The sequence below is a fragment of the Paramormyrops kingsleyae genome, chromosome 10, assembly GCF_048594095.1.
Source record: "Paramormyrops kingsleyae isolate MSU_618 chromosome 10, PKINGS_0.4, whole genome shotgun sequence".
In the NCBI taxonomy this organism is placed as follows: domain Eukaryota; kingdom Metazoa; phylum Chordata; class Actinopteri; order Osteoglossiformes; family Mormyridae; genus Paramormyrops; species Paramormyrops kingsleyae.
This window is the reverse complement of record NC_132806.1, coordinates 14095958-14237262: the sequence shown is the minus strand read 5'-3', so window position 1 is coordinate 14237262 and position 141305 is coordinate 14095958. Positions and strand designations below refer to the sequence as shown.

The 141305-nt window shown below is 45.3% G+C and overlaps 10 protein-coding genes, 2 long non-coding RNA genes and 1 other non-coding gene across 20 annotated transcripts in view; 4 read left to right on the top strand and 9 right to left on the bottom strand.

Annotated features, from left to right (window-relative positions):
* septin6 (septin 6) overlaps positions 1-6238 on the bottom strand; it is a 12400-nt gene extending 6162 nt beyond the window's left edge. For 6 of the 7 annotated variants that reach the window (XR_002836134.2, XR_002836133.2, XM_023794891.2 and 3 more), the window contains exons 1-6: positions 4564-4703; positions 2796-2910; positions 1972-2167; positions 1410-1596; positions 775-936; positions 70-166 (exon numbers count right to left, since the gene is read on the bottom strand). Coding sequence is in view for 5 of the 7 variants with exons in the window: in XM_023794891.2 (XP_023650659.1) it covers positions 70-166; positions 775-936; positions 1410-1596; positions 1972-2167; positions 2796-2910; positions 4564-4593 (787 nt within the window). In the remaining 2 variants the exon portion in view is untranslated. Of the gene's footprint in view, positions 1-69; positions 167-774; positions 937-1409; positions 1597-1971; positions 2168-2795; positions 2911-4563; positions 4704-6219 lie in introns of those variants that run through there. The other variant, XM_072717331.1, reaches the window with a different exon arrangement.
* Positions 6239-6413: 175 nt separating this feature from the next.
* sowahd (sosondowah ankyrin repeat domain family d) lies at positions 6414-8959 on the top strand. The gene is made up of 2 exons (XM_023794914.2): positions 6414-7045; positions 7611-8959. The coding sequence occupies exon 2, from the start codon at positions 7772-7774 to the stop codon at positions 8840-8842; it is 1071 nt and encodes a 356-aa protein (XP_023650682.1). The 5' UTR covers positions 6414-7045; positions 7611-7771; the 3' UTR covers positions 8843-8959.
* Positions 8960-10390: 1431 nt separating this feature from the next.
* Positions 10391-11605, bottom strand: rpl39 (ribosomal protein L39). Its single transcript, XM_023794918.2, has 3 exons — positions 11452-11605; positions 11061-11164; positions 10391-10605 (listed from the first exon to the last, which is right to left on the bottom strand). Exons 1-3 carry the CDS (start codon positions 11452-11454, stop codon positions 10557-10559), a joined length of 156 nt encoding a protein of 51 aa, XP_023650686.1. The 5' UTR covers positions 11455-11605; the 3' UTR covers positions 10391-10556.
* On the bottom strand, positions 10876-11007 carry LOC111835092 (small nucleolar RNA SNORA69). Its single transcript, XR_002836158.1, has one exon. It is a non-coding gene; the product is annotated as a small nucleolar RNA SNORA69 (small nucleolar RNA).
* A 1170-nt stretch (positions 11606-12775) lies between the features above and the next one.
* Positions 12776-16185, bottom strand: upf3b (UPF3B regulator of nonsense mediated mRNA decay). The gene is made up of 10 exons (XM_023794913.2): positions 15962-16185; positions 15689-15795; positions 15488-15594; positions 15290-15388; positions 15086-15196; positions 14925-14968; positions 14624-14812; positions 14397-14539; positions 13997-14309; positions 12776-13887 (listed from the first exon to the last, which is right to left on the bottom strand). The coding sequence occupies exons 1-10, from the start codon at positions 16076-16078 to the stop codon at positions 13756-13758; spliced, it is 1362 nt and encodes a 453-aa protein (XP_023650681.1). The 5' UTR covers positions 16079-16185; the 3' UTR covers positions 12776-13755.
* Positions 16186-18304: 2119 nt separating this feature from the next.
* On the top strand, positions 18305-18946 carry ndufa1 (NADH:ubiquinone oxidoreductase subunit A1). The gene is made up of 3 exons (XM_023794991.2): positions 18305-18438; positions 18601-18690; positions 18855-18946. The coding sequence occupies exons 1-3, from the start codon at positions 18337-18339 to the stop codon at positions 18873-18875; spliced, it is 213 nt and encodes a 70-aa protein (XP_023650759.1). The 5' UTR covers positions 18305-18336; the 3' UTR covers positions 18876-18946.
* Positions 18947-21315: 2369 nt separating this feature from the next.
* Positions 21316-27512, bottom strand: nkap (NFKB activating protein). Its single transcript, XM_023794831.2, has 9 exons — positions 27318-27512; positions 26578-26974; positions 23522-23602; positions 23276-23337; positions 23034-23132; positions 22917-22953; positions 22633-22824; positions 22349-22498; positions 21316-22179 (listed from the first exon to the last, which is right to left on the bottom strand). The coding sequence occupies exons 2-9, from the start codon at positions 26928-26930 to the stop codon at positions 22005-22007; spliced, it is 1149 nt and encodes a 382-aa protein (XP_023650599.2). The 5' UTR covers positions 26931-26974; positions 27318-27512; the 3' UTR covers positions 21316-22004.
* Positions 27513-28534: 1022 nt separating this feature from the next.
* On the bottom strand, positions 28535-31637 carry LOC111835040 (transmembrane emp24 domain-containing protein 9). Its single transcript, XM_023794943.2, has 5 exons — positions 31433-31637; positions 30777-30877; positions 30567-30692; positions 30310-30456; positions 28535-30125 (listed from the first exon to the last, which is right to left on the bottom strand). Exons 1-5 carry the CDS (start codon positions 31578-31580, stop codon positions 29976-29978), a joined length of 672 nt encoding a protein of 223 aa, XP_023650711.2. The 5' UTR covers positions 31581-31637; the 3' UTR covers positions 28535-29975.
* Positions 31638-31743: 106 nt separating this feature from the next.
* On the top strand, positions 31744-35307 carry LOC140593291 (uncharacterized). The gene is made up of 2 exons (XR_011993559.1): positions 31744-32155; positions 34574-35307. It is a non-coding gene; the product is annotated as an uncharacterized lncRNA (long non-coding RNA).
* LOC140593289 (transmembrane emp24 domain-containing protein 9-like) lies at positions 32546-37409 on the bottom strand. The gene is made up of 6 exons (XM_072717330.1): positions 37224-37409; positions 36568-36668; positions 36358-36483; positions 36101-36247; positions 35756-35916; positions 32546-34832 (listed from the first exon to the last, which is right to left on the bottom strand). Exons 1-6 carry the CDS (start codon positions 37369-37371, stop codon positions 34820-34822), a joined length of 696 nt encoding a protein of 231 aa, XP_072573431.1. The 5' UTR covers positions 37372-37409; the 3' UTR covers positions 32546-34819.
* Positions 37410-37451: 42 nt separating this feature from the next.
* LOC140593290 (uncharacterized) lies at positions 37452-39030 on the top strand. Its single transcript, XR_011993558.1, has 2 exons — positions 37452-37946; positions 38333-39030. It is a non-coding gene; the product is annotated as an uncharacterized lncRNA (long non-coding RNA).
* A 1435-nt stretch (positions 39031-40465) lies between these two features.
* Positions 40466-45423, bottom strand: lman2 (lectin, mannose-binding 2). Its single transcript, XM_023795020.2, has 8 exons — positions 45158-45423; positions 44859-44977; positions 44647-44764; positions 44446-44528; positions 42798-42959; positions 42588-42702; positions 42117-42236; positions 40466-41870 (listed from the first exon to the last, which is right to left on the bottom strand). Exons 1-8 carry the CDS (start codon positions 45345-45347, stop codon positions 41710-41712), a joined length of 1068 nt encoding a protein of 355 aa, XP_023650788.1. The 5' UTR covers positions 45348-45423; the 3' UTR covers positions 40466-41709.
* Positions 45424-53535: 8112 nt separating this feature from the next.
* htr4 (5-hydroxytryptamine receptor 4) lies at positions 53536-115981 on the bottom strand. Of its 2 annotated transcripts, XM_023794825.2 has the most exons (8): positions 115676-115981; positions 99362-99443; positions 89357-89506; positions 88470-88670; positions 82205-82358; positions 78945-79528; positions 68729-68812; positions 53536-57957 (listed from the first exon to the last, which is right to left on the bottom strand). In XM_023794825.2, exons 2-7 carry the CDS (start codon positions 99418-99420, stop codon positions 68749-68751), a joined length of 1212 nt encoding a protein of 403 aa, XP_023650593.1. In that variant the 5' UTR covers positions 99421-99443; positions 115676-115981; the 3' UTR covers positions 53536-57957; positions 68729-68748. The 2 variants fall into 2 exon arrangements, with proteins under 2 accessions (XP_023650593.1, XP_023650592.1); XM_023794824.2 differs by lacking the exon at positions 68729-68812.
* Between the last annotated feature and the right edge of the window lie 25324 nt (positions 115982-141305).

Sequence of the window (141305 nt, the reverse complement as noted above, 5' to 3'; positions counted from 1 at the left end):
TGCCACCCCCCCCCAGTCGCCTCACACACGTGTGAAATCCCACATCACCCGTTTGCTGCACCTACTCACCCTGCACCGTTCCCCAGGGATACTGCCTTGCCTTCATCATCTTGTTCCCGATCTTCAACTCCTCTGTACTTCCCACCACAGCAAATGGCAGGTGACCCTGATGACCCACAGACACACACACCTGTCACACAAAGAACGCTACCCACTGCACGTTGTGTAACTACACACCTTCTCAGGTGAATAGTCTGTGTCCTCAGACTATTCACACACAAATACCCCTCCACTAAGCTTCAGTCAGTGTCCCCTGTGTCAGTATTTCTGTTTGTCAGTATCCCTGTCTGCATGTCAATGTGCCCCTGTGTCCCCTGGCTCTGCATTCCTGTACATCCCTTTCTCCCAGTGTCCGAGTTCCCATGGTGCTGTCACTTTGCCAGCTCAAATGTGGGCCCGTTCCCACAGCTGACACTTCCTGTAGCAAACATGATCTGGTCAGAGCACTGAGGCCATTTCCTGTCTGCAGGCGGAGGAATGCAGCACACAGCTGTTTTACAGCCAGAAGCTTTGACTCTTTCTTATACAACACACTGTGAGCCTAAATGCACTGGACAGCCTTCTGGTAGAACACACCAGGAGACAGATGAGATGTACCTCCCCTGTCCTGTTTTTAGGACTTCAGTGCAGTGTCTATCCACAGTTACCATGATGACTATAAGCAGGGTGTAGCATAGGCTTGCAAAGCCAGGTTATCACAGCTTCGTGACTCACGTTCATCGCGGAGTTGATCTCAGCCACTGTCTCATCATCGGTGGGGAACTGATAGATCTGGACGCCATTGCTGACCAGCTCACTGCAGATTTTGATCTTGAACTTGGCAAGTTCGATCTTGGTGATGGCATCCGACTTGGCAATGACAGGGATAATGTTCACCTGGGGGAGGCAAGGACTGGGTGTCACAGGTCTAGCAGAGTCACGGACGCATTGCGTCAAAATCATCCCTGGATGGGATGCCAGTCCATCACAGAGAGCACAGTCACAATTCATTGTCACCAGTTCAAATAACTGCATGTCTATGGACTGTCAGAGGGAGCCAGTCCACCTGACTGAAACCAGCACAACAGAACATGTTAACTCTGCATACCCTGAGTCGGGTATGGGATGTGAACCGCTCACCCTGCAGAAGTGATACCCACTGAGCCACCATGCCACCCTAAACACCCCCTCAAAGCAAAAAACTGCTGGAACAGTAGGCCTTCACCATGCATTAATTACTTATAGGCATGCACTTGCTAAACTAACGTAGCCCTACCCCTGAGCTGCATCTGGCAGGCCCATCCTGTGACAGGGCCACGCTCGCTGCTGACCCTAACCCTAACCTACCTCTTACATAACCCTAAGCCCACCTTGCTGTCCAGCTTCTTCATGGTGACCAGGTCCAGGGACTTCAGCGAGTGGCCGGTGGGGGCGATGAAGTAGAGGCAAGCGTGGATGCGAGTGTCGTGGTAGCTGTGCAGCGTCCGTTTGATCTTCAGCTCCTCCTGCAGGTAGGCCTCGAACTGCTCGTCGATGAAATCCACGATGGGTTTATAACTACAAGAAGCAAAAAGGTTCAGAGGAGATCCCCAGCTCCATCCATGGCAATCCTCCTGTCAAGGTCATACTTACCTGTTCAAACCTCACAGATACCTTTGATTTCCTGGTTATAACACCAGACATTCTAATCATTCTAAATTAAAAAACAATCAATGAACCTGGTCTCAAGGCCATTTTGTACTGTCATGTCCACTGACTTACTACATATGATTTTGCTCATTTAGAAACTAAGTAAAAATATGAAATAGATGGTCTGGGAAAAGGACTGTGGATGTGAGATAAAGAGAAACATCTGCCAGAAGCCTGAAGAGCAGAAGAGGCAGAGATCCAAAGGTGCTCAGACTCAGCCGCGCCCCCTGCCGTGAGACCAACCTTTCCTCCTTGTTGATCTGGTCGCCAAAGCCCACGGTGTTGACCACGGTCAGCTTGAGACGGACATTGCTCTCCTGCAGCTCGTAGGTGCTGGATCTCAGCTGCACACTGGGCTGGCTGTGCTTGGTGGGGTCCCCCTCAAACTTGGTATTGAACAGGGTATCCATGAGCGTGGACTTCCCCACGCCAGTCTCGCCTGAGGCATGGATACAACACACGCAAATGGTCACAGGTGACCTTCATGAAAACACTGCTTGCATTTAACCCTGTCTATTCCTCTCTGTCTCCTGCTATTCTGGTATCCCATGCTTCACCCCTGATACATGAACTTTGCTGGAGAGAAGCCTACAGTGATGGAAGCTACAGGATATTGATGTCCTGACCCCCCTACCTCCCTAATAAGGTTGAGACTGACACCTCCACGGGTCTCTGCTGACAAATATATAACAAAAAAGTCACCACAATACAGAACAGAGCATAAGGTCCATGTCTGTGATACAGGCTTTTGCTGTTGTTATCTTCTGTCTATGACTGTGACATTTCAGTAAGGTGAAAATGGCAGTGGAAAGTATCCTCACTTGAAAAGAGCATCAGAAGAACACATCATACCTCCAAAGAAAGCTAAAACTAACTAATTATTCTTTATCTTTAGACGCCCATACTAACAACTCACTAAGACACAACTGCACAGAGCAGCACTGGTCCAGTATGCTTCAGAGTATTCGCTTATAAAACGCCACTCACAGCTTCCCAGCAGACATTAGCATCAGCTTCACTCAGTCCCGCCCCAAAGTGACACATATGAAAGCCTCTGCGTTACTCACCCACACAAAGGATGTTGAAGCAGAACCCCTGGCCAACGGACTTGTTGACCAGCTGGTCGGGCATGCTGTCAAAGCCCACATGGCCAGAGAGAGGGACAGAGCGGGCACCATCTGGCTGTGAAGAAAGAGACAGATAGCATGCACGATCCTCCATTTACTACTCCACTTCGATCAGATGGTTTATCCTATCATAATCACAGCCCCAAAGACAGCCTACGACCGTGTGTTAATCTTTGCAAACGCTGTGTCGCACTTCAGAAACAGTGCATCGTGACCTAGTGGGTGGCTGGGACAGGGCCTAACAGCTTACAACCAACCCTCCAGTCACCTGATGTAAATGTAAATATGGAACCAAAGTGCAGCTTGGCAGGAATAAAGACTGAAAGCTGCTGACAATATTTCATTTGGTGACAGCATGAAAGCGGCTCAGACAGGAGGCCTCTTCACTGCAGCCTCCAGTACACTCAGGTACGAGTTTGCTTCCTGTTTCCTGCCACAAACGCTCTACATAGCAGAAAACAGTGAGAAACCACAATGTACATATTTGGAAAGTTTCAGTTACTTCTGCATCGAGGCTGCAGTGCACACATTCCTGTACAAACATGGCGGTTGTGGACAGACCCCTCATCAGCTGCACCTTAGCATCAGTCCTCAGGATATCCCTCAACCCCCAGCCCATTCTTTATGTCTATATGTATACAAAGAACCAGACGGTTGGGCATTTAGCTAGAGAGCAGTGAGTGGAAGTCAAACAGCTGCCCCCCCCCCCCCCCCCCACACACACACACACACACACACACACACACAAAATAAATAAATAAACACATACTCTACAAACTTCAATGCTATGAGGACTCCAGCACAGCCCTAAAATCAAGATTATGTTTTACTATGTTTTCATCACAGTTTAATAGCTTAAATGTAACTTGCAACCCATCCAGGGTGAACCACAGCCTTGTACCCTGTGCTGCCTGGGACAGACTCCAGCTCCCTACTATCTCTAAGTAGTTACAAAATAGACGGATGGTTAAAAGTATGGCATTCATAGTTATAGTATATATAGTATATGCTTATAAAACTACATTGTTCTACTTATTTTACTATCATAAGTCACGGTTAAAACTTGAAAAAAAAAATGTTCGGGGGCATCTTACACGCAGCTCTCCCTAAGCAGGATCAATTCGCAGCCCCTGAAAAAGGGGGTTTTGGTACCAAATGTATGAAGCTCGGGTTGCATGGGACGAGGGCCTGTCTTCAGCTGCCATCCTGTGTAACATTAAGACCAGGCATGAAGGGCACATACTGTATGCCGTTTACGTGAACCAGCCCTGCGGTTTTAGGGGGATAAACATCCCCCGACCCCAGCCCACCGGGCCCTGTGCCGGGACTGTCCCGTGTGCTGAGCGTTCGCCCAGCGGCCCTCTGGGCGGCATCCTCAGTCAGTCAACTTGGCTAATCAGGCTGGATTCATTCCAACGAGCTTTTTCGTCAGGAAATAATTTGATCGTTTGTCATTTATACCGATTTATATTGATATTTAAGTATGTGTCGTTCTAAATGTAATCAAACCCGGTTTTTTGTCATCTATCCGCCACTTTCCCTTATTTTACGTATTTTAAAACATAACGGAAATAACGGTCCGGAGCATGGAATAACTCGCCCATAAACCGCGTGCAGTAAACGCAGCAATGCCGAGTATAGCTCAGCAAATGAGGCCACGCACAGCCCAGCATCTGAGAGCTCCCTGAGATGCGCCGTAGAGACTCACCGCTTGCCGAGCGACCTCCGCGGTGGACATACTGCTCCGGAGCCGGGAGAGGAAACGGCACCTCCGCTTGCCAGAGGGAGGAGAAGAGCGCGGCGGGGAGCGCACCACTGCACCGCGATGAATGGGGGGGGGCAGCGCAACCGAAGTGCTGCCCTCACCGCGGGGAACAGTCAACACCGCAAACGATTTCCCAAATGTAATAGCTTAGATAAATGTCATACGTAATCACACTAATGTGAGACTAAATTATAGCGTTTCATTATGAAAAACAGCATCTCCCCCCCTTGTTTCTTAAAATGGTTTATTCTGAGCGCTTTGAAATTCAGATAAATCGTCCAGTTCCGAGATAAAGCACGAACCTGGTAATATAAAAGCGGAAAGTAACGGCGAATGCTATGAAGTCTTATATTCCCTCCAGCTTCGTGTCAATGAAAAATGCAAAGATAGATTTCTTTTTTAGTGTGCTCGTAAAAAATGGCATATTAAAGTTTATTGAATCTGAACTTCTTCAGAGTATGAAATGATTCAAAACATATTTCTTAGAGTTAATTCTGGGATGCTTCACCGAAAGGAAATCACACAATTAAAGCAAACTTATCAAACCTCTAGATTTCTCTAAACCTTATGAATAATATGGGGACGAGGAGCCGTGCAAACACTGCCGGACGCTCCAAGCAGCTCGCGCGATCGTGTGAACATGGCCAGGAATCAAAATACTTAATAAACATTTCCATTTAGTGGTTTGATGGAGTAAGCATAGAAAATATGAGGAGGGTCAGGACATGACCACCAATCGGATGACCGGATGGGGGTTCCGGGGGTGCCAAAGGCTTCCTTTGATATGCATCTTCCGGGAGTGGATTGACACTGGAAGGCGGCCAGTGTGGCATAAAGCAGACTTGAAAAACGGATGGACTGTCAGGCGTTGAATAATCGGAAAAATCCGAGTTAAAAGTTTATATCTCATACTGATTTTTCCCATTATCTTAAGCCGGTCTTCCGGGCAATTCGGTTTCCCTATGTTTCCCCTGTCTATCGGGAAATAATGTTTCCCCTAATATTAAAGCAAAGAGGTATGTGAAATGTCTGAAAATCACTCAAGTACATTATTACATGTGAATACTGTATTGTTATTAGTACCGAGGCCCAGAGTTGCTGTATACCTGTTTTAACAGGGGAGAACCAAATATCCTGGATGTCAGGAAATAATGTTTCTCCTAATATTTAGGCAAATATGTATGTGGGATGTCTGAAAATCACTCAGGTACATTATTACATGCGAATACAGTAGATCGTCACGCATAATATAGTCTTATAAGCAATACTATACCGTTTTCATCAAGAAATATCTCTATCCAGCGAATTAAATACTTTCATTTATTATCAGTAAAAACAAGAAACATGTGATGTTTTAAAATATGTGGCTTGTTTACCTCAAGAGCTTCGTAAAAAGACATGAAAACAACAGCGAAACCGTGTACAAATCAGCGCGCGACAGGGGAAACATAGGGAAACTGAATTGCCCGAAACACCGGAAAATGGACCTGCAATTCCTCACAGACATGTGAACTTTAACTGTAACACAGATTTCAAAAATCACCTTGAACAAAATTGTGGAATGCACAATAAAATAACGAATAAGCGAGTGCCCTTTACCGCCTGAAGGTGAACCTTGGGAGTGCCTGTAGTTGATATGGGTAGGGTAGGTTGTCTCCTGTAAATGCAGGGCAGGCAGTGAATGTCCTTGTCATTCTTGTCACAAGCATGCTTAATCACTTTCAAATGGCATTTAATGGGCAACAACACCTGACCCTGATAGCATAAAAATAGGAACACACTTCATTATGATATGCAACTCTATTTTTCTGTCTTGACAGGATCATGAAGGCTTTCATAGTTAGGTTGATCTGGAGACTGCAATGACAGGTCATAACAAAATCCGTAGACTTGCTGTTAATTGCAATATAATTTATTTTGTACTTATATGTAAATATTTCGAAGACAGGAATCAACTACAAAATTGTACAGATATGATTTGCCCTTCGATGAGGAAGTTAATTTGCATGGCGCACATTGCTGTTGTTCCAAGGGCACAGCGCAGTCATTTTAATGGGTGATATATTATAAGTGACCTAATGCTGTGACGTTCGAGACGTTTCCACGCATTAACAGCAAAAACTGCAAAGCCGTCGCATGTTGAATCGGTCTGGAGTTGAACTTCGTGTTAGTGACTCGAGCAAGAAAAAGAGAGAAAGAGAGAGAGAGGGAACAGAAAGGGCCAGATAAAAAGGAGAAAGAGGGAACTTGTAGTGAGAAGATCGCCTTCGGAAGACGCAACACTTCAAAGTGGGATTATACACGGAAAAGCAACGTTTTATCTACTTATTTTAAGAGCGCTTATTTCTTAATGATGTATAGCAACAGCTTTGACCATGGGGAAATGAAGGACTCTTCCCTGTATCTGTGATCATGCTATCCTCAGGTGAGAACGAGGAGAAGATCATTATTAATGAATAAAGGAAAAATATTAAATAATTAATAAAGTTGGTGTGATGCCATGCTAGCGTTTTTGGGGTGAGTAATGAAAGTAACAGGAGTGATTAAATTTGTAGTAACATGTAAATACTTCGGGTAATTTTTTCCACTATATAATCCAGAGCTGCGATTTGTTTTGTGGCGAAAGTGGAAGCAACGGTTGAAATGGGGAAGAGCGGTTCATGGGTGGTGCTATTTATTTTATTTAAAGAACTGAAATTTGAAGACTTAAATATCTCAATAGTTGGCTTGTATCATAACAGCTGCACTACAAGAATAAATCTCACAGGGCATAGTTTTTATTGTCGTTGTAGTGTGATATTTGTTCTTTTATTTGGAAATTAGGCCTGTCCGTTTGCTCATTTCCAGTGGGAAACAGTTACCTTAATGCACAGTACGGGATGCATGGGAAATGGTTTACCTTAATGCATTGTTAAATATGTGGATTGATACGCGCGTTTACGTTCGTCTTATAAAACAGTCATGCTGTTCTTTCGTCTTGTTACTTTCAGGGGTAAAATGCAGTAAGAGGCCGCTAAGGGACGCCTCAGTGTAACTATTTCCTCAATTGCAAAATAAACCTCCATTATCTCTTCGCAAATCTTAAACTAAAGGAACTAGGAGCGAGTGGCGGAAACTCCCAAAGCCGTATGACAGTGCACACATCTCCGTGATGTCCGGCTCCAATTTAACTCCCCCTCCTCTCCTGTCTCTGGGCGAGGAGGAGGAAGATGAGGAAGAGCCAGGATCTATGACAACAAATGGTGATCGGAGAGACTCCTGTGCCACTACGGGAGTCAGAGAAAGTAATGACAGGGTTGGTGTCCGTGCATCCCAGCCTGTCTCAGTCCGCAGGTTGAGACTACAGAGGCAGAAGGAGGTAAGCGACTCCAGTTGGGATCCCTCGGAGAAGGGATCTCTCACTACAGCCATGCGCAAAAAATACCTAAAGGAGTTGTTCTTGAGTAATAATCTGAGTAGTGGTTTCGGAAGCATCTTAGAGTCACCCAGAGACTCCGCTGCCTCCTTTTCCAAAGAGTGGGACAGCCACCCATCCGACACCACTGAAGAGGGCAACAGCGGCAGCTCGTTCTGGGCTCTGGATCCCACGGAGCACGCTTGGATGATCTCAGTGGTGGACGGCAATTACGACACCATCATGAATTACCTTTCGGAGGATTTCAGCCTGCTGACCAAAAAGGACTTCATCAGTGGCTTTACTGCTATTCACTGGTTAGCTAAGTACGGGAAGTACGAGACTCTTGTGAAGCTCCTGAGATATGCTGAGAAAGAGGGCTCTCCGGTCAACGTGAACCTGAAAGCGGGTGGAGGCTTCACACCCCTCCACATAGCTACGATGCACGGGCAGAACATGGTCATCAAGCTCTTGGTGGGAGCCTTTGGCGCTGATGTGGAGGCCATGGACTACAGCGGCAGACGAGCTTGGCAGTACCTGAAGGGAAGCTCTTCGGTGGAAATAAGGGAGCTGCTGGGCGCGCCAGACTCTCTCTTTGAGACAGCCGGGCACCAAAATGCCAACAACAACAGCTCGTGTGCCATGAATCTCACCAGAATGGAGCCCACCGACAACGAAGTGTGGACAGACTCCTTTTTCAGGACTCGTGATTGGTGGAGGTTTGGCTCTTTGAAGAAGCTGTTTGCCCCAATACTGCATATTGGCAACAGTATCCGCAGTTCAACTCAGAGTAATGAAAATGTCGATTTTAAGTCATGCTCTGACTAATCAATATGTATATGTTTATAAAAGGATTTCAGCAAATGTTTCTTGAAAATAAGAGAAAATTATATTGTTTGATTTTAAATGACTTAGATGAAGGGAGTAATAAATGTTGGGAAAATATTTAGTCAAAGGCAAAAATTTATTCTAAGCACATCCTATATATAACCAGACCTCGTGCCTTATTCATTGCATGCACCTTGTGTTTAAACATGCACATTTCCCATCATAGCAAAGGGGAGAATGTATGCCCAAGTCTCAGAGTGGGGAAATACTCAGGACAAATTATTCTCAAAGTTTTTGGAATACATGAAAAGACAGGTCATTGCATTTGGACTTGTACTACTGTCGTCTGCATGAATTAGAAGTACCATTAAATTAAGAATCGTTCTCTTTCAAATATATTCCTCAATTAATAAAGTATTAAGACAAAACTAAGGGTTGCACAATCCATAAACCAGCCCACAGTAGGTATTCATTATTATTTAACTACAGGTGCTTTGATGCACAGGAAAGTTACATGGTATTGGGATCTCACCTTAACATTACAAATCCTTAAAGTAAGACATACAGAAATGAGCATTACAGATTCCAGTGAGACAGCATGGCCTGTGCCACACTACTTGCCCGCACTTAATTTGTTCACACATATGGTCTTTTGGACCAATCCAAAATGGAGCACAAATGGGGGGTGTGGCTGGAATGTGACAAGTGGTTCAATCCCCCTGTGTAAAGCTACCATGGAGGAAACAGCTTCGGAAGGAATTCAGGGTGTGACCGAGCCACTTGGGACAGCATGGACACAGGGTTAGCATCATTTGCCTGAAGATTAAATCCAGGCTGCACTGAGTGATCAGAGCAGAAAGAGGAGGGGTTACTCAAAAGGAGAAAAGCGACAGAACCAGCAACACTTGAACAGCTGAGAATTAGAAAGACCCAGGGATTGTGGACTGAAGGTCAAACTGACATTTAGCAGACACTTTTACCCAAAGTGACATACAATCAAGGTCAACCAGTCCCTTCAGCTGGCAGGTAAGGTTCTTACTCAAGAGCCCAGACATACGATTATTCCAAGGCTTGAACCAGCAACATTCCAATCACAGTGGCTTAGTTGTACTCCACACAATACACACCACCCCAGTAAGACTAAAATCCAGGTGCTCTACACCATGGCACGACCTCTAACTTGTGCCACTCACCTCCTGTGTGAAATCCAGTTTACTCATATTCAGTATAGTGCGCTCTGCTACACTGCAGCTCAGTGATGGTATTTTTATGGCAGAACTCAGAAGAAATCACAGGGTTCCTTAACCCTAGCACTAGTTTGTAAGGCAGAAACATGCAATCCAAGGACCAATATCTCTTCAAGGTCACCAGAGGCACATGGCTGTAACTTTGTGAATCTATTATGAATCTAACATCCACATTTTATGCTCCCTTTACCACTTGATAAGACCCAGAAAGAAAGATTTACATATAAATCACTCGAAGCTGTGACTGACCACCACATTATATCATGCCCCGCTGACACTCTTTAAAAATCACACATCACAGTTTGCTCATTTCCTCACTTTATTGTCGGCAAACTGACAAGCAACGTCTGTAGAAAAATTAGACACCACTTCTGGGATGGCCATGGCTTCTCTGCAGGTCTGGGTGCAAACATCTCCCGACAAAGTGGAGGAGAGCCTGTGGGTGCTGGGGTGCAGGAGGTGGGCGATTACAGTCCCAGCTTGGTTCTCCTCCAGTGTCTCCTCTTGGAGTTGTATCTGTGGAAGAAGGAAATTTCACAGTGTTACTCTCAACAGCATAGAAGAGCATTTGATATGGGGGGGCAATTTAAATAAAGGTCTAGTTATCAGAGATTAATCAATCCAAACTAAATACTGGGGGGTACCTGTTCCCCTCGATCCCTATGCCCCTGGTTACCCCCATGTAACATTCTTCGAGATGAAACCTGACCAAAACGCGTCTCGTTTCGGAGGCAGACTTGCAGAATTAAATCAAAGAAAGTAAAGCGTGGCTAGCGCCAGGTTCTCAAATGTCACTGCCGCAGAGCATCCCGTCCGGCTGACCGGCCAGGTCACCCTAACTTCGCCGCAGCCTCTTACTGTCCGCAGGGTAATGGCAGTACTTCCACACGATGAAGGACTGTAATTGCATCCTGCGTTGGACATGCAGCCACAACACCCGGACCTCGGCCCCCCAGTCATCAGCGGCCTACCTGATCTTGTTGCCGGTCTTCATCCTGATCCACTGCGGGATCGGTCTGTTCTGCTTCTGCTTCTTTGCCAGGAAGCGCTTGATCCGGAAAGTCTTGTGCGACGACTGAACGAGAAAGGTTTAAGAAACGTGAATATCGTAAAGCTTTAAAGGAAAAGCAGAGTTATTAAAGGCGCAAACGGCACCCGTAAACACGTTTATTTACACACAGCTATGGCTGCTCTTCTGTACACGACCCCCAACTTTTCAATTAACTAATATCCCATTTTTATTTCCCTTGTCCGGAAAATACATGTACCGACCTCTGCCATAAAACACAAGCTTTATACTCAGTCCATTATTTAACCAGCGTGAGCCGAAGAACCTGAGGATGTTAGGCGATATTTCCTCACCATGGCCGATCGAGAATCCTACGACCACAATGGCGCCTGCCGAAGAGAGAGAACTCTGGGTAACGACCGGAACATGGAGACTCCACTGGGGGCGTGTCCAGCCTTTCATAGCCCGGCGCCTGTAGTGCAACCACGCTACTGCCACCTGCTGGCTCGGCAGCGCTCCCTAAACAGTCACATAGCATCACCAGGCGGAACAAACGCACCAGACGTATAGGGGGCTTGATGGTTTTTTTTTGTACGAAATTAATCGAAAGCTTGGGTGCTCTTCTTGAACTAAAAGTGCACCAAGAACTGCTCTGAGACAGCGTCCTTAACCAGTGCATACGTAGCTTTCTGGTACGTAAGTACGTGAATATCTAATTAAATTTGAAGAAAAAAAAACACCCCAACTAGATTGATGTTCTCTATTTGCGATGATGACGACAGACGACGACAGTAACAAACCGGTTTCCTCTGGACTCCTGAATTAATAAGCACTGGAATAGCTGGAAATTTCATTTCCGTAGCTGGCAACAAACTTTTTTTTTATTCTCATAGCATTATTTGTCACAAAGATTTTATTTTATTACTGAATTCGAATTTGGTGATCAGCACACAGTGTACAACAATGAAATGTGTCCTCTGCATTTAACCCATATGTGACATCCTGACATAACAGGTGGCAGTTAATTCAGCACTTGGGGGCGGTACCTTGCTGGTTGGGGATTCAAACCAGCAGTCTTTCAATTACAAGTGCGCTTCCCCAACCATTAAGACACCACTGCCCATTGAGTCACACCATGCAGTAAACGTCATCTTTGCCTGGCCCAGTACATTTCGCTTGTGTTTTGATTCTTGTACCATCTTTCTCTATCCCTGTTACTGTGCTATGCTTTTTGAGTTATTTCTGCTTGAAGAATGATCAACTGCTTCCTTTTAATTATGTAGTTGGCACATTGCCTTAGCAATAACTGCATTTATTTTATGTCACTACATATTAAAATGACTAGTAAAAATTTCACCACAAAGGGTAATGGTTGGGCAAATAACAGAATATTCATGGCTAGAACAAATGTATATCAATAGTTTCACTCAGCTCTAAATTCATATTTTGATAAACTAGACTATATAACTGCATCTATCAGTGGCCTGTACTACGAAGCGGGGTTACTGGCTTATCGGGGTAACTTGTCGGATTTAAGGTACCACAGTTTAAATTGACTTCATATTTGTTAACTTACATTTTGCCAGACTACCTTAAATCCGACATGTCACCCCAATAAGCCAGTAACCCCGCTCTGTAGTACAGGCCACTGGTCAACAAGCATGTAAACACACCAGATAAAACAAATGTGTTTAATAGTTTTTTGCATCCCTCCTAAAAATTTGTAGCACACAAACAGAAAGTGCACAAGCACAGGTGACCATGCAGAAAGGCTCTGAAACATTAACAAGATTAAAGGAAGATTCGGTTCCAGTACAACTATCATCTCATCTGAAAACAAAAACAGCTGGATGCTTCACTGTAGCAAACTGGCAGCAATTCATGGCTTTGTCACAAGCTAACCACCAGAGAGCAGCACAGAGCGAGTTGTCTCCACAATCTCTCTGAATGTGAGCATGTTGTGAACAAACCAAAAACATACAGAAAAGCTTCAAACAGCTAAGAAAAAATTGGCACAAAGCATTTTAGCATTCCTTAGCGAAGCAGCCGCCAACAGCAGCCCCCAGAAAGCCAAAAACAGACTGGCATCACTGCTTTACTAGAATCATTCTTTGGACAATAATTCACCTGGCATTTCATTTGCCATTCGGGGGGGGGTATTCCCCAAATCCTGAAGGGATGCAGCTTTAAAGAAATGAGGTTGGCCTCCTGTCTTGCAGAACTTAAACTGAATGCAGATATGGAATAAACGCGAGAAAAGAATATTGCTGTGGGAGGGGTCCCATGAAGACTGTGTGTGCTGCTCAACCTGGAAGCTATCTGGATGCAGCATGTGTAGCCCAGAGCTATGCTAGTGCAGAGTACAGCCATAGCCTTCATGCGTAATTTAAGGTCACTTTTGGTTTGCTTGGTCCTGCAGTTTGGCATCTCATTACTGTGCCCGTGTTGCTGAGCCCTTAATATCTGCTTCCCCCGACACCATTGACAAAAGCCAGGGAAGCTTTTCAGGCACTGGAAGACGGCAGGCTCTCGTCTGTGCTTCCCCGGTGGAGGGAGTGGCGAGGAGCGAGGGATGGCTCGACTTCTGCAGTCGTCCTCACGGGCCACATCCATGCTTGCCTCGCTTGTCTCCTCTGTACGCTCTCTCAGTGGTCTGATCACTCCTCTCCTTTCTCCTGGGTGCTCTTGGTCTGGCTCTCTGCCTTCCTCTCCCCGGCCTGGGCTTCGACCCCACCTGCCCGATTGCGGCTTCGGACGCCCGGCTGGTAAAGCTGAATGGCAGGCCGGTCCTGCATGTGCAAACAAGTTACTAAACACAAGGGAGGACAAGCAGCAATGGGCAAGACAGACTGAACTGGCGCTAAGTGGCCCGGCGACAGACATCCAGAAAGGTGATACCTTATTCCTCACGCGGTCCCTTTTGGAGCTGTCCTCCTTTCGATCATCTCTGGCAGACCTCTCTGCTTTTTCATTATGTGTGCCCAGCTCTGCGCCGTTCTCGCTCTTCCTCTTTTCCCAACTGCGATCCTTCTCTTTCTTTGTATCCTCGTCTCTCTTGCGGAAGGAGCTCTCAGCCTCGTAGCGCTCCCTTTTCTTCCTTCGCTCTTCCTCCTGCCGCCTGGTGATCCTTTCTTTTTCCCTCTGGCGGCGCTCACGTTCCCGGTCCATGTCCCAATCCCGGTGTTCCTTCCGTCCATCCTCATCCTGCTTGCTTTATATACAAGACAGTGAACCATACAAGGCAGAGTACTGAGATAGGAGCTTGAATGTGAAATTCTGGTGAATCGGAATCACTCACCGTCTCCCTCGGTCCTCGCGGTTTTCACCGTTTGGCCGTTTCTTAAACTCCATACCCGAAGACCTGTCCTCACTCTTCTTCGGCTTGTCTTTGGCCTTGGACTCTGTCTCGACATCATCTCCTTTCTCAGGTTTCCTCAAAAGCTAGGGAATAGAAAAGTCCTTCAAATATACAGCCCAGTACCCTAGTAAGTATCTGCAGGGAGAAGGTACCTCCAGCTTCCGAACCTTGATCTTGGGCTCCTCCTTGCTCTCCTCCCGCTCTCTGTCCACATTTTTCTCCCCTTTCTTCTGCTTCTCTGCCTCCTTGCGCTTTCTTCGGTCCTCTTCTCTCCACTTGCGTCGCTCCTCGTCACGGAGACGCTTGCGCTCCAGCTCCCTCTTCCGCCTCTCCTCCTTCTTCTCTTCACGAATCCTCTGAAAATGAGAAACTCAGGTCACAACCAGGGCCTTTATGAACCTTCAGCATTATATGTGAGGTGGAAGTAACTTATACAACCCATTAAAGGGGCTTTAAAAAGCAAGTTACCTGTTTGTTTTTCAGAAAGTCCAGAAGAGGAGTTGTCTTTTTAGCTGGGGAAAGAAATTACATACACTAAAACACCCTCTCAACACATCAAAAACAAATCGGTCATTTGTTAAGCAGGTGATTAGTTTGTAAGTGTGCTCACTCCATGTGTAAATACACACCCCCCAATTCCTTTGTTTTGGCCTCTATTTCCTCAAGCAGCGTTTCAGGGGTGGAGGTGAACTTCTCATCATCTCTATTGTAGTTCTCCAAAAACTTCTTGTAATCAGCATCTATTGATGGATATGGGAAACACATGCACTTCTGAATACCCCTTTTAACCAGGATGCAGTGTGGGTCTGAGTCAAGCATCTCCAGACTATTACCTTCATCGATGGTGCCGGCCTTGGCGTCTTTCTTCTTGCTTCTCTTTTTGGCAATTTTCTGGAATGGCGCAAACTCCACGATGGCTGGATATTCCTGCCCTGTTCAAAAACCAAACAAAACAGTCACAGTCACGGCACTTGAAAAAGAAGGAAGACACCATTAAGAAAATAGATGTAAACAAACATCGCAGACCACACCTCTGTTGTCAACGAACACATATCCATCGAAGCGGTCTCGGAAAAGGACAATGTCATCCTGATTCTTGAAACTGATGTAGGCTCTTGAGAAAAGGTGGGGGTACAGGCTGTTTGGGTCAATCAAAACACTTAGTCAGCAGGCTTGTGGACAGGCCGCGGTCGCTCTCTCTCTCTCAACTGGCTTCCGTGCTTGCCGGGTACCTGGTGTCGTTGGAGAAGAACTCCAGGTAGTCCACCTCGGGAAGGGGCTGCAGCTGCTCCTCCAGCTGCTCCTTCGTCAGACTGGGCGGCAGCCTCCGGATCACAATCTATAAGTGAAGGGAGAGGTTAGTCTGCGGAACAGCGACGCGGAATATTTCTCTAGATCACGGCGCCCAAGCTCTTCTCCAGCATATTACTGAGCGGTGACTGGCAGGTACCGCACGGGGAGGAGCGCACACCCGTGGCCTGGGCCACAAGGCCGCCGCTCGCTACCTTTGTCATGGTTTCTTTTTTCTCCTTGTTGGGCTTCTCAAGCTTCTCGCTGTCGTCACACCGTATTTCAACCACTTTCTTCTCTCGTGGTCGGGTGTTCTCCTTGTCCTCCATCATGGTTAAACTCGCTTTTCAACAGATATTTCGCGCCGCGCCGCGCTACGCCTTAACTTTCTTGTATATATTTTTCTGTCGGTTACTGTTTTTTTAATCGTGGCAACAGGCGAGAGTCGCATCTGATTGGCCATTCAGACCGGAAGACCGGAAGTGTTTACATCACCGGAAACGTGACCAAATTAATCGAGACGTTAGAATGTGAGGGAAGCTGTTGTTTCAAGCGCTTATATTTTATCTGAGTTATTTTATTTGGTGAAGCACACATTACGTTGTATTTTAAGCATAAGCAGGACATATGCTGAATAATTAATATATATTATTCGGCCGTGAGTGCTATTGGTTCTTTAATGGATATTGGCTTATAGTTTTCGGTTTATTAATTCAAGAACTTTTTATTGAACAGGTACAGTTCAGTATACTATGCGTGTGATACAACACAACTGTAACATGAAAAACAAAAAATGTATACTATATCTTAGGAACAGAATTGTTATTAGTAATGTCCGAGTTTGATTTCCAAAAAAAATTCCAAGGCATCTTACAATGTTTTACTTCCACTCAATAGAGTAACTGTTGCAGTTGTATATTGGTAAAATTTCACCTTTGTTTCTATTGACCATTATACCAGATGCTTTAGAAAAAACAGTTAATTCATCCAGAACAAGTGGAATCTGTCCTTCATTGCTCAGGAAGATACAGGTATTGTCCACTAATTGACTTATTGATATGAATTTCTCCCCAATTCAGATGCCATCAAATTCAATACAATGTACAGTAAAAAGTTTCAATAATTCTGCTGCAATTAAAAATTGGAGTGAAGATATTGGGCACCCCTGGCGAATTCCCCTGCTAAGAGGAAACTTTTTGGAAGGGCCTTCAGCCAAAGCAATATATACTGCTCTTTATATCATTGAATATAGTTTGAACCATGTTAATAAAAGAGGTACCAAACCCAAAGTTGTCCAACGCCTGATAAATGAATCCATGTTCAAATGAATCAAATACTTCATAGAAATCTAGAGATAAAATCGTAGCCCCGTTACCAATCAGATAATTGTAATCCAACAAATCCAAAATCAGACGAATATTATTCGAAATATGTTTGCCTTTCATAAAGGACAACTGTGATATCGAAATAATCTCCTCCAAACAAGGTTTTAACCTCTTGACAAAGGCCAAAGCTAGTAGTTTATAGTCAGAGTTCAATAAAGTTATCGGGCATCAATTATCAATATAAAGAATGTCTTTATCTAAGAGTTATAAAACCTTGTTTCATTGATTCTCTTTTATTCAGAGGGGTTTTATGTATAATGTCATCCAATTCTTCCTGGGTAAGGGGCTTATCACAGCTAATCCCACTACCTCATCATAACAATCGTTTGAACTAAAAGATAAGGAACACCGAAACAAAGGTACTAATAGTTTTTCTATCGAGAGAAAGAGTTCAATTTACATAGACAGTCAAGTTTTTTGGCTGCACCACGGTTCTTTTCCAAGCTAAAGAAATAAGCCGCGCTTTTTCCAACATGTTGTAGCCCCTTTATAGCTTTCTCCATTTATTGTATAATAATATTGTATGTGTGTGTGTATATATATATATATACTTTTCTTTTAATGCTGTATTTGTATTCTATTTGATTCAACCTCGTAAAGAGAACTGATCAAAAGGGCATTTAATTCTATTAAGATGTATTCAAATTGTTTAGATTTTAATTTAGAAGCATTATCCCAGTATTTAATTGAAGCATTTCTACATTAATTTTTAATTAATTCCCATTTTGAACGGGTGAATACGTTTCTTTGGGTTACATATTTCCGAATAATGTTAATTAATGATTGCATGACGGTAATACCTATGACTTTAAACACTATGAGCTTCTAATAGCCTTTAAAATAATTATGCCTTTTATTTAAGCTGGACAATTCAATACCATCTTGATGAGAGGAGAGCTGGGAGAATACTACAATTTCTTCCTATAGAGCGGACTACTTATGCGACCCCTTTATCCAAAAAGAGAATTCGCGTTCAAACTTAACGTGTAACCATAAGCTCCTTGGCTTCACCTAAAAACCGGGAGGCGACTGCAGATGGCACTGTCACTTTTAACGTGATATTTGCTGACAGCGCTCACTTTGAAACGGAAGTGGCGTAATATGAGTTCCGAATGACCGTCAGCCTCGTAGGATGAGATAGAGGAATTCGGTGATCGCTTACGGGAATTTACGTCGCTGTCTAGATTTTTAACTCCATTACGATCATGTGGTGGGAAATCCTACCAGGTTTCGCTATCATGACCGCCTGTCTCATCATTCCGGGCGTCGCCACGGCGCAGATCCACAAATTCACGAACTGGGGGAAGGTGAGCTCCGCCTCTGCTGTGTTTACCTGCCGTTTCAGTGACCTCTACGCCGTTTGCTTCCAGAGAGACTCTGCTCATTTTCAGATGGGTGATTATTTCATTTTACATTGAATACGTGTCACGTGATTAAGTTTACAAGCCGTGACCGTGTTCTTTATGCAGGAAAAGAGAATCGCAAGGGTCCCTTATCAGTATTACCTGATGGAGAGAGACAAGAGAGTTTCTGGAGTTGGAAAACATTATGTGTCTAAGGTAAAGAAAATTAATTTTCAACACTTTGGGCTTTGTAAATAATCTGTAGCGAATATAATGTTACACTTGCCTATAGTTTAAGGAATCGGACAAGTAATTAAAGTGCCCCGTTTTCTATTTTATTTTATTAACTTGTAAATATTCACGTCTTAATTTTTACACAGGGACTGGAAAACATTCACTGAAGACCCTGAGTTTCCTGTCATGATACACAAGTGGCTGGTTATTTAATGTATATTAAACTTGTTTAAATCTGTTTGGTGTGTTTTTATTACTGCATAAATATGATCGTTTAGCTGTGTGGCAGATAAAAGCTTTGCCGAAAGTTAGTGTGTGCTGCAGTTGTGTGTAAGAGCCACAGTTCTGCTCACTTTACCATGGGACACTTTTTGCAATCGGTATAACAGCACAATACCTGCCAAAGCCTGAATACAAGATTTAATGTACCATCGAGGCACATATTAGTTACTAAATATGCAAGAGACTAATGAGCTGTCTCATTACTGTGTTACTGTCACGGGACAGCAATGTGCAAAAGGCTCCAAACAAGTGCTTCTCCACACCGGCGGTGATCTGTATCAGTGTGTTGTATCATATTGTACAGGCAGGGATGTTGTAGTGGCTGCAGCAGACATACCCATTTTTATGTATGGTTCCCCTGTATTGCATGCCTTACATAAGTCTCAGTGGGCCCTGGTATAGCTGGGCTGTAGGTGGGCTGATGGAGCTTTTCCTTTAAACAGTTGCCATGTAGCAGAGCTCACTTTGAAATTGCCGTCACCCGCAGTACAAGAGGTAGCGTTGGGTTCCTTGTAGAGGATGCAGCTCTTCAGGTTTACAGACTGACCTTGTTTCTTATGTTGTGCCTTTTATGGAGAGTTTGCTCTCGTTTTGGTAAATGTGTGAAATCTGATCAGGGTCCTGTAATAATTGCGCCTTTTTTTTGTTGAACATGGTACTCTTCTGTATTGAAACCTCTGAGAAATCTCCTGAATCAATTAAGATAGGAACTTGTCCAGATGAGCAGATGGTGTCCTGACTACAAGGAAATGGCAGGGTTCCCCCAATTCTGGCAGAAAAAATTTCCATGACTTTTCCAGCACCATAAGAAAATTTTCCAAAACCCACAAGTTTGTAAAACTGACGTAGATAGAACAGTATTTGTATAAGGAAAAATAACAAAATAAAATCTAAAACCTAGTACCTGAAATCTTGGGTCTGCGAATGATGCATCCATTCTCAAATGCACAAAGAAATAAGAACGAATTAAACAGAAGAAAAAAAACAGGGAAACTATGTACAGAAAATTCATCCAAAATCAGTGACAATTATTTAAGGCGAATTTCTTCTCAAAGATTTGCAAAAAGATTTTAAAGCCTTCTTTCTTTTCGCAGCAAATTAAATGGCCGAATTGATGATCATGCAGTTTCACATAGTAATACTACAATTTTCGGTACGATAATAGCCAATTTGCTTACCAAATAAACGGTCGAACTTTCGCAAATGTGCAGATAGCGTTCAATTATTAAGAAAATTATACATATCAAAATCATACATACCTTGATTGGTAGAGACAAAATGAGTCAAAAACAGGAAATTGTGATTAATAGCAAAAAACAGTGATCTCAAATACGCGAAATCTGCATGGTAAAAGTGCCAGAAACGGATGTTTACCAAGGTAGTTAACTATTGACTTCTGCTCGTACATTTCCATTAGCACGTTGCGGGACAAAGGAGACGACAAAAATGAACAAGGCTAGTTTCCAAAACTTTTCCACTCTATCCAAGAATTCCAAAACTTAAGCAGGGCCTGGAATTTTTTTTTCAAAATTCCAAAACTTTTCCAGGTTTTCCATGACTGTGGGTACCCTAAAATGGTGTCTCAAAATTCTCTAAAGCCCTTTCAGTCTGGGCAAAAGGGGAACTGAGGGAATAATAATATAAACTGAGGACGTTAGAAAAGACAGCAGTGGTTTGGATTGATGATGAATGAAGGTAACAAGTGTCTGGTAAAAAGCAGCAAGGTCAAAGTAACCTGCACTGAAGAGTAACAATTAAAAACAATAGGGTTCCATCAGCTACACTGTTTGAACCCTTGACTACCTGAGTCCATAAGAAGAGGTACACTCACCTCTCCCAGCCACTGCAGCAATGGACCAATCAGATGCTTTGTACCATCAAATCTGACTATGACCTGCACACCATTTAGGCCTCTGGGAATTCAGCTACACACAATCCTCCAAAAAGAGCAGCCAAGCCAGGGCACAGGCTTCTACACCCTCCAGTGGCTCTACCTGGATCCCCCCTTACAGGTAGTCTGTCTCTTCAGTGCCTTTGAGAACCAGGTCTGTTAACCGGTGGACTTTGGGATGTGAGCATCAGTAACCAGCAGTCATCCTACTTTTATGAAACAGATTAGGTGTCACAGCAGAAAAAAATATTATCCTTTAGCAATTCATGCTCTCTTACTGGTTATTAATTTGAGGGATCAAATTATTAACGAGAGCACAAATTGCTACAAGATATTTTTTTCTACCATGACACCCAAGGAGCTCCATATACATTAAAAAAAAAGGATTTTACATCTGCAATTAACTGCTGAAATATTAATTTACCATAGAGTGATACATTTTATTTTTTATTTAAATTTCATACACAAGAAAAAGCATCCTTTTCAACCAAAAGTTTTACAGTGTTATATATTGTGCTTTTGCAAGAAAGCTTAATAAGAAATTAACTCTGGAATGATCTGACTTCATCACCCTTTCTATGTACTTTGCGTTGGTTTTTTGTTACAGGCCATCTAAAGAATCAACAAATATTCAAATGACAAACAAATCCAAAGTTTTGCTCTTTCCTTGCAGTAACCATAATACAACTTATTACTTTAATATTCAATGTAGGAGTACCTGTGAAAGGTGCAGTGAAGTAGGTCGGAAATCTATCTCACGCTGCTCCTACACTTGAAAAAACATGGGCTGTCTGTATACTGCCGTGTCCTTTTATTACTCATGTAGCCCTCAGCAGCAAACCTTCTCCAAAAAACAAGAAGAAATAAACGAAGAAACCCAAAAATAAAAATGTCAACTCTACATACTCCCGTTTTCTGTACTGGACGTCTTGCTAGGCCAGTCAAAGTTATCCTGCCCATTTCACTTAAGAGCTTTAGTCCAAGTGGTTTCTTCTGTTAACCATGGAGACCAAGGCATGCCAAGTGGACGCTCAGAAAACACGATCCAGCATCTCAAAATGCTGAAGAAAACACTTGACTCATTTTCAATAAATATTTACACAGACTCCACTGAACTGTGGGCTCACTTCTCCTCTTTGCCCTTAGTCTTCCTGTAGACCATCTCCCGAAAGCTGGACAGGATCTTGCTCTCCCTCTTCCTGCGCTCCTCCTGGTTGAAGGAGGCTAGGGCCCTCTTTTCATCTGCGCTGTAGATCTGGTTCTCCTTTCTCAGACGCACAGCCTCCATGCGCCGATGTCTGTGTGTGGGGGGGACAGTAACAGAGTTACGGGCCAAATGAAAGTCACCCCCTGTTATAACACCCTATATTTGGTTTACCCTACCCATTTCTAGTGCTCATGTCATGATTCACACCTCCGCGCCTTCAACGGCACAGTGATAAATGAGGTTCCGACGGGCTTCTGTACCTGCTGCCGCTCATGACAAAGCCAGATTTCTCAAAGTCGGCGATCTGGTCACTGGTCAGCCCGATTTCACCTCTTCTGGGGATTCGCTTGCCAGCCTTCACGTACTCGGCCATGGCTGCGCCCTCTCCAGGCAGCAGAGCGTGGCCGAAGCTGGCAACACAACAGCAAACGTTCCCATCAGCCACAGAAGCACTGACACAGTGCATTATGGGCTGTAAAAAGGAAGAAAGAGAGAGGGCATCCCTGGGCCAAGCGGAGCACTTCCTCCAGCAGAAGCTACTCACTCGAGGGGTTTGTCATCTTGTGAAAGGTGCGTCAGTGGAGCCTCTGGTCCCACCAGGTGTCCCTCTGTGCAAGTTCTCTCAACCCACAATTCCCCATCCAGGTCGTCGTCCTCTTCCTCTTCGGAGCCATCACTGCTGGAGTCGCTGGATGGCTTATGGCTCTTTCTGCTCTTCTTCTTCTTGGACTTCTTCCTGGAGGGCAAAGGTCATGGCAGGAACGGTAAAGTCAAGGTTGTTAAGATGTATGTAAATGAGTTACTGCGGACAGCAAAGGCTGAGCTTACTTTTTGCCTTTCTTCTTCTTCTTTTTCATTTCCTCTTCTACAAAACAAAAACACAGACATTAGTAGACCAGAGAGATTGCTGGGTCTTAAGCAGTGACTGGGCAGTGGTCAAAGTACCATCAGAGTCACTCTCTAACTCGCTGTCTTCAGAGTTCTTCCTGTGCTTCTTCTTCTTGGACCTCTTCTTCTTCTTTTTCTTCTTCTTTTTCTTCTCATCTACAATGATGCATGGGTTTCAGTTACTCTACCAGGGATGCTCTGGAATTGAGGGTCCGGCCAGAAATTTGTCAAAGCCGCACCACAAGTCTGCTTACAGCACGGCCCAGAAACCAACACAGCCCCTGATGTCTCAGACTAACCTTCTGAGCTTGAATCGGAGCTGCCGCCTTTTATCTCCTCCACGGGAGTGTGCTCATCCGAACTACAAAGAAAAACAATGACGACAATGAAATACCTGCAAACACCAGTGAAATTCACAATACTGCTGATTCCCACACGCGCTGTCCCTCACTGCACAGAACCCACTTTGCAAAAAACAACTCATCACCACTTTCTTCATGTTTTTAATATCGTATTTACATGTTTATAAACAAGCGTCTACTTACTCAGGTTCCCGGACTCTTGGGGAAAAACCCCAGACCTCTGGACACCCCAGCTCCCCGATTCTCTCCCGCTCCTGCAGACGCCTGGAGATTGAAATCAGATAAATGCGTTACTCAGTAATTACTAAGTACTCATGTGTTTGCAAAGCCGCTGAAGGTGGTGAATGTGACTCTGCCCCTAACATGTCAGTGAAACATCCTCCTCCTCCTCCTAAGAAATCTAAAAATGAGGAAATAAGCCACATTGTGAACTACAAAAAAAAACATTTGTATATTGACTGCAAAAAATCGACAAAAGGTCTAATCAATTGGAGAAAACAGTAAAAGAAAAACTGAAGGTCTGAAGAAATTCACTTATTTGTCAAGATGTGGCAGATTTAAAGAACGAGAATGAAAACCTTGTTAGAGAAAAATCTGGAGAAAATGAAAGGCTCTTATGAAGTCTATCTGCAAAGAAATGATTCCAGAAACAGAATACAGTACTGTATTCCCTAAATTTGTTAAAATTCATGACTGTTGTGTTTTATGTTACAAACTACTAGAATTTCTTGAAATATTTTTGCAACAAGACAGAGAATACCATGGCTGAGTGTCCCTACTAGTCTTTACAAGATCATTTTAAAGTGAGAGAAATGGAAAGTACTGAGGGATATTACACACAAGCACAAATGATTCATGAATTTGGGAGATAATGAAATCTGAAATTAGAAAGCTGCCAACATAAATGCAGCTGCTACAACAAACTCAATGTACAATTATTTGAAGGAGTATTGCTTTATCAAGTAAAAGTATTTTGACATAACAGGAGGAATTTGACGTATCACTACAAGTACAATTAGACAATATCTATCAAGAAAAGGCAAAAGGAGCCTTTATTAGATCGATATAAATGGGGATTCAAGAGGCTTATTCGTCATGTACACAGTTGTGCACATACAACATGTAGTGAAATGTAAACCAGGTCACTCCGAGCAGCTGTGCATGATAAGAGAATAAGATATATATAAAAATAACAATATAAAATAAAATATATATGAAATATGTTCAGTGGTACATAATCTATACAAAAGTGATAAGGTAAAAGTGATTGTGCTGCGCAATAGACAGTATGAGCTAAATGAAAACGGTACTCATAGGATTATGGACACTCATACACTGTGTCAGTGTCACTGTAGAGTCCGGTGGGAGACCTAGGGGCACTGAGACTTGTCCTGGTTTAGGAGCCTTATGACCTGCAGAAAAAAGCTCCTCTTTGACCTTTCAGTTCTGGTTACAAGGCTTTGGAACCGTTTGCCTGAGTTCAGCAGGCAGAACAGTGTTATTGGGGTGGGATGGATCCTTGAAAAAGGTGAGAAAAATACAATGTTTTTCTTTTAAACTTGGAAAAGCAAAATGGCAAAATGACTTCTGCAAGCCGGTTAAAAATTAATGATAATCTCTCTGAAGATGGTAAAGGAATATCACATTATGTTGCCCAATTTTATCAACCTTTGTACACTTCCATTCCATTAAAATGTCTCTTTGGTATATTATTTAATTTAAATGCTATGTATTATTTTTTTTTCATTTGTTTTTATTTTAATCACTCGTGTTTTAATATACTGGTGGTACTTTTATGTAATAGGCTTTATGGCAGTACGTTCGTATGTACAAGTTGTCCATAGGTGGGACGTTCTTAACCCAGGACTGCCTGTATATGTTATAGGCTCTACAGTCATGGCCAAAAGTTTTGAGAATGACACAAGTATTATTTTTCAAAAACTCTGCTCAGTTCTTATGATGGCAATTTGCATATACTCCAGAATGTTATGAAGACTAATCAGACGAATTGCAATTAATTGCAAAGTCGCTCTTTGCCAAGAAAATGAACTTAATCCCATAAAAATCATTTCCACTGCATTTCAGCCCTGCCACAAAGGACCTGCTGACATCATTTCAGTGATTCTCCTGTTAACACAGGTGAGAGTGTTGACGAGGACAAGGCTGGAGATCACTGTCATGCTGACCGAGTTAGAATAACAGACTGGATGCCTTAGGAGGAGGGTGGTGCTTGAAATCATGGTTACCTGCAAGGTAACAAGTGCAGTCATCATTGCTTTGCACAAAAAGGGCTTCACATGCAAGGAAATTGCTGCTAGTTAGATTGCACCAAAATCAATCATTTAACTGATCACCAGGAACTTCAAGAAGAGAGGTTCAATTGTTGTGAAGAAGGCTTCAGGGCATCCAAGAATGTCCAGCAAGAGCCCGGAGCATCTCCTAAAGTTGAATAAGCTGTGGGATAGGGAGACCACCAGTGCAGATCTTGCCCAGGAATGGCAGCAGGCACGTGTGAGTGCATCTGCACGCACAGTGAGGTGAAGACTTTTGGGGGGTGGCCTGGTGTCAAGAAGGGAAGCAAAGAAGACACTTCTCTCCAAGAAAAACATTAGGGACAGACTGATATTCTGCAAAAGGGATAGGACTGCTAAGACCTGGGGTAAAGTCATTTTCTCTGATGAATCCCCTTTCCGATTGTATGGGGCATCTGGAAAAAAGATTGTCCGGAGAAGAATAGGTGAAGCTAGACTAACTGGAAAGCCATTGTCAGCATGCGTAAATATCGCCGCCATCTTGTGACGGGATTCTGACCAGTATACAACTATACACCACAAATGGAAGATGCGGGACTTTCGTACTGCTTATGGAGGTTCTAATGAAAGAATATAATATAACAGAAATAGGAGTAGAAGGACTATTTACTATCTACATTAGATTATAAATATGAAAACCATTACTTTTAATTTGACAAAGTATTATGTATTATGAGAAACCTTTGATTCTATAGACGGACATACACTAAGGAAGAGTGCTACCCCGTACCAAGATGGCGGCAGCATTTACGCATCGCTCCTGCGAACGGTAGTGACCAAGGCGGAAGCTATCTATGCATTCCGTCACACATAAAAATGATTCATGTACACTACATTGCATGGTATTCCGCATTTCGTTTTGTCCATTAATTATATTTACAATCCAAATCCAGTATGACATGCCACCAATCTACAGCGTGTCCTCACCTGGCGATGAAAGCTTCTTGTCTCTGCCGCAGAACATCATCACTTCTGTCGTAGTGGTCAAATCGAGAGCCGTAGTTGTGCCTTACGTCTCGCTGGCTGGACCAGGCGCTCCTCTCTCTGGACCTGGAGCGACTCCGTGGACTCCCGACGTGAGACCTGACAGCAGATCGTTCTCTGGTTTCAGGCCACCGAGACCAGCGCTCCTCCTTGACGGATTTGCCTAGTTTGACGGAGGGACTTGGATCGCGGGAACGACTCCGGTCACTGCCGCTGTCCGATCGACTGGGTCGTCTTCTTTTCGAGGCGGTCACACGCTCCGCACTGCGGCTTCGTGATCGATGAGCCGGAGGCATGATCCCGTTAGTTTTGATAAAGCCTCAGTTCGTCACTACCTGATCTGGACCAGAAACACAATTTGAAATACGCATGCGCAAAAATACGTAATTTCCGCTCGGTACTGCTTTATGGCAGTCGCTCGATTTTACGATTTGGTTTATTACAGATTATTTTGAAATAGTTAGTTGTTATCAGTTATTTGAAATATTATGTGTGTGTATCTTTGATTATAAAGATTATTTGATTTTAAATCAATCAATCAAAATCAATTTTTATCCTTATCCTTAAACTGTTTATTACAGTTTAAATACAGCTTGTACTTATCACATTTGAACTATCACTTATGTATATATGTATTTTTAAATTAAATATTATTTATTTTATTTAAAATAGTTTGTACTTACCACTTAATTTATAACTGATGTATAGCGTAAATACGTAATTACTGGATTTTAAAGGGTACAGCTGCGTCAGTAATTAATAGACGGCTAACCAGTTTTCCCAAAAAACGCTATCCCAGCTTTTCACTTCGTAATATTTGATATGTAAAATGTTTATGTACCAGGACAAACAAACACCAACAAAAAACATCACTTGATAGCTGTGCAAATGCGCGCAGTTAAAAAAGGCACGACCTACTTCCGGTCAGTTTTTTTCTGCCTCCTGTAACCGGGACCGACAGCTGAAGGTTCCGACCAGCAGCGAGGACATGTTCCCTGTGTGCTTCACACATACCAATCCGAAGCGACATGCAGCAGATTATAGCGCACATCAGTTTTGTTAAAGTAAATAATTTGTGATGTGCTGAATTTTTTAAAATAAATACCCACTGAATAAAGTTGAATTGCGACAACACCCACCAGTAGAGGGTACGATTAACTATACATTAAACTATTTAATAATACCATTAATTATTAAACACAATTTACGCTTCTGGTACACAAATTAATTCTTTCTAAAAATTAGGCTGTATTATTTTTATATTCGATTATCGTTACATACAATAACATGCATTAAGTGTACGCGCAGCACATATATACAGATTACAGGAGGGGTGCCGTCCAGTCCTTCTCTCGGCTAATCAGACTAAATTCTCCCCTTCTCCGAAAGAATTCATTCATTTCTTTCTGAGGGAACTAATGGACGGTGATCTTAAGGTACTTAGATTGTTATCGGTTTTAAAGGCTGAAAACGCTTACATATTGACGGGTCCATTTGTGCTAGGACTGGGAAACCAACGGCCCTGGTTCAACCATTCTTTTACCCAGTTTCCTCTTGGTCTCTGATGTTTAAAGATAACAGCTGGCCATGGTATTGATCACCTTATTGAATAAATAACCAATTTCTCCAGGAACTGCTTCTATACACTCCCTGACAGATGTTTAAACCTGGTGGGTGAAGGTTTTGACAAACATAATGTGCCTAACATCAAGCAGCTCAGCGTTATTTAAATGTTAGTATTTCACACCGTTGTATACTATACTGAAGTGACTCAAACTATAGTATGCATTCAATTCCCCACTATCAAATCTGGAAGGTTTTGTCAGGTTTGTAAACTGCACATCATCTGTAGCAGCCAGAAGTTAGCTATTTATAACAATGATTGTGCAAAGAGACAGAAGGCATATGGTTTCCTTTTATTTTATATTCTAAAAAGAACAAATGCAAAAATAGGGTTTTAATTCATTGCCAATTTCACTTGGATTCAGACAACAGCTGAACGTAATTACAAAAGCAAAATTGTGAAAACCCATGGAAGAAAAATCACCCCGTGGCCTTATAATTACAGCATAAAAGTCTAGGAAGCAAGGTTGACCCATAAGAAGAGAGGTGATCTGTCACATTTTCATTTCTTTTTCAAATTACCTGTGTGAAGAAAATGAAGAGATTAAATCCCACGAAAACAGCAGGTCTGGGCAAAAAAACATGGTTACCAACAGATTAAAAAAAAAAAAAAAAAGCAAAATGGGATTTATGCAACATTGGCCATGAGCTGAGCACCATCACAGCCCCATTAGCACCAATGCTATGTAAGCCGTCACCCACCGCCGAGCCCAGGATGGCCTCACACTTCATCACGTCTGGGTTTTCTGCACAGAGTGCAAGAACTAGAGGGAACGTAAACGTCTTACACCTGAAATATTTACAAATGCTCTATTCATAGAAATGTCTATCAATAGAATATCAGCTAGAGTTATGTGCACAAACAAGCCAATTAAAACACAGGATGTGCTCTCCAGACACAGGACAAAGAAATAAAGTCATGTGACCAAGGAAAGCAATATCCCAGAATCCAGACAGCAGGTATGATGAATACGTTAATACACTGTAGCCCCCCACAGACCCCCCCCTTCTCAACCCACAAGCCCATAGTGATCACTGACATCTCAAAGTCGCCATGTTTCAATGACCTTTTAGGTAAACAAGCCTCAGTAACTTTAGCCTTTGCAGGAGCTAATATATCGTCACCAGATATTTAAAAATTATATCCAGTCCAAACCAACATTCTTCAACTAGATAAACTGAAAACAGTAAATTCAATTTTTAAAATTATACAAGCAATTCCAAACCATAAATGAAAGATGTTTTTAAATCAACGGGATACAAGAGGATTAAGTTTTTGGCAATTGCTGACTTCTTCGTAGAATCAAAATTTGAACCTAAGACCCAAACATGTCTATGATAAAGTTAAGAATCCACTGAGAAGAAACTAAGTGATCCAATTCTAGTGGTCTCATAGTAGAAGTACTGAAATTCACATCCCAGGAAGAAGAAAGATCTTTGCTTGAAGATGGGCATCATCGTAGACAAAAACAGTTTTTAATAAAATTAGCTTCAACCCATAAACAAAAAAATGCAGAACTTCCATAAAATTAAAGGCGTTTTGTCCATGTCTCACATATGGAAGTGTGTTTGTAAAAAGTCAAGAGGGAAAAATATTCCAAATTACATCAGCAAGTTTAACCAGATTTAAAACCGTTTAAGGGATTTTTTTCTTGAGAGCAGGATATAGAAACCAGATGATGACATGTACTGCATTGATAGAAACACACATGAAACTACTAAACAAGTTTCTTGGCCTCAAAGAAGCTCTTGAGATGCCTCATTTGCCAGAAGCCAATGGCGACCAGGATGAGTGTCTGGACAATGGACCACCAGAGGACCCTCTGGTTGGTGCTTTCGCTTGTTTGTCTGAAGCGTTCCTCACGGTACTGGAAGACAAGAGGACACCTTAGAGACAGCCCACAGCAACATGGCCACCACATCAGGTGACAATATTAAGAGTGGATGATACATAGCAGATAAAACATGAGAGGGCACAGGTCAGGTAATGAAGCTCCACTTTGGGACACAATCACAGCACACATTTAGTTTAATCAAATGGAGACGACTCACCCTCTGGTAGTTCTGTTCTTTCTGGATCTGGTCCACCTGTTCGACAAGCTGTCTAACCCTCAACTGCAGCTCTGTGAGCTTATCCTTGGCTGCGATCTCAGCATAGTTATTGGTGTGCTCCCCAACCTGGATGTCCAGGTGAACTCTCTGGTAATGGAGGCGACAGATGAGCAAGACAAGTCATTTTCCTTGTTGCAAACAGCATCACAGATTTCTATTATATTTAATCACAGATGTAATATGGGATTTCAGCTCACCAGCATCCCCCCAGCAAAGAGGGCAAACTTTGATGAGTTAGAATGAAGGCAGATCTGATGTTCTCCAGGGGTGTGGGAGGTGAAAGTGAATCTGCCCTCCGAGCCATACTGACGGGATAGGATCACCTGGACACAAGCAGAGCTAGCATGAGCTAAAACTAGCTACACAATCAGGGCAACACATGCTCTCGTTGATAGAGTAGCAATTACCTTTTCATCCGGATCTTTCACTTCCACAAACATACCAAGTCCTTGGGTTGCAGGTAAATACTCCTCTCTCTGCTTGTCATACAACTGCGTCCTATAGTTTCCTAAGAAGGGAGATTTCAGCGCAACAGCATAAACGATTATTGATCTTTAGCTAGAGTAGTCCAAATTGCTTCTATCATTCAGTACAGACGACATTTTTAAGAGCGTGTTTAATGCTGCACCCAAAGCATGCATGATAATCATACAATACTTAAACATCCTTTCCGGATCGCAAAAGGCAGCCAGTCGGCAGTGTCCAGCCGTGGAGCTCTGAGCGGTTTATTAAAACCCAGCTGACAGAAGCGTCTACACGGGTTGCTGCACACCATTTAAAACGCAACCCCCAGCAGTCAAAGCCGGGCATGTTGAGGATCGAGTGATCCGGCCGCACGTCTTAAGTGACAGAGGCAGGAAGTGGGTCCGCACATAAACACCGTTCAATCGTCCTAAAGCTCTCGGCGCTCTCTACTCTCATGCATCAAGCCAGGTTCGGGATTAAACGGCGGCCAGACCAGGCAAACGCTGAGTTACAGGCGCGCGGACCTCCCCAGCTTTGGTCGCAGATACGGACATCGGTACGCCTTAACCATGAGCTAGCACCGTAACGAAAGCATTACCTATGATCATGGTTTCGTCGGGGATTTCCTCTATGAAGCATTTCTTTTCCGTTTCCCCAATATGAAAATATAAAGAGTGCGTCAATTTGCACAGAAGGCTAACCAACAACACGGACAACACACTACTCCGCATTTTTAAGGCCACCATCTTACTACCGGTGCCTGAGTGGACGACTGTAACAGAGCATGCGCAAAAAAGCTAGTGCCACGTTAGCCATTACTGGGGACCATCCAACCACCGCCGGCGACGTCGCAACAAGGGGATTGTGGTTCCAGTAGTCTTAAGCCTAGCTCAAATGCCACTTGTACGTGTGCTATTACGGTCTGCGCACAGTATGCGTGACGTAATTCCGTCCCCGGGGCTGTCCGCGCGGACTGTAGGTAAGGAGTAGTTGTATTATGGGTGCTCTCAATGAACGGTTGTGTGAGGTGGTGCGGCGGTATCCGCACATATATAATTCGTCATTGAAAGGGCATAAGGACGTATTACGCTGCACGGAAATATGGAAGGAAATCGCCCAAACACTGGGCAAAGATGAGAGCTTCTGTAGGCAGAGATGGAAATATCTGCGAGACAGATACGTGAAAGCAAAACGGAAGACGGGTGGAAAGGGTGGCGATGCGAGTGGCAGCGATCGAAGCCCACATATCGTGACCATGCTGAGCTGGCTTTCCAGTTTTGTGAGACACAGAGAAACGGATTCCAGCGTATTAAGTGATATGGTAAGTGCCGAATTGCGCGTCCTCAAAGAGATAGTTATGAAACCTAGAGCCACACATCCATTCTATTGAGCTAGATGGCGGTTTATAGGGGTAAGTCCATGTAGCACAAAAACCTCACTGAGCACTATTTTATGGTTCATTTTATTGGCTGATGCGACTAAACAAATAAACGATGTAATTATCGACTAATTTGAGTTCGTATTATTGGACACATGAGCATTGTGCACTGTACATATAGGTAATGCAGAAAGTGTTTGTTTAAAATGTTTGTGATCATTGATGCGACTGGAAAAAAAGAAACAATGTTAAACCATGGGGAAAAAAAAAAAGTTATTTAACAATTTTTCTTACATATATTCAACAAACTGGTTGTAAAGAAAACAAAACAAAGCAGAGAGAGAGAATTTTATCTCAAGTAAATTTAACACAGGCATTAATGAACAGGACATGTTCCTCCTTTACAGGTTAAACATAATAGTATTAGTCTACACATGACCCAAATATTCTGCTTACAAGGGAGGTTCTGGGGGTTCTAAAGTGAGGGATTCAATATGACAAAAAAGGGGCTGCCATACTCTATAAAAGTGGGACAAACACCCTTTAACAGAGTAACGTATCTTTTCCAGCTTAGAAAACATCAACACATCCCTTATCCACTGTGTATGAGAAGGCAGGTGTGATTTCTTCCAATGAATCAAAATAAGACGCCGAGCAACTAAACAAAGAAAGGCTACAAAGTCTGATTTAGATTTGGACATTTGAATACAGTCTGGTAAAACTCCAAATAGAGCTGTAAGTGGAGATGGCTCAAGGGTGATTTGCAAAACATCCGAGAGTGTAGTAAATACAGAGGTCCAATATGTGCGCAGAGATGGACATAACCAAAACATATGGATCAGTGTGCCATGATTTTTCCGACATCTATCACACAAAGGGTCAGTATTGGGATATACACGGGCTAATCTAGACTTAGTCCAGTAAACTCTGTGTAAGAGTTTACACTGAAGAACACCGTGCCTAGCACATATGGAGGAAGAATGTACACGTTCAAGAATAGATCCCCACAAATCAGAGAGATCCTCACCTAAATCCTGAGCCCAGAGTATCTAACGTCTGTTTAAAAGTAGAACAAAGAAGATATTAAAATGATAGATTGTGGAAATAGTACCCTTTAGGGTAGAGGATATCTTAAGAATGCTGTCAATAGGCGTGTCCGGTGGGATATTCGGAAAGCTATTAAATGCTTTCCTGTAAAAGTCCCTCACCTGAAAATATCGGAATAAATGAGAGGATGGAAGACCAAACCCATCAGCTAATTGTTGGAAAGACGCAAAAACGCCCTCAACAAATAAATCTGTAATAGTCACGATACCTCTTTGTGACCAAAATTCAAATGCACCATCATTCAACGAGGGAGGAAATAAAGGGTTTTTGCAGAGAGGCATTGACACGGGTAAAGTTTGGATTCCAAAATGCTTACGAAATTGAGTCCAAACCCATAATGTGGTCTTAACTACAATATTTTTACAGAACCTGGATAAATTAAAGTCAGGAGGGCAGGAAATTAAGGAAGAGAGTGAAGCAGGGGCACAAGACGATGATTCCATCAAACACCAGACTGGTGACACAGCAGGATCAACCTGTACCCAATAGAGAACTGACCGCAAATTAGCTGCCCAATAATAAAATAAAAAATTAGGCAATGCCATTCCGCCAAGTGATTTAGACTTCTGCAACACCTCTTTACGTAAGCGTGGGACTTTCTTATTCCAGATAAATTCCGAAACTAAGCCATCAAGTTTATAAAAGAAAGACTTGGGAATAAAAATAGGGATGCACTGAAAAAGATAAAGGAGTTTGGGAAGGATGTTCATTTTGACTGAGTTAATTCGACCAGCTAAAGATATAGGCAGGTGGGACCAACGACAAAGATCATCTCAAATGCGTGTTAGGAGTGGATCAAAGTTAAATTTAAAAAGTTTGTCAAATTTATCAGTAATATTCACCCCTAAATATGTAAAACCACTATTCACCACTTTAAATGGCAGAGATAATAGCGGATAAGAACGTGCAGCCTCATTTACTGGGAAAACTTCACTTTTATCCAAGTTTAGCTTATACCCAGAAAGTTTCCCAAAGCCATCCAGTACTGTCAAAATATGTGGTATCGAAATAGATGGCTGAGAAACAAAAAGTAGCAAATCATCTGCATATAATGATACTTTATTATTGACACCTCCCTCCCGGGTTATTCCCTGAAAAATTAATGAACTTCGGAGTGTAATGGCTAATGGTTCAATTGCCATTGCAAATAAAAGGGGAGAAACAATGTTAACTGTTAAGGCTGTCAGAATTACGTTTTGCACTGTTAGCTGGTGCCTATACATCACTGAATGCATCATGTTATCGACGTTTCAGACCGAGTGCCCACCACGCAAGATTCCCAGGACCGGGACAAAATTATTTCAACCGGGCCCCCAAGACACACAACCGCTCCCACCTGGGCCCCCTCTTGGGTCCGGGCCCGGGACAACTTCCCCAGTTGTCCCCCGAAGACAGCAAGCACTGGAGTTTGAGTGCATCGCTTCTGGATCCTCTGTCACTGACACGGAGCAAGACACATTTTCTGGAAACCAAGGCCAGCATGCCTCCTCCGCTCCATGGTCACCGTCCCCATCTGAAAACTCAGACCAGCACTCATCTGAATCTCCATTTCCCAGCTGTCAGGATTCAAGGAAGCTAAATGAACCCCCGGAGTCTTCAACTGAAACAATGACATCACAACCGCAGAAGAGCATTCAGGAAGGTGGCTGTGAGGAGTTGTCCTTTGGACAGTATGTCAGTCAAGTGCTGTTAAAAATGGGCCAAAAAACAAGATCCTGTGTGAAATTTGAAATCAATCAGGTGCTGCACAAGTGGGAAATGGAGCCCCACCGCGATGACATTGTCTGATATGTCCTGCATTAGACACATCGCATACAATATACTATACTATGGAGATAGTATACAAGGTTTTATGTACTTTTGTATGAAATAATTAGGTTTTTATTTTGTTACATTGGTTGTTGAAATATAACAACGTAGGTTATTCATAAAAGTTTACCCATTTCACCCTGCTTATTATTGTTGGTTGCAATACATCTTCTTGGATAGGTTCAGTCTACAATGATTTGCACATACACACAGGGAGTTCAAGCTCACCAAAATGGTAATGTTGGATGTTGTTACCTTTACTCAAATTATTAGCTTAGACTTTAAATACGATCATCTTGAGAGGGAAGGAAGGACAGACCTCACAACTCCTCCATGCTAGTCTTTGAGAGTCTGAAAGAGGGTCATTACACCTACAGGAACTTTTATGACATCCCATTCAAAATCCATAGGCATCAATATGGAGTCAGCCCCCCCTTTGTAGCTATAACAGCTGTGTCTTGGGAATTTTTGCCCATTCATCCACAATAGTATTTATGAAGTCAGGCATTGATGTTGGATGTGAAGGCCTGGCTTGCAATCTCCACTCTAGTTCATCCCAAAGGTGTTTGATGGGGTTATGGTCAGGGCTCTGTATGGGCCAGTTAAGTTCTTTCACGCCAGACTCACCCAACCATGTCTTTTATGGGCATACTTGTGGCCTCAAAGAAGCTCTTGAGATGCATCATTTGCCAGAAGCCAATGGCGACCAGGATGAGTGTCTGGACAATGGACCAGAGGACCCATTGGTTGGTGCTTTCGCTTGTTTGTCTGAAGCGTTCCTCAAGGTACTGGAACACAAGAGGATATCTTAGAGACAGCCCACAGCAACATGGCCACCACATCAGGTGACAATATTAAGAGTGGATGATACATAGCAGACAAAACATGAGAGGGCACAGGTCAGGTAATGAAGCTCCACTTTGGGACACAATCACAGCACACATTTAGCTTAATCAAATGGAGACGACTCACCCTCTGGTAGTTCTGTTCTTTCTGGATCTGGTCCACCTGTTCGACAAGCTGTCTAACCCTCAACTGCAGCTCTGTGAGCTTATCCTTGGCTGCGATCTCAGCATAGTTATTGGTGTGCTCCTCAACCTGGATGTCCAGGTGAACTCTCTGGTAATGGAGGCGACAGCTGAGCAAGACAAGTCATTTTCCTTGTTGCAAACAGCATCACAGATTTCTATTATATTTAATCACAGATGTAATATGGGATTTCAGCTCACCAGCATCTCCCCAGCAAAGAGGGCAAACTTTGATGAGTTAGAATGAAGGCAGATCTGGTGTTCTCCAGGGGTGTGGGAGGTGAAAGTGAATCTGCCCTCCGAGCCATTCTGACGGGATAGGATCACCTGGACACAAGCAGAGCTAGCATGAGCTAAAACTAGCTACACAATCAGGGCAACATATGCTCTCGTTGATAGAGTAGCAATTACCTTTTCATCCGGATCTTTCACTTCCACAAACACACCAGGTCCTTGGGTTGCAGGTAAATACTCCTCTCTCTGCTTGTCATACAACTGCGTCCTATAGTTTCCTAAGAAGGGAGATTTCAGCGCAACAGCATAAACGATTATTGATCTTTAGCTAGAGTAGTCCAAATTGCTTCTATCATTCAGTACAGACGACATTTTTAAGAGCGTGTTTAATGCTGCACCCAAAGCATGCATGATAATCGTACAATACTTAAACATCCTTTCCGGATCGCAAAAGGCAGCCAGTCGGCAGTGTCCAGCCGTGGAGCTCTGAGCGGTTTATTAAAACCCAGCTGACAGAAGCGTCTACACGGGTTGCTGCACACCATTTAAAACGCAACCCCCAGCAGTCAAAGCCGGGCATGTTGAGGATCGAGTGATCCGGCCGCACGTCTTAAGTGACAGAGGCAGGAAGTGGGTCCGCACATAAACACCGTTCAATCGTCCTAAAGCTCTCGGCGCTCTCTACTCTCATGCATCAAGCCAGGTTCGGGATTAAACGGCGGCCAGACCAGGCAAACGCTGAGTTACAGGCGCGCGGACCTCCCCAGCTTTGGTCGCGGATACGGACATCGGTACGCCTTAACCATGAGCTAGCACCGTAACGAAAGCATTACCTATGATCATGGTTTCGTCGGGGATTTCCTCTATGAAGCATTTCTTTTCCGTTTCCCCAATATGAAAATATAAAGAGTGCGTCAATTTGCACAGAAGGCTAACCAACAACACGGACAACACACTACTCCGCATTTTTAAGGCCACCATCTTACTACCAGTGCCTGAGTGGACGACTGTAACAGAGCATGCGCAAAAAAGCTAGTGCCACGTTAGCCATTACTGGGGACCATCCAACCACCGCCGGCGACGTCGCAACAAGGGGATTGTGGTTCCAGTAGTCATAAGCCTAGCTCAAATCCCACTTGTACGTGTGCTATTACGGTCTGCGCACAGTACGCGTGACGTAATTCCGTCCCCGGGGCTGTCCGCGCGGACTGTAGGTAAGGAGTAGTTGTATTATGGGTGCTCTCGATGAACGGTTGTGTGAGGTGGTGCGGAGGTATCCGCACATATATAATTCGTCATTGAAAGGGCATAAGGACGTATTACGCTGCACGGAAACATGGAAGGAAATCGCCCAAACACTGGGCAAAGATGAGAGCTTCTGTAGGCAGAGATGGAAATATCTGAGAGACAGATACGTGAAAGCAAAACGGAAGACGGGTGGAAAGGGTGGCGATGCGAGTGGCAGCGATCGAAGCCCACATATCATGACCATGCTGAGCTGGCTTTCCAGTTTTGTGAGACACAGAGAAACGGATTCCAGCGTATTAAGTGATATGGTAAGTGCCGAATTGCGCGTCCTCAAAGAGATAGTTATGAAACCTAGAGCCACACATCCATTCTATTGAGCTAGATGGCTGTTTATAGGGGTAAGTCCATGTAGCACAAAAACCTCACTGAGCACTATTTTATGTTTCATTTTATTGGCTGATGCGACTAAACAAATAAACGATGTAATTATCGACTAATTTGAGTTCGTATTATTGGACACATGAGCATTGTGCACTGTACATATAAGTAATGCAGAAAGTTTAAAATGTTTGTGATCATTGATGCGACTGGAAAAAAAGAAACAATGTTAACTGTTAAGGCTGTCAGAATTACGTTTTGCACTGTTAGCTGGTGCCTATACATCACTGAATGCATCATGTTATCGACGTTTCAGACCGAGTGCCCACCACGCAAGATTCCCAGGACCGGGACAAAATTACTTCAACCGGGCCCCCAAGACACACAACCGCTCCCACCTGGGCCCCCTCTTGGGTCCGGGCCCGGGACAACTTCCCCAGTTGTCCCCCGAAGACAGCAAGCACTGGAGTTTGAGTGCATCGCTTCTGGATCCTCTGTCACTGACACGGAGCAAGACACATTTTCTGGAAACCAAGGCCAGCATGCCTCCTCCGCTCCATGGTCACCGTCCCCATCTGAAAACTCAGACCAGCACTCATCTGAATCTCCATTTCCCAGCTGTCAGGATTCAAGGAAGCTAAATGAACCCCCGGAGTCTTCAACTGAAACAATGACATCACAACCGCAGAAGAGCATTCAGGAAGGTGGCTGTGAGGAGTTGTCCTTTGGACAGTATGTCAGTCAAGTGCTGTTAAAAATGGGCCAAAAAACAAGATCCTGTGTGAAATTTGAAATCAATCAGGTGCTGCACAAGTGGGAAATGGAGCCCCACCGCGATGACATTGTCTGATATGTCCTGCATTAGACACATCGCATACAATATACTATACTATGGAGATAGTATACAAGGTTTTATGTACTTTTGTATGAAATAATTAGGTTTTTATTTTGTTACATTAGTTGTTGAAATATAACAACATAGGTTATTCATAAAAGTTTACCCATTTCACCCTGCTTATTAGTGTTGGTTGCAATACATCTTCTTGGATAGGTTCAGTCTACAATGATTTGCACATACACACAGGGAGTTCAAGCTCACCAAAATGGTAATGTTGGATGTTGTTACCTTTACTCAAATTATTAGCTTAGACTTTAAATACGATCATCTTGAGAGGGAAGGAAGGACAGACCTCACAACTCCTCCATGCTAGTCTTTGAGAGTCTGAAAGAGGGTCATTACACCTACAGGAACTTTTATGACATCCCATTCAAAATCCATAGGCATCAATATGGAGTCAGCCCCCCCTTTGTAGCTATAACAGCTGTGTCTTGGGAATTTTTGCCCATTCATCCACAATAGTATTTATGAAGTCAGGCATTGATGTTGGATGTGAAGGCCTGGCTTGCAATCTCCACTCTAGTTCATCCCAAAGGTGTTTGATGGGGTTATGGTCAGGGCTCTGTATGGGCCAGTTAAGTTCTTTCACGCCAGACTCACCCAACCATGTCTTTATGGGCATTGCTTAGTGCACTGGGGCACAATCAATGCTGAAACAGAAAAGGGTCTTCCTCAAAGTCAGAAGCATAGAATTGTCTGAAATGTCTTTATATGTGAAGTGAAATTTGAGTCTATGAGGACCTACGCGGAGGAAAGTATAATTACAGAGATGAAATTATACAGTACATCGATTGTGGTTGAAGATTCTGGTATCTGCATGCATAAATCAAAAATACACCCTTGAAACATGGCTAGCAAAAACTCACCAGAAAAGGGGCGTCAGATTTTCATGTAGTGAGAATGCGTTTCCCACAAAGGTATTCGAGCTAAGGATGTCTGCATGTTAGTACAGTTATGGTGGCAGTCCCACCTCCAGGATAGTGCCCACTAGTGGAGTAAGCTTTACACGTACCTAGTGATGTCATCAACAGGTAATTACCCATGTCAGCAGCGGCATCTGTAAAAGCACTATGGGTTAAATACCTTTGGTAAACCCAAAGTATTATGGGGAGGATAGGTCTTCAGACAATACAGCTCCTAAATGCTGATTGGTTGGTGCACAAAACCTGCAGTGATTAGCAATTTCATGTGGATTTGCATCCACCAGGTTAGTAAGACCTCAAAATCCCAACTATAACCATCAATAGCACACCATTGGCCAGTTTCCCAGTCAAGGATAAGCCTAAGCCTAGACTAGCTTTGAGTTTCAATGGTGAATCTCCATTGATACTGCAATTTAGTCCAAGACTAGGCTTAATCCTTGTTTGGGAAACTGGCCCCATGTGGGTTAAAATAACCACATACAATGCATGTTATAATGGATACATACATAAATGGAATGAGAAGAGGTAACTTACCCTACAATCCAACGGAATCAAGAAAAAAAAAAGCATTTTCATTTTTTTTAAAGGCACGGTACATACAATATAAAATCAAGTTAAAAAGACAAACTAATGAATCAAAGTTAATTTATTACATTGGAACCCAACAATGGAAGAATCATTTATACAACAGTGGGATATGACAGGCCTTCCAACACTCCAGTTAAGTATGTACTCTGGAAATACTCATAACCATGTTTTTGGTAAACAGGTTTCAAAAACTATGCATGAACTGATTTTTGACTGCTATAGACAAAGGTAAAATCTGTATGTTGTGAGATTCCTTATGAAGGTTTCTGATACTATGAAAAGCAGCTACAACCTTTGGCAACAGTTAAATTTTACACCTTATATATTAGTTTGCAAATTGGCCTCCTGTATGGTTGTTCCTTAAAACAGAAATCAGATTGCAGTGCAGACTTGCTTTAGGTGGAAAAAGGATCATCTTCAATACTGAACATCTTCAAAGGGTTTATAAGCAGCTGGCACCTGTCATGTAATAAAGTAATATTACACTCCAGTGAAGCAGCTTCACCCCCCGACAGCCAGAGTAAAAGTCACATGTAGGGTGCCTAGAAAGACGCATCTCACCACAAGGGCGGATGAAGATGACCGACGGATAACAGCATTCATACGAAGGCTCCCGTGGTGAGGTCAGCAAACAGGATAAGCGTCCCAGACAACAAACGCCTCCGAACGTGGGTTGGGGCCTCATTCTGTCCAATGTGCCCAGATCTATTTTCACCGTCACCTGAAGAACACCACCCTGGCTTCCCTGGCTTCCCTACCTCTCCCTCACCGTAAATTACGAGAAAAAAAAAAGAAAAAACAATAGTCTCGAGGCAAACAGAATCGATCAATCTCATTTAAAACCTAGAACGATCAGAAACAAAAACCCCCTGGCGTAAACAAGTGCATTCAGAAAGCGGAGATTAGAAAAATATATAAACAAAAATGACATTTTATATGCAGCTCCCTGGGCAGAAATGTCAGCCAACAGGACTGATCATTTCCTTCCCACTTTCATCTCCAGGCCTCCAAATATTAAATTCCACTTTTTATGGTGCTGCAACCCTATAAAAAAAAGAAAAGAAAAAAGCCCGTATTTCACACGGCCACGCTTACTATGGCGTCACCCAGCTCCCGAGTTCCACAAGGGGCTCCAAACCACTTTCAGCACAGGAAACATCACTGCTGTCGCCTCCATCCAGGACTTCAGAGATACGAACATTAGGATTTCACACGACCTCCAGCTATTCACATTGATCTGCGCAGCACACGCTGCCCCCTCCCCTGCCCCAGAAAGGCCATCCTCTAGTAGAAGCGTTTGTTCCTCTCCTGGCGTTTCTGGAAGACAACGGCGCCCACCACGGCACACACCACGATGCCGAGCAGCGCGCACAGCAGCAGCAAGAACACCTTCCAGCCAGTCAGCGGGGTGCTGCGAAAATTGCCGGTCGGGTCGTCGATGTTGTCTGCGGACGGAGGGAAATGGGGGCAGAGTTACGAGTCCAGATATTTCATTCATATTTGGGCTTCATTCGGCACATTCTAGAAGTTTGCCAAAGTGTAAAAGCGCGTGCAGTGAACCTCGACGATTCACCCCACGCATGGCCACCAGCACGCGTTTTAAGGGCCAGCTTGGTTTTATCGCTGAAGGCGTGTGAAGGTTCACGGAAGCATGGTAACCCAGCATCCGCAAGAGCCCCGCATCTCAGCACCTTTGGGTGACTTCAGCAGGCTGACGCTGGGCTCTATCTTCGTCCAATCCTGGCTGTCCTCCTCAGGCGTGTGCTCTACCATCAGCTGGTACATCTTCATGGAGATGATGTCATGGTCATCTGTGACACACATATGCAAAGGGTTAAAAGTCAAAGTCTCTTTTGTCATCTTCAGATATCTCTTACCTATTACATTAAATCATGACATTAACCACCTGATTGGTGGGGTGCAAACTGTTACTGAAGTTTGCCAGTGAAGCAGAATGTGCAATAAATAAATATTCAAATAGAGAATTATATTTAGACTATTCAGCAGTTGAATAGCCTGATGGAAAAACACTTTTCTATACATCACTGTCCTGCTGGGAGGCTGCAGAACTTCCTACCAGACAACAGTGGAGCAGAGTGATCCAGGTCAGGGTGGTGTGGGACAGCTGCTTAGGAATGAGGTAGATGTGCAGCAGGTCTTACCAGCCAGGTCCCCAGTGGCGGCAGAAGCTCCGAAGTAGTACCCGGTGGGCATTCGGACACCCGCGACGTCGATGCACTCCTTCCATTCGTTCTTGTCATCAACATCGATCATGACCTGACGTTCAAGTGAATGGAGATGTGAGGTTTTGGGGGATGAGGTCCGAAAAAAAAGATTGAAGACTTAGAAGCATCAGAGGCCGGCGCGCTCACCGTCAGACGGCCTTTGGAGTAGCGGATGGCCAGGTACGTGTCGTGGTCCTTGTTGCGGATGTCCGCGGAGCAGCCACCCAGCTCGGAGGGACGCCCGTCCTTGCTGTGGTCGTAGGGCTGGGAGCCGTTGTTCACCATGGCTGAGATGTAAGGGAAGGAGCGCTGGGGGGGGTTTCAGAAGCAGGATTACAATCATTTATCTGAAAAGCAACTACTTCTAGATACAAGGAACCTACATTGGTGTCATTTAAAACAATCATGGACAATTTTTGGTATGTTAACTGTTTTTGTTTAGAAAAGGAAAATGTTATTCATCACTTTTGTTTCGCTTAGAGTTTGATATGGTTTAGTTTCCCTTTATTTAAGGTTAGGGCTTTATCATTATTTTCACTGATATTTTTAAATATTCCCATCATTTTATTTTTTGTCATTCCTAATTAAACACTGCAGTCCATTTTGGTCTGACAACTGGAAAGTGAGAGGGTGGAAGATTGTGCTATAATCTCCCCTAGATGGACCATAACGTTATACAGTCTTGCGCACATAGTAAATAATATACACTGATGGAGAGATGCCTGAAAGTGGAAGTAGGATGACGTTAGTGGAGGTTTCGCTTAGTGTAACAGTTGCAGGAGAAGAGGCAGCTTAGTGTGATGGTGGTGGGAAGGGGGTGGGATCAGTGTGGCATTCAGGCAACAGCGGAGGGGGCAGGGTGACAATAGTTTAAAGACTGAATGAATTTACAGTTCCTGGTATTATTTCCGAGTGAGTCATGTTTGCACTGGAAGCTTGTAGGACGAGTTTATATTGACTTTTCAAAGTGAAGTTTGCGATCGAAGTGCAATGGCCAAACAATCAGCACCAAGCAAAAGACAAATGTGGTGAAATAAAGCAGAAAGTGAAGCCATCCAGCTATTCAGCGCCAGATGTTTAGCCCATGGAAGCAGTCGGTGCACCAGGCTGCAAAGGTGACATCAACCAAGCTGCTCAACGGCAGCAGATCAGACTGAGCACAGAGGGCCTCCTGCATACAGCATGGAGTCTTCATAGGGGCAGACTAGAGAAAGCCAGAGCTGGCAATTTCACGGAGCTGAGCTGCACATGACAACATTAAATAAGGTTCGGACATGTTTTGCAGGTGGTGTTGACTACACTTAACCCCAAAATGGAAAACTTATTCCATTAATAATGAAAAACTCTTCTGCTGACATAAGGATGCAGGACAATAGATGACATTTAGACTCATATTGGCAAATAAAATTCCTCATAGAATGTTTTAAAATTGAAAGTATAAATGATAGCATAAATGAGTCAACTGGCATATCTTTTCATGTAAGCTCTTTCATTGAATGCAGACAATACTTCAAAATTCATTTATTAATTTACATGCTAGAAATATACAACATTATCAACTATAGGTGTGACACCACACAGATCTTTGTGTGGAATTATGCTACAAGTTTATGAAAAAGGTCTTTATAAAACCTAAATAACAAACGCAGTGAAAGTTTGTTTCCACACACAAACAGGAAGCAAAGTCAACTGACAAACTCACATCAGAAGCTTCATTATTAGTGTTTATTAAGACTGCCAAACAAAGGCCAACTGTGTTTCCAAACAAGTCCCTAGAGACAGACACAGTACTTACATCCATCCCATGCTGGTCATTGCGGAAGGTGTCCAAAAACACGGCCAGGCCAACAAAGTGGTCTTGGTTTCCAAAGATGGGGCCTGAGTGAAGGCAGAGACAGTGTTACATGTAAAGGGAGAAGTCGTATAACATAAGATCTCTGCCACAGGACCGCTGCTTTCAAGGCTAAGCGGCTCAGACGGCTGTTTAATAGATTACCGGGTCGCAGCCTGTCCTTTGTGTACCAGAGGGCGATGCCGTCTCCATGGAGATTCTTCTTCCCAGAGCCGTGCACTCTGAACTGGACGTGCATCTCCCAGTCCTTGAGAAAGCATGGCTGCAAAGCAGAGAAACCCATGCTGAACAGCTCGAACCGCTTCAGCATAATTGGACGCAGTCGGGTCGCCTTAGTTTATGGGCGCGTTGCTCACCACCGTGTTCCAGATCGAGCCCTGTTTGCTGCGCTCGTCCGGGGTCAAGCGGACGTACTGGCTGGTCACCAGCGTGCTGCCCCAGAAGTCCCACTGACTCGACGGGCTTGTTCCGACACCTGCAGAAATGCAACGCGGTAGTGTAAAGCGCAGCTCAATGACAGAGCGACGTTGCAAATAAGGTCTACCTAATATGTGGTTATAGGTCGTCCATCAAGGCTGCTAACTCCTTTCATGAACAGTCAGACCCAGACGCAAATAAAAGCAGAGCACCATGCCGTATGACAACGGCTACTAACCCTGGTACGGCTTGGTCAGCGAGTGTTCCCGTTTCATGTGTTCGTTGTTTCCGTCCGTGATGTCAGCACGGACCGGCAAAGCCGTTAGAAGCACCAGAAGCATAACCACACAGCGCAGACCCATCATCGTCCTCTTAAAGCCACCCCGAAGCTGAGTGCGAGCTATTCCTCCGTTCTTTGCTGACGCCATCTTCCAGGCTGAGAATCGCACTAATTTCCGGCTGGTTGCTCTGTGTGTCCCTCTGAGTAAATGCCCCCGGAAACATCGGTAGTGAGCCGGAAGGTTCTTATAGACACGGCTACCCTGCTCACTCACGGCAGATTTGTTGCTCACTAAAATCAACAAGACCGGTGTCACTACCAACAGGAACATGTTAAGTGAGGTAAAATACAACTGATCCTGGTAGAGAATCTATGGTGATGAAATGACACCGAATAAAGGTCTTCATCCTGTGTGTAGAGCTGTTGTAATACGGACCAAATTGACCGTAGGATCGACATTTTGAGACCAATAGGTGACGCGCACATAATACCGGTTTGGGACGGAGCCGACCCCTTAAAGAGAAAGTAGTTTTGCTCATAGGGGACTTGTTCTAATTATGCTTTAATATTAAAATCGTACCAGCTTCTGTTCTCGACCTTATGAATGGGTACATCCACCAATCTATCACTTCATACTTTGTACAGGGTGGCAGCGAACCCAAAGCCAGGGGTATATTAGACCCAGTCACAGGATGTGGATGCACACTGAATTACATTTAGAGCTACAAATAAAACATTGTAAACCCCTTAACCTTTTTATTATTTTATAAAAAAATGGTCGTAACTCAGTTGAAAGCAATGAAAAAATGAACGAAATAATTAGTGTCATTCCTTTTCCTTGATGTCTGAATTCTTTTTATATTTTTCATTTTACTTTGCATAAAAATGGACCAAAAGGTGCAAATATAACCCCAGAACTGCTATTAGAATTAAACTAAGCGGAAATTGAACTTGACATTTAAACCGCTAGTTCAATTCATCTCATTAAAGACTTTTCCAAAGAAATTTGTATGACTGTTTGTTTGATCTTCCACTCGATGTATAAATTATTCTGCCATAACTGGCCATGTGCAAAATCATATAGAAAGAGTTTAGAGGCCATGAGGGACGTCATTATGTAGGGAAACAAGCACCAGGTCCTGAATGGGAGACTATGTTGTCTGCAGGGAAGAGCTTTCAGCACTGTAATTACGTTTAATCAGTCACCACATGTTTTCTGCCAAAGTTACATGCAAGTGGGGAAAACTTAGATCAGAGAGCAGCGTCAGCTAAGGGCCCAAAAGTGATTGATTACTCTGCCAACCAGAGGATTTAAACTCACAGACTTTCAGATACAGCCAGAGATCTCCGACATGCTGAGGTATACATCACACTAGGAACGGAGCTTGGTTCTGGTTCACCCTCAGAATCAGATCATCGGACAGAAACAGAAGCTCAGCAGAGGGAAAGGAAGATCACTGGTCCTGGGGGAGAAGAACATAGCTGGGAGTCGGAGCACTGTGACAAACTGAAAGCAAACCTTTATTTGATATTTCCAACTTTCAATGCATTCTAATAACTGTAAGAGGATCCTGATACATTGATGGGACAAAGATCCAACAGTTTTCAATTTTAAAACAAACTTAAATTTTTAAATTAAAAAGAAATCATGTCAATTCGTCCAGTAGGTGTCACTGTAACGTAAGTCAAAGGATAGTTTGATACAAGCAGCTCTTTTGGACTTGATCGATGTTGGAAATGATAATGTGGATAACATCGATACAAGAGGCCCCTTAAAATAAGAGACCTAAACTGCAACATAAGGCTTCGAATAGAATTTTAAACGAAAGTGTTGGCAATAAACAAAGTTATATTTGTAGTCAAGATGGACTGCTTTGTAGAGACAAACATTCAGACTATTGATTACACTTCTCTCCAATGCCCCTCCTCAAAGCTTGAGCGAGATTTTTTTTCATTCTGTTTCATTTTAACATCAATAAATATTTACCTCAACAGGAAAATAGACATTACATGTTTCCGTAGTTTAAAACAATCTGGGTATCAATATCTCAACAAAAAAAAAAGTTTCCTAAAATTCCTAAAAAGGCTTCTCTGTTCTAATACAAAAGACTTATATACCATTCATATGCAGTCTGAAAGTTTACATACAAGTTTAAATATCATCAATATCATCATCATCATCATCATCATCATCATCATCATCATCATCATCACCCCCCCCCCACAAAATCACTTACAAACCTCCACAAATGTGGAGCTGTAGCTCAGCTCCTGTCACATCTACTCTGCCCTACAGCTCCTCAGCTCTGATTGGACCTTGACAGCCTGTCAGGTCCATCAGCTACAGTGCACCTGTGCTCCAAGAAACCTAGAGAAACAAGAAAGGCTCCGATTTACGGCTGGAAAGAAAATTACGGAATGGAAGCAAGGACTCGCTTAATGGGTATAGCAGCTGATCAAATAATTCACAGGTTAAGAAGGAAGGTCAGGAAAATGAAGCTGTGAGGTACAATTTACAGGCTGCTGCTTTTAAAGCTGGACCACTGAGAGGCTTGACTTGACCTGCGTAACACCCCCTTGGTGAGCACTAATAAAATGAATTCACTCTCTGCTGTCTGGACCATGAGTCAGTGATCTGCAGCACAAGCCAAGCACAAAAGCTCGCCAGAATAATGAAAGCTTTGCGTAAGTCACATTACATTCAAACGTGATTAGGAAATACTAGACAGTCCATGAAAGTCAGTAAATATGCACTAAATGTGCACAAATACACACAATGGATGTGTTTCCAAAGAAATTAGAATTACGTTGACAGTTTTCAGAGGGTAAGTAATGGGTAAAACTGTTTGTAGAAGAACATGTTTTTGGACGAAATATCAGCTCCTTGGGCTTCACATGGGGGGGGGGGTATGTTTTTTTCTGGGACCCCACTCAAGAAGTCTCTTTGGGCCCCCCACTCTAGGGTTACCAACTCTCACATATCTGGCATGACACTCACACTTTCAGCCTCTCACATCCATGCAAGAAACCTTACAGCAAATTTATATTTTTCCATCACTAATCTAAAATTAGCGACATCAAAAGTGTTGCGGCAGTTTGCAAACCCAACAGACTATATGCAAGGTAATAAGATTGTTACAGACGTGTAAATGTATGTATGTATGTGCATGTGTGTGCAGATTTGTCTCTAATTGAAAATCTCACTCCAGCCAGGTGCTCACCATCCAGCCTCGGTCTGTGTTTGTGAAGTTTGCTGCATCCTTATCAGGTGCTTCACTTTCTGGGGAAGAACTTGGTCAGCTTAGGAAATTTTTCTTCGCGGTTGCATATAATGTTAAAGTTTACTAACAAGTAGAATCAGAAGATGCTAGCTAGTTGGCTGGTTAGCAGAGCATGCTGCTTCAGTATATTCTAAATAAGGAATGCAATTTTTTTATTTTTAGTGTAGTGACTATTTGTGGCCAACAGGGGGTCCCACACAAATGCTTGGTTTAAATGGTGGCAAACAGCAGCGCATATGAAACCCAGACTTAGGCAGAATCTTTGACGTGGACATTCATGCCAATTAACAAACAATGTGGATCATTGTGATGTAGATAGAGCATTTCAAATGGCTAATCATGGTGCCCAACCGGATGGGCCACCCCTGAAAGTTGAGGGTTTAGGGCATACTGATTCATTTCGGTCACTAGTCTTAGATAAATGGGACATAAGAATAAAGTCACCCCAAAGTCTCTGTGCTGACAACAACAATGAAGCCATATGGTCTCACTTTTGTGAGGCTCATCTTAACATGAATGCTGCCACAGATGGTAAATCATTTGTAGGTGTCCAGTCCACATCTCACCAAGTGAGTCCTATGAGCAGCTTCCTGGAGGACTTTATAGTGGCCAACAGCCACACTTTCCAAGCCTTGCCGATTTCTGCTCTTTTACTTGTGAGTCACTTTGTATTTTCAAAGTAACAATCTGAAATTTTGCCCAGGAAAACAGTTTTGAAAGCACAGCAACAATTATATAAAGTCTCCTAAATCAAGTAAATGTTGAGAAAAGCTGTTCTCCAGTGAAAATATCTGTTTTATTATTGATATTTGTCTTGATTGAGGAATTCGTAGAGTGACTAATATGTAATATGTCATAGGGATGTATGATTTTTGCTGTCTGAGGTCTCTAGTTGTCATTTCAGAGAGGTTTATGTGTGACCCTGGACCTTGAGTGAAGATGACTTCAGTATCTCCTGGACTGCAGACTCGGCAGCCTAATGACAAATCCACGTTCAAATAAAATTAAACACAGGAGCTGCATGCAGTCACACACATGACCCAACTTCCAGCAACTTCCATCCCCTTAAGCCCAAGCGATGGAAAATGCCCTTCTTTTGAAGGTCTAAGTGGCAGTTTTTGACAAATGACAATCATGTAAAATGTACTGATAGGACCCCCCCCCCCCCGAGTCTGCAAAACTTACCCACTCCTAGGTCAAGCACCGGCCCCTTGGATAGTTACACCAACTGTGACTGACCTGAATAAGGTGGTGACTGGCCTCAGTTTGTGTAGGAAGGTGAACCTTATCAGCTTTTGTCACAGGTCCTAAGTACTCCTTATGCAGGCCTAAAGTGTTTCCAGAGAAACTCATTATCAGATGTTTGTGGAGACTGACGGTTGATCTGGTGGTTAATAAGGACATTTATTTGCTTGGCAAACATTTTTATCCAAAGAGACTTACAACTGGAAAAGCAGGGACGGCCAGTCCCTGGAGCAATAGGGGTTAAGGGCTTGGCTCCAGAGCCCATCACTCTGCTGAGCCTGGGATTTGAACCAGTGATCTTATGATCACAGGCACAGCATCCTAATCCACTGAGGTCAGAGGCCAGGCAGTTTACAGTGTTATCACTTGACCTGGAGAACAAGCGAGACGCTGATGGGGTCGGTGCCTGAGGGGCAACGGGAATGTCAGCAGAGGCTGCCCTTCTCCTGAAAGGTTGTTTGGTTGTATCCCAAAAGCTAATGTAGAGAACACCCACCTCATAGCTAAAGTCACACTTTAGGCACTGTGCTACACAGGACTGTTAGAACTTCACCGCTGCACCTGACCCTCCAAGAGGCACAGTGAAGAGAACATTCCAGATGCATCCAATTGCTTCTGCACTGCTCACTGCTTAATTAGCATTTCCTGTATATCACTGCAGTTTGCTCGATGGCAGCTGGGTGGCGCTTTATGAGACAATATTTGGAGTTGGGGCTTGAGTCATGACTCATGTAATAGTGAAAAGAAAAAATGTAAATGATTATGCTTTTTCCTGGTAATATCCTTACCACAGTTGGGCCCAGGCAAGGCTATCGCTGGGACATGAAATCTGAGCCAACGCTTTGCCATCAGTTCCCGTAAGCTGCTTGGAAAGCAGTTTATGATACTGATTTATTGTAGATAATACATTGTTTTTATGTGTTGGGCTGCAAGCAATATATTACTATTTCATAGTATTGGCCCAAAAATCGCATGTGAGTAGAATAAATACCTGTAGCACTCTCTGGAAAAAGCATTTAGATTTCACATAAATCTGGTGTCCAGCCTGTATTGTAACTGTCAGCTGCACTCCCACCTCGGGGGCCTAAACGCTGGACAAACGGCCCACTTAGAGGCATTATGGCATGGATCAATCTTACACTGTTTCATTGAGATCCCATCATGGAACATCGTTAACCTCCCCTTTCACAATTCATTTCTGGCATTACCTACCACTGTCCAGAAGCTTAACCAAGTGCTTTTCACCTCCTGGGCACTGGGGGCACTGTTTCAGATAACACTTAAAGTTAGGAAAAATGTAGAGTATCTGTGTTGACTGCCCTAGTGATTAGGGTGGTGGGAAAGCCCCTCCATCTGCCCCATTCCTTCTCTTACCTCATTCCCCTTCACGGCTTCACCTAGTCCCCTTCGTCAAAGACCCAATGAAAATGACTCTCTCTTCACTTCCTGCTACTGTTTGATTGGTGAGTTGTGCTGTGAGAGAGTGGCATGCTGGGATTGTTCTGCTGGACCGCACTGGGTTTGTCCTGTAAAACCCACTGTGCTGGAGGCCTGCTTGAACCTGGTCTGTACTGTAGTGGAGAAACATATTTGGTTCAATCAGTAAATTTGGTGAATATGCAGATTTATAATGTATTAAAAGCACAGGTGCATGACATAAGGGATAGATGTATATATGGATTAAAACATACCATAAGCAGGCGAAACTGTTATCTGTCTTCTCACAGACAAGCTGGATGCATACAGCCATTTAATCACTTGTTTTTTTTTAGGATTTTTTCAAGGCTAATTTATCATCCTGTAGAGTTACAGAAGTGTTTGTCATTTTTATCTCCCAGCTCAATCAAGCATCTTATCAGGAGGCATTCATAACCTACTGAGCTCCTTCAAGCAGACTTGACTTGTTCAGCCATTTCAAATCAACACCCCTGATTCGCACTGAAGGAAGCAAGGGTGCATTGCTCAGATTAAAGTGCGACTTGTGTTCAGACACTTGAACTCAGCAAGTTTCCACAAGATGATTAAGAGAAACAGTTCTTCAGCCCATCCACATAAATCCAGCCTGGTTGCAGGACACTGCGATGGAGCCAGAGCTAATTCTGGCAATCAGTCTTTTGTGGAGGAAACACAGTAGTTTAAAATTGAAAGAGGAGCTGAGGACAGAAGGTTTCTTGCGTGCAGCTAGGGAAATGTCAACCTGTTGCTTTTACATAGAGGAACCAAAAGTTTTTATGATCAAGACCTTAATTTCTATTAAGATATGAATGAAGTATTCCCTCCATTTTCTGAAACCACTTGTCATATATCAGGAAATGGGACTGGAGTTCGGACTGGAAAAAATACTGTGGGGAACAGAATTAGAATTGAATTTGAATTTCAGGAAGATTTAAATTCCAACTCCAGGTCCATTTTCTGGCCCCAACCCTGCTAATCACACATGGTTCTCCCACAATACAGTTAAGGACATGTCCCTACAGTCCAAAACCAAATCTATGACCTTGTAGATTACTATATTTTTAATTGCAGAGATGAAAAAGAATGAATGAAACTGTCAGCTTCTGGAATACTGTGTGCAACATAATAGAATGGGCATTATCTGAGACAGGCAAAGGGCTGTCACACACTGTGAGAGGGGTGCACTTGAACATCACATTCGCCTCCATTACATTACAATTCATTACATTAACCTTCATTACATTACCCTCTGCCTGCCCCTCCCGTCTCCGTGTGGGATTCCCGGCCGTCCCGAATCACGCTCCGCATCGCCGCGATCCTAATTGCGTAATTGGTGAAAATGCTCAGCTTGATGTTATGCTTTTAAATAACACTCGTATTTAGAGTGGCTTGGTGGTATTTATTTTCGTAACAGATGCCTTCGTCCAGCGCAGAGTGCAGAGTGTACGTTTTAACATGTTTATACAGCTGGACGCTATCTTAATGCGGCACAAATGAAAGGGCTTCTGGTCTAGAGGATTCAATCTGGAGCCCACAGAGAGATTCACAAATATAAACGAATGAATACATTCCCCGAAATAATTAAGTTATTTTCCCCCAAAAATAACGTCTACAGTACAGGTAGAGTAACAGATATTTGCCAAGGTAGCATAAAACACATGATACTTTGATGCAAAATGCCAGGGACTCGACTGAATACAGTCCATTGTAAGTCTGTGTCCACCAATCAGACATCCCTTATGTCATACGGTTGACATGGAAACCAAATACAGCCTTTTGTAGAGAAGAAATAATTATCTGAGAAAAACACTGAGCAGGAAACGCTGTGTTTTACCTTCTTGCTGGTGCACTCAGGTGACGCAGACATGGTGTTTAAGAAGTGGAGATAGGCGATTATGCTATTTGGGGGAGGGGGGGTGACGTATATTTACAGCCACATAAATGGGCAGAATACCTCTGTTACATGCAGGGGCATCAGAAGGGCATGGATTTCTGGGGCCCAGTACTTTAACGGGGCCCCAAAACCTGCTGAGATAAGACATAACAGCAGCTAGAAGATTGCTGATAATGAGTATGAGAGACTTTTCCATTCTTTCTCAGAGTAGCAATACTACTTCCTGTTAGCAATAGTACTTCCTGGTAGCAATACTACTTCCTGTTCACTGAGCCCTGTCCCTTGTCAATTCTCATACAGAGTGTCTTGTTGAATGCATGCGGTTCTTCGGATTAATACTCGCTGGATAATTTCCCAGGAGGTTATTTCTGTATTGCTTATAAGCATGTGTTGCTTTCAAAATACCAGACGTGGCCCAGAAGCGACTCGAAATGAAATGAAACGATGACGGTTCACATTAATGCTTTAATTATCATCATTTATTAGAGCTGTCACATAGCAACAGAAAAAGTCATACATATAGCTCCCTGAAAGAGAAGCTGTACATGAAATACTCATCTTATTCCAACAAATAAATACTGAGCACTTTACAAAAGTTCCTGTACAATTTCTTGGGTTTTTTTACAAGGCGTTCACGCTGTGGAATCTTGCCTTCTGGACCATGAGAGTGGGGGCGGGGGGGTGGAGTGCGGATCGTGAGTGGAGTGGGGGCGGGCATGATGACCATGGACAGGTCTGGCCACGTTCACATTCATACCCGAGAAGGTCTCTATGCTGTGAACGCCAAAACATGACTGTGCTCACCAACCAAGACCAGCAATGTCTGAAGGGTCATGTCAGGCTGGAGAAGACACCCTCCCACCTGCTCACTGCTCGATCTCATGGCTGCATTTTGTTGGTAACGACAAAAGAACCAGTTACCCACTGAAGTGTTATTTCACTGTATAATGCCACTGGCCTGGATACATTTTTGTGCGGAAAATGTTTGAGCTTTAGTTTGAAAAGATCTGATTTCTACAGCCGTCTTCAGTTTCCCTTATAAGCCTGTCTGCCATCTGGTACCCGGTTGTGGGGGTCTTCACCCAAAAGTACCACAGAAGACCCCCTGGATGGGGCACTGGAGGGGGGGGGGGAGGGTGCTCAGACGCCTGAGCTAAAGTCTGCATCCCGTTCAGCACAAGGGAAAAGAAGCACCGTGAGAAACCTCTGAATATACCCTGGGTAACCATTCTCAGACCCCCCCCACCCCCCACAGATGCAATGGAGACAGGGGGGCAGTATGCTATAATCTGGAAATCCACAGAGCACAAGAAACAACAGTTTTTATCAGATTCATTTAACTTGGCACAGCACAAAAATACTGATTGGAAGGAGTGTGCAACAATGTGGCTTTTAAGTTCTGTTTTGGGCTTTTTTTCAGAGAACAATTACTGCAAAAAGTCAGTAAACATGGAAAATAAGCTAGCGCTGTGCAGCCACGGATTCAGCTCGCTGGAGTATATTGCATCGCATATTGTCGATATTTCTAATCATAATCCAGAAGGACGTTAAATGAACATAGTTGCTGGTTAAGATCTACTGATAAAACACAGGACTCATATTACAGCTTGGAATAAAAATATTTCAGTATGTACAGAGAAAATACCAACAATTCTTATATAGAGTACTTTGATTTTATACAGCATTAAAACAATTAAATGGCATATTGAAGGCTTTCAGATCAAAGGGACAGAAGTCAGTAAGGAAACAAGTAGTCGGAATATCTGGAAACCTTTGCATTTCTATGGTGTTCGCAGACAAGAGTGTGGGACTGTGTTGCCAGGGAAACACAAGCCTTTCTGCTGGCTTCTTTGGCCCCATCGGGCTGTGGATAACAGAAGAAGGAAAGTCCACACTCCTTACAGAGGTCTACAGACAGGAGCGATCATGTGACCAGACCAATCTGACCGCTTCAGCTTGAGTACCGTATGGGGGTGAGGTGCAGTGCCGTCTCATCGGCCAAATCACAAATCAAACGTAGGAAAACAATTTAGTGACGTCTCAGTATCACAGAGAAGTGCGGAATCCTCTGGCAAGTGCAATAAGTGAAGAACCGCTAGAAAAGGCTTATCTGAATTGTGGGATTATGGTTTAAATGAAAGATCAACACAGACCAACAGATAAAAATAGAAAAACAGAGCACAGGATGATGGGATGGCTCCACAACACAAGATGAGGGCTAATGTTTAGGTATCAAACCAGGAACTGCAATCGAGAATCACACAACACACAAAAAGCACTTACTTCTCAAAAGTCATTTTAATTACGAAATTAGACCCTTTGTCTAAAAATGCAGCTATTTTGGGACTGTCAGCAATCTCTTATTTCCAGATCTGTCTCAGAAATGGAAACTATTAATTTTGCTTTAACTTAATAAGTCAGTTATTCGCATAACCTGCAAATATAAGTGGACTTATTATTAGGCAGTGAATTGTAATTAACCAGCTGGAGTTTATCATTTTAAGTGGAAATGTTGGCAGCGGATGAGGACATGAAAGCAGCCACATGACACGATAAAGGAATGAGAAGATTAATGGTGAAGACCGCTGGCCCTTAGAGCAGATCCCAGCAAGCAGACATCATCTGCCCGTATTCCATGATTGTTCCTGACTTGAAGATTGATTTGACCCACAATGATTAACTAATTATAATATTGACGCCAATTTCCCCACACAGATGTGTTTAGGAGAGGAATATAATGGGGGCCATCGATTATGCTAAAAAAGAATGAAACCACGTGTAATTAAGTCTAATCACTGCTGAGAGAAACTGTGAAATTGTCTCAGAGTTGAAATTTGGTAACTATTTATGGTAAGCTGACAGTTAGCTCCCCGCGTTTCAGGGGAAGTTCAAGCAGAGACTGCCAAAGGAATGACAGCCCCGTGCTGCTCTCGTGCACGCAGTGAGCCAGGTCTGCCTACAGGGGGCGCCCAGCGGGGCGTCTGCAGCTCTGCTGGCGTGTTTGCAGGTGGGACGGTCTCCCCAGAGAGGTGGCACACAGCCACTGATCATCCTCCATACGGTGCTGTGGGAAGGCGGGGGGGTGGGGGGGGCTGATATGTCAGACTCGGATTTGACAGACAGTAACACACATTGGGCCATTTCCAGACAGTGCTTTTGTTAATTTGTTTGTCATTGTCTGGATGCCGCATGGACTCCTTACTGACACGATATTTCTGCTGCATTGATTATAAACAAAATCAGTCCTTTCACTTGGCTTTCTAACCGTCCTCCAAACCCAAACTGGGCCGTCCCACAGGGCCACTGTCTCACCGGATTTCAGCATCACTTCGTGTGAGATTTACCTTCCTTTGCTGCCAGCTGCTTTTTCGGAAGGAGACCTACAATATCGGGCACATCACCTTCCCCCCCCCCAGCCCTCCCCCAGTTTCCATGGCTCTATAGCCAATCTCGATCCGTCCTTCTAAATCTACACTTGTGTTTAAAGGGATCAAATGAAGTATTTCATAACTAAGGAGCTGAATCTTGGAAGAAGATGAGTTGGGTTGAGTTATGAGTTCAGTGAACAGCTCTTCTATAATATTGATTTTCTCTGGGCTTATATGAGATAAAAATGGTGGCATTTGCAGAGAGAGTCCGACCTGTAAGCCGTCATACTCTGCTGTAATAGCAGCTGGCTCTAGGTGATAATACCCGGGACCCACAGTGGGCGCTATCTGAAGTGACAGTCACATGGGTTTCCCCTGTGGGTCACGTGACACGTGGAGGGATAACAGCTACCGCAGAGACCTGTGAGGCATCTAGCCGGGGAGTTCCGACTGAAGGAAAAGCAGTGAGCATAAAGCTGCTGCAGGGGAAAATGGGAGGAAGTTCCCGTGGATGGGTAGCACACAAATGCATGATGGGAAGAGCTCTATCACTGCACTGAGAAGGTCTGCAGAAGGAGGAGAATCAGCAGAGCCTCCTTAAAACAAGCCACACACACAGATACATCATTTTCTTCTGGATGAGATTCATTTCACGGATATTAAAATACTGTAATACAGGAATGCGGGCGAGTATGGCATTATTTCCCTGAAACCTCCTGGACATACATCCTGTCTGCTGAAAGGGACCATGGCACATAGAAAAAAAGGAACAAAACCAAGAAAAAGAAACAAAAAAAGTCACATAATTGTTCTGACACCAAGCTTCTTTGTAATACGAAATGCACCAGTACTTTTCTCCAAGGGCTGTTATCACATGTGACCTCCCACCTACCGAGCTACAGTGTGATCCCCCCCGATTAGATCGATACACTCCTTCTTCACATATCTGAGGTTGAGTCATCTGAGATGCGAGGCGTCACACATTAGTCTGTCTGAGACAGCAGGAATTGAAATAGGCAAAGCAATGAGTCTGGCTTTTGAGTGTCATCCCAGACGTGAAGGGCGTAGCAATGTCTCCCGGGGCCAGACGTGGCAGCCATTCTGCCTTTGATCAGTTTGGCTCATTCATGTCACGTGTCTTTAACATGGTACTAGGTAGCGGTGGCTGTCTGACTATGGGCAGAAGAAGGGACCCGTCCCCAGGTCTGCCCAGCTGGCCTCTCTGTCCAGCTTCCTTCATAAAGCAAATCTTTGTGCCTCACAAGCTGCCTGAGTCACCTGAAAGGCGGCTTATGGGGGCGAATAGCTTTGGCAACATGACGCACCCTCCAGCTCAGATCTCCTCAGCACTGTTCTGGGCCGGCTCGTCCTGGGAGACATTTCTTTGGGGATGAGTGATGGTCCTGACCCGGTCCACTTCTCCAGGGTCAGAAGCAGGACTCCTGAGACTCTGTGTCATTCTGCACCGAAAGGCCCTCATGTTCTGGGTGGTTCCCATTGTGCAGGACAGAGTACCTGGAATCAGACACAGATAGGGAGGGGTCACACCTGCAAACATACGGAACACACACAGCCAGAATAAATTATCCTTTCACCTACCCCATCTTGCTCTCCATGAGACACACAGGCACATATACAGGTGAGAGCAAGTTTGGGGGTCACAGCGCAGGGTCAGCTGGCATGCTGGAGCTGGGGGGTTAAGGGCATCTGCTAGTCACAGGCACAAGCACGCAGGCTTAACCTGCTGAACGACACACCACCCCCAATATGCACCCAGAACTAACTGCTCCAGAACACAGACCAAGAACACACACCACCAGAACACAGATGAAGAACACGTACCTCCAAAACATGCACCTCCAGAGCACAGACCTAGAACACACACCTCCAGAACACAGACCTAGAACACAGACCTCCATAATATGCACCTCCAGAGCACAGACCGAGAACACACACATCCAGAACACAGACCTAGAACACAGACCTCCATAATATGCACCTCCAGAGCACAGACCGAGAACATGCACCTCCAGAACAGAGACTGGGAACACGAATCTCCAGAACAGAGGCCAAGAACAGGCAACTCCAGAACTCAGACCTAGAACATGCATCTCCAGAACACAGGCCAAGAACATACAGCTCCAGAACACAGACCTAGAACACACACCTCCAGAACATAGACCTAAAACACTCTCCCTTTATCATGAACACTGAACTCTATCTCCAGGACAGACCTGGTTCTGCTTTCTCCCTCCACTTTCCTCCAGCCACCAAAGACTGAGGTGCTTCTCGGGGCCCCTGCCTGCTTCAGAAACTGCGTCAAAGCCCATAAAACATATAATTTCTGTTGATCTGTCTGCCTCTATAACATCTGTGCTTTCAAAGGTGCCTGGATGGAGGCCAAACGGCTCCGTGACACAGATTATAATACAGACTGGGGGACCAAGGCGCCTTCCGCGAGCAGCTCATCATTTCAGCGGTAAAAGGCCCAGCACAGGCAGATGGTTTTCAAATGTTTTTCCCTGCAGAAATAAAATACCTGGCTATTATTCTTCCTAGGCACTGTTCTGCTTCAGTGGCGCCCCAGAAAATGGCCTGTTTTAGGCAAGAATTGTGCTTTATTTCATTTCTTGTTTCTTTAGGCTTCCTTTCCATCTTATAATCACCTAAGTTCAAATAAACAGTGTCAAAATGAGGACTTTGCAGATCAGAAGCTGCCCTCAGATATCTCAGACATCTCACCAGAGGTGCAAAGCCATCTTATAATTTGCTGTTTGATCGTTTTATCCATCTATTCAGTCATGATATTCACCCAAGTAATTTAAGATATGTACCCTTGTTCAAGGTGCAACTAAATTATAGCGCAGAGATTAAATATAATTGGGCTTTTTGAGGACAGTGCATTGATTCTGGCAGATTGCTAACATCTTCCGTCCTTTCAAGAGGCTGAAAGAGGTCTCGGTAAACTCTGCTTAATGTTTCTTGGGGAGTTTCCTTACATGGACACTTAAGAGGAGATAAGCATGACTTACAACACAGAAAGAGACTTACAGCCAGCAAAAGGCCCCTCGAAAATGGGACGAAGCAACAAGAAAGCTAAGCCACCCGTTAAGAGTCCTGACATAAGTATCTGAAACTCTATCTGTGAACCCAAGCATTTTAAAAGCTTCAGACTGGACTGCATTTTCCAGCTACTGGGGTGATGAGGAAGAATTTAGTCAGTTATTATGCAGGCAGAGGATCGGGTGGCCTTCCACGTTGCCACACAGGATCACTGACAGCCAGAGAGAGAAGACTGCCCCCTACTGGCTCAGGTTTCATGTCCATGAATCCGTAAGATTTACCTCTGTTTGACAACACATGCTTAGTATGCATTTAGTACGCATGTTTTCTTTTCAGTTTGAGAGCATGCTAAATACTTTTTTGTGACAAAACATTAAATGTCCCCAGAGATATTTTCATCCAGTTCTGCAAGCAGCAAACCAACATGTTCCAGGTCTAGCAGTTACCTTTCTGTAGGGTGGAAACATGGACACCACAATTTTGGGATCCTGAACACACTGGGTGCATCAGCATCCGGTACGGTAAAGTTCATTAAGAGAGCCTGTGGAAAGTGGTCTGCCAACAGCATTTAATTAGCCTGCACTGCAAAGCTGCTTTCTTCCAAGATTCTCACAAAGGGAAAATAAGAGATAAGGATCCAAATTAACCACATTTCATTGGACTTGTAAGGAAACCTATGTGAACACGAAACACAAGGACGCAACACAGGGAGAACACAAAGCACAGAGGGAAGACACAACACAGGGAGAACATGAAACACAGGGAGCACACACAGTACAGAGGGAAGACACAACACAGGGAGAACATGAAACACAGGGAGAACACACAGCATAGAGGGAAGGCGCAACACAAGGAGAACACACAGCACAGAGGGAAGGCGCAACACAGGGAGCACACGAAGCAGAGAGGGAAGGCGCAACACAGGCAGAACATGAAACACAGGGAGAACACGCAAGTCATACCCTCAGCCCTGGAGGTGTGATGCCACAGTGCTGAACTATTAAATGACTTATTTTACTATTTGTAGTTATAATTTATATTATTGCTTGTTTTGTTGTCTTTTTATCAAAGGGATGCAAACGATGAAATGGTAGCAACTCTGATGTTTCTTTGAAAGTGATTAATTAAGAGGCGAGCTGGAACTGCCCACCAGCTAGATTGCAGCTGTTTGTAGCTCATTCCTGTTTGATCTGACACCACATTCACCTGACATAACAGCACATTATTATCAAGGCATTTAGCTGCAGAATATGGCTAAAACACTGTTCAACCTTCCAATACATCACTATGAAAGAGAAGCAGAGCTCCCCGTGTGCTGGAAGAGCTCTGGCGTAAGAGGTTCCGGCTGTCCACCCGCGAGCAGACCTGCTGATCCAGCCACGTACTAAAACCATTAAAACTGTTTACAAAAACAACCAGAGCAAAGGAATTCCTGCCAGGAAATTGGTCTTGAAATTTACCCTGAGAAAAACACCAGGATCCGACACTGAGGGGGCAAGGGTGTGGGGTGGGGTGGGGTGGGGGGGCGATGAGGCACAGAGCCAAATTGGTGCCACATGGCAGTAAGTTTGAACAGAGTGGCTCTGGGACATAGACCAGCTGTGTGGACTATACCCATTGTGAGGACCAAACTAAACCTGCTGTGGAATATACCCACTGTGAGGACCAAACTAAAGTTGCTGTGTATACCATACCCAATATGAGGACCAAACTAAACCTGCTATGTGGACTATACCCAGTGTGAGGACCAAACTAAACCTGCTGTACCCACTGTGAGGACCAAACTAAATCTGCTGTACCCACTGTGAGGACCAAACTAAACCTGCTGTGTGGACTACACCCAATGTGAGGACCAAACTTAACCTGCTGTGTGGACTACACCCAATGTGAGGACCAAACTAAACCTGCTGTGTGGACTACACCCAATGTGAGGACCAAACATAACCTGCTGTGTGGACTACACCCAATGTGAGGACCAAACTAAACCTGCTGTGTGGACTACACCCAATGTGAGGACCAAACTTAACCTGCTGTGTGGACTACACCCAATGTGAGGACCAAACTAAACCTGCTGTGTGGACTACACCCAATGTGAGGACCAAACATAACCTGCTGTGTGGACTACACCCAATGTGAGGACCAAACTTAACCTGCTGTGTGGACTATACCCACTGTGAGAACCAAACTAAACCTGCTGTACCCACTGTGAGGACCAAACTAAACCTGCTGTGTGGACTACACCCAATGTGAGGACCAAACTTAACCTGCTGTGTGGACTACACCCAATGTGAGGACCAAACTTAACCTGCTGTGTGGACTACACCCAATGTGAGGACCAAACTTAACCTGCTGTGTGGACTACACCCAATGTGAGGACCAAACTAACAAACTATGATGCTAACACAGCCGAACCCGACCTAAGGGCCACCATTGACGTGGACCCTCAGCAGAGCAGGGCAGCTCTTTGCCGGAAGGTTCCAGAAGAGCTGCTTTTGAAAAGCTGTGGTAATAGGGCAATTCACCAAAGATGCCACAGCGCTTCATGTTACAACAACAGGGGGGTTCATCAGCAGGGTCTCACTTTATTCTGCTGCTGAACTGCCCTTGTATTCATTTCCCGCAAAAGTGTTGAAGTACAGAGACTTTAAACAAGCCCATCAGAGCCACAATTAGGGCTTTTATGATGCTAAATAATATCTATGTCCTTCCTAATACCCTGCCTACCTCTACATCCGATTACAGTGACCCGAAATACTCTCCATCACAGGAAAAAAATACAATTCATAATTCATACATTTTTCATGGATCATTGGCTCACAAATTACTGTCATTGAAAAGTCCCACATCATTATGGGTCATGTGCACATTTTGGTTATGGGACAGAATCGCACGCAAGAACAACAGTTCTGTCAGCATCTGTCTGACACGTCTTTTTGTGAACGTCAGAACAAAAGGCCTGCCACGACGGACTAAAGCATGCCATTGTTCTATAAATGCACCAGTGCTTTAAGAAAACACACGTGTGCTGCCGGTGACATGGGAAAGCATTAATAACTGTCCATAAGAACTGCAGACGGCACTGACATCAACCCCCCAGAACTCTGGAGCTCCTGGAGAGAGCTTTACGTGGAATTTCTGATAAAATAACGAAAGAAGGACACTTAGAGACAGCGCCACATTGTCCTCTGTTTCACCAGCCACTGATGACCTGCTGCCTCCTTCGCTTCTTTCACGCTTCTTAATAATTGCATCAAATCTCCTGAATCTGCAGCTTCATCAATGTGCCTGAGGGTTGCAGAGATGATGAGGTCCTGACGCTGGTCCTTTGGGTTTTAGGCCACTCAGAATGAGCTGATAGTAATTTCTCAGTTTCCATAAGAGGAAAAACCAGCCGGAAGGCGACGTCACCCAACTTGAGCCTTTTCTGGATGGTTAGCTGTGGAAATTTGCTGTCGCACCACTAGGAGGACCCTAACATATGGGTTTGCTCAGCCCCTAAGCCCCAAACTCAGCTGTCAGGACTGGCGACAAGCCCCATTAACAGCCTGTTTTTATCGCTGCAAAGCTCCATCTATGGTGCTGCCATGACTGAGAAAAGGACGGAGAGAAACAACAGAACAGCAGGTGGCGCTAGAGAGAGAAAGTCGACACAGTCCCCCGACACCATCAGCAAATTCAGGCTGGTGTTGCGGGAGGGAGGTGTCATCTTGGAGGGATCCTTCCCTGCTGGATGCATAGCAGTGGGATTCTGGGTCAGCGTTTGGCCTTGCTGTGCCCACTGTAGGCCAGCTGCCCTAGGAGACTCAGCAATTAATCTGCAGGTGAAGCATTACAGGGCAGCCGCAGAGAGCTGCGCTCATGCTTCACGTCTTCTGTGAATGACTGACAAACCTTCACTCCATATTATCAGTATGACCTCATCCTACTCATCCAGTCAGTGTAGGTCAACAACAATGTGCCTTTGTTCAACTGAGAGCTTTTCCCCGGGAATTTTACATGCAGAAGGCCTCACATCTTTCCCCAGGGACTTCTCCAATTTTTCTTCTTTAGATACTGTCTACAGGCTACAATAATTTTAAAGTCTATGTTTTGCACTACTTAATAAAATCTCTTTGAAAATTTTACCAGAAGTAGGTATTAAGGGTTTGGAGGGAGTTGGAAGATAGTCAGGATAATGCCAAGGTTTTGTTGGGTCAAGCAATATCACAGCTGGCGTGGGATGTCAATCTGAAACACATGGCCAAAGTAACAAGGGCTGGCCTCCATGGATGCCACGCAATGGGAGCAGTAATCCCATCATCACCTGCCCCATGCATTCTGGGAGATACATCACTCAGGTTTCTTACTGTTTACACTCTTATGCTGCCACAGCACAATGCACTTTAACTTTATAACTGCATATTGCACATCCGTAAATCTGTTTCAAATCTGTATTATATTCAAAGTTCTATTTAAATTTTTTTTTTCTTTTCATATCCCTTGTAACTGTATTCTTTCTTATTCCTTCTTAAATTATTCTAATGTTGCACGGTCCAAACAGCAGTTCAGGATACATTTCACTGCATGTTGTACTTGTATAACTATGCAACTGACAAATCAAGAACGTTGAATCTGAAACAGAACACTTAATGCACTGAATTTCACCAAGAATGACATGAATACCCAATGGAAAAATAAAGACCAACTTTCTCTAACACTTTCTTTGACAAGCAGAACGTATTTCATTAGAGCTACATCATGTAACAAGCAAATTGCATAATTTAATGAAGATACTGTCTTTTAAAATATGAAAACTGACAAATGAGTCTGGCAAAAGATGATTAAGAGTATGGAGTTCTTCCAACACAGCTGAGAGCAATGTAAGGAAATGACTGAGACTACCCAGAATGCACCTGGAGGAAAGATGTCACTTGTTACATGTGCCGCGCCGTATTTACAAAGGCCCCGGCAGAAGAAAACAAACAAGCCTGGATGCCCTGTTAGATGATCAAAGGCAGCGCACACTGTGGAGCGGAAACATCTGGAAAGGAGCTGCTTCAGCGCCCGTGGTGCCGCTGTCCACCCCGACGGTACCTACAGAGGCTTTGCTTATCTTCAGGGTGACCTCAGGCGCTGCAAGGCTACGCGAAGGGCAGACATTCACTCAGACCTACAAAAGAGCGTCAAACCCAACAAGACTCTTCATGCTAAATCAATATAACACATGAGCACCTGCTCTACTTGCAGAAAGGGACACGTCCACAGCAGCTGAGGCTGTACACCCCCCCACAAAGACACACTATAAAGTAGCACCTTAGTTTGTGGTAATAATAATTTGTTAAGGGTCCTTCTGCAACTAACCTGGTGCTGGAGAGTAGTGATGTGAGAGCAGCCCTCACACATGTCTAAAACATGTCAAACATGTCTAATTTCATTTCTGTTGTTATTTCTGATGGTGTGAATGTTAGCATTACATGACAGCATTACACTTGAAGTTCATGACATTCACCTTGAACTGGACTCCAAAGCATGAATAGGGTGAGAAGCACTGATAATAACGTTCCACTGAGATCCCAGTCACCCCATACCCATAACTGAACAATGATCCCAGTCACAATACGGCCTAGAGCAGGGCTGCCAACTCTCACGCATCTGGCGTGACCCTCACGCTTTCAGACTCTCACGTTCATTCAAGAAATCTTTATTATTCCATTATAAACCTAAAATTAGCTACATCGAAAGCATTGGAGTAGTTTGCAAACCCTATACATTATTTATAAAGTAATAAAACTGTTACATACATGTAAATGTGTGTGCACGAAACTCTGCCATAGATCGAACAGTCATTTTCCACAGAGTAAAAAATGATGAGACATCATTCCCCCTAATTGTCCCCTGCCAGCTTGGCAAGTTTCATGGACAGCCGACTCACCGGCCTTCCTCTGAGAATCATTCACCATGATGAAATCAGAATCAACAGCAAAAAAGTGCTACAAGAATCTGATGGATCCGGAATGCAGAGAATGAACTTCAAATAGGCAGAATGTAATTCAGTAACAGGCAGGTAGATGTGGGTGTATGTATTTGGGGGGGGAGGTACTAGGAGATAAAATCCTGCAGGCGCCCCTGTTACAGAGTATCAGTTTGACATTGAGTTAATTTTCACTAATTTTTACACTAATATGTTTAGTTAAGGTTTAATTCAGGATAAGCACCTTCCTCGAGTGGTCACCATTAATGGAGGATCATTCTCTGTAGGAATACGGACAGTAGCCTCTCCTGAGTGGCTGTTTGTGCACCTTCTAAAAATAGCAGATAAACGTTAACGTAACGTAGCAGTGGTGGTGGGGTGGGGGGGTCTGACCTTCAGTACCATCAGGTGTCGGTAATCAGACTCATTTGGGATCAATGAAGCAGTAGAGAAATGGGACATTTGTGGGCCTGAGAACGTAACTTGGTGACGCACTCGGGGCGACCCGAACGCACGGCACCCGGCCGGGGTCAGCCGGCCCTGGCTAATAATAGAGCCGGCATTCCGCGCTGGACTTTATGAGCCACCAAGTCCCTTTAAACAAACTTGTCGAGTTGCTTTATTGCATTTCCACTGCTGCATTTGTACCCTGTGGCCATGACAGACGAACACGACTCTAGTTGAACCACGTCCTGCCTGACCAAGGGCCCTGCTCACTTCATGTTTACTAGTTATTTACATTTTATTTAGCTGATGCTTTTATCCAAGGCAATATACATTTCAGGGTCAGCCAGTCCCTGTACCAATTGGGATTTAAGAGTCATATTCAAGGGCCTAACAGTGTAATGGCTCTGCCGACCCTGGGATTTGAACTGACTGACGTGATGCTGGGAATGAATGACTTGAGGGCAGCAGTTGTGGTGAAACAAAAAAGGGGTTTTATTGAACTCGGGCTGAACAAAGTCTGGAAATAAACGAGGTCACAAGGGATCAAAACGAGAGGACCGGGATACGAGAGGGCACATGCAGCGAGAAGGTTCAACTGCAACGACTGGACTAACAAAGACAGGACTAACAGGTACTTTTATAAATAGACTAATAAGGGGCAACAAGCATCAGGTGCGGCCCATCAGGAGGCTCAGACGTGGCAATGACTGCTTTCCGATCACAGACACACCATCCTACCCCATCAATCCACATGTTTATTGAGGCAGACCACTTGTTTTAGGACAGAAAGGAATTTGCCCTTCCTAAGATTTAAACAAGTGCCCATCCAGCTCCACAACCGCTATACTTCACAGCAGCCCTGTTGCCACTGTGATGACCCCTTATGACCCGTGAAGACCGTCGTCCTGGAAACCCAACTCGAGCTGGGAGGCAGAGGCAGGCATCCATGTGGAGGGTGGAACTTCAGCACGTACGGCAGTACCATTCAAAGAGCTATGACAACCATGATGCTTATAGCTCTGTAAATGGCGCTGCCATCTGTGCCACGGATGGTCCGGCGTGAAGTTGCTGGGGCCCGACTCTCCTTGAACTCCTGTCTGGTGGAGCCCTGGCTCGTCCCATTTGTCACTGAGGGCTGAAAGAGGCCTCCAGAAATAGGAAATGCTGTTTAGCAGCTATAGCCCTACAAGCAAGCTGTCCCATCACTGCAGAGAACCACACAAAATGTCAAACCTTCACCTCATCAGCTCCATCCAGCTTTCAAACACTCCCACCACTGAAAATTCTAATTGTCACCTCACCAAACCGTTAAAGCATCATCACAGAAACCATAAATCCTTCCATCCTTCAACCCAGCCGCCAACAACTCATCAAGGCATCAATTCACCAACCCCTAAAACCACTTGTCACCAATATACGGTATCCAGTGTCATGCAAAAAGAAAAATATATGCATTACCTTAATTTGTCAATAAAGCAACACTTGAATGTGGACCAAGCAGAGACAGCCAGTGTTTTGGAGCAATTGGGCTTAAAGGCCTTTCTCAAGGGCCCAACAATGACATCATTTTGCCAACCACAGGATTTGAACCAGTGATTAGTTCTCTGACATGATTATAATATACTGGTAAACAACACCCACCATAATCCATCCCCAGTAAACTTACCCCTGGTACACCAACCTCTTATAATCCACCCTCAATAAGCCCTCCCCTCACTCCTGCCACACACTTGTAAACTAGCTACACTGCAATGACAAGCAGACGGCAGTGTTGGGCTTGTATGTAAATTTGCCATTAAAAACCACTTAGTTTTCTACTTTGACCAGTGAGGTAGGCAATTCATACATAGTCAACACAATAGATGAACTATTATGAATATTATTTTGAAGATTTGGTGCAGATAAAATAAGATAATTCTTGTTTTTAATGTCTGAAAACAATAGCACACTAATGGTGAGATCAGTCAATACTGTCATCAATTACACTATAGATCATAATAAAAATTAAGAATGCATAATGCAGTCCTTTTTAAGCAGCATTGCATGTGCAGGAGGTACCTAAAGCCTTGGAGAAGCATGAAGATGTTTGGTATCCATTCTTCCTCCACTGTATTGTCAGTGTTGGGTATTTCAAGTCTAGAAGCTTCAAATCCAGACCAAGATTTTATTTCTACCAGTTGAGCATAAACAGCAACAGTCACAGTCACTGAGACTCAGCTGGTTGGTAGAAACAAATTCTTGGTTTGGATTTGTAGCTTCTGGACATGAAATGCCCAACAATGTGACCTCAGCGGATAAGTAAATATTGTAAGCAGGAGACAGATTAGAACTTCATTTACAAATCAGCACCCAAGCTTCATGCCTGCTATGGTACTCAAAACAGTAATTCCAGGGATTCAACCGATGACAGCACACTTCAATGACAAAGAATGATACGTATATGTTAGAACAGACTAACATCAGTCTAGACTCATTAACAGTCTGTCCCAAAATACTAAGCCATCAAACACAGTCAAACACATTGACACTTTTACACTGAAGCAACACACAGGCTCACACACAGGGCTGGAGCAAGGGATAGGAGATCTAAGTAGCTGCTTATGGCCCAGCGGCCACCAGGGGGCCCCTCATCTCATCAGCCAGTCAGGATGGGATGGAAGATGACACTTGCCAACTAGGTTAATCAAACTTTGCTTAGGGCACTGAAAAGGGTTGGGCTGGCCTTGTGCCCACGGAATCCTGCATCGCAACCCCACAGCACTCAAAGGCCGGGAATGGGGAGGAACCCAACCCAATGGAGGAAGCAGGAAAGGGGTTCGAACTCACTTGCGAGCCCCAAAGCAACACTAGACTGGAACCGGCCCGGTGTTGCAGAACCAGAGTAGGAGTTTGGAGACAGAGGAGCAGCCACTGGACCCGGGACCAGGGGAAGCAGGAGGAAGCAAGGATGGAGTAGCCAAAGAGGTCCAAAAGGGAGAAGGAAAGGGGGAGCAGGGAGAACAAAGGAGAGGAGAGAAGAGAAGAAAGTTAATCCACTAATACAGACACTGACTAATGCAAGACTCACTGCATGTAGGCAGCTGATTTGAGGAGCAAGAGCTAAAAGCAGGAGAATATTCCAGAATGGGTATTAATCACTGCATACATCTCACTGCTGAGTTATCAATGCAGTGAGTTACCCAGGCCATGCGGCCTCCACATGGATGACAGTGCAGGATGGCCGCAGGGGAGCACGCTGTCCATGCGTCAGGTGGCCAGATCTGCGCGTCACTCCGAAAGGGTGTGAAAGTTTCAGAGGCTAAAGGCGAGGCGTGGGGCCGCGGCTGAGCGCCGTGACGCACTCCGGCATTCTTACGGTCTCTTTGTCTGATCTCCTTTTGCGTAAAACCACACTTCTTTGTCTTTTTCCAGATGTCACGGCCAGTTGAGCTGAGGCTGATTCTGCAGTGGTTACTGGCACCCCCCCCACCCCCACCCCCGGCTGACTGATGGGTCTGTGGGAGCCACTGAGGCATGATGCCCCAAGGCACCATGGGCAGACTTCCCCCCCCCCCCAAGTGATGGGATGCTGCACGATGTGTTTGCGAGTGTCTCTGACTGCGGCTACTTGACCAGACTAGTCGGCGGGGGCATTTGGACCAGGTGCCAGCCCTGGGGAGGAAAGGTTAACTGGCACAATCTCTGCCCTACGTCTGAGAACAGGGTGTAGGCAGGACGTGACTCTCTTTTAATACCAATACATCCTATTACCCAACAGTGGATGGGGGGGCGGCGTACCACCCCCGCCTGCCCCCATGGACGGCTGCTGAGTCCCCCACCAGCTGTCCCGGGCAAATCCACAGTCTCATCAACGAGATAAAGCGGGTATGATGAGAATCGCTGGGCTTTAATTAAGTACTAATGAATAAAATACCAAAATAAATAAGCAAATATATTCATGACTAAGCATGAAGATATAACATCGGACGCAGGGCAGAGAATCTCATGATGCCAAAGTTCCGTCTACACTCAGCAGACTCCTGCCCCACCTGCACTGTACAACACGCTTCCTCATCGTTTATTTATTGTGTGCTTATTTGTTCATTATCTATTCATATCTTTGGGGCCCGTCGTGCTGGGAGTTATTTTTTTTATGTGATTTTTTTAATGCAGTGCACATCCTTCTGTTCGAAAGGACTTGAATAGATCATATAAAAACGAAGTCACCCACTTTGAGGATATGTGCCATATTCAATCTTTTGTCATCAGGTAAATGATGCAGGAGCATATATGACTACTCAGTCAGTCTCAGGACCAGCTTTTACCCCAGAGCTGATGCCAGGCTGGACTCCTTGTGCCATCACCCCCCCCCCCCCCCCACTACTGCACATCACCCCACCCCTCTACCCATTAACTCTGAAAGCTGCTGGACTGACTCACTTCTGCTCTGCTATTACTGCGCTGTGCATCAACAGTGCAGTACTGTCTCTCATATATAAACCAAATGTTCCTGCCCAAACAAGTCAAACATATTGACAGTACCGTGCAAAAGTCTTACTGTAGTTAAACAAGATGTTTAAAGCTATTCATATAGGTAGGAAGTACATATTTGCTAAAAAAAAATATATTACATTAGGGCATGTGTAAATGAACAGCACCACATTAAAACCTAACATGAATTTCTTCTGTTCTCCAAAAAGTTGGATGACTAGAAGAACACTACTTCCGTCCCCAAAGCTCTCCTCATGAGGACCCCAGCCGTACCAAGCAATTGAGAAACTTCACCACCAGCTCAATCAATTCACATAATTAGTTAAAAAGCTTGATGAGCTTAGTTAGTTAATGTTAATTAGTTAAATAGCTTGATGATCTGAGTTAGGTAACCATAGTTAGTTAAATAGCTTGAAGAGTTGAGTTAGTTTAGCATAGTTAATAAAATAGCTTGAAGAGCTGAGTTAGTTAAGCATGGTTAGTTAAATAGCTTGATTAGCCAAACGCTTCAGTGAACAAATACATTGGGTGTACTCTATGGCTGCTGCAAACATTGGAATGATTATAGGAGAGGTTTTATCTAAGCTAAAACCATTTGAGATACTCACTATCATACTTACATATCAACATGAAGATCATTTAAACAGCATAAGACGTTTGCAGTGTGTTATATATCCATATACTCTGATTGGTGAGTCATATGTGTAAATATGTACATAGGAAATTTCTGTGTGTGTAAGTTATTCATGTTCTGCAAGCTGCTAGTAAATTTCACTGCACTTGTATAACACACTTGCACAATGGGCAATAAAAATCCTTGATCCCTTTAGGTGAAGCTCAGATGCACAGACCCGTCAAAATGATAACGCACGCTACCACACCCGAAACATGGCACTCCTTTATCTTTCGCTCTTTATACATTATGGACAGCTTGATTGGAAAGGAGCCCAGGAGGCCCTCAGGACATCCTTGATCCCCATTCATATGCCCTAAAGCAGTGTGTCCCAACCCTAACCCTCGGGGGCCCCCAGACAGGGCCACGTTTTTGCTCTCTCCTAGCTTTCGGTGGGACTGGGTCAGGAAACAGTGGCCTTAAGTAACCACATTCTCCATTTTCAGTTTAGAACGTCAGATTTCCCTTTTAAATTCAGTGCTATTACATTCCTGCTATGTGCACCATCACACGATTTGATACAGGTTAGACTCCGAAAACAGATGCGGCTTGATCCTTCAGCTCCAGTTTCGTGCTGCTGCAGTGATTCTGGGGAGTAAGCAGGGACACCCACCTAAAAGAGCAGCCGTCCTAAAAATCCATCAGCGCGCTGGGAAGCCGACCCCGCAGCTCTTTGCTGATTGTCCAGGGCCCACGTTTTAAGAGCCACCGGCCCTGACATCTACAACGGACACCGTTTGCTGAATGTCACCGTGGCTAAAATGCTTTTTTAAATTAAAAGGTAAACAAGCAGAGGTCTTCTGTGGCACATTACACACACACATACACACACACAAACGGCGAGCGCCTGTACCTTCAGAGGATTTATTGTTAAGCGTCAGCGAAATGGCGGGCAGGCTTTGCTGAGTGCCCAATAAACCGTTTGTTATTCATTCTCGAGAAAGGAGGCCATTCGCAATTTCATTTCGGTCTAGTTTGCCTCACTGGTTACATAAGTGGTTCTTCCATTAAGATCCTGTTTTAGAGCGGGAGGGAAACTTGAAAAACTTTAAACATATATATCTAAAAACATGCTGGCATTGTGTCCAATACAGCCGACTACACCAGGGTGTTTACTGAGAGCTTCATGGGGGTGACACGGTAGCGGGGATGTGTAGTCACACACACACACACACACACACACATGTTCTCACGCCCATAAAATATCCCAATGTTTATTTTTTCCATTTCTTGCTGCGCCTCTCGCTTTGCCAGCAGCCCAGTTTCACACTGATACTTTCCCAGAATGCATTGTTTAATGCAGCTGGCTCTTTCGCCCACTTCCTGCAAATATTTACCCGTCAGACAGACCTTATTACCTGCGGCGCTTCCTGATTCTCCCCTCCTGTTACACGGTGAAGTGCCGGTGCTGTTTATTTGCTGACTGGTGAAGGATTTTAATGATGGAGAGACAACAAAGTGGTCCGAGACACACATGTCCAGCATCAGCTGGGGGTCCCGTAAACGGGTAAGGTTGGGCCGGGGGTGTCCGATTGGTACAGGAACTGTAGCTCCGCACCGCATCTGTATCATGTCGGCTTCAGCCTGTATCACATGCCCCAGGAGTATCTCCATTGCCATCCCATGTCGCCACGGCAGCCTTCGTTGCATCACAATGGCAGTACTGATCTTTTGGCAGGGACTCCTGATTGGTGGACCTGGAGACTATCTCAGAAAGCCCGTTTGGGAAAGTGTCCATATGTTCTGCTGTGTACCTGTATATATTATCAGATTAAATATTTACATCACATAACCGTTGCACGCTATGCTGACAGAGGCCATTTTCTATGATTTATGAGCCAAATTACCCACGGACGGGATTGGGTGCTCACTGACGGCTCTGTAGTTTTCCTCACTATTTGTTTGACTAAGCAGAGCAGGGCCACATTCCAGAAGATTCCCCTCGCCGCGGAAGGAGGGAAGGAAGATGCCCTTGAGTTCTCACACCTCTGCTTTTCATCTGCAGGTCCGCGACCCGGATGCACCGCAGACGGGGTGTATCATGCAGTGTCTTCCTGCGCATGGACCAGCATAGGACCCTCTCAGCAGATCTCTCAAGATGAGAAGCTGAGCTTCTTCACAAACCCTGTAACCACAGGAGACTGACAGATGCCCACGAAATGTCCAACTGGTACATCTTACTTATTTTTTTTGCAGACACTTTTATCCAAAACGATGTAAATATTTTTGGATAAAGCAGGTCAGCCAGTCCCTGTGGCAACTGGAGTTAAAGGCCTTGCTCAAGGGCCCAACGGTGTAGTCACCCTGCCGAACTTGGGATTTGAACCGACACCCTTCTGATCACAAGCACTGAGTCATACACTGCCCCCATAGATACTCATGTGTTGGGAAGGTAAAAATCCACAGTGAGCAGTCCTCTTAAACATCACCCTGAGCCACACACCAACCCCCTTCTGATGCGATGACTGCTTTCCCGGGGGGCTCCCAGGGTGCCGTTTTAGCCTTGCTGGAGCATCATGGTGGGAGGTGTCACGTCTAATCACAGCCTCTGTCACTGAGACGGGTGCAAGCTAATGGGAGCAGGACACCAAGCCTTTCAAAGACCGTTAAACCGACCCTGGGGCGGCATAGGGACGTAGGGACCCTGTAACAACACATCAGTAAGACACCGTCCATCTGCAAGGGCGACGAAAGTGCAAAACGCATTTTAATGAAGAGGATCTCCTGCCAGGCAGCTTGACGATGAGACCGAGAGTCTAGGCCGGAGAGAAGAAAGCAGAATCTGGCAGATGTGGGCCTCCATGTTTGGGCAAAATCAACACTTCAAGTAAAAATGCTTGTAAGTGCCACTGAGAGCTCGCTGGAGGAGCCCAGCAAACATGACCAACACAAACAATCCTTCCTGCAGATGGAGACATTAGCTAAGACCCCTGACTGGCCAATCACACGTTGTTGGCCCTGTTGCTGGAAGATGCTTCCCGGGTCATGTGACCTGGGGCATGCTGACAGGTAGCAAGTTGTTTTGAGCAACCAAATGAAAAGTCAGTGTCCCAGCTAGCCTTGGGGAGCGCAGGCGGCCTCTCGGATTTCCATTGAGCATTTACAATACAATACAAATCCCTGAGTTTCGGCTCATGCACGAGCGCAGCCGGGTGTTGTCCAGGAAGAAGGTCAAGTGGCACTTCAGAATTGAGATACGCCATCCGGCACGATCCAGCGGCGGAGCGAAAACGACTCGCACGTATTAACAAATGAGAGCAGCTCTGTTGAAGGAGCCCATCCTGAGAGGAATCTGCAGAAGCGGCAAGGAGCCGGTACACGCTGCCTCGCGGCCTTGCCCGCCCTTGTCACCAGGGGGCGGAGGAGCACTGCGTGGGCGGAGTCACCTTCATCTGTACAGAATAAGCCCGTCACGTCTAAATATAAACCACAAAAAAAAGAATGAATGACACTGACAAGAACAATGAGCCGCATGTGTAAACGAACCTTGAGAGCCTGAGCTGTATGCACGTCGCACGCGGACGTTACACGTGATGGCTGACCTCCCCAAGCCGGTGGTGGCGAACCGGGCCCTCTGCATGTTTATGGAGGGTTTTCATGGGGGTCCAGGGAGCATCCTGTCAGCTCTAGTGCAAATAAATCTACCTAAATGGGCCAGAATTCATCTGCATGTTTGGCTAACGGGATGCGACAGATGCTATATATAAACCTCGCTGTGTTGCTATATTCAGCCGAACGTTGTTTTCTGAGGAGCAGTGAGGGTGAATCTGAAGAGCTGCCCCCCACCCACAGTGCCCCCCCCCCCCCCCATGCCAGGAGCGTGTGGCTCCCTCAGGGTTATGCAAATAGAAGTGGATGGAACAGCAAAAGGCACAAGCTAGGCAGCAGGAGACCCCGGCAGCTCCGAGGCTTGGCAATGAGGGGGGGTCACATCTGCATCCCTCTGTAAAGTGCCCAAATGGAGGGGGGACAGAGGTGAGGAGTCTCATCAGCACAGGGGAGGCCGAGCCTAAAACAGGAGGCAGGTAAGGGGGGGGGGGGGCAGCCCTGGGGTCCAGAGCCACCCCACTCCTGCCCTCCTCTAACGTGACTGGCCATTGGCTACAGGGCAGCAGAGCGTCCTCGGGCTGTCTGGGGGGGTCATGTCAGGCCCACGTGGTCCTGTGAAAGGAGACACCGGTGGTCCCGCCCACGCACAGACATGCCAAGTCCACCCACGAGCACCAGGGTTCATCCGCTGCTATTTTCTTCACCACCTGCTGCTTTGGCGGGGATAGATTATTACTGCCTGACCTCCATCTTAACCCCAAGACCCAGCCAAGCGACCTGCTCATAGCAGCCCGTCATCCATTCTACATTGAAGCTCTTTGAGGGACAGGCGGTCCCTGGACTTTTACTCGCTGGCTCTGCTCCCCCGTGCGGTAACCCATCACGCAGATGTTATGGGGGGTGAGGATGCAGTAGGAGTTGAGGGGGCTGAGTCACAGCCCTCCCTCGCCTGCCCACCAGGTGGCAGCAAGCACAGCCCCCATACATAACACGTGTTAAACGGCCTCATTAGCAGCACTCAGGGCAGCTCCGGCAGAGGGGACGTTCAGGGGACGTCATGGATCGCCACTTCCTGTGCTGAGTGGGCGGCTGGGCGTTCCGAGTTCGGCTCACAGCCTCACTGGAGTTTCCTATGGTTCTTCAAAACTTCACTATAAGCATCTGCATCCAGATCCTGCCATAGACCCAGGACATTGAGCTAATTATTCAGCTAAACTGATTACTGCAAGGGATAACATTTACATTTTGTTTAGCAAATGCTTTTAATCAAAATGACGTACAATTAAGACAGCAAGGACAGACGGTTAATGGAGCACCTGAGGGTTAAGGGCCCTGCTCAGGGGCTCAACGTTGACATCACTCTGCCCGGCTGAACCAGCGACCATCCGATCCATAGTACAGTATCCATGTTCCCCTGAGCCACACACACACAAACACGAGGCAAGCTGGATACAAAGCTGAACTGTGATTGGTTGGAAGGGTCTGTGGCCACGCCCTCCACCTCGCATGCCTAAAACCTCACTGTAGGGATCCAGCACCGTAATTCTTCATGGAGCAAATTAAGTGAGAAGTGGCTGAAGTCTTTCAGGGACGGATGAGTCAGCCGCAGTGGATGGTGATACAGGCGGTGCCTGGAGCCGGGGTCCGTGGGTGGGCCGCCGGGCTGCCGGCGTGGGCCCAGGGTAATTAACACCGCATCTTTACACGTGCGGTTAGTGCCAAGCACAGATATACCCTGATGACTGTTTACAGAGTAATGAGCTTGTGACGTTTTACAGGATGGCATTTCCTGATAGGGTTACTTACACTTTGCCAGTGTGGATCTGGCTAATATCAGAACGTTTCTGCACATGTTGTTTTATTTAGTTGAGGTTGGGCAACATGCTGCTATGGGAGGAAAGAACATGAATTCAGATGTTCCTGCAAGCTTTTGTTTCAATGTCAGTCCTCTGAGTTACATTCACATTTTTTGTACTGTAATATAATTTGCTTGATATGATCATTTCGCTGTGTTGTAATTTCATTAATTAGTTTGGCATGAGAAGGTACAGAAAGGCACTGACTGAGAGATAAGAGGGAAAAATATGGTGGGACTCTTTTTGCGATGTTTTTCTCTGGGAATGTTATTCCGGGACAGAGTCCCCTGGGTATGTCTGTCTGGGGACATCACCGGGTAACTTTGGGTTTGGTTCGTCCAGGTACCTTCGGTAGAGCCTATATTGGTGTCCGTGGACCATGTGCACGACCCAGGCCTGTTCGTTTCCAGTGATGGATGAGTGTTCTGCCTTCTCAGTGCTGGGGGGTCAGTGCTGGCCCTCCCACTGCACTCAAGGCATCCATCCTGTTTCCAAACGCTCTGACACATGCACCCCCAGCATCCCCCTACCCCCAACCGGCTTCCCTCTCTAGCAGCAGCTGATTAGACAAAAAGACAGAAAGTGAGTTTAATGAATATTTAACTGCAGGTTTAAATAAAGCCAGCAAGAGGCCCAGGGCTCAGTGTTTTGCCCCGACTTGGTTACACCGCAGGAAGGCACCTGAAAAAGAACCCAGCAGGAGAGGAGGCAAGGCTAATGGCGGATGGATGGGCGGGGGGGGGGGGACGCTGTTCCCCTCACCTGCTGGGACACATGGGCCATCCATAGCACCCTCACCCACAGCAGAAGCTCTTGAGGGTACCCTGGAGCACCAGGCATTGTCATAAAGGAATCGTGTGTGTAATATATTAATGGGGAAGCTGTCCTTGTTTTAGGGCCACTATGGGCACGTACCAAACAATGGGGGGAAGCCGTCCCGGGTATAGAGCGACTTTGGGCATATACCAACTAGCGGGGGAAGCTGTCCCTGTTATAGGGCCACTATGGGTATGTACTTGGTATTTGGTATTCAAATAGCCGGGGGAAGCTTGATAATCGCACTCTTTCTTCGTCGGATCACACTGCCACCTTAGGCTCTTTCTAATAAACCCCCCCCCAATGGAAGCTTAAGTTGGAGAGGTCCACGGACATCCTGGAGCAGCCGTGGTGTCCTTTGAGCACCCACCTCTAGCAGGAGAGGCACAGAACGAGAGAGAAGCGATGGAGGGGAGGAAAAGGAAGTAGGATTCCCCAGCCTGGGAGCAAAATATCCCCAAGCAGCATCTAACCGAAACAGCTCCATGGAAACCATGAAACACATGAACCAAGCAAAATGTGGACAAGGTAAAATTGGAGAGGGCATCCAGCTGGGTCGGGGGGGGGGGGACTCAGAGTGGGGGGTGTCGCTGAGACCCCACAGCTGTGTCCGTCGCAGGTCCCTGCTCAGCGGTCACCTTATCGCCCGCGAGGCACAATCGGGCTCAGGGACACAATGGTCAGCCATTTCACGCGAATAAACAACAGGGTGGTAGGTAAATAAGCACGTCAGTCATATCTGTAGATGGTATTAAATCACAGGACCCCCTGAGACCTCTGGAGACGCCGGCTTTCATCCCGGGCTGTGCCTCCGTCTCTGACATGATGTGTTGGGCGTGGGAGCGCAGTGAAATGTCACGTAAATCCGAGCGCACGCCCGGCGCGTCTCACTAACAAAGCGGAGCAGAAACGAGTCCCTGTAATAAACGAGCAACTTGTGACATTTCACGGTCCGTAAATGAAACGAAAAACTTTGGACGTAAGACTTGCTGACTGCAGACATTTAGCCGAACTGGAGAAGTGGAGAATAATAACAGGATCCGTCTACAGAAGCATGCATACTGAATGATAAACGACAAAATTACTCCGTACCCGGACGTACCACACGCCCACGAGGCTGCCAGTCTCTCTCATGTATATAGAAACCTTCTCCTCTTCATTTCAGACCTTTTCGGTGATTGGGTGGGTGCTGCCCACATGTGACCGGCGACCGCCAATCGGGGGACATCTCAGGGCTCGACTGCACCTGATAGCCGTGGACATCAACGTGGACATCTATCCTCCATTTGTTCTACCAGCATCTGAAGAGATGTTCAGCTGAAGCTGCTTTGAACACTATGAGCTGGTCAGCAGGTTCAGTCTGAAAACCTGGAGGAGGAGACTCCTCTGAATATGGTTCAGGGTGATATTTTCTACCAGTGGGGCAGGAGACCCTCATAGCTTGGGTTGTTACCAGTTGTAAGTTTCTGTATGGCAGATAATGGGAGGAATTGGCTTTTACCTGTTTTACCTGGCTTTTACCTCCCAAGATGCCTAGGAGCTTATGGTACTGCTTAGGATTGTATAATATATGCATGGCTCTGGTCTTTAGCTTTACACCCAAGTTCCCATGCGTCTACAACAGTTAATCAAACCCTGACAGACAGCAGCTATGGCAGGGGAGAGGAGGGACACTTACTTGAGCACATGCGTGGAGCCGTTGATCTGGGTGGTGGCGCAGGGGGCCCCGGGCCCCATGATGGAGGGTCGGCGGTAGCGTCTGTGGCCACAGCAGAGGATGATGAGGAAGGCACGGCGGAAGGATTTGTTGAGGAAGGCGTAGAGGATGGGGTTGAGCATGGAGTTGATGTAGCCCAACCACAGGCAGGCGGTCCACAGCTTGTCCGGCACGGTGTAGTGGATGAAGGGATCCACCACGTTGGTGATGAAGAAGGGCGCCCAGCAGAGGCAGAAGCAGCCCATGATGATACACAGCGTCTTGGCCGCCTTGGTCTCCGTGCGCATGCGGTGGTCCCGCCGGGCGTCGGCGCTGTCTGAGGATGAGGAAGCCCCCGCCGCCATGCCAGCGCCCCCCGCCCGCTGCAGCATGTTGATCTGCCGCGCGTGCTCCCGCGCCGTCACGTAGATGCGCTGGTAGGCCAGCACCATGAGGCCCAATGGGATGTAGAAGGCCACCACGGAGCAGGTGAGCGCGTAGGGCTTGTTGACCATGAAGACGCACGCGGTCGTGTTGCTGTCGCCGCTGGACTTCCGCTGCTCTATCTGCGGGGTGGGGGAGGGGGAGGGGGAGGGGGAGGGGGACATGGGTATCAGAGGAGGGTAAGAGCAAAGCCGGCTGCGGGAGCGTTTGTCATAGTTAGTGGCCTCTGTCTGAAAGCCCTGCAGCCTTGACAGACCCATAATGTCATTTTCTCTTTTGGTATTCAAATAATCAGAAAGCCTTTTCCCCCAAATGGCATTTTACTAAATTATACGCTGATAGTCGCCTTCATTTTTCCCTCCCTCATTTGATTATGTTTGCCCAGGGTCTGCGCTCTAAAAAACAGCCCCATTAACTCGGCAGTACAGCATTCGTCCTGACTCTGTCCATGTACCCCATGCTGCACGTGACCCTCGCGGCCCGGCCAGCCGCCTTTCGGCCTTGGCACCGCAGCACGTGGCCTCAGGCTCGCTGCGCGTGTTTCAGCCTGGAGTGGCGATTCTGTGCCTGCATGGGTCTGATGCTGTGACACGACGGCCTGTCAGTGGGAATCCACTATGCGCCACAGGGGGTGATCAGCACTACGCCAGGCCAGTGGTAACCATGGTTTCCTCATTGGTGGCCTCAAGAAGAGCCAATGGAATATGGCTGGCAACCGACGATCGCCCCAACCAGAGGGCGGGACAGCCATCCCTTGCTGGGCTTGAAGCCCATGCTGGGAGGAGGAAAAGGAAAGCTAATCAAGGGTCTGTATATAGACATAAATGAATAACCCCTAATTCCCAGCTTCCATAAACACCTTAGAGCCCAAATGATCTTCTGTGAACTTGGCGCACACATCCTAGCTGTAAGTTTGCTCCAGGGCACTATGCCAGTACCAGCCTATGTTATAACAGCTATCACCTGTGTTACATAAGGCCTGAAGTCTGTTGGCCTATTGCCTGAGATGTTTCGTAATTAAGCCTGATGTTAATTTTCCATGATTTACTATAATGAGCCCGTTCGGCTTTGTGTAGCTTAATTAATGAAAATATTTCTCAATTAATTCCCACAGTTACATATTGCTTTTTCTGTATAATATTTATTTAATACTAGGTTAATTTTATTTATGTATATATATTTGTATGAATGCATATTATTATGGTATTTATGCCATTACGGAGGCAGATACTAATTTTCACTGCCCACTTGCACAATAACAAATAAAAAAATCCTTGATGATGGGGAGAGATTCACGTGAGGAGTCCCAGAAATGGGCTGCCATCTTGGTTTCATTCATGTTGACACTGAACTGTAGGACAGAGCTGAATTACCGAGCTGCCCCTGCAATGGCCACCTGATGGACATAGAGACGGAAGATGTTGCCAATGAGGGACTCCAGCATACATACCCACCAGCCGTTTCAGTGGAAGAGGCTATTCCTTCACCACTGAAAAGGAAAGGCAATTCCAGGCGCTACAAGGCTAAGCCAGTGTGACAGAACATCATTCTTCATTCCTGTCAGTAGGACGCGAAATAAATGAAGATTGACCCTCAGCTTCCATTTGTAGGCATTGGTTGCATGTAAAATTAGTGGGCATTTGCAGAGCCATGCAGAGACTTTTCGTGGGGCTGATGCTTGATTGAGGAGGGGGGGGGGGCACAGTATAATCCCACTGGCCTCCAGTTTGCTAAGAAGGAGCAGCTAGGACCTCCAAAGGGAGGCATGCTCAGTTGATTGGGCATGAAGGGCAGCTGCTTGCTCCGGCTCCCCAAGGCACCCACCCCCCCCCCAATGTTCCTGGTCATTCATCTTCCAGAGGAACATCAGACTTGGCTTCTTTTCTTAAGCCGTTGCTGGGTTTGTATTCTTTGCTGGGCTGGATCTCAGCAAAGTCATAATGTCATACATGGAAGACCAACTTGTCACAGGTGCTCAGACAATGAGCTGAAGCGGACAAGGGGTGGAGCTTTTGGTGTGTGAAGCGTAGGGCTCTGGGCAGTGAGGTCAACCTCAAATTCATGGTCATGGGGAATCCAGAGCCTATCCTGGAGGCTACAGGCACAAGATAACCCAGGATAACCCAGCGTAGCAACAGGGAACATGCCATTGAAAGTATCTCTTCCACATCTGCCATGTTGGAATAATGTTTACTTCAATGTAGGGGGACCACATGATACAATCAGACAATCAGCTGTAACTAGCAGGATCAAATCAGGGAAGGGCCACATGATGAGTAGGGACCAATTAGGGGGCTTTTAGAGTCTCAAGAGCCTCAATTTTCGCTCATCCACGCTGCGACGCTGAAACAGAATTTCAGAAGTATATGGCCCTGAGATCATTGTCAAAAGATTTGGTTTTTGGAGGCTGAAAACGCTGGGGTAGTGTGAAAATGACGACAAATGTCCGTATTTTTAAACAAAAACGTAGCAGCCTATGCCAGTCAAAAAAAGAGAGGACCTCCCCTTAGGTAAATTGTGTTTTAAGTGTTTTACCTGGCTAGCTAACAGAAGATATTATGCAGGGATTAAGCAGCTCTTTGTTTTGGTTAGTTGTTTGAATGCATTTGTTTACTGTCAAGGATCAAAATCAAAGGTGTTATACTGCAGTCTATCATGGCACTTAACGTCTTTGCCTAAGCACTTTCATGGTACCCTGTAGGCAGGCAAAATAGTGGTTTAGTAGTCAGATACATGCATTAACACATATGGTAAACAAGATGCCTATAGATGTTAGTAGCTTCTTTTCCGATACTTACCAAATCGTTTATTCCAATACTGTTCCAGCCCTGCATGATGGGTAGGAAGGAGATGAAGCTTGGAATGACCCAGCATCCTCCCAACATGAGTGCAACTCTCAAGGGGGTCATTTTGTTCCTGTACACCAGGGGCTGGCAGCATATGGCATAGTATCTGAAAGAGAGCGTTGCCATGTCAGAGTGCCCCAGAGTGAGGCAGAGTGCACGGCAGAGTGCACAGTGCTTACGACTCAGGCCTGGGTGATGTATGGAATTCTTCCAGTAGGAAATGACAGGACTACAATATAAAGGTCTAAATGGATCTATCTATCTATCTATCTATCTATCTATCTATCTATCTATCTATCTATCTATCTATCATCTGTCTGTCTGTCTGTCTGTCTCAGTCAGTCAGTCAGGGCTAGTGGTTATTAATCTTATGATACTTCTGGACAACAAATATTCCTACCCATCCTATTTTATCATACTTCTTACACTAATGGGCTGTAATACTTGCATCAGTTGGTGTGAGATCAGCAAGAAATCAGAAACATTTCCTGTTCCTGTCCAGTCTGCTGGACTGCCAAAGCCAGACTTTTACAGACATCAGTGACAAGATGCTGCTGTAAAAACTGCAGTCACTGTGAGCATCGCCGTTCCTGGGTTACTCTTCCTTAAATGGGCAGTTTGTGCAGAACAGTCAAAGAATTGTTTGCAGGACCTTTCTGTTCCTTAAGACCACGGGCTCCAAAATGTTTAGCCTACAATCCCCAAAATAATATTTTTATTGCAAAATTTCAACCTCAGTTTTGACTGGGGTGGGGGGTGGGGGATGTAGGGCCCCCTCGGTACATCGCGACATTTTGTCGATCAGGGGGTGGGGTTCCCCGTGGTAGAATTATCACAATCGATCATCTGCGATTACTGTGAAAACTGAAAGTTTTTTCAAATTTCCAAAATCTTATTAACATATTATGGAAATCATCTCACAACCCATCGGTGTCTCATAACCGAGCTTGGCATTTAAATTAAGTTGTCCCCCCCCCCCCCCCCCAGTATCAAACTCTCTCTTATGCCCTTGGCTGGGAGGGTCTTTTCCAGCATGTCTCAGAATGCCTGATCTCACCCTAACATTCATTAATAACGGACATCATCTGCTGTTGCGAGTTACTCTAATGAACAAAGAGGAGATCGGGTGCAGGAGTGACCAGAAACTCCTGAGGTGCCGCTCTGGCTGCTCAGCACATCCCAAGCATCTCACAATCCTTCAAATCCAATCTTCAAGCACTGCTGGGGACCTCAGGTTTCCATGACAATGTGACCATGGCAACAGGCAGGAGATGCTCAACCTAGTGTTAAAATTCTGATGGCATGTTCAGGCGTGTAATTAATGGGCTCAAGCATGCAATGCAGTATTGGGGAATTTCAGCTTAAAAAAATAAGCCTGAAAATCTTAATGATAGAAAAGAAATTTGAAAGCAGGGTTTGTAAAGTTAGTATGATGATGAAAGCCTTTCATAAGGTTTTATGACATTTTAATGGGTTTCAAAAATACAAGATAATTATTATTCCTTTAGGGCTCAAAGCCCCTGTGACCCTGATCAGGATTAGTGGTTAGAAGATGAATAGATTAGTCAATGTAAAATTTACAGGAGGCAGTGTTTGCTGTTACATTATCTGTGTTTTATTTTGTTTTAAATGAACCGTCTCCCATTTCAGAATAAATATTTTTCAGTACCATTAATCATGAAATTGTAGTCAAAAAGACTAAACTTTATTTATTGATTGTTTGTTCAGCAAACAAAATCACTAATGAATGAGTCATTATTCGTTTAATTTGTCTCATAAATGTTTTAACAAAGATGACACTTGTTCAAATTAACTGGTCACCCAGGACTCCCAGGTGCAGAAATCCTCACACCCCACTTTCTAAGCATGAGTGTAATTCATAAATCCAGCCTAACCCCACTGTGTGATGGATTCTCTGCACAGCTGTCCCACATACCCACCCACACGCACGCATGCGCGCACACAAATACACACACACACACACACACACACACACAGGACCCCCAGGAGAGTGGTCCTGCCCCAAGACAAAGTACAGCTGGAAGCCACACTTGAAAACCGCAGCTGAATTAGTTTTCAGGAAGTTTTGCAACAGGCATCATTAATGCCGGATGAGCTGACTGTCAAACAGAATCAGAGGTGGGCAGGGTGTTCATGGAAGAAGAGAATCCCAAGTGAACATCCATGATTGAGCAAGACGCTTATAAGACATGCAACAATGTCGGTAATATTTCTTTCTCTAGGAAATAAAAAGCAGAGATGTGCCTGGTACAATGCTGAATTCATAAGCAGGTTTGTTTTTATCCCCCCAACCTGGTAGTCCAGCTGACCGGTCAAGAAATGGGTTACCGCACTCAAAGCGCCCCCAGAGGTGCTTTGAAGAACTGCACACCTCCTATCTCCTGCTCACAAATGCAGATATAAGAGGTCTCCTGGGATTTCAAGGTTATTTTTTAGTCCCTAAAAATTACAGAGTTAGTCTTTCAGATACCCGTCCTTGCTGTTGTCTCTGGCTCCTCCAGCTAACAGTATGGATGGGGGATTGCCCCCCCCCATTGCTGAACACTGACACTGGACCCCCCCTCACTGAGGCCTCCCTCAATGAGCCGGGCCATGCTAATGCTAGCACTGCTTTGTCAGTGTTTGCCGTTAGCTGGATAGGCACTTAAAAAGCCATAAAGGGCCACGTTACTGTGGGATTCATTTCAGCACGGCTATCTCTGCTCCTGGGGCAATTTAGAGCTTAATCGAAGCCTGGATCTGCTTGCTAAGGCCAAGGATGCCTCCATAGGGTGGTAATGGATGTGATGTGGAGCAGGTTTTATGCTTATCAAGCAGGGATGTGTCCTATATTTCTCTTTCCAGCCAGAGAGCAAAATTTGCCTGGCTAAACAAAAGCTTTCATATGTGAGTTCCAACCGTTTTCTGGGTCGAGATGAACAGCCGTAGCCATCCTGGAGCGATGTGGGGGAGGGCGGGCGCGGCAGGGGGTTGATGCAGAGTGCTGTCAAATGCCCAAGGATGCAGCAATGACGTATTTGCACATAGCTTGTATTCTACCACATTCCCCCAAGGGCAAATACACGCAGACAAGCTGCCACATCACCAATCCACAGACATGGTGATGAGGGACGGGGCACTTAAGGAACTGTCGGTCCTGCATTCCTTTCTTTCCTCTCCTTCATCTGCTCAAAGGCACAGTGAGCAAACTTTACTCCCCGTGTTAAAGAGCATGCTCTTCTGCCCATCTGCGTCCCTCTGACTCCTGCCTGAGGGCGCTGCCTCCCGCTAAGATCTGCCCGCATCACTCTAGAAGAAGCTCTTGTCCAGGTTATGAGTGATCAACTGTTCCTGGCTTTCAGGAAATAACACAAAAAGTCCCAGATGGTGATTCACAGCTTCCTCACCCACCTGGATAGACTCTGACTCCCCCAACCCACCTAACATCAACCACGTGGAGCCACTTCATGTTTGGGAAGAGGGTCGTCACATGATTGCCGAACGGAGGAACGGTCACATGATTGCTGAACGGAGGAACTGTCACCTGATTATAACAGGCTAGTCACAGGATTACTAATACACATTTGTTCATCATTGCCCATTTAAGAAGTTTAACTGTGGTGGTAGATGTTGAGAACTTTGCTCCAGAGACATGAACCTTCTGGTTAGTCACAATGCTATCTAACGTCCTAATTCATGTGCTCATCATTATGCTGATCTTCAGTAACATCCCATCGGGCATCATTACTGAAATTTACACAGCCTCCATCCAGCATCTAGCGCCGGTGTAGGTCCTTCTCCACCGACCAGATGCTGAGAGCTCAGAGAGGCGGCTAGAGATTAATCTGCCTTTTAACTCAAGCTGGGATGTCTGGCTGCTCTTTACTTGATGCTGGAACACAGGAGGCTTCATGCTCAAGGTGACCTTTAAGTCTCAGATAGGAGCGAGGAGCTTATCTCACCCTGTGGATTTTGGTTCTATGCATTTCATTCATCGCTGGATTAGGCCAAGGCTCGGCGGGCCTTGGATTCTGATCCGACTTCTGATAGACTCGCGGTGCCGCAAATAGAACAGGTAAAGCTGACCTACAGGGAGCCAACTGACGGCAGCAAATCTCACCTTCCTTTGATAGCAGAGAAATGTCTCTTGCATTATAACCTCCTCAAAAATGACGTGACCAATCAGGACGCACCAGATGATTTGATAGACAAGCACTCTGCCCAATAAAAGAGGAGGAAAGCTATTTGACCTAGATGGGTTACTGAATATTTCCACTACATCTGCTGCACAATGTCAGCAAGGTTAAAAAAACGAGGCACTCGTGCTTCTATGCCTGTTTTGGAGCGAAAGCTTAGAGTGGGCTTTTGGACAGTGTTAGAGGAACTGATGGCTAGAGGAACTGATAGCTAGAGGAACTGATAGCTAGAGGATAGGCTAAACTGATTAGAGGGCTTGTCTTTAGCACCGAACGCTGTCTCTGCATAACCAGGGGCATTTCTAGGATTTTCATTTAAGGGGGGCTCAGCCCCCATAGATGTTTAACACATATTTGGCTTGTTCAGAATCAGTACTCAAATGAGTCTTCCTGATTCCTCATAAATAAGACAGTAGGTTCTACATTCAACCCCTTAAAACTTTATATCTACTAGGCTATTTATTCTAATTCATTAATACATTGTTTTAATGTAATTAAACAAAACATCTTTTTTATCATTCTTTTTTTGTTTCTATTCATTAAAAAATTAACTTTTTCTAAATCAAAGTGACAAAAAACTCTACTCTAAGGCTAATAAATGTTTTTCACGATCTGGGACATTATTTAATACAATACAATATTTATTACAAAAATAACAGGATTTTTCTATCTCTGTAAATCACACTGCTATGCAGTTAACTTAGTCTGTCACTGTTTTTAATCATTTATGTGCATAACTCTATGGCAGTTAATGCCATGCACTGTGTAATGTTTTATATAGACAGTTAGGTTTTCCAATTAAAACAGCAACAGCATCATTGTTTTATAAAGTAGACTATAGGTTAATAGGGTTTGTATTAAGGGCTTCATTTTCGCTAGAGGAAACAGCTGGTGTGATGATGTAACACAGCGAAAATTTTGACATTTTTGTAAACTGTATTTATGAAAAAGGACTGCACTGATGCAGATATAACAATTTATCGAAAAACACACACCTTGGCTTAATCCTCGCTCTGTGATGCCGCAGTCTGTGATGCTTCAGTTGAAGACCGTGCTGAAAGACGGGGCGGAGCCGAAGTCTGCCGCCGTTTTCATATGAAATTTAAAGGGGACGTGGGCGATCACCAATTTGTGTAAAGTTTATGGAGAATTTTTAGTGACGCCCATGTGCATAACCTCCAGCATCTCCAAGCGAAAGCCATAAAACAACACTCAGGGCAGCATGCCTCAGGATGGGGGGCACAGGTTAACGCGGCGTTAAGTGCTTAAGGGTATGCTGCCGGGAGTCCAGCTGCACTGTGCTCTAAGGAGGGATAGAGGGAGGGGGCCACCAGCCTCCCTGAAGATTCATGATGGGAGAGCTGGACACAGCTCCTCTTCTTCCAGGAAGCGCCCGCGCTCCAGGTACTGACGCAAAGAAGCCGTGTGCGGACTGGAGATTGTGCAATGGGTGACAAATGATGGATTGATTTGGGAAAGACATGGAGCCGGGGCCAAAAGTAACACGAGAAACAAAGGCCCTTCCTCTGGCTGTGTCGGTCAGCTTCCAGCTGGCTTGGCCAATCAGAGTGCCAGAAAAGACCAGGTGTGTTTCAATTCCCAGCAGCCACAGGTGGTTACATATAAAAAGGCCCTCAATGGCTTTCGGCAGCACGGTGGGTGTCTCCCATTGCTGAAAGCTTCTCCCCCTGAACTGATCCAAAATCCCTTCCTTCCCAAACATCTCTAGCAGTTCAAGTAGGGCTACAGACGCTAATATGCATATTTGCATCTCGTTATTATGATTCAGTCACAGGCTTTTGGAGGAATGTTTAAAACTTGAAGGCCCCTTGCAGAGATTACTTAAGTAGGTTACAGAGATCCACTTTTAACATGGAAATGTGACTGTAATTATTTATTATGTGCGGGATAGATACAACTGCGGTGAAAATGCTGTTTAACCAGCATCAGGCATACAAACACACAACATTGTGGGTGATTACAGCCACATCAGACAAGCCGACACCACGGGAAATGCTCACCTATCCAAGGAGATACAGCAGAGGTGCAGGATGGAAGCTGTGGTCAGGAGAACGTCCAGCGAGGTGCGGACCAAGCAGAAGGTGTCTCCGTAGATCCAGTTCTGGTGGATGAGCTCAATGGCGCCGAACGGCATCACCAGCACCGAAACCAGCAGGTCCGCAAACGCCAGCGAGACGATGAAGTAGTTGGTTTTGATTTTTCTGCCCGGAATGGAGAGAGAAAAAGTTCAGACCTTGTCACTACAGCCGTAGCAGGTGTGACCGGTCAGGTCACCGTGTTCCATCTGATTGACAGGAAACGGACCATGGTGAGGAAGACTTGGGTACAGTGAGAGACCTGGGGATTATCTGACACAGCTTGTGATTAATGTTACAGCTCCTCTCCAACATCAGAGGGAACTCCACGGCGGAAGTGAAGTCCCATAAATGCTTGTATCCTCCCCCTTGCTACCCACTCAGCCCCCTGCTGGGAGACACGAAAGCCTGCTGGTCCCAGCGCTAGCTTGTGGCACCTCGGGAGCGCTGTGGGGGGAGAGGCGCTAATGACCATGATAATTACCCAGCCATCCACACAGAAGGAGCACAAATCCCCCACGATGCCCCTCTAACGGCGTGTGGTCAGTGCGTGGGAGACAAGCGTGTCAGATTCGTTACTCGATTCAGTAGGTCGAGCCTGGATGCTTCCTCACAGATAATATGCCATGATGAAAGATGCCTGCAGCCAGGAGGAAGAATCATGCAGATATTAACTGCCTTTTCTGTTGTGGTCGCATCACTAATATCACTCCCTGGTGGATCCTGAGACGGGGTGATTTTAGGTAGATTGCAGCTACACTTCCCACTGCAAGGAGCAGAGATGTCATTACCCAGAAGCCTTTGTGACTCACCTGAGCTGCCGATCCTTGCAGACGGCCACCATGACCAGAAGATTGCCCAGGACGCTCATGAGCATGACGAGGGACAGGAAGGCAATGAGGGCCACTCGCTCCACCAGGGTGTAGCTGTGGAGGCCGTGGGGGGCCTGGTCCACGGGGAGGCTGTGGCGGGGGAGGGGGGACAACCTAGTTAATGAGGTGAAATTTTGAAGCACTACTACATCACCTGGCATTAGGGTTAGGAAGGGGGAAGGAGGCCTTCAGACCCATGGTGGGTGGGGTTACTGCACAGTGTCAGTCAGACCCTGGAACCAATACATTTACCCAATGAGGGTGGAGCCAGTCGGTGATTGACAGCGCGAGATAATCCCTCCCACCCGTGCCATCATTAGCCATCTGCACCTGCTGCCTTTTAACTCATGCACTGTAATTTCAGTTTGTGTAAATCATCCTAAAATGCTAAAGATGCTAAGTGTAAAATCTCCCGACTAGAAACAGCCATGTTCACACATCTTTGTCTTTGCACGCCATTATGCTGACACATTGTAAGGTATGTGAAATTCCAGAGCCTCCACAGTGAGGGATAATGACCTGCCAGGTAAATGGTAAAACAGGGGGCCCTGAATTTACGCTGCGATTCAGCCTGAAAGGGATTACCTACCCCCCCGCCTGTCCACCCTTCCAACCAACTCAGCCACTCAACTCAGCCTTAATTTCATTCTTTTCTCTTACTTAACCCCACTTCCCTTTGCTGCAACCAAGCATATAAATACAAATATATTGGATCTGCCTGTTTTCCCTTCGGTTTGCTGAAAATCCTATACAACATCAACAAATGTCTTTGCATGGAAATGCATTCATTAATGGCATCCTCACAAAGGCCCACAGAAGACACGGGGAAAGAGGTTACGGCAGTCTCTGTAGAAGAATGATCACATGATCACACATCTGTGGGAGCATGTTAGACTTGTAAGCAATTAGCAATCCTTAGTTTGCTTCTCGTTCCCAGGCTAGTGGGTGCTGGTGGCATCTTAGTCTGTTAATTTCCTCATGCTTATTTTGTTTGTTTCCTAAAAAAAATCAATTTTTGGGACATGTGGTAATTTCATACAGTACGTGAATTCCGTTCTTTATAAGCAGCAGCTGATTATTGAAGGGCTTCAGTGACCATAAAGCCTCCTTCACACGAGGATTCTGGGAAAGGGGACGAGGATTGAGTCTCGGTGGTTTTGGAGTTCTCCCATAAAACTACTGCATTTTAACTCGCATGACTGTTAATCCCAACAACTCCAAACACAACAACACTTAGTATCTGTCAGCACAGAGAAGAGCATTTGCAGATCCAGACACACCACAAATGTGACTTCCTGTCAGGTGCCAGGTCTGACAGGTCTCATTTCCTGTCCAGTGGACTGACATGAACATGCTTTGGAACTACTCTTAGTTTTTGGTTTGTTTCTGACTGAAAACACTGGAGAGCCTAAAAAAGTACAATTAGATGAAATCCCTGCTTTTTTTCAGTTTTTAACGGACCTTCCCACCTGACAGGAAGTGGGGGTAAGTCATGTGATCTCCTCTGAGCCACACCCCTCCTTGTCCACCATATTACCCATGGAGCAAGCCCATGGCTAATGAATGCTTAACACATCCAACATGCTCATTTGAAACAACATGATCTGAGTGTATGTGTATGACCAGAGCAAAGCAGAAACAGCCCCTGCAAGTTAGCCTCCCTGTGGCATTTAAGGCACTTTTGCCAGGAAATTTTGGGCTGAAAAATAACTTTAGGCTATTGGGGTGTTTATCACTACAGATATTTGGTCTTGCTTATAGAGAACAATCGATTTACTTCACTAAGAGTATTTTGATATTATAGTTCTATGTTTGATTTATTTTTCATAATTGTTTTAACAGATTTGTTATTCAGACAATGCCTTTGGATTGCAACTGTCTCTCACTGTGTTTGTGTTTGCAGTTTTAATAATAAATTATATCAAAATAAATTCCCTGCTGTGTCAAAATTGCACTGAACCATGAATCCAAAACCGAGGTTTGTATTTAACTGTGAGTTTTGTGTACCATTACACCCCTACTAAATATACACTAGAAATACACTTAATCGAAATCCTGTCTTGGACATGTGATCACATAGCTTCGGCAAACGTAACCTGCATGGCCACCCTACCGTTTCACACTAGCTATTGCAGAAAGGTCATACTGCAGACTGTCAGTGATTGGTGAGTTATTAATCTTCATTATGGATTCATCTGTATTACAAAACAGCAGTAGGCACAACGACTTCCATTACTTGGTTTATGCTGCCGTTAGCTGTGGCCCAAAACAACTTGGCTAGCTCAGGGCCTGTGCCTCCTCAGGGAAGGACCTGGTGGCAACAAGATCCGAGATCTCGACCTTCCTACAGATTAGTACCAGTTCTGCTGCAGAAGGGGGAGTAGGTGAAACGGCAACATTATCTAAATTTACATTTAAAATGATATTAAATGCTAACTAAATTGGCTCATCTGCATGAAAATGCCAGTTAATTGCGAAGTCTTCCATGAAAGCCTTAAGTCGGAGTTTGATGTTTTATACATTTCTTTTGCTATATTTAGGATGAACACTGAAATTTGACTGTATCCATTTGTCATGCCACCAAAGGGAAGCAGCTGGATCTTCTTCGTCATACCGGTCACCATTGCCCCAGCAAGCTTTGCACATCCAAGACTGAACAGAAACACAAACCAGACAAGATGCATCTGCTTCGCCGTGAAATCTGCCATCCAGCCAATGGCAAAACAACTGTACACTGGGCCCTGGGGCAAAAATGAACCATGGTCTCCCCCTAGGGCCGGCCTATGCCAGTTGCAAATGATGAAATTTAAGTAGCCACCAAATATCATACCCATCATGCACTGCAGTAGTGTGCAAATTACACAAACATGCTTTTTTCGTTAAATACACGCCTCCACAACAGTTTGATTACAAAACATTACAAACTAGTACATTTTAAAAAATTTTAAGTATTCTGCCAAATATTATTTGTGTTATGATTCCCACCATAATGAGATGGTATGAATCAAAATGAGAGATATAAAAGTAGCACATCACAAACAAATATAATATGCATTGCATTACTGCTTTAGTCTTTATGAATGTTTCAGTTAGAAGGGGGCCTGGGCTCTAGTTTAACCTCCTTGGCCGTCTCGCCTACCATTCTGTCCCTGTGTTTTGCTGTCTAGAATCCCACTGGCTGTTTCTTACCAACTAGCCATTAACATTTGTGTTTTGGTCAACTGACTGCTGTTTGAATGGGATATCTGTCGAGGCAGAAAATTGCCATTGGAGAACTAGGCCGGCAGTATCGATATTCCTGGCCTATCTCGCTGACATCTTCTATTATATCTGGATTTAAAGATGACTCAGACTGGCTTAGGGAAGACCATCACAGCTGAATCTTTATGACCAAACTCCCACAGCAATACATATAATTATTGGATTTTTGTTTTCTGAATGTGATGGCAGAATGTGTCAAGTTCCAAACAGAAAAGAGGTTTCTGCTATTGGCAGATGGCTTGAGAGCTCTGTTAGGGGGACTGTCAGGATGCACTAACAGGATGGAGGACTTTCAGAAGCATAAATTGCTCTCCATGGGAATCTACGCTGTCATCCGCTGTACTCTGACCTCATCGTGGACTGATTCTGACAGCTTGTCTCAGTAACTCATATTGATCCATAATTATTTAATGTGTACTTTTTCGCACAGAAAACACCCCACCGCTGCCCCCTGGCTCCAAACCAGAGCCATGGCACCTTTCTGTTGCTGGCATGTACGTCAGCCTGTTTGCTCCCTGTCCTCTCTATGTTGGGTGTAGTGAGCAGCAGGATATGCACTGGTGGCCCAATTTGTGGTGGTAAGCCTTAGGAAAGGCTGTCTGCTTCTGGCAAACAGTCCCAGGTGCCCATAAGAAAACAAAATAGCTCAAGGCTATTTTGTTATCTCAGAAAGACCAAATATCAATTTTCCAACTCAACTAAGCATTTCTGTAGTCTGAACCATTTCTATTCAGCTGGTTTTCCGAGAAATAAACACCCTATAAATATGAATATTTTTAGATGTTATGGTCAGTGTGGGACACATGTATGATCAGTGAAGGTCAGGAGAAGGAGCCTTCTCAAAGAACCTTCAGGGATTCCTTTCTTAGATCCATCTTAGCCTTCTGTTATGCCGACAAAGATCATTTCTCAAGAGAAAAATATGAGAAATGAAAGTTCCACCATTAAGTCTCATCTTTGATTTAGTCATCCAGCCCAGGGCTTTTCAACCTTTCTTAACCCCCCAATGAAAACCACAGAGACCCTCTACCACTAATGCAATCAATTTCCGAGACTGTGGGCCCCGGGCTCCTTCTCTTCGATCCCCCAGGGGGTTGTAGACCCGGTCTAAAGTCCCTGGTCAGACGAAACGGAAGAAATGAGCCATAGAACTCCTACCTCGAGAATCTGCACCAAGCCCATTCCCAAACCATGGTTTTGTTCTGAACTGCTCAGACCATTATTATGAACTTAAGGAGAAGTGTGTCTTAGGCATATGTTCATTAGTGACTCTGCCAAGTATAATTCAGTCACAGAGGCATGAGGCAGTAAAATAAGTCAATATAGGACCCAAATTCCCCTCAAGGATCATGAGCTTATCACGGTGAAGGGCTTTGTCTGCTTCAGTGATCCAGAGAACTCCATCATTGGCAGCTTGGTTACTGGGTCTGTGCGGAGAAGCCAGACAAACCACCAGGCAGCAATGACTCCCAAGAAAGATAAGATAAATGCCAGAATATCCAACTCGGTCTAGCTCATTGGAGATTTACTTACACAAAAATGTTTTGAACAAAAAATGACTGGTTCAGAGAGATGACCACAGATTGTAGAGAAGGTGGGTCCAAACAACTAGAGGAGGTGGTCGTGGTCTTTGTCCCAGCCTGCTCTAGTTGCTTGGACTCACCTCCTCTACAATCTGATTGGTCATCTCTCTGAACCAATCATTTTTCGTTCTGCCCTCAGAACATTTTTGTGTAAGTAAAACTCCCACAAGCACTTGGACTACAGTTTGGGACCCATTAGTGACTGCTCGGCTGGGACAGTCATTCAGTCCAGCTGGGTTCAGCCTGAAATAGCTATTTCGGGTTGGGGGTCAGATGTGGTGCCATTTGGGAGGCATGCATAAGTGGGAAGGACCCAGACGAATCAGATCTTGGCAATAGACTAACTTTGGAGGCATGGGGATGGCGGAGGACCCTGAATTAATGGAATTGGAGGATGACTAAATATAGTGCGTCGTACCTCCATTTATAGTGTGGAGGTACTGGGGGTGAAGTTGCACACCTACTCTGGTGATCCTCATGATGAAAGACCTCAAGTGAGTGTAGGGATGCTCACAAGTCCCCGGCTGATGCCTGTCCAGCTGGGGTTTCTCCCAGCAGGGAAGAAGCCTCAGTGAGACTGTGAGTTGCGGAGACGAAGACCGCGTATACGTGAGGGAGAGTGGAACTGACAGCCGGCTCAGCCCAGCGGCTGAGGCTCTCGGGGCAGGTCCATGGTGGGGAAGTGGGGTCAGAGTCCTTAGATGATGCTCACCTTTTACTGGCCAATGAATCTTTTATGAATACTGCCATAGCGTTAGAAGTTCCTTCAGATAGAGGGCCTGCCTGTCACTGCTGGCTCACCACTGGAGGGATCATAAAGCCCAGTCACGCATTCAGTTTGGTTTTACACCAAAAAATAAGATGACTTTACTTGTATATCTCCCCTAGGGAGTAACACTGAGAGGTGCAGCCTTCCCACCCACTCTCTGTGTGGAGTGTGCATATTCTCTGTGTTTCTGTGGATATCCTCCAGTTTCATCCCACAGTGTCCCACACCTAATGCTCTGTGATGGACTGGCATCCTGTCCAGGGTGTCCCCAGTCTAGTGCCCTTTGACAGATTGGAATCCCGTTCAGGGTCTTCCCGCCATGTTACCTGTAATGGACTGGCATCCCGTCCAGGGTGTCCCTGCCTAATAGGGTATAATACCAGGGCCTCACTGCCAGAAGCAGGTAAACTTTCTTCTACTCCAAAGAACTGAAAAGGTCACACGCCAGCAATAATGTCAAAGGTCATGGGTCACAATCCCAGAAAGGCAAACTTTCATTCATGGCTTGAAAGGAAAAAGGATCTGAGAGCCTAAACACATCAGAGTTCAGAGGTGTATCGGGTGCTGCCACAGATACATGCAGGAGCCAAATGGTCGTCATGGAAATGATTCCTTCCCTGCAGGAGGTCCCACAGGCTGGTATGACTCACAGTAGAGCATCACGTGACCTCTGAATGCGGCATTATAAATAACAGAACTGCTCTCCATCAAACTTTGAAATTAAGAATCCTTCCAATAATCCTTCCATTAATACACTCGCTCCCCTGTGTTGACGTGACTCCACCAGATTCCCCATGCATTTTTAAAAATGGCCTCTGTGCTTCCAGCAGATCTGAAGCAAAATAGAAGTTATGGTAGAACTAAGAGGAGCATGAGGACTGCAGCAACTCACATAGCAGATCACATGATCCACAGTTTGTTAAGGCAGCACACGGTGTCCAAACACTGACCGACGCTACCTACTGTCAGGGCAGGACAGCTTAATCAGGATACCTGAGAGCCCTTCTTCCCGCTGGCCTTGCCGACGTCTCCTGGTGAATCACCAGGTGATTGCGGGGCGTGTCCATGTGACACTTGTGACAGCTGCCAGTCACATGTCGGAATAACACGCGACACTCACCCTTATCGTCACAGACTGCGTGCCGCCAGCAGGGACAATTTAAACTCTTCTACAGTTCAAGTTAGCGTTACGATACAGGGTAATAATACTTGCTCTGTTGAAAGAAATAAAAGTGGTTGCCAAGCAACAATCTTGTTTGAAGACACTGTAACGTTAACCTTATCAAAATGATGACCTGCTGTTTAAGAGCCAGGTCTTGCCAGAGCTTGGAAGATACAGTGAACTTTGACCTTTCACACACAAAGCAGACGCTGCTGGAGGTGCCTGGACCGCGTGGGCTCCATGGTCACTCTTACACACCATTAGCCGTGACGGGTCAGGTGACAGGAAGCTGCCCTCAGTACGCTGGGAAGAGGCTGGGGGGGGGGGGGGTAGCAAGGTAGCTGGAAATTACAGTGGAGAGCGCATGACTGATGACTGTAGCACAGGGGATGATGGGGAAAAATCCCTGGATACAAAGTGCCAGGAATCCCATACCCCCAGGAATCCAGCAGCTCTCATGGGACAAATCCAACAGCTGATGGGGGAACAAGCCTATACCTCTCCCAGAGTGTGTTAGAGAGTGAGGTCCCCAGACATGCTGAACTCAGTTTTGCGGCATAATCACTCTCAACTAGACAGAGTCAGTCCCTCCCTCTCTCAGTCAACCAGAGTCTGTCCATCCCTCTCAGCCAATCAGTCAGCCAAAAGTGACTGACACTAAATCTCTGTCCAGCCCTCTCAGCCAGAATCAGCCTATGTGCGACTGACATTAAGAGTCAGTCCCTCCCTCTCAGCCAGTCAGAGCCAGCCCTCCCTCTCAGCCAATTAGAATCAGGCTAAGAGTGACTGACACTAATGCTGCGTTCCATGCACCTCAAAGGTTAGAAATCGGAGCAGGTAATAACAGTTATGAACATGAACTCTTTATCTGATAGCTGTAGCGCTGTAAGAGTTAACCGCGTTCTAGTATAGTAAGCTGGTAAGTCATTTAGTAATACCAGGGACCCATTCAAAAAGCAAGATTTCTTGCTTAGCCGGACAACTTGTTGGATTTAATTTATCCAAGTTTAAATGGCCTTTATATTTGTTCATTTACATTTAGCTCAGACTACCTTAATTCCGAGAAGTTATTCAGTTAAGCAAGAAATCCTGCTTTATGAAACAGGCCCCAGTTCTAGTTAGGATCATTGTTAGCCATTATTACCAATACCAGTTGATAACAACACATTATGTGGTATTTTGCACGGAATTTCTGAGTTACGGGTTCAAATGGAACAGAGCATTAGACTAAGTTCCTCCCTCTTCACCAGTCAGACTCTCAGATGGCTCTGACACTAATGTAAAAGCCTTGGGTTCTGGGATTGTGGTCCAACAGCACATACTGGACAATTGATAGCATATGGGCACTCATCCCCTGGCACTGTCACACTGGGTATGAGTGTTACCTTTTTAATTAGACAGGCAGCAGGCCCCGAAATTCACCTAGAATGTTTTTCAAATGAATAATACAAGAGAGGGATGGTAGTGAATTTTGTCACCTAGGAAACACTGCTTAAGTAATGATTAAATGCCTTTACTTTGAGTTACGTGATGTCAGGGCAGACCAGTTAGCTTGACCTTCCACACTTCCTGCCTGTGAGGGGCAACGGTTTTCATATGTGTGCGGCATCTCCCAGAACAAGATCTCAGCTGAAGACCATCTGGGTCGAACGGAGGAGGGGAACACTTATGTCCCTTAACACCAATCAAACAGCGAGAGCCTTAAAGCTGCATGCTGTCTGATTCTGGGTCTTGGGAGCCATTTTCATCTTTACTGCCGACTTGCCATATTTTTGATATCAAGATAATTAGCGTCAGGACTAAGGGGACGAGAGTGAGTGGTAAACAAAGGCTATTAACCAGATTAAACTGGAACGGAACTCTGTGACTTGCGGGCGAAGACGGTGCAGGGAGTGAGTGGAAGAAAGGAGGCGATCAATGCACTCGGCACTGTCTGGGAAACTCAGCAGCTTCGGTACAACTCAACCTGTTTGGCAGCTAATGTGAAAATGAGTGGAGAGGACTGGAGGGTGAGGTAGGTGGGGTTTTACAGGAAGCCGGTGTGAAACATGAACTCTTTATCTGACAGCTGTAGCGCGGGAGAGCAATATCAGAGCGAGAGGCCGGCCCAAGCAATCCTGCAGAATCACACACTGTGATTAAACTTTGTTTAAAGTCTTTATCCTGAAACATTGTTCCTTTAAAAAAACCCTTCCATACTAAAAGGAAGAAATGTCTCCATTCAAAAGATTTGTGGGGAAAGAGAGAGGTTCTGATGACATTTCTGAATTCAGTTACCCAGGTTTCTGGGACAAGGCCGTTAGCTCTGGTATCGGCAGAGATCCTGGGGAAAGCTCAAGGCAACATTCAGCATCTCATCCCATCAAATCTGACTTGTATCAATTAAAACTTCAGTTCCCTTATCAAAAAAAGCTCAGGATCACTGACTGCAAAGTGGCCACAAAGGCTACAATATTCTGTTCTGTGTACAAGAAGTAAGGAGACCAAAGGTCACAGACACAGACAGCTGGGTACAGGAAGTAATGAAACAGAGGATCACAGATGTCTGTGTACAAGAAGTAGGGATACAGAGAATCACAGAAGGCTGGGTACAGGATTTCAGGATACCGAGGATCACAAATGGCAGTAGGGATACTGAGGATCACAGACGGCAGTGTACAGGAAGTAGGGATACAGAGGATCACAGAAGGTTGGGTACAGGAAGTAGGGATACAGAGGATCACAGAAGGCTGGGTACAGGAAGTAGGGATACAGAGGATTACAGAAGGCTGGGTACAGGAAGTAGGGATACAGAGGATCACAGAAGGCTGGGTACAGGATGTCAGGATACCGAGGATTACAGAAAGCTGACACGGAAGGTTCAGTGACTAATCCATGACAGCTTGTTAATTGTCAACAATGAGGAAGAGAAATTTCAAACAAATTGTTACACATATGGCTCCAATCCAAGGCAGCCGACTGGGTAACACAGCACAGTGTCCAACACTGCAGTGGGAAGATTTGAGCAAAGAGCTCCCTACATCAGCTGTACTGGCACATAAACGACATGCCATACACAAGGGGGCATGGGGGAGTGGACATGCTGTCATTCCACTAATCTGGGCCAAATGTACAAGAGAAACTGTTCACTTGAACTTAAAGCCCTGCTGCGATGAGGTTGGCTTGCTTACCTCTCATTGATTTCAGCTTGGTCCATCACAGGCAGCAGGTCTGGCTGTCCTACACTCATGTGCCCATGGACACGCTGGGTCCCTGAAAGCAAAGAGGATGAGGAGTTACAATAGGTACAGCAGACAGGGAGGATCCATCCTGAGGGAATACAGCAGACAGGGAGGACCTGCCTCGAGGGGGGTGCAGTAGACTGGGAGTATTCTGCCCCAAGGGGGTACAGAAGCTAGGGAAGATCTGCCCTGGGGGGTGCAGTAGACAGGGAGAATCTGCTCCAAGGGGGTGCAGTAGACAGGGGGAATCTACCCCGAGGGGGTACAGCAGGCAGGAATGATTTGTCCTGGGGGGTTGTAGCAGGCAGAGAGGATCTTCCCTGAGGGGGTGCAACAGACAGGAAGGACCTGCCCCAAGGAGGTACAGCAAACAGGGAGGATCTGCCCTGAGGAGAGAAGGCATAGCAGATATGGAGGATCTGCCCCAAGAGGGTACAGCAGGCAGGTACAGTAGGATCTGCCCCAAGGGGGTACAGCAGGCAGGTACAGTAGGATCTGCCCCAAGAGGGTACAGCAGGCAGGTACAGTAGGATCTGCCCCAAGAGGGTACAGCAGGCAGGTACAGTAGGATCTGCCCCAAGGGGGTACAGCAGCTAGGGATGATCTGCCCTGGGGGATGCAGCAAGAAGGGAGGATATGCCCCGGGGGTGTAGCAGGCAGAAAGGATCTACATCGAAGGTGTGCAGCAGCCAGGGGGAATTCTGCCCGGGGTGGGGGGGGTACTGCCAAGTAGGAAGACGGCAGTGTGTGGAAGAGGGGAGACTTAAGGAATTTCTCATGCCATCCTGTCAACGGGACAGCAAGAAAAAGCCTCCGTGTATGTCTGCGTATGCGTAAGCCTGAGCGTGGGTGTGAGTGTGTTTATGAGTGCGTGAAATTTGATTTACACGGAGAGAATCACCCACAGATGAGGGATCTCCTCTACGAGCTCCACAGGCAGAAACAGCAATGATCAGATGGCACACCGCCATATCTCACAGTGAAGGAAACCAGTGGGGGTTACTCAGCATAGCCTGCGGCCATCCTCAGGGATCACACACCAAAATACAACAGGCTTCGCTTTCCCATAGAGCATGTGAAGCTTATAGACGCAGGCATCTAATGGATCCTGCGAGAACTCAAGCACCAATGAGAGGTTGACTGCAGCAACGGGGAGGTTATGGAAAATGCCAGCAGGCATAGACAGAATGAATGTCCGGGGAATAAGCTGCCTAGAGTCACATGTCCCTGTACAGCTGGACCGCAGATCTCCGGCCGTCCAGCCGGAGCAGAGGAACCCCAGATGGAGAGCTGAGCCTGGACGTGAGCTTCGTCCAGCTCCAGGTGCATTCCTGGCGACCCGCTGGGGTCTCAGGTAGGACATCCTGCTCACACCGTCTGCTCGCACAGAACTGGCACGCCTGCCGGCCGCTAAGGACGGCTAGAGACACTGGAACAGAGTGTCAGCAGTGTGACGACGGTCGCTGGCCGGAAAAGCAGCACGTTTCCATGAGATATGTAAATCTCTTCCTCTCCTGGCAGGCAGCTTGCCTCTCCATCCATGCACAGACTCTCACTCTCGGCTGCAGAATCTAACCAGACTCCCAGGCTGAAGGATCCAGTCCCACCCTGGGGTCCGAGTCAGGCAGCAAGGGCATTTCAGATACCCCAGGAAACAGGCCAGGAGGTGTGATCTTTAAACATCTCCTGTCTCGCATGAGCAGTGCTGTACAAAGGCTGGACTGTTTCTCTTTGGGATGATGTCTTATTGTTGACATGGAGCGTAACCCTGTTGAGCTAAAATTTACAGGATAAAATGTCAAGTTGGCTAGACAGCACATGATGAATGGACGCTAACCGACACAGTCCTCTTGTTGCTCTTTGAGCCAGTCATCTAGTCAGCAGTAAATCAATCTGTGTGAATTACCGGACAATGATTTCCTTCCTTCACACATTAAATACTGACAGTCTGACACTAATGTCGACCTTGCATTTGTGTATCAATCACAAAATTATATTTTTTATTCCTTCCTTTGAGTCTGTGTCACTGAGGACCATAGCATCATCATCCTTTTGCAAAGTACTACAAATAAAAGCCTGCTTGCTCTCTATGTACATGCGTGAAGACCTGGGGGGAGTCTTCAGTTCAGCCAGCCAACAGAAAAAGTGTAAATATGTCTGAAATACCGCTACGGATCACACTGCTCTCAAGGAAAAGGAAATGCAGACAGTACCAGCCACTCCCACTAAGAAATACAGAGGGGGTCCTGACCTTCACCAGTGGAGGGCGCATCCGTCACTCAACAAAGCCTGCCAATTGCTTGGTTTAGGGAAGGGGTCAGTATTACTGTGATCTACCAATCATCCAAGGGGAACCTATAAAGTGACCAATGGGAAACAAGTCTACCAACTGAGTCAGAGCCAAATATAAATAATACTTATGTATGACATTTAAACCACGTGCAATTTGATGTTAGGAATACAAACGACACAATGTCGGACAGTGGCAGTGCTAATCAAAACCATCCAGCTGGGAAATCGATGTCGCACTTATATCTGCTCCTCAGAAATGGAAAGTAAATTTAATTCCAACAAATGCTGTAAAACGATAAAGTTATTTCACAGTCTCTGTGATTTGAAAGGTGCCGCTGATTAGGTAGCTCGAAACCTTTTAAAAGATTAAACAACAGGGAGAAATCAAAACGACATCAGTGCCATTATTAGGAGGAGAAACGGAAGAAGAACCTAAGAGGGCTTTCAGAGGTTCAAGATGCACGTTATGTAACAGTGTAATTAGCAGACAAGGCAGTTACACCCCTGATGTGAACATTGGAGTCGGTTCGAATAGAGAAACCCTGGCAGATACGTCTCATTCTGATTACGCCATGGAATTTCAAAGAATAAATGGACAAAGTTCACCCAAATGATCAGGGCGCCCAAAAACGGACATCTAAAATGTGACTAGACCTTTTTTAGCACGCACTTCTCTCCTGAAAATGGAAGCTGAAAGAATTTAATTTTGGTATTGGGCCTCTCTTCAGTGGAAAGGATAAAATGGACACAGACACAGATATTGATTTGTCAGTGGAAAGCGCCGGCTGAACGTGCAGTGAGGAAAAAGATAATGTTAGCGGGGCAAATGCTATGCTGGGCTGAGGCCTCAGCAGAAAGGGGAGACGGAGCTGACACTGCTCTGCAGGCCGCTGCTCCGCAGGCCGCTGCTCCACACGGCGAAGAACGACACCCACGGGATCAGGGGACGGGCTGCTTTTAAACTTTGCCTCATCTAAGCGACAGGGCCCGCTAATAGAGTCGCATCTGCTTAAACTCCAGCGGGCCTGTCAGCCAGTGACGTCGCCTGAGGAAATCCGGAGCGCCGGTGATTCATTCCCGCTGCCCCGCCGTCCCACCAGGCTGCGTTTCTCCTGACAGCGGGAGCCGAAAAACATATTCAAACATCTTCTGCTATAAATGTTTGCAATGGGGGAACGTTGCGGATCCTCATTCGGAAACTGGGCATTAAGGACATGTGCTTTCTTTGAGGTGTGCTTAGCGTGGCAAAGCTAGCCACACAGACTAACAGGAAGCAGGTCTGTGTCACACTTGGCTTGTATTTTTATGATGTCTTGTTCACATCTTCTGAGATAATAATTATTCAAAGCAGGCCATTAAAGCAGAGTCATGATGACAGAGTGAATACGGTTAACTTCCTGACCTCTCAAAGCCCCTTTACGTCTCCGGAACACCATTACACCACATCAACTACATGTCGCTTGACGGTTGGCGTTTCGTCCATATTGAACATAAATATTCATATTATTAATTTCAACACATTCAGTTTGTCCTTAATTTCTCTGCCATATAGTTGAGCAAGACAGGCAGCACCAAGGTTTACATTCCTGAGGAGAATAACGAAGAGTTAACGTTTTTTTTTTTTCTCTGCTTCAGTTGGAAAAATGTAAACTTGCGTTCAGTTTCCACTTCCCTGTGAGAGTATCTCGAGATTCCTGGAAACCGACATCGTGGCAGCAGCGTCCTGTCCCCAGGAGAGGGATGACTGTCACCATGCGGCGACGGTACACACAGTGCCGCACTGCCACCGTGTCCATTCGGCTGACGTGAACTGCACAGGAGCGCGAGCTGGAGAGAGGCGGCATACCACATGAGCGCCGAGTGTCCCGCACATCATAAGAGCTTAGCACCACTGAGACTGTGACTGACAGCAGAGCGGGGTACACCTAGGATTTATAAAGGCACCAGATACAAGCCCTTCAATATGAAATACTTAAGGGCCATCTAGGTGTGAAAAACAGAAGAGGCTGGTTTGAGGAGGACGCTTATGGACTTTAGCGATTTATCATGGGTTCCCAGAAACAATCAATGGGTAAAAAACCTGGTTTGAAAGGTGCAAAAATACTGAGACAATGTGAATGACTTTTTACGGGAGAGTGCCGCGTTTTTAAAAGAGGTCCCTGACCTGCTCTGATCAGACGGAGATTTCCATGTTATCTGCTGCTTCCCTCACGCTCACCGTAGAGGACGTTAGAGAAACATCAAACGTGCCACATTTTAATACACTCTGATTGGTTGAATCAGTGTATAATGAAATCAAGGAGAAGAAGATAAATCAAACTCAGCCAGGCGTAAAAGTGCAGAAGGTGTCCAGCTCCCTGAAATAGCTACAAGATCTTGGGTGATGAGTTTAGGGTGCCGCATGTTGGTCCGCGCAAACCGGTCGTGGTGCAATGCGTCAAAAAAGCTTTAAGAAACTGGTGTCCGCCTGAGCTTCAAGGGGACCCAAAAATTGCTGATGGGGAACTCAGGGTCACCCAAATTGAATGTCAAATTTATTTATGCCTTAATTTTCAAAGCAGGCTTTTGAGGGTGACGCCCGAGACGACCTTGGTCAGGTGACTGCAAGGGCAGATTAAGCCACTCCTACGGATGGGAGTGACAGCAGGAGCAGTGGATGAAAGGAGGTGCCCTGCTTACATCCATGGGCTCGTTTAAGCTTAATGGGAGTCAGAGGAATAAATGGTTATATTTGGGAGAAGGAGAGGACCCAGCTGGACATTTTTCATCAGATCTGATGTATGCCCAACAGCAGCCCCCCCTCGCCAGCCTCCTCTATCGCAAACTATCCCAAAGTTCCCAAAATGAGCTTTTCCCACTTCTCATAACAGAACAGGGATCTGAACATCTCCAGGGACCAGAAAGCCATTTGAGATGACTAGGAGAGTAACGTTCTTGAAATATTTCAAGGCGAGCCGGATGATGCAAAACAGCCACGGAAAAGGTTGGCTTGTTCTAGTACAATCTGACTAAAATTTAGCCACCAGAAATGATTTCCCTGCACTTTACACATGTGCAAGTCTTCTGTCGATTATATGAACTTTATTTCTTGCCGCTAAATGGATCAAATTAATCCCGAGGCTCAGCTTAGCTGCAATTATTTCAGCTATTTGTAACTTGAAAAGCTTTTGACGTTTACTGTGCGAAAAACTGGAAGCTATTTTGTGCTTGCAGGTGCAAAGCTGAAAATATCATCTGTCTATAGGTGTGTACAAAAGCAAATTCTTTTCAATGGATCAATAGAAAAAATATTCTGAGATTCTCTTGAAAAAAAATGAGATGAAAGATAATTGAGCTGAATGCTGAATGGGGAAATAAAGGGATTTAAATGCACACATTCTTCCTCTCTTCTGGGACAAACTATCACTCTCCTGAACAGCCCACAATCTGCTTCTCCCTCACATACAATGCATGGGAAATCTCCTGTTGCCATAATTCTTGTAAAACTGTGCTGCTGGTGGGTGGGAAAGGGGGATATGATGTCCCTGGGGGTGGGGGGGCTCGAGTGGTGGGGAGCTGGACCTCTGTTGCGGGTGGGGGGGGGGGGGCTGTCCAGACAGAAAGAAGACTTATGTGTTCTAAAGTCTGACTGCAGGGTGGTGAACTTTGCCTTGTTACAGATTCCCTCTGCAGACGTACTGCGGATCCTTTCGCATAAGTTTCTCTCCTGCTGGACGATCTTTGCTTCAATGTAGTGACTGCGATCTCTATCCACTCTGCCACCGAATGAATAAATGTAGCATAACTAATGAAAACCTTTGTTTTAAGTTTTAAACAATAAAGCCTACTCTGTATTAAACTGAATGTGACACTGTAACTGAGAAAACAAGTAACACTAACTGAGGAAGAAGACACTGAACAAACAAGAAACACTGTATCTGAAAAAAACAAATAACACAGTAACTGAATAAAGAAGTAGTACTGAAACAGAAGTAACAACTAATAGTGTAACTAAGGAAGAAAACACTTTGAACCTACAAGTAACACTGTAAAAGTGGCTGCATGCATCAAATGATGTCTGGATAAAACTAAATCGAACACATCGACGAGAACAATCTGTTGCATATTTTAAATGAAACAAATTTGTTCATTGGTGTCACACCACAACACTGGAAAGCGCAGAATGGTACACACAGTAGACTCACATAGAGAGTGGAAGGAAACGTACACTTATTTGCAATTTCTATCCATAAATTGCAAGTTGTCTGCACATCTTTAGAATCTCAACATGATCTGTCATATAAATGTGGATAACTTTGCACAAGTTCAGGGAGTCTCCCTTCCATGGCATTCAGGTTATTTACTATTAGTATTTATTATTTATTCTTCTTCTTCTCTGCAAATATTAATATAATACTACAATATTCTGTTGTCAGGATACTCTGTGTACTATTTTAGTTTGCACCATGTTAACTCGCTTGCACGATGTGCACTGGCTTTGCACTGTATGTATTTTTGTCTCTTCACTTGCTGCTGTGTGCACCAGAATTTCCTGCTGGGATCAACAAAATCAATCGTAATCTTAATCTTAATCTTAATGATTGCAAAACCTTTTGCTTTTACTTCTGGAACATTACAGGGAATTAGTGACACATAAGTCTCTCTTGCGTAGCCAATTGTGGATAGTGGGTGGGATTAGAACAAACTAAAAAGTTTGCCTTGGCGGTCGTACACAGGTGGCACACCAAAACAGTAATCAGCACAGTGATCACTGCTCATATAATGCTGTACTGCTAAAAAGAGATTGATTCCATCCATTTCGTTTGAATTATGTGGCCACTCTCACTTGCTAAAGTTAACATGCTAGCTCCCAAGCTGACAGCGTAATGGGCCCCAGCACTGCGGCCCTCAGACGTGCGATAAGCAGCCATTGTCTTTACTTCCCTGCAGACACCCGCCCCGGGCTGTAAAAGCGGTGCTCAAGGAAAGGCTGCTTCCTGAATGCCTACAGAGAAATAAACTCACATTGAATCTCCGCACCGTGAGTCACTGGCTTTTAAACTCTGCCCCTCCGCGCGGGCTAAATGGCCGCCTGCCATCTCTGGGCATGTAACGCACAGCCTGCTTGGGCTGAGAGCGTCCTAAAAAGCATGTAAGGCTCTTCATTGGTCAGCTGAAGTTCTCTGTTCTCTATTTGTGGATAGGGAGGGGGGGAGCCACTATCTGAGCCTTCAGCCTGTGGTCATTTGGCACAGGTAGAATGGGCAATGAGCGCGTGTAACTGCCCATTCACTTAGGCTGCTGAGTCACATGCTTTCTCCTGACTGCTTCGGTCTATGTCCAGGGAAAGAGCCAAACCGGACTCAGACTCCTAGGGAAGAGACCTGAAGCTCTGCAGCAGGAATAGCAGTGGGGGATGCTGTGTGGCTCATTAGGTTAGGACACTGTGCTTGTGAACAGAAGGTCACCGGTACAAATCCCAGGGAAGGCAGAGCGATTTCACCATTGGGCCCTTGAGCGAGGCCCTTAAGACCCAATTACTCCAGGGGGCATCTGACTCTGCTTTCACAAAATAAATGCAGTAGTAGCTCTGTGCCGTGATTCCATCGAACCATTTATGAGATGTTTCAAGTCGCCATGGAAATCTTACAGAAAAGCATAGACGAGGTCCATTTCACGAGGTGGTCCTCACAGCTTGATAAACTGCAGATTTTTTCAGGGTCACTTCTGATCTGAAGGGAGGTGTGTGGCTTGTAAATACATTTGGCTTTTGCTGGGGTGACGTGTTCCCCCCCAAACAATGCCCTCTCCTGTCTGACATTTAACGGACTGGCTGCCATATTTTTACAGGCCCATGCTCTCTAGAATTTTACGATCCATCACAGACTGTCTGAGTGCCTTTCCTCTGTTCGCTCCAGGCATATTCCTGCTATTTATTCACTTAACAACCGTCTGCACACGCGCCGCAGCTTTCATTCACACCTTCCCCAGAGTTCACGGTGATCAATATCTCATAAGGAAGACCAACACTCTCCAGGGACTAAAATTATTAATCTGTTGCTGCAAAACAGCTCAAAATAGACTCTTTCACAGAGGATATCCTCACCTTCAGAAATGCTGTGTGGATTTATTTATTTATTTTTTGTTCGATCTCGCATAGCATGGAATGGAACTGGACTGGAACTGGAGGCCAGACGCGGAAAAGCATAGTGACAATGCGGCCGGACTGAGTTATTATCTACAATGTTCTGTTCAATACGCCTCTCAACCATCATTTCCCCCGTATACAGAAATAGGTAAAAAACGGGAGGCCAGACTGACTCCCTGAATGTAAAACGTCAGACGAGCAAATCAGTCGCTAGATTTGCAGAGGTGTCTTTATGGAGGGGAAAACACCAGCCTGAGTCTTAACGCATGCGAGGCACACGCAAGTCATGACCGTGTTCTGCAGTTTCACAGAGGTTTGAAACGTGGGCTTGCGTGTGTACAATTAAAGACAGAGAAGACTGCTTGAAGCAGATAAAATTAGATAAGATAAGATAAGATAAGATAATATAAGATAAATATACACACAAGCACTTAGGCTATCCATAGAGGAGAGTGTACTCATGTCACAGCTGTCCTGGACACCCAAACATACACATGAACACAAAGTCCTCAGTCTAATGCATGGAGGATCTTCTGCTGTTCTTGCAGTTGTGGAAGCAGTGAGGTTATAATAAGTCAGATGGAGCCATCTGCTGTGGTTGTACCCTGAAGCACCCTGAGGAGATCTTACTCCAGGTCCTTGCTGTATAACTGACGGACCATGTTAACTCTTGGTTCTTCACAGCTGGATCCCCAAGCACAAACATGCCCAAACTTGGTCATGGTGCACTGGGGACCAATCCTCCCTTATGATTGCCCTGGGTACTCCAGCCCTCGTGGTGGGTGTCAGAACACCCACCTCAATCTCTTCCCCCCACCCCACAGCAGAGTAATAGGAATGTAACACCATCCAATGCAGCTTCTAGAGAAAACAAAGACCAGCCAACAGACTAGACCACCAACATGGACATAATCACAACCAAAAAGGCTCTCAAAAATCCAGTCGGTTAAGTTGATTTTTTTCTAAACAAATATGGATAAAGAAATCAAGAAAGTCAAATGCAAATCTGAAATAAGTAACAGAAAGCAGGAGTGACCTCAGGGTACATCTCCTCTGTATGAAGTTTTATCTTTCAAATAAAATAGTCCTCACCATGTCATTATAAAAACACATCCCAGAGAAGAGACTGAATTACTGTAGTGAGCATCCTTTTAATAAGAGCCCACACTGTCCACTATATTAAAAATTATAAATCTCCATAAATTCTGGTTTAACATATCCAGCTAGCATAATAGCAGGAGGAATTCAAGCTACATGAATACCTAGAAATGGAATAACATTGACATTAATAGGATAAAGTGACAGGAATTTCAAAGGAAGCCACACAAATAAAAAAATACACATATCACATGGGCTGTCCAGTGACACAATGCAGAGACTTTCGCGTAATATTAGAAAAGCATTTTAACTTGATAAGCTTCATGGTTATTGCTATTAACTTCATTACTAAGTTCAGTGTAAATTATCTATGGAAATGGAACTGGCCAGCTGCAGGCAAAGATCACTGAGCCCTGGATGTGCACTATGAATTGTGAGTGCTGTGAAAGCCACTGAGGAAGCAGGCATCCTATGTGGAGTGACGGATGCCTCTGGCCACTTGCCCTGCTAATATATCGCTCCTGGAAGTGGGGTTGGCACCCCATGGTGCGGCATCTCGTGGTGTGGCGTCTCATAGATGTGGTACTTCGTGGTGTGGTGTCTCATGGGGTTGCACCTCGTGATGTGGTACCTTGTGGTGTGGTGTTTCATGGCGTGGTACTTCATGGCGCGGTACCTCATGTTGCGGTACCTCGTGATGTGGTACCTCATGGTGTGGTGTCTCATGGTGTAGTATTTCACGGTGTGGTACCTCATGTTGTGGTACCTCGTGATGTGGTACCTCATGGTGTGGTGTCTCATGGTGTAGTATTTCACGGTGTGGTACCTCATGTTGTGGTACCTCGTGATGTGGTACCTCATGGTGTGGTGTCTCATGGTGTAGTATTTCACGGTGTGGTACCTCATGTTGTGGTACCTCGTGATGTGGTACCTCATGGTGTGGTGTCTCATGGTGGAGTATTTCACGGTGTGGTACCTCATGTTGTGGTACCTCGTGATGTGGTACCTCATGGTGTGGTGTCTCATGGTGTAGTATTTCACGGTGTGGTACGCAGACTCTCTCGCACCAAGGCTAGCTTAAACTATCTTAAAATATCTCACTCACCTTGCTTAGAGTAAATAGTTCGCAGTTTGTGGTCTGACTTTCATACATTCTTATGTCTAAGTGTTATATCTGGGCCACGCAAACCCAAGTAATTATTACTGTACACATCCCGTCTAAGCAAATGAGACCCTCAGGGTGGGAAGGGGAGTGGCAGCCTTGCAGCCCCAAACAGAAGCACAAAACAGGGGTAACACAGCACAATAACTGTCTTGCTCTTTTCCGAGGAAGTCACAGACCCAGACTGTTATGAAGACCATCATAAAAAAGCAGCTTTATGCTGACTGATTATAATTTTTGCAGGCATTACTTATTATTGATGCTCAGAAGTATGCCAGGGCTGTTGGAGACCCAAAATCCCTCTGCAAAATCATAGCTCTAAATGCAGAGCCAATTAAGGGAGGTAATGAGAGCAGCTTCAACAAACATAGGAACACAATAGCCTCCTCAGCCACCCAACGGCTGGCTTCCAGTTTGCATGAATCATTGGCTTTCCTTATCACTTTTAGGTCTGAGAAGCCATGAGCTTTTTGTGTCAAGCAGCTCATAACAGAACCTGGAGTCCACAAGTGAACAAATGAAGCTGAGGAGGGCTTTTACCGCAGCAAAAACACCCCGGCAAACATGCAGTTCTGAGGCACCTGACTCGCATTCCTTAATCGCTCTTTCATTGACCACACAGAGCTGAGCTTCGGCGCGGATGGTCGTTTGCAAACGAGTATCTGCTCAGCATCACACAAGCGCTCTGCTGACAGCCGGCCTCTACCGCCGGTCCCATCCTACCCATAAGTCAAGACGGCGATGATGAAGCAGACAGTCGACCCAAACATCCTAAGGGACCTGTCCTCTCTGTCTCCTCCTGCGGCGTGGCGCTCGCTGATCACCTCCGATCACCTCTGAGCTCCGCTGCTTACCTCAGGCCAGCGACTCCCTCATGCTGCACATCCTTCCCATCTGGGCACGTCTGAGCCAGAACTGCCAAGTTCAGCAGCAGCTTCTTACCGGAGGCTGTCAGGGCACTAAACACCCTGCTGTCCATCTTACCCACTACCCAGTGCTGAGGTCACTCGCAACTTATTATTTATCTTCATCACTACATTTATTCCGTGCCGTTATGCCATTATTTATTGTTTATAAACACATTGCACTGTGCATATGAACCCTTGGGTCCGCCCCTCCTGCTTTGTACTGTCAAGTTTTGCACTCCAAGTACTGTATTTCACACCGTGGTCCTGGGGGACCACCATTTTGTGCCACTGTACACCTGTTTATTGATGGTATGACAATAAAGGCCACTTGGCTTGACTTGAGAAGCTCGGTCCCTGGATGTGATAGCATCTCGCTGGCTTCCTGACAGAACCTGATGGGATCCGATTCAAGCCGAATCATCAAGACGGCATGTTTCTGTGAGCTGTGCGCAGCAGGTAACCACGTCACGCCAGGATGGAGCAGATACAAAATTTCTAAAAACAATTACACTTATCCTTAAAGCTACCTTCGCCATGGTTAAGAAAAGCTATTTGACATGGATGAAATCATTCACCATCAAGTCTCCTAGTGCTTGTTTCACAGAAAGACAGCCAATATTAGCTGAGCAGGCTAGGACACTGTGGCTGTGATCGGAAGGTCGCCAGTTCAAATCCCAGGGTTGGCAGAATGATTTCACCGTTGGGCCTATAAAGCCCCTAACCCCAAACTACTGCATGGACAGACTGACCCTGCTTTCTCAAATGAATGTATGTTGCTTTAGATAAAATCCTCTGATAAATTAATGAAATATATTGGGTTTATTTCCTGGTCTTGAGCTGAACGCTGGTTCTAGCATTCTAGGTATACCTGACAGGGTGAACTCATTGTTAGCCTCTCACTCAAGTGCATAAAGTAAACATTATGGGATGCCAAGACCATGACGACTACCCACGTAAAAGAAATCATGTGCACTGCTCGGGATGGTGCCCCATCCTTATCTCCTGAGCATTCCTGCACTCTTTTTCTTGTTATGATTACATTGCTTAGCAAACACCCAAAGACAGTTTAACTTCCAAATTTATGCTTCTTTACAGCTGAATAATTTGCCGAAGAGCACCTCCTGAGTTTTTTCACTAAAAAGAAACGCCACGGGGTTCTCCTGCTGCCATTTTGGTAATAAGGAGGAACGGACATTCGGCGTCACCAGGGACCTGGAGAGCGGCCGGCAGCCCAAAGGTTCCTACCCAAGTCATTGTCCCCGTGTCCAATAAAAATGTCTAAAGATAGACCAAAGGCACCATCTGGACGTGCTCAGTGGCGCCGAACAGCTTGAAGGCCCCACATGCTGACCCCGGGTCCTTCATTGTGAATGGTGAGAACCTTCAAATAGATCACGTGTGAAAAAAAACCCACATCATATGATACAAGGAGGTGTGCTCTGCACACCATTTATGGATGTTTATAATTATGGTTCAATGTCTATTGTTTTGTGTCTTTATATGCAAGTCCACTGTTTCACAGTCTTCGGCCAGGCAACCATGTGTTTCACAGCACATTGAGTATAAATATGAATACGACAAATGGATCTTTGATGGAGGGGCGGCACAGTGCTGCAGTGGTTAGCACTGTCTCCTCACACCACTAGGACCAGTGTTCAAGACTCCTCTGTGTGCGGAGTTTGCATGTTCTCCCTGTGTCGTGGTGGGGTTTGCTCTGGGTACTCTGGTTTCAGAATAGGACCCTGAATAGGACGAACGGTTTCAGGAAACGGACGGTTGGAAGTCTTTGATAGATTGACCTCAAACAGTCAGCTGAAAGCCTCAGGTATAATCAAGTGAAGAAATGACAGTGGGTTCCAAAAACCACTGGGACTTCAGAGTGGAGGCTGACTGGCATGCTGGGGCAGGGGGGAGCCTCCGAGTCACAGACCGGGGAGGGCGCAGTGAGGGACTTGTGTTTACCACACAGCGACTCCGTGATCAGGTGTGCGCTTCACTCTCTGCTGCTCATAAATCTCCCAGCGCTGTCAGTGTCTCTCAGCCCACATTATGTAAACCCAGAAGAGCCATCCCCTGCTGTTCGGCGCGATTCGTCTGCCGCGGCGCGTGCGCCGCTGTAAAGGCGTCGCCCTCCATTTACAGGACAGAACTCAAACAGGCAGGATGGGGGGGGGGGGGGCAGCTGACTGTACCATCCCCAGCCAGAGGGAGGCAGCGCTTTCCTGGAGTAGATGGACAACAAGGCACAGCACAGGTCCTGCTGTGCCCCTAATATGTGTATTAAATGCCTCACAGCTTCAGGTATAAAATGAGTTATATGATTCAGCTACTACAACATTTATGCATTCAGCAGATGCTTTTATATAAAAAAGACTGACATACAACTATGTCAAATTCTGCACTTTTATTGTGGAAACTTGTGCTGCTGGACCCCTATCCGTACATAGTCTCTTAATCAGCCACCTGTCAGTCAGTAACCAATCAATTAACCAGCCAGCTACTTGTTAGTAGGTAAACAGTCCCTTAAGCAACCAGGCACCAGATATATATGAGGTTGTAATCGTCGCATATTTATGTCTTTTCCTACATATTCAATTAAAATAATGGCAACTCTCCGGGCTGGTGAAGGACCAGTTCCCACTTTTCCATCGGAGGTTGTAAATGAGTCATATTCTTTTAAAAACGCCTGATTCGTCCAACTCAATTAACGAGTGAGTGTAATCGAGCGTCTGGAGGCCCTGCAGAAAGGTGACACTTTAGTCTGTGTGCGAGTGGCGGGCAGGACGCAGGGAAGAACCACGAGCCATGCTGGCAAGTCCTCAGCGCCTCCACCCAGCCCCCTCACTTCAGACACGCAGAGTTACACTTGCAGTTCCTTTTCACTGGGAAATATCATGAGGTCTCGCATCCCATAATTATACACTGCTGCCTCCCATCCCTAACTACATCCCCTAGTGGATATGTATGCCAGCAGATAGTTTTTACCGTCTACTGTGAGCGTTCTTGTCAGGAGGTAAAAGGACGCCCGACCATGATGGTGACGTCGGTCTACTCCAGCCGGAACCAGACCGGGGGCCCAAACACGGCTGAAGATTATGATATGGGGGGTGGGGGGGGATTTTGGGCCACTTTTATGGCACTAGGGTCATATTCAGAGGTCAGAAAGTCGACTATCCTTGGCAGTAATTTGCCTAACCTTACTAGACATTTTTGTACTTTACCCTACAGTGACATGCAAAGGACCACAGACCAGGAACGTGACAAATATCTTTCTTGAAAAAATTAATTAATGTTCTTTTTCTGAACCAGACGTCTGTCTTATTATTCCTGAATGAGGGGCCAGCAAATTTCCGTCACGGGGTCTCTGGCCCCTACCCATCAAAACTGGAAGGGGCGTTTTTATCCCCAAAAGTCGGCTCTCATCACGCATCAGAGCTGTAATATTGGCGTGACGATTACCCGAGCCGGCTGAGTTCAGAGGTCGCGTGCGACCCATGGAAAAAAGCCACAGCTCTGTCCAAATTTAAGCACTAGTGTGTGCGACATTACAGCAGATTTGGGATTGATTACAGCCCCCATTCTGTTCATGTCTATCATTAATGAGAAATAACACACAGCCGGAACATTATCGTAAGGATCACTTCTGTCATTAGAATAAAAACTCATTGCAAACATAATGCAAACTTCCGATTACGTACCCACCAAGCCAATGAGGCAGGAAATCAACATTCATTAGTAAAAAAGAAAACAGTGTCGTATTCTGCCCAGACATAAAGATATCTTAAAATCAATCGACACCCCATGGGGCTCGATAAGGTAGGAAAGCGAAATTACTATACTTATCTCTAAAATAAATCACATTATTTTTAAAATCGATGACTCATCGAACCACAGTATCGCAATATAAAATGCAGCATTTCTGTAAGCACAACTGTCGATTTCATTTTAATTTGCAACTAGAAAAAAATACGGATTAACTTAATTTAATATACAATTTTTAAATTAATTTGAGTAACTAATCTCAGCAAATCCCAGGTAGAAACAACTGCTGTACCATTATAATTTACCAAACTCATTTCCTCTTGTAAAATACACTCCTTGGTTTACAAAAAATTACATGATGCTATGACTGAACGCGAAGAAACATTTATAGCAGCCTATAAACATGTCCGGTCATTTATAAGGCAGAAATAACCATCAATCACGTTTCGTAGCACCTGTTGATTTTTCTTTTCAGGAAAATCAGTTCTTTCATAAATTGTCCAACCGCATTACGGGAAGACCTAGAATTCGCGTTAATATCTACATATATTTTACTATAATCAATCAAAATATATATTTCCTATAAAATTTAACTACCTGTTTATTAATAAAATGCATCGTAGTGGACCGTAAGTTTCAAAGAATTATTTGCAGGTCACCCATTAATACATTAGCTAATAATAATAATAATAAAATAATAATAATAATAATAGTAATAATAATAATAATAATAATAATAATAATATGCACTGCAGTTATAAGTTAAATCAGGACTACATATATATTCAAGTATACAGTTATATACACAAACAGAAATGTTCACGCATTATTGGGGATCTTTCAAAGTTACAACCTGCAGCTTTGTCTCTGAATATGCACCAAACACGGCCAAAGTCCGCGGCTCTCACTCTCACCATCTCGAAGCGGCGATCCCAGCTTTCAGGACCATGTTACCGAGCGCACATCTCCGCAGCGCCCGTCGTGGAGGCTGGAGCTGCCCGCAGTCTCTGCGTGTCTTCAGCCCAGTGCCCGGCGCCCGGTCTGCGCGGCGGTCCGACCGCAATGGACCGGGTCGATCGGCGTCCCCGCAAGCCGCGCCTTCAAGTCCCTCCCCCGGAGGAGCGGGCAGCCGCACTGGGACGCGCCGGCCAGGGGCTCCGTAGGAACGGACCTTATTCCAGGGAAAGCCGGGCTGTCGCTCGCGTTTTCGGACTTGTGGACGCAAGTGTGTGTTTTCACACACGATCATTAATTAATGTGATTAAATAAGGGTTAAATCAGGGTTAAACAGAAAACAGTCTGCGCCGCTCAATTACTACAGAGTTAGTTTGTGCGCATTTACAGCGTCCGGCAGCTCTTCCGTGGACGAGCCGGGCTCGTATCATTTTCAAAACCATTGAAGTACATGATTAAGACAAAAAGCTCATTGCTAATGTCAGTGGAGATCTGACATTCTCCGCCAGAGCGTATATTCACTGCAAGAAACTGCAACGTACGACTAGATACATCATTTAAATAAGATTATTAAAATTACTTTTAAAAGGAACATATAGCCTATGTAGCATATGTGAAACATTTAAAACTATTTTGCAGATGTTTATGGTGTGTTGATGTCTTCACGTTTACTTATGGTACAGCTTAGTTTTTTTTTTTTATTACTGAAATTACATTTTCACGTGTGACTTTCCGTCCCGTTAAAATTATGGGAAACGAGTAAATGATCAAGCTAATTTGTAACTTATTTGAAGAGCAATTCAAATTAAACTAAATTTCGACTCATTTAATATTAGTGAAAATTATCTGTAGATTTAGTAGTATGTTACTTGCTTGTTTACAGTATCTGTGCCTCGTCGTGTGAATAGTAGGTGTATGCGAAACATTTTCTTTATGATTCTTTTCCAAATCCTTTAGAAATTCGAACTGCTGTTTCTAAAGGGATAGCCCCGCCTTATCCCCCCCGTTCAGTGGGACTTTTATCCACTGTGACTGGCTGAAAGCATCACCTCTAAGACCGCCTATAAGGTGACCTGTATGGCTCCTGCTTAAGACCGGGACGAGGCAGGAAAACCTGCTGTGTCTGTGTGTGTCTAATATCTGTAAAAAAAAAAAAATACATGTGAAATATCTACCATAAGCCACAACGTATAAGAAAAAGAACAGATGCCAGGGGCGAGGTCACCATATGCTGCCACTCACAGTAGGTTTAATCCAATTCTTATTGGGTACTTCGCGAGATTCCATTGGGTGAAACGGCGCACAGAAACCCAAGGGCGGCTCCTCACATCTCCAGTTTACTAAGTGGAAGATAAAGCCGTGTCGAAATCACACGGCGGCGTTTGTCACGCAGCATTTTAGCCAGCTTCCTGAAGACCTATGATCCCGCACTAAACAAATATAATTATGAAGGGCTGACTGGGAACACTGAGCAATAATCCCCCTAATTATGTGTGATCCATCAGATATATGTTCCTCGGGTGGAAATGCAAAGAAAAATGCGTGATGACAGTGGAGCATTTTGGGGCACCGAGTTCGGAATAAACTGTGGCGATTCCTTTTTGTTCAGACCAATTTCCCAGATTTCCCCCATTTCACATTCCGTCCCTTTTCATTTTCCAGCCCATTATTTTTTATTGTTCCTGGGAAGAAAATCCTACCAGCGTTTGAAGGCAATAAACCCCACTGTTCGGCCCACAAATGGATGCGGTGCTGGCTTACTGACTTCTCCGTTATCTAGAACACCAGACCTCGCCAATAAACAGCACACAGATAACACTGCATTGTTTTATATATTTTAATTTTGGTTTATAGACCTGTGTTCAATTCCACCACAAGGTTTTTTTTTTAAAACCAGAAAGGAGAAACCTGTGATAAGACATGAATGCTGGTTTTTGTGCTGAAGAGGATAAACATGAAACAGAAAACTGTACTGAGCCAGATGGCCAGGTTTACCCATGTGAAGTTTCTGGGATTGCGAAAGGCTCGATTATATAGAAATACTAACCTAGAAATTGTATATTAATGAGACACGTAAAGCAAATCACACATCGCCATTCCACATGAAAATGCAGAGTGTCCATGACAGGAACATTTAGATATGATCTGAAAAGTTAATTATGATAATTATGACTATGCATAACATGCAAATAAACAGCGTATTGGAAATAAGTGGCACATTTCCCGCCGTTTTCACAAGTCATATAACCAGCAAGGCATGGCTGGGGTGGGGTGGGAGGGAGGTGGGTGGTGGGCGTTACTCTGAGACTGTGACGTTTGAGGGGTTTTAATGTTCATGTCATGCGAGTAATGAGATCAGCAATCCTGCTATCGCTGTAACTCAAACCACACAAGCTTCCTCTGTTCTACATCCAGCCTGCTTTAACGAGCAGAACCCTAATTCACTAATTGTTCAATTGTAAATATTCTCTGGAAAACATTACATTTCATTATATATATATATATATATATATATATATATATATATATATATATATATATATATATATATATATTCCAGTTTAAACAGAAAAATCAGTCAGATTATTTTGTCTTTGAACATCAAGCTTATATTCCTGAACAGGATAAGCAGTGTGGAAGTTGGATGGATGGATGGAATTTAAGTAATAACTGAGAAGTTTTATAAAAGTGGAGTCCATAACAATAACTACATATTCTTGGAAATTAATAATTAAATAATTATAATAATCAATTAATAACCATTATTAATACATAAACAAATAGTTATATAGGGAGTGTTTGTGTAAAGGCTTTCACTGCAAAGCCAGCTGGGGAATCAATTAGCCAGTAGCACAAAAGAAGACCTCACAGAATGCTAATGGTAATGTTTGTGGTCTGCAGGGCATCAGGTGTCACCACAGAGCTGTGGTTGGAGTCTCTTTCCCTCTGCAATTTGAGGAGCATCAGAGCTGTAAATCACATTAAACTTTACTCATGCTTTACTCAGCAGGCTGGCAAGCAGTAAAGGGGTCCATGCCCGATAAATTGTCTGCTTGCTGATTTCCAAACCGTTTTTATTGTTTCTGTTATGACCCAAGTTTGCCGAAATCTCACTGATGTGTAAATCTTTCTCGAATAGTCATCTCTCTGGCTTCGGGGGCGTTTCACAGAAGCCACACCCTGTCCCGAAAACCCTGGGCTCCCGTTACCAGCCTGAGCGCTGCGGCAGACATCCAGGCTCCCGCCGGCCGCGTCTGCGACGTGCTGGAACATTCCGCCACAGCGAGTCCTATAATCGATGCGGCTCATTTAGCGCCCCGCCCCCTGGTACTCCCAGCGCTTTTTATTACAGGGGATTACCGGATGGTTAGCAGAGGAAGGAGTCCACTCACATCTGCGGTCGGTCGTCGTCCAACAAGCGCCCCCTAGGGTGCCACTGCGCCGTGGGTGCCGTCGCTTGGCACTGCAGTACGCATCCTCCTCTCTACCTTTTATAGCTTCTGCTCCATTTCCGAAGTCGCTGCCTCGCTGGAATATTCCGGTCCAAAGCCCGATTATGAAGCTCTCAGGGTGCCTGACGGCCAGGCTCAAATGCAATGGTGATCACCTGACCTTCGGCCAAGCGCAGGGGTGCCGGTCCACAGCTCACGCCGAGTGCTGCTGCCCCTTTTGACGTGAGCAGCGAGGATGATGACATCTCCCAGTGAGTCCGGCCCTCTGCAGGCTGTGACCCACTACGGAACCCCTGGAGACATCAGCACGGTGAGAGGATCGCCCCAGGACTCCCTCGTGCCCCCCCCCCATACTGAGCCGCTGAGTGGCGACTGACTGAATAAGCAGCATATCCCTGTGACCTCCCCCCCCCCATTCAGTACCCCCACGGCTCCTAGCCATCGGATGCATTATTATGACGTCACACACCTGTCTCTGTTTCTCTGTCCATCACACACAGATACACACACACACTACCATTGGGATTCTCGTAATATGAGTTCTATGTGTAACTGCATGAATAGTGCATGTATGTGTTGTGGGAATAATCATGTAGGCATTGCGGGGCTATACGTGTTTGCGTGTTGTGGCCGTGGCCTACGTGCTAATAGTATAAGGGATATGTAAGCTGGGGTGTGGCTCCAGAGCTGTGAGTGCAGCAGGAACCCTAACCCTAACCCTAAACCTAACCCCTAACCCCCATGAGCCAGGAAAAGCGAATAGAAGACAGCATGATGGATAGATGGACGGGTGGATGGATGGATGGATGGAGTGTGGGGCCAGATTAAAATGCAGATGGACTGACTGGAACCTGCTCATTCATATCCTTTAACAAGCCGCTCCGCGCAAGCCAGCCCCCCCCCCACCCCTGTTTACTGTATTACATTTACTGCTGACTATTTTCCCTTTTCAGTTTCGATATTAATAACACGACCTTTAAGTGACAAGTGCTGATACAGAGCCGCACTACAGCAATGCACTGCCGAAAAAAATGGGATCTGTGGAGTTTCAGTCCAGGCAGGATCCCCACGGCACGGCAAAGGAGCGAATGAAAACCCAGCGCGGCCGTCACCACCTCAGCGTGACCGGATGATTTTTATATCATTGTAAAATACCACCCTGGTTTGCCAAGCCTGTCTCCTGCCTGATTTCTATGAAGCGAGTGCTGTGGATCCTTACAGGCTGCCTGAACATCAGAGGCGAGGCTGGGGGGGAGGATGGGGATGCTGGACCTCTGGTGTCTGATATACATGGAACCTCTGCATACATTTGGGACTTGGGTCAGTTTGACTGCCTCCTAGTGGTTGGGTAGCAGCACAGCATCCATTTGGCTTTCAGTCAAGCTCAGCTCCCAGTTGCTCTCAAAGTCAAAGTGTCTTTGTCATCTTCAGTAGGGCTACATGATATCACATTGCAGTATAATTGTGATTATATGGTGCATATACACTAATCACCAGGGCTTTAGATGCTGGGCGTAAACATTTGTCCAGACGCCAGCTTTTCAGTATTATACGGACTTGACAAGCAGATTAGTAATATGCCTAAAACATTAATTTTATTGTGACACCCAAAAGTCAGTAATCTGTTTAAATTCTGCAAATCCTTATGTTTATTACATTTCGTTTAGGGGATATGCTGAGTTTATACAGACCAGCGCTCCAGTCTCCACCATGCCTCCATGTGTGTGGAGGTCGCATGTTTGTGTTGTCGTGGCGTTTCCTCCAGTTTTCCCCCCACAGTCCTAAAATGTGCTAAGGTGGATTGTATTGTCCGTAAGTGTACTTGTGTGAGTGAATGGTGTGTGATTGCGCCCTGCGATGGGTTGGCGCCCCATACTGGGTTGTTACCTGCCTGGAGGTTGTTCCCTCTGGGATAGGCTCCAGACCCCCCGCAACTCTAAATAGCGGTTACAGGAAATGGATGGATGGATGGATGGATCATATACTGAAATGAAACATCCATCTCAGTGCAAAGAAACAGCAATATATATATATATAGAGAGAGAGAATGAATAACAAGACATAATAAGACAGAGAAAACATTGAAACATGGACATAGACAAAAGGCGCAGTAAAATGCCTGACTGAAAGATGCAAATGCTCATTAATGAAATGAATAGGAATGTGCAATAATTAATAAGGTAGTTTCTTCACTTGATATTTTAGACGTTCACCAACCCAAAATGTAAGTGTTTCCTCTAAAGGTTTCTGGCCTCATTTATATTCTTAGAGCTAATATTGCTGGTCTGACACCACGTTCCCTTCCAGACTGTCTGGAAGATGACTTCTGAAGGCTCTGTGGAGCAGAAGGCGCGTACGTTTAGCCCAGACTGGTCCTGATGAACTAAACCAGTGTTTCCTAACCCGGTCCTTGGGGACCCTCAGACAGTCCACATTTTTGCTCCCTCCCAGCTTCCGGTAGGGAGCAAAAATGTGGAGTGACTGGTAGGGAGTTGGGAAGGAGCAAAAACTAGGACTGTCCGGGGCTTCCTGAGGAATGGGTTAGGAAACACTGATCTAAATCCACCAACATCAGATCGACAAGTGGAAGCCCTGACACAGTCAGGCATTTTGTTGTCATGGGGGGGGGGACGACGACTGCCAATTCCTGAACTACCTATTATCATGGCAGAGCTTTGTGTTACATGCCCGTGTGTGCGGGTTCTGCTGTCATGATGGGGGCTGACATCCCTCACCTGAAATCAATGCCTATGATTCTGTTTTCGCATTTGAACTGTGTCGATGGAATAGCTTAAGCCACAGGACAGAGAAACATGGCAAGAATAACGATCCTTTCAGTATAAAAACAGACAAACAAGGACATCCGTGTTTAGATTCCGTCAGCCCCCCCCCCCCCCCTTGCCTTCAGCAGTAAAATATCAATTTATCATTTCTCCATATTATTATTATTGTTATTATTATAGATTTCAACTGCTCAGGCATATTTCATGTTCACAGGAAATTCATCTGCTCACTGTACAGCACACACTATTTACTTCAGAGCCGTTACTATGGAATTCCATGAAATGCTTTATCTGACATTTTTGTTAACTTTTTATTAAGATCTATTACTTATTGCTATTGACCATTAATGTCTAAATGTCATTTATTTATCGTCTAAATGTGTGGGTTGTGTTACTGTAAACCAGCAATTTTCTTCAAGACTAATAAAGTATCTATCTATCTATTATTATTATTATTATTATTATTCTTAATAATAATAATAATAATAATAACAACAACAACAACGATAGTTATGCTAAGTTAGAGACATAATATTTTACGGAACTGTGTAACACTGCATTGCTGATCAGTCCTCAGGCTGCGTGGCTTCTCGAGACCCCACTCGACAAACTGAGTCTCTCACACGTTCCTCAGACGCCCATCTGCCATAACTGCTTACCCAGCACAGGGCACTGCGAGCCTGGAGCCCGGCCCAGGAAGCACTGGGCACAAGGCGGGCGGCTCCTGATGGGATTGCCGGGCACACAGTGCTCAGTACCGCATTACAGTATGTTTTTGGACTGGGGGGGAGCGAGACTGAAGCGAGACTGAAGCGCCTGGAGGAAATCCTCACAAACTCCGCACACGTAGAGCCGGAGATGGGATTCAGAAGCGTGACCCTGGAAGCATGAGGTCGCGAGGCGACCCATAGAGCCACGGCTATTCTCAAAGAGGCAAAGCCCTTTAATTACGAAGGCTTTAGCTAAATGAATCGTTAAAACAAAAACACAGTGAGTCAGAGCGACTATCACGGGCTCTCCTGATTCCTCCCAAAAGCGGAGAGCCGTGAGTCCGGCCGACCCGGACTTTACGGATCACCCAGCTCCCTCGCCGCAGTCAGGGGCTTTGTTGAGAGCCTGGGGGCGCTACACAACCACATGTCCCTGGACACAACAGCACAGACCAAAAGGTGTGCATAAACAGGGGCTAGAAAGAGCTGCACATTGCCAGGGCAGCACGCCATGAACTTTGGACACCTCGGCAGTAATCTAGCGCTCCATAACTAGATAAACGGAAACCGGAGGGGGGGGAGGGCTGAACACACATCTTGTAAAATCATTTCACTGATACTGAAGGTGGCTCACATTCCAGATGACTCTTCCTAATTACAGATAGCGCCACGTACAGGAAACACTTTTTTTTGCTTTTATTCAAAGTGACGTACTTTGGAAAAAGCAGAATTGGACAGTTACTGCTAAAGCGTGGTGGTGGTGTGGCAGCCATATACAGAAAGGACATAAAAGCAGCACCCATTTCCTTCCCTATTACAAATTCATTTGAACACCTTGCCTTCAAATTGTCCGGTCCAACCCCTTTGACTATTGCACTTATCTATCGCCCGCCCAAACTCAACCCCTCATTCTTCACTGACTTCTCCGCTTTTCTGACCCAGCTTTGTGCCTCGTCGCCATCCGTTCTCCTCCTTGGTGATTTCAACTGTCATGTTGATGATACAAACTGCAAATCTGCCATGGAATCCCTGGAATTACTTCAATGCTTCAACTTCATTCAGCATGTAAATTTCCCCACTCACAGTCATCACCATATACTGGACCTGGTCTGCACCACTGGACTCACTCTTCACCAACTCTCAAGCAATCAATCTTCATATTTCAGATCACCTGGCAGTCATCATGGGCATTACTATCCCCTCTCCACCCTCAAAACCAAGTCGCTCCATAACTTTCAGAAATCTCAGATCAATGTCATCATCTACTTTCTCGAATCTATTAACCAGCACTCTGCAATCCTCTCCTCCCCCCTGTCTGACAGTCCACATGATCTGGTTAAATGACACACTCTCCTCCTGCCTTGACCAACTTGCACCTGCCAGGACAAAAAATGTCAGTTTCACCCATTCAGCTCCCTGGTACACTCCTGAACTACACAAAATGAAATCCCATAAGCGCCGACTTGAAAGACTATTCAAAAAAAGTGGATTGACAGTTCATTAACAAACATACGAGGACTATCTCCAACAGTATAAGGAATCCCTCACTGCTGCACGATCTAATTACTACTCACAACTTATACATTCTGGATCCAACAACCCCAAGGCGCTCTTTTCCACCATAAACAAACTATTCAAACCAAATACTGGCATGTCCAACTTACTCTCCACTGACAAATGCTCGGACTTATTGACATTTCTTCAACAAAAAATAGAAACCATCTACGTCAGCCTGGCCTCACTGCTAGCGTTCCACACCTCCTCTTCCCCTCTTTCCCTACCTCCTATCACTTCTCAGCCGTTGTCCCAGTTCTCACCTGTATCCCTTACAGAACTCACTAAAATCATCTCCAGCGCCAAAACCACTACTTGCATCCTTGACCCTGTTCCGTCCTACCTTATCAAAGATTGCCTTCCAGCTATTGCTCCACTCATTTTATCTATCACTAACTCCTCCCTCAGTTCCGGTTCTGTCCCCTGTTCACTTAAACTTGCCGCTGTCACACTAATCCTCAAAAAACCTGGTCTCAATCCCGACATCATGGCAAACTTCCGGCCCATTTCCAATCTCCCATTTTTGTCTAAAATCCTGGAGCACGCTGTCGCAGCTCAAATAAAAACCCACCTAAACTCCAACAACCTGTTTGAAACATTTCAGTCAGGATTTCGGTCTTATCACAGCACAGAAACGGCCATTCTCAAAATCACCAACAACATTCTCCTCTCTTCTGATACCGGACATCTCAGCATTCTCATTCTTCTTGACCTCACTGCAGCCTTTGACACTATTAACGACAACATCCTCCTCTCCCGCCTAGAATCGTCTCTCAATATCACTGGCCCTGCTCTTTCCTGGCTAAAATCTTACCTTCTCAACAGACAACAGTTTATCCATTTCAGCAACTGCTCCTCCCCTTCTTGCTGCCTTGTCCCAGGGCGTTCCCCAAGGCTCTGTGCTGGGGCCTCTTCTTTTTATCATTTACATCCTTCGTCTTGGAAACATCATTCGTCGCCACAATCTCGGCTTCCATTGTTATGCAGATGATGTTCAGATTTACATCACCACAAAATCTGTTACCCCCCAAACCCACTCTACTCTCACCAACTGTCTTACAGAGATCAAAGCCTGGATGCAAGTCAACTTTCTTCAACTGAACTATAACAAGTCTGACATGATAATCATTGGACCCAAATCCCTCACTGAGCTCACACAAAACTTCCAACTCTCTCTTGATCACTCCAACCTGACCCCATCCCCTCATGTCCAGAAACTCTGAGTCACTTTTGACAGCAACTTGTCCTTTGTAACCCACATTAACAACATCACCAAATCTGCTTTTTTTCATTTAAAAAACATAGCTTGCCTCTGCCCATCACTTTCCTTCTCTGCTGCTGAAACCTTAATTCATGTCTTCATCACATCCCGCTTCGACTACTGCAACAGCATCCCTTATGGCTTACCCTCCAAACTGCTTAATAAACTACAATACATTCAAAATTCTGCAGCACGGCTTCTCACACACTCCCGATTGTGAGATCATATCACTCCTGTCCTCCAAAACCTCCACTGGCTTCCTATTACCCATCGCATACAGTTCAAAATTCTTCTCCTCACCTTCAAAGCTCTCCATAACCAGGCCCCCTCCTACCTTTCCCACCACCACACTCCTTCTCGTAACCTTTGCCCCGCTGATGCCAGCCTTCTACATCCTCCTGTCAGGACAAAGCACCGAACCTGGGGTGACCGAGCCTTCTCTGTAGCCACCCCTTCCCTCTGGAACTCTCTACCACAACTCATCAGACAATGTACAGACCTGGCAACTTTCAAGTCTCTTCTCAAAACCCATCTCTTGAAATCTGCTTAAAACTTCTAAAAACTGCTCTCTGACCCACATGCATGTGTTCATCTGGTTCATTTATCTGTTCTTATTTGTGCTGCCTTCCTATGTAAGTTTTCAATACATTTTGTTTTAAACTTTCTGATTTTATGTAAGCGTTTTTAATGTATATTCTAACTTTATTGTATCTCCAATTTCTATGTAAAGCGTCTTTGAGTAAATTGAAAAGCGCTCTATAAATAAAATGTAGTATTAGTTACTGGCTAAGAGATGTTACGGGCACGAGGCATCTCTCTGCCAAACGTGAGATTTGAACCAGCAACCTTCTGATCACAGGAACAGTTCTAACCCAGTGAGCCACACATCAGCCCCTTCTCTCTCCTTGTTCTGTGCCTTTTAAACGAGTCCCCATCCATGTAGTCTTGCTGTGGATAATTCCTCTTGCGATTGCAATTAGAGATCACTCTTCATTAATGCAGACATTACAGCTGATTGTGGGCTTATTGGATGCTCCTTTGGCCCAGCGGTGCCTTCGTCTGCTAATTAAGTGTCACAGTCACATTAGAAGAACTTTACTGTGTGTGTGTGTGTGTCTGACAGGATTTGGCTAGAAATGTGCCTTGCGAGGATCCTCCTCTCCGATCACCTCCACCGTCCTCCGTACAGCTTTTATGTTTCATGTCGACCGGGCTCAGCGTCACAACGGGAGAAATGTGAGGGTCACAATGCGTGGACACTGTTGTCAGGGAGACAAGAAACTCACAAGTGGGGATCCAGTCATGGTGTCTATTACCAAGAGCCAATTTGCAATCCGAAATCAGAGCTGAGGGTAGTGTGACCATGTCAGGAGGGATACTATGAACTACTTCAGGTTTTACAAACTTTAAAACTCAAAGGCCCCCATGCTTGGCTAAATTGTTTGGTTTGTCTTGTGCTTTTACTGGTTTGTTTCCTTGATTGAAAGACTCATCCAGCTGTTTCACATTGACATTAGTAACACATGCATGATTATAGGAGACTGACCAATCGGCATACAGCAAGAACTCAATGCAGGTCTTTTTAATTGAAATGGTAATTTACAAATCCTGTCCTTGGTCATAGTGTCATAGATTAGATGGTCAGCCTAGTTGAGGGTCAAACAGAGGTAAGTGAGGACAATGCAGAATCATGAAATCAATTGAAAGCAAGGGAATCTAGAAACAAATTAAGCGCTTAAAGCGGAACTCTAAGGAGGACGAGACTTTGCGCTGCACCGTTTTAAGTACATACAGTACATACCACTATATTAACCTGTCACCAATAAGGAATCGTCCAATTAGTATTCTGGCAAGAGCGGTTCCTGGTGAGACTTTGGGGATGTTGTTGGGTCCAGAAAACTGTGCAAGTGGAGTGTGGCAAGTGAGGCACAGTATTCCACTCAGCACAACATCAACCGTAAGAGACATCCAGACCAAATTAAACATTCAGGGACCATTAAAAGAAAACACTCCTGAGATATTAATGGATACATTTTGAAGGTTCTTTTAAGGGCAAATATCGAGTTGAGTAGGCACCAGCCCACAGCACAGCCTGGTGATAATATGCATATTATCTCCGTTGTTGCTGATGACCTGTGACCTGTGTTGACGAGCTGGAAGAAAGCAGCAGTTTCACAGGGGCACTTCAATGGAGCAGCACTTCTGTAACTTATGTGTGGTTCTTGTTTTTGCATTTTTTGGCTGTTATGAATTATTGCATCTGCACATACATTCATTACTGTAATTGCCTTCCATTTGTGCTTGTAGTGATTATGTTCTCAATTATTAACAAGGCACAGCATGCAGTTTTTAAGTGTTAAATCATACATCCTTCATCATTAACAAGACTTCACGGTCTTCCTGAACACAGAAACTACACTTGATGTAACTGCTCCTGGAATGAGCTCCCATTAAGCCACACATTGTGTGCTTACTGAAGTCTTGCTCTGTTGTCACTACTGCAAAGGGAAGATAGAAGGTCACATGATCATGGTCCAGCCTATCCAGACACACTGCTGTGACTAGACACTATGGTCAGGTGACATGGGGCAGAAAAGTGCCAGGGATGACATGAAATGTAAACATTTTCTATTTGATGGAGTTTGGCTGCAGGCTGTCAAAACACTGGCAAATGCAAATTTGCTTCCTGCTGAAAAAACAGAATAGACCAGTATAGTTGGTTACCAGCATGACCAGTATAATGCATGCTGGTTATACAGTACCAGCATATGTTGTGTTTTGGTACTGGTGGACCAGCATCATTAATGAAATATTGCTGGTGGACCAGCTTCATGTGCAGGCAGACCAGCACAGCTATGCTATTCCAGCAGCTACACTATCACCAAATGAACACTAACCAGCATAGACCAGTATGGAAACCAGTCATGTTATTTTTTCAGTAGGACTGTAATTTCATATTAACAGGGGAAGCATTTTAAAAACAATGAAAACTATTATGCTGCTGTGAAAAGGCCTGAATAGGCAGTAATATTTATCTGCAGTCATGTAACAGAGACGCAAGTATCCCATCCCAGCCGCACTAATCAAAAAGCTCACACTGTGCCTGATCAATTACACCTACTGGCCCTTTCTACCGGAGCGGCTGATTGGAGGATGCAGAACTGTGATGTCCTCCATGTTTACAAGCAGCCAGGCTGCAGGCAAGACCCCTGCCTTTGATCATGGCACCCGAGCGATCGTGTCCCTTCCCAGTCACGGCCTCACTGTGGCCAGGGCACCCAGTTCAAAGAAGAGGAAACATCAGAAGTCTGCCTTCAAAAACCTGCCCCCTCCCACCCCAAGCTGCCTGTGCTCTATGGCTCACCTTCCTGTAGCAGCCTCATTCGTGCTTTTCTTGCCATTTGTCCCAAACTGCCAGTTATTCTTTGATTAATACACATTTTTAAAAAATCCAACTATTCTGAATATCTGCACAGAAAGTAAACAGCGCCCCTCAGTCTTTGTCTGAATAATGGCATCACTCTTTTATTTGTTCAGTTATAAATGTTTTTTTTTTTTAATTATTATGCTTTGCTGGAGATATTACACCAGTTTTGAAACTAAACAGCCAAATATCATTTTGTAGTAGTAGATTTTGAAGAGAATCATTCTGGGGTCTAGACATGAGGTCATTATATGGGCTCAAAAACAGAGACCACTCAAAAACCCCAAACTACCGTTTCTACCATCTGGTTCACACTTTACCACGTCATTGAGCTCTGAAATACCGTGTGTACTGGTACAAAAGCTCATTTAACTTAGCTATTTTCGCCAGGGCCAGGGTCTGTGCCATGGGGAGGCAGCAGATGATGATCTGTTGGAATGACAGCTCATCCAATCTGGGTTTTCCAGATGCAAAAATCCAGTTAACTTACAAACTGCCTCTTGCTAGTTCTGCTGCCTCATTCACACAAAGCCTTGATCCAGTAATCACATCAGACCACTTAGAAGCCAACAATAATCTCGGCACGACTCGTGCCTGCAACGTGACCAAACAGGCTGCAAGTGACGGCCGTTCCCAAAGAACCTCTTCCCATTTCCCTAAGTGCCTAATTTCCCTCCTTTTAAGGTGCTCAGCTCCCTGATTACCCCTGATTTGCATGGCAAGCAGCACACAATAACAATATATATAAAAAATTTAAAAAAAAACACTGACGACGTAGTTTTGTTTCTGCATGGAGGACGTTCCTCTGGGTGTTGTTGTTCATAATTACCTGTCATTCCCAAGACGCCAGCCAGAGGACCCCATGTTAAAGCTGACACCATGTGCACAGCGTGCCAGCTCAAAGCTGAGACTCAGTCATGTGTCCCTGGTGCAAAGGGAGACCCAGCTTCAGCCGAGAGGTCCAGAGATGGAGATAGATGTGGACGTTGCCACTGGAAAGGAGTATGGCTCTGGGGCACTGGCAGCACTTAGAGCACTTTAAGGACTACATAGCTGAAATATTAATGAGACTGATCCATTAGGGTAATGCGTCCAGTCCCTAGAAACCTTGGCTTTTGCACTCAGGCCACCTGAAGACCATGTCTACACTCCAGGATCTCCTAACCCTTTCCGGCACAACTGGTAATTAATCAAATGCACTATTACATCTTTAGCGCGGGAGCAAAATAAATAATGTAATCATGATGCTTTATTATTCTACGGAGTGGGTGGGGCCAAAGCTGACGATCCTGTGCTGCTGATCCTCCCCCGACGCTCATCACAGGGAACACGCATGAATATGGGTCTCAGTGGACAGCATCGCTCATGTCTCAAAGGAGAGCAAGATGGGATACGTGAAAAGTAAAGGATTCCAATGTATCCGTACCTCTCCGTCATTTCATTTCAGAAGCAGAACTAATATGGATAAGCGGAGATCACTATTAACCAACTGAAATGGTTAGCGGGGAGCTCAGAGGGTTGGTGGCTCATGTGAATAAACTGGTTAGTGGGTAAAACACAGGGTTAGTGGTTTTGTTCAAACCACTCAACCGCTCTAGGAGTTTCTTCCTGTTGAGAGCTTAGTTAGCACATTGCTAAACGTTTCAAGCAATGGCTTCAGACTACCATGGGAAAAAAAACACTGTAGGACAGAAAGCCATGCGCCGACTGCTACTCCCAGTGGAGGTTTTATTTATCAGCGGTCACAAATGCTGCTTCTCTGAAATAATTACCATCCATTTACATGCTAGAGCAGATCACTCTCAATCAGTCATCCCTCGCCAGTCTCTCATGCGGCATCATGTTGTTTTGTTACATACTTCCGTTGCCGGGAACAGATTGGTGGAAGGCTGGCACTGGGCTCAGATAAATGACAGCATGTGACCCGAGTCGGCCAATGAACAATGGGAGCACCCTGCAATTACCGGCCCAGCTCTCGTCACCAAATGAGAAAGCTGAACCCGCAGCGTCAACGCTTCCTTAGATATTTATGCGCTTTTCAGAATGATTTGGGGAGGGAAAAAAAAAAATGAAGAGAAGTGAGGAAACAGACTCTGGAAGCTGCTTCCTCCCAGTGAGACACAGAGAGAGCATGCTTGCACAAAAGCAGGCCTGGAAGAAGGCCTGACAGATGCTCCCTTAGTACAGCCTTAACTGAGAGAGGTACTGCAACTATTCTTAGCAGTTTTATGATCCTGCTGGGAATAAAGCACAAACTCAGGAAACAAACTGGTTGTTTCATGCAGCTCCTCCTACTTATTTGACCTCCGATTTATGTATAATGTTGACATTGAGCAGGGAAATGCTACAACGCCGTCAGCTAAAGGATGACCGGACTTGGTATGGCGAAAGGCACCCTTCTCCATTTTCCTCTTTTCTGGGAAGCTGCCTTTGTCCTTGGTGTCCCTGCTTGCCTCAGGATATCATGACATCCTGGCAGTTCTAAGTGGGACAGGTCTCTCCAGCCTAAAGCTTGGACCTGCTTCGTCCTGCTTTGCCGGCTTCTCTGACTGGAAACAAATGCAGGTTGAGCTGGACTCTGCAAGCAAATCGCCAGGCTCTCCTTTGGTTCCCCCCTGTGATCACACACCATCGGTGCCCTTGCCTTCAGTGCTACATGGCTTGTGGTACACACCCACACTGGCCTTAGTGTGTCTATATCAGTATAGCGAAGGTCTCAGTGTCACAGAGAAACTGTGAATTATTCTTCATTTTCTACTCCTCCTCCACCCACCACTCTGGCTGTTGATCAGCACATATAATTACACACTATACAACCCCTATCTAATCCATCATTCCCCTCCTTCAACCCTATCACAAACCATCTCGGAGCTTCTCACCGACAGCCTTCTTCATTCTTTCTAGTCTGGCTTCAGAGCTGGAATGAGGCTTCCTTCCTGGCAATGGTGGATGCCCTGAGAGCTGCAAGATCTGCAGGTCCATCATCTGTCCTGATCTTGCTAAACCTACAGTATGTGATGTACAGTATAATGAACCACCAGATCCTCCTGGCTGCCTCTCCAACTTGGCATTGTGGGGACTTCTCTTTGACACTTTACCTATCAGGCAGATCATTCCAAGTGTCTCTGGATGCAGAGGAGCCAGAGTCCCATCAGGTAACAAGTAGTGTCCCCCAAGGCTCAGTCCTTGGTCCCCTTCTCTTCTCTCTGTACATCACATCTTTAGGTCCAGGCTTCTAGTCACATGGCTTCTCCTGCCACTACTATGCCAAAGACATCCAGGCGTACCTGACCTTCCCTCCTGATGATACCAGTCTCTACTCGGATTAGTCCATGCCTTGCCAACATTGCAGCCTGGATGAGGGATCTTGTCAGCTGAATGTCTCTAAAACTGAGCTTCTTGTTTTCCCTGCCAGCCCAACCTGTGATGTCACTGTACACCAGGCTTAGATTGCCTCCATCAAGGTCTGCCAGGACCTTAGAGTAATGATAAATGACCAGCCATCCTTTGCTTTGAGAGATCGCCTGGTCTTGCAGATTCACCCTATATAACCCAGAAAGATCAAGCCTTATTCCTTAGGGTATGCAGCCAAGAACTTCACAACTCATAACTAAACTAACTTGCTGACAAGGCTATCACACTATGCTGTTGAACCGGGGCAAATGATTCAAAATCGCATCTGGCATATAATCATCCAAAATGCTCTCATGCAATACTCCTTGTTTCTCTACTGTTGTGAATTGATGTTTCTGATATTTGCATTTAATCCTTATGATTTGTGTTTCTGTTAAAAGAGATGTTTGAGTTATCTAAAAGTGTGCTTTAATGTATTTGTTAATGATATAGTTGTACGGTAATTACATTTTCGCATTCACCACATTACCCATAATCCTGTGTGGGTTTGCTGATGTAACGGGATGGGGGAATAGAGGAAAAAAGAAGCAAGAAGGATGGAGGTGTTGCCATCCAGCTGACATTTACTCGAGTGTAAGTCTATGTTTGAGACGAAGTAAAGAGATTTGAAAGGTCAGTTCCGTTTCTGTCTTGTGACTCAGAAAACTACCACAACATCTTCTTTAGCTCACAATAGGTTCTCATATCAGGAATTTGTATGTGTGGGGTAGCTCTACCACTATTGCTAACTTGTATCCATCAATCAGCAAACAATAGAAGCTCAGGAAGCTGAATGTACTGTATGCCTAGTGTGCTCCTTGATGGCTGGGTGTTTCTATTGTAATCTACCTTACTTTTGTCACTTTGGACAAAAGCTTCTGCTAAGTAAAACAAAGCTGAACGATACTTTATGGGACACTCATCGGCAGAGTTCCTCGATGCTGCTTAATCAGCAATGACACCCACAAACACCTGTAGCTGCTATCTTCAGAAATAGCCAGAATGTTCTAAAACCATTCAATAGGTTCATCCGTACTTCAGAAAAAGCTACATGCTCACTGCAGAGTTATTGTGGTAACTGGGGCATGGATAGGCAAGTCGAATTGTTATGAAGGTACCTGAATGTAAACACATTCAGCAAAATGGGATTTCGGTCTTTCTTTCTTTTACTGGATAATTGATACCATTAAAGACTAAAAACATTTTCTTCTCGTTCCCAGTGGGGGATTACTGTGCATCAGTCACCAGCTGGCTCAGCCCGGCTTGGTGCTCGTTTGTTATGGTTAAAGCAGCCTGTGATTGGCAGAGCACGGTACCCCTACCTCCCCCCCATTGTATCTTCATCAGCACCAGCACCTCGCTGTACTAGGCCCCCCGCAGGCAGCTGCTGTCACACACAAACAAACTGACATCTTGATCTCAAGAAACAGAAGTATGAAGAGCTCAGACCACCCGACCTACAGCCTCCGTGACCTTCAAGGCACCATCTGTCAGCTTTAACAGAAAGAGACACTCGCTTTACCGGAGTAAAAGCATGGCATCAAGCTCCTGGATCCACATCATTCACTACTAAGCTTCCAGCAGATGCTTAAATGTATGTTTTTGGTCATAGGAGACCAAACTGTGTACTGCAAACTCAACTGTCGCTCACTGAGTGCGAGCAGGTTGCACCTACTCTTCCTCTCGTTTCCCGAACACGTAGCAGGTAGTCACTGCTCCTCACGATGAAGGAAGCCCTTCCCCAGGAAGGCGGCGTCCTTCTCCAGGTTGCCTTTAACATGCTAAAGAGCTCATTTGACATTTGCTGTTGAAATTCCCAGGAAGCACGGGGAAAATCACACTCAGTGTGACGTGGTCCGAGAGGAATCTTAAATGTCAAGTGTCTCATATGGACAAGTGCTGATACTTCTGTGTGATAAAGCACTTCATCATTCAGCTAGGGGCACACACAGGCATGCTTACAATCACAGCATCTGAACATGCACACATACCCTAACACATAGGGACACCCCAGTGGTCACGTGCCAGCCCAAACATGAACACACACACACACATACTGTATTAGATATATAGGTCTTTGTGGGGACTCCCCATTAAGTTCTATCGGTAAAACCCTAATACCAACAATGACAAACTTAACCCCTACCCAGCCCAAATCTTAACCACAAGTAACCAAACAAAACATAAGACTTTATGAAAAATTTTCATGAAATTGATGTTGTAGGGACCAAAAAGGTGGTCCCTACAACATCTAAATACCAGGTTTTTATTACATTGTGGGGACATTGGGGCTATATTCTATTTATTTTTATGTAATACCTTTCACAACAGTGTTGCCCCAAGGTGCACGCGCACGCACACACACACACACACACACACACACACACACACACACACACACACAGGCTTCAGAGTATAAGAAAATAATTTATTGAATGAACTGGATGGGGGGAGGGGCTCATGGGAATCTCAGGGTAAAGCAGAGCCACTAATGCACAGTGTTTGGAGGGTCAGCACAAGTGAATTAAGATACCTTCAGAGGACCAAAAATAACACCAGCCTTCAAGGAGCCTGAAGCTGCCCTAGGGACAGGACAGTAACCGGACTCGGACATTCCCCCAGACCCGACCAGTCCATTCACGTTACCACCCATGTGAAATTTGGAGATGCCAGTTAGTGAACTGTAGGTGTTTGGACTGCAGGAGGGAAGTGGAGCACATGGAGGAATCCCACACGACATGGGGAGAACATGCAAACTGTGCACACGGAGAGCAGAGGCAGCATCGAAGCACCCTACCCTGGGGGGTGTGAGGCTACAGTGCTGCTCCAGATGCGGTCAAGAGATACAACTGCAGATGCTGAAACTATCTCCTTATGCTCACATTCCCCACAGAGAGAAAGTAAAACAAGCAAGCAAGCTCCTGTCAGCTAAATGAAATAATAATCATGCCAGATATGTTTTATCCAAAGCTCTGCATAATCCTGATATAATGGCACAAGGAGTTGACAAATCCTGCAGACATTGTAGCTCAAAATCTAACAACATCAACTGTAGCTGCTCCCAAAGTCCTCAGATGCTTAAATCAGTACTCAGATGTCCTCAGATCAATACAGGTTGGTACTAGAGATGATATAGGAGATGGTATAGGCTGGTACTAGAGATGGTACAGGAGCTGGTATATACTGGTAGGGGAGCTGGAATAGGTTGATTCAGGAGATGGTACATGTTTGGTACTAGAGATAGGATAGTACATGGTATATGAGCTGGTCCAAGACCTGGTATATGCTGGTACAGGTACAGGGACTGGTACAGGCCTCACTTGGTCAGCAGGAACTCGGCAGGCCTGTTACCAGTGTAGCCAACAGGTAACCAGAATATTTAATTTTCCATTGGCCTTCTGAACTCCACTGACAATCCTGAGACTGGAAAGTGTGCTCGGCTCATAGAGGCGCTCAGAATAATTCCCCTCACTTTCATTAGGGTGCAAGATAGCATGACTCTGCTTTTCGGTGGAGCTGCAGGATCAAACGAGCAGACAGAGCCCCCTCATATCCCTGGGGTTAGCCCATTTCTGATCATAGTCTGTTAGACGTCTCAAGCATTGCAGCAATCTCTTACTCAAGAAGAAAAGTATTTAGTGAATTTGGGAGGAATCTGTTTCTGGTGTTAATATTTCTTTTGAAGCGTAATTCTCTTACTTCGCCAGTGATCCGTGTGAGATGATAGAGAGAAAGCCTGTACTTCCCTCACAGTACATAAGTCAGCTTAAAAGAGAAATCCGCAGGATTCACGAAGCTCACCTCTTCATCTCGGTTCACATCACGCAAGCTGGGATTCTGAAGGCTCTCTGGTGATGCGTCTGATTCCAATTCCTGTTCCGAATAAGTAAATGTAACCTTTCTATGGCATATCAAAACACTGCCGTCAAACGTCAGAGCACCAGAGAAGCTGTCCCTGTCATAAAGAGAAATCCCTTCGTGCTTTTCAAAGTTGTCCTTTGACTATCTGACACTTCATACCCTGGAGAAAATTACAAAGCAGTGGTTGTTCCATGTGATCTAAAAAGCCCATTTACAGGAAATGACCCACTTGGGCTCCATAATTTTCTGAAGCGCTGCTTCCACATCGAGAATTTCCATATGCCATATGCTGTGGCCTCACCGACGCTGAACCATTCCACTACCTGTCAAATAAAGGTGTTATTAGGCTCGGAGATGTTTACAATGACAGGGATCGTCACGTTTACGAGCTGTGGGCTTTTCATTTTTCTGCATCAACATCGGAGATCCCCTCTAAGCTCTGAGCGACTTCATGTTTGCAGCATCCAGATTAAAAACAGGAACCCCATAAAGATCTACCTGACAGAACAACGTCAGATATGCACAATACCTGAATATCACTGAAAGAGTGCAGCAAACAGGACGTCACTCCTGTCTGAGGGAGATAGAGATGTTCGAGAGGTAGACATGGACAGTGGTCTCATTTTTATCATCTATTAACCACTTAATTCTCTTTAAACTTATTCATAAAGGTTATGGCTTATGATACTGCTCTTAGAAAATGTAATATGGGGCCAATTACCTCCCCTAGCTGTACTAAATGTAATAATGTTAAGGCTGCACAGATGCACTTTTCAAACCGTCCATATATTTCTGATTTCAGCTTTGATGACCCAACATTTATTCCCCTCCACACAAATTTCTGCTTTACTTCATCAAACTACTTTATCCACAATGAAATGATGATTTTAAGTCCATGAGAGCCACCAGAAGGACACTGGGTGTCCCATTCTTAGAGGGTAGCACCGTTGGCTTGGCCAGCATGGGACCTGGCCTGCGTGTGACTACCCCCCCCCCCAGGGGATGTATGACCCTATCTGTATAAGGGGGCTGGGGCAGGGTGTGGCTAAGTGGCTTAAGACGCCATGCCTATAATCAGAAGGTTGCAGGCTTAAATTCCTGGGTTGGCAGAGTGATCTCATATTGGTCCCTTAAGCAAGGCCCTTAACCCCCAATTGCTCCAGGAATTAGTTGACCCTGATTTCTCAATAAACATATATTACCTCATTCAGGGTTACATTCAAGTTTAAAAACTAGCACATCAAGAGGTCCTCAGTGTTTCCCTATCATGAATTACACATTCCGATTCCAGACGGAGGGAGATCAGAGTGATTATAGCAGACCTGCTTCTGCCTCTGAAGTCTTGCTCTACATACGTGCAGAGATGACGGGCCACCATGTGCCGGGCATCACAGCAACGCAGCTCTGTGACTGAAGGTTAATGAGCCGGATCGGACAGAGTCAGGAAGCAAACAAGCGCAGGATCCACGTCACAGGATTCCCGTAAAGGCCACCGCAGAAATGCTACCCCGTTTGTCTGCCACTGTTACACTCAGTGGGCTGTGACTGCTTCTGGAGCCGGATCAGTACCGACTTGGAGAGGGCAGCCACCACACACGCACACAGAGAACATCCTCCCTGTGAGGGACGTTCGTGATGGGGGAGGTGGGGGGGTCAGCGCAACTGGGGGGGGGGGGGGGGCACAGCTCGGCTTTATAGACCGTTAAGTGGGGGCAGATTAATGCATAGGCTTTCCTCTACAAATTTTACTGCCAGCACCTCCATAGCTGAAGTGGCCTGTTTGGGGGGGGGGAGGCAGCCAACCTAGCTTAGGGCCCCCAGCAAAATGCCTTTAGGGGCGATTGCAGCTTCAGCTGATGCCGCACAGTCTGTGAGCCGACACTGTGGGGATGTCATGGGTTGGGACCTGAACAGAATGCCGTGACAACAACCAACTGGTCTATGTGGGAAATGTCCCTTTTTGGGGGTGGGGGAAAAATTGGGGACAATCATCTACAAAATAGTGGACTGGGGACAAGCATCAGCAATTCAGCTTGGGTTAATCAGGCAGAAATTCAGAGAAACCGTTGAGGAGAGAGAGGATCCGCAGGCCGACAGAGATCACCCCTTTTGTGTGCACCCCCCCCCCCCCCCATCTGAGACCACTCCATAGGTTGTTATATACATCATGGTGTAGCCTTTCATATGAAGACCACACCCCTTTCCAAAAATACCTGAATCATAAGCAGAACTGCCTGTTTAGAATGAGTTCTGTGTGTGTCAATATCGATTATTGTTACCATTCAAATGCATCGGCACACTTCTACAGCTTAGATTCTAGCTCCAGTGCCTCTCATGTGTGGAGCCCGTCATCGTCTGTGCCGCAGTTCCACCACCCCAGCCCATGATCACAGGGCCCAACGCGAGCGTGAGACCCCTGGACTGGTGCCCCCTACTGGAAGTGCATGTCCCTACATCACACACCTCCTGGGATTCACTCTAAATCAGTCACCCCAGCTGTACATGTGGTTAATGCTCCAAAAGAAATACCCCCCCCCACCGGCATCTTTTGGAGGGAGGCAAATGGTGTCAGCCAGCCAAACCAGTCAGGCCTTGACTAATTGTTTCAATAAATGTGTCAAATTTAATGTGTTATTTTATTTATATGAAGGACCGCGCTTATGTTTGATTTAGATGTCAGGTGTATTGATGCTTACATAAATATTATTTTACAGAAAGTGACAAAAACCATTAAATAGCAGGAGAGGTATTAATGTGTTTAAAATAAGAAGGTGAACCCCCCCCCCCCCCGCCCCCACATATGACAGAACAGCCCAAGTTAGGAACGGCGATGCTGATGGGGCCCCTCCAAGGCTTCCCCTCTTCATTGGGGGGGGTGGGGGTCAGCCATCAGCCGCTCAAACCGGAGAGATCGCTGTGAGTGACGGGGGCCCACGTGTCTACGACCCTTTGCAGGAATTTCCTGCACAGCTCGCAGATGCCGGGGTCCTGCATGCTGTCTGTGACGGACGGCACTTGAGCTACAGACGCGATCCAGAGTTCATGGCATCCGTCTCATCAAATTTACAGCCTTTGGCTGCAGCCGGGCTCTATCGCACCTGCTGCCAGAGTCTCTGTTTGCATCTCAGGGAACCAAAATATGGCTTTGTGCAGTCCCCCCCCTAGCCTGGCCTGTCACACTGCTGCCCCCGCAGGGCAGGGACAACACCGCTCACCGCTACACTAACTTTAACTCTCTCTCTCACACGGGCGCCAATCCTCAGAGGCCGTTTAATTATCCCCTGCCAAATCTGCTAATTAAATCCCAGTCTCTCCGCTGCGGCTGAGGGCTGAACAGTGGAGGCTTCCTGGAGGCAGGTGTCCACATGCTGTGAACTCCTGAACCGCGCCGACACGCTACATAAGCGCAGCAGGTCCTGGATTACGCTCATACCAGGGTGGGGGAGGGGGGGGCACCCGCACCTCGATCCCCATTCCTGCCTGAAAAACCACAAATGTCCTGGCTCATCGGCCAAGCGAAGCACAGTTTCAAGCCATTCGTTTCGAACGGAGCTAGATTGTAATCAGGCGGCGAGTGGGGATTCCAGCCACAGAGATCCTGAAGGTGCGAGCATCTCATCCACATCATCAAGCTGTCAGGCCAGGCCTCCATGGCCCATGTGCCCTACGTGTGATTAGAAGCATATTACTGTTATTACAGCTGGGGGGCGCCACTGCAAACGGTACATAAATAAACTTTTTACATAAGGTATAAACAAAGAACCTAAAGAAGCTGAGGAAGATGAGAACAGGGTCTGTGCTTCAGAGCCCGAGGGTCATCAGAGATGGGGAGGGGCATTGACATCATCCAAAAAGCCAGCTGAAGGTTGGTGACCATTTATTGGGTTAGATCTGGGGCTGCCAATCTTACCCACAAAGGGCCGCTGCCTATACAGGTTTTTGCTCCCTGATTAGATTACTGATTAGAGGATTGATTGGCTGAGGAGTCCTCACACCTGGGTTTGATCAGCTGACCTAATGGTTTTCCCAAAAACCTGCACACACACCGGCCCTTTGCGGATAAGATTAGGCACCTGGGTTAGATGGACCAAAGTGGATGTAAGATGTTAAAGGCGAGACAGCTGAGGATGCTAATGACATATTACACTGTGCTGTCAGTTAAACCAGCATCTATTAACCCATCCTGGTCTCTCAGGTGAGCTGCAGCATTTGAAAGCACAGGAGGCAACAGGAACGGAAGGATGTATAATCAGGTGCAATTCAGAGGGAGACAGGCAGGGGGAGCCCTAGCAACCAAAGGGCACCAGCTGTTTATCTATCACCTTCATGTCCGTTTTATGCAGTGCCAGTCAACCCAAAGGGCATCATCACCTCACCCCTGGCAATCTTGACCACCACTGTACCCCCCCCCCCCCCCCAGTGAAGCTTGCCTAGGGCTCAGCATGGTCTTCGAACGGCACTGATCTTACGTTATGCTGTGGTGACAATATCTGCTGTTACTTGTGTGACATACATATACTTTCATCCTTGCTTTGGTTTTAGTGGTACCCAGAAACACCAGCAGAGCCCATCTGTCCCGTTTCCCATGACTGTGCTGAGCCTGGAGCCATGGATAGAATAGCAGTCCACACAAATCCACCTAATCCCAAAGCCAGAGATACCGTCAGTCCACAGCTTCCAGATTAAATTAATATCAAAAATGTTCGATGTGTAATTCTCTGGAACTGGAGGAGCAGTGATTTTGGTGAAGGTGATAAATAGCTCCCAGTCTCTCCTTTGCTCTGACCGTCTCATGCCTGTCAGATAATGAAAATTTACTTCAGGTTTTCTGGGTAAGATTTTTACTTTCTCGACTTCACCGTATCCAGATCCAGATGTTTCCTAGCTTCACACGAAAGACTGATGGCAGGCATCACACCCTAAGGGAGGGAACTCGGTGCAGCCTGCAGGACAGTTTATCTTAATCAAGTGGCCCATATGCTAGGAAGACAGGATGCATTTATAAGCGGAAAGGCGCTGGGTATAAACATCGAGAAAGTGCTCCCTCCAACGTCATCGCATAGGAGCTGCGAGATCTCAGGGCCTGCAGCGAGCGGTGATGGACACACTGCAGGACATCTCCAGGAAAGTGTCGGGGGGGGGGGGGTGGGGG

Excerpts from the sequence above, each read along its gene's own strand:
- sowahd (XM_023794914.2), top strand. The coding sequence starts at position 7,772 with ATGTCCGGCTCCAATTTAACTCCCCCTCCTCTCCTGTCTCTGGGCGAG.
- rpl39 (XM_023794918.2), bottom strand. Across the intron at positions 10,606-11,060 it reads AAGACCGGCAACAAGATCAG|ATACAACTCCAAGAGGAGAC; the intron begins GTAGGCCGCTGA and ends CTTCTTCCACAG.
- upf3b (XM_023794913.2), bottom strand. The coding sequence starts at position 16,078 with ATGATGGAGGACAAGGAGAACACCCGACCACGAGAGAAGAAAGTGGTT. Across the intron at positions 15,197-15,289 it reads GGCCGGCACCATCGATGAAG|ATGCTGATTACAAGAAGTTT; the intron begins GTAATAGTCTGG and ends ATCCATCAATAG. Across the intron at positions 13,888-13,996 it reads GGGACCGCGTGAGGAATAAG|GACCGGCCTGCCATTCAGCT; the intron begins GTATCACCTTTC and ends TTGCACATGCAG.
- ndufa1 (XM_023794991.2), top strand. The coding sequence starts at position 18,337 with ATGTGGTGGGAAATCCTACCAGGTTTCGCTATCATGACCGCCTGTCTC. Across the intron at positions 18,439-18,600 it reads AATTCACGAACTGGGGGAAG|GAAAAGAGAATCGCAAGGGT; the intron begins GTGAGCTCCGCC and ends TTCTTTATGCAG. Across the intron at positions 18,691-18,854 it reads GAAAACATTATGTGTCTAAG|GGACTGGAAAACATTCACTG; the intron begins GTAAAGAAAATT and ends ATTTTTACACAG.
- nkap (XM_023794831.2), bottom strand. The coding sequence starts at position 26,930 with ATGCCTCCGGCTCATCGATCACGAAGCCGCAGTGCGGAGCGTGTGACC. Across the intron at positions 22,499-22,632 it reads CAAGATGACAAACCCCTCGA|CTTCGGCCACGCTCTGCTGC; the intron begins GTGAGTAGCTTC and ends TTGTGTTGCCAG. Across the intron at positions 22,180-22,348 it reads TTTGTCATGAGCGGCAGCAG|ACATCGGCGCATGGAGGCTG; the intron begins GTACAGAAGCCC and ends CCCCACACACAG.
- LOC111835040 (XM_023794943.2), bottom strand. The coding sequence starts at position 31,580 with ATGGTGGCCTTAAAAATGCGGAGTAGTGTGTTGTCCGTGTTGTTGGTT. Across the intron at positions 30,693-30,776 it reads TGAAAGATCCGGATGAAAAG|GTGATCCTATCCCGTCAGTA; the intron begins GTAATTGCTACT and ends GCTTGTGTCCAG. Across the intron at positions 30,126-30,309 it reads AAGAACAGAACTACCAGAGG|TACCGTGAGGAACGCTTCAG; the intron begins GTGAGTCGTCTC and ends CTTGTCTTCCAG.
- LOC140593289 (XM_072717330.1), bottom strand. The coding sequence starts at position 37,371 with ATGGTGGCCTTAAAAATGCGGAGTAGTGTGTTGTCCGTGTTGTTGGTT. Across the intron at positions 36,248-36,357 it reads TCTTTGCTGGGGAGATGCTG|AGAGTTCACCTGGACATCCA; the intron begins GTGAGCTGAAAT and ends CTCCATTACCAG. Across the intron at positions 35,917-36,100 it reads AAGAACAGAACTACCAGAGG|TACCTTGAGGAACGCTTCAG; the intron begins GTGAGTCGTCTC and ends CTTGTGTTCCAG.
- lman2 (XM_023795020.2), bottom strand. The coding sequence starts at position 45,347 with ATGGCGTCAGCAAAGAACGGAGGAATAGCTCGCACTCAGCTTCGGGGT. Across the intron at positions 44,765-44,858 it reads GCTCGATCTGGAACACGGTG|CCATGCTTTCTCAAGGACTG; the intron begins GTGAGCAACGCG and ends TCTGCTTTGCAG. Across the intron at positions 42,237-42,587 it reads CGCCACTGGGGACCTGGCTG|ATGACCATGACATCATCTCC; the intron begins GTAAGACCTGCT and ends TGTGTGTCACAG.
- htr4 (XM_023794824.2), bottom strand. The coding sequence starts at position 99,420 with ATGAGTGTAGGACAGCCAGACCTGCTGCCTGTGATGGACCAAGCTGAA. Across the intron at positions 88,671-89,356 it reads TGCAAGGATCGGCAGCTCAG|AAAAATCAAAACCAACTACT; the intron begins GTGAGTCACAAA and ends CATTCCGGGCAG. Across the intron at positions 82,359-88,469 it reads TGCTGTATCTCCTTGGATAG|ATACTATGCCATATGCTGCC; the intron begins GTGAGCATTTCC and ends GCTCTCTTTCAG.